Source organism: Ovis canadensis, chromosome 14, assembly GCF_042477335.2.
Source record: "Ovis canadensis isolate MfBH-ARS-UI-01 breed Bighorn chromosome 14, ARS-UI_OviCan_v2, whole genome shotgun sequence".
Lineage (NCBI taxonomy): Eukaryota > Metazoa > Chordata > Mammalia > Artiodactyla > Bovidae > Ovis > Ovis canadensis.
The window spans coordinates 75,604,462-75,745,360 of NC_091258.1; the positions used below are offsets into that span (position 1 = coordinate 75,604,462).

At 44.9% G+C, this 140,899-nt stretch overlaps 5 protein-coding genes and 2 pseudogenes across 47 annotated transcripts; all 7 read left to right on the top strand.

The window, feature by feature from the left end:
• Positions 1–3,797: 3,797 nt before the first annotated feature.
• Positions 3,798–29,339, top strand: LOC138419258 (cationic amino acid transporter 3-like). 15 transcript variants are annotated; one of them, XR_011248909.1, is made up of 14 exons: positions 3,868–4,000; positions 4,346–4,475; positions 9,637–9,744; positions 14,400–14,798; positions 15,789–15,947; positions 18,096–18,273; positions 18,478–18,590; positions 18,748–18,970; positions 19,141–19,280; positions 19,383–19,485; positions 27,815–28,014; positions 28,184–28,379; positions 28,650–28,758; positions 28,921–29,339. XR_011248909.1 is itself a non-coding variant. In XM_069551881.1 (14 exons), exons 2-14 carry the CDS (start codon positions 4,385–4,387, stop codon positions 29,016–29,018), a joined length of 2,088 nt encoding a protein of 695 aa, XP_069407982.1. In that variant the 5' UTR covers positions 3,868–4,000; positions 4,346–4,384; the 3' UTR covers positions 29,019–29,339. The 15 variants fall into 15 exon arrangements, 8 of the variants coding, with proteins under 8 accessions (XP_069407987.1, XP_069407986.1, XP_069407989.1 ...); XR_011248910.1 differs by having other exon boundaries at positions 14,403–14,798; XM_069551881.1 differs by having other exon boundaries at positions 28,213–28,379.
• Positions 29,340–32,647: 3,308 nt separating this feature from the next.
• On the top strand, positions 32,648–35,507 carry LOC138419636 (cationic amino acid transporter 3-like; annotated as a pseudogene).
• A 5,163-nt stretch (positions 35,508–40,670) lies between these two features.
• Positions 40,671–49,324, top strand: LOC138419260 (cationic amino acid transporter 3-like). 4 transcript variants are annotated; one of them, XR_011248916.1, is made up of 12 exons: positions 40,671–41,323; positions 43,091–43,490; positions 44,067–44,225; positions 46,176–46,353; positions 46,559–46,671; positions 46,835–47,057; positions 47,226–47,431; positions 47,533–47,635; positions 47,834–48,030; positions 48,199–48,391; positions 48,663–48,771; positions 48,939–49,324. XR_011248916.1 is itself a non-coding variant. In XM_069551889.1 (12 exons), exons 2-12 carry the CDS (start codon positions 43,112–43,114, stop codon positions 49,022–49,024), a joined length of 1,920 nt encoding a protein of 639 aa, XP_069407990.1. In that variant the 5' UTR covers positions 40,671–41,323; positions 43,091–43,111; the 3' UTR covers positions 49,025–49,324. The 4 variants fall into 4 exon arrangements, 2 of the variants coding, with proteins under 2 accessions (XP_069407990.1, XP_069407991.1); XM_069551889.1 differs by having other exon boundaries at positions 48,225–48,391; XM_069551890.1 differs by having other exon boundaries at positions 40,987–41,323; positions 43,094–43,490; positions 48,225–48,391.
• Positions 49,325–60,992: 11,668 nt separating this feature from the next.
• On the top strand, positions 60,993–87,689 carry LOC138419264 (cationic amino acid transporter 3-like). 21 transcript variants are annotated; one of them, XM_069551907.1, is made up of 14 exons: positions 61,025–61,149; positions 69,712–69,817; positions 71,099–71,188; positions 72,190–72,588; positions 73,597–73,755; positions 74,713–74,890; positions 75,095–75,207; positions 75,365–75,587; positions 75,756–75,895; positions 75,998–76,100; positions 86,165–86,364; positions 86,563–86,729; positions 87,000–87,108; positions 87,271–87,689. In XM_069551907.1, the coding sequence occupies exons 3-14, from the start codon at positions 71,164–71,166 to the stop codon at positions 87,366–87,368; spliced, it is 1,914 nt and encodes a 637-aa protein (XP_069408008.1). In that variant the 5' UTR covers positions 61,025–61,149; positions 69,712–69,817; positions 71,099–71,163; the 3' UTR covers positions 87,369–87,689. The 21 variants fall into 21 exon arrangements, 16 of the variants coding, with proteins under 16 accessions (XP_069408005.1, XP_069408013.1, XP_069408014.1 ...); XM_069551914.1 differs by having other exon boundaries at positions 61,036–61,149; positions 71,052–71,200; positions 72,193–72,588; XM_069551905.1 differs by having other exon boundaries at positions 61,036–61,149; positions 71,052–71,188.
• Positions 87,690–91,773: 4,084 nt separating this feature from the next.
• On the top strand, positions 91,774–103,628 carry LOC138419273 (cationic amino acid transporter 3-like). Of its 2 annotated transcripts, none has more exons than XM_069551942.1 (11): positions 91,774–91,914; positions 96,322–96,723; positions 99,545–99,713; positions 100,040–100,152; positions 100,321–100,543; positions 100,717–100,856; positions 100,959–101,061; positions 101,231–101,430; positions 101,629–101,795; positions 102,278–102,386; positions 102,820–103,628. In XM_069551942.1, exons 2-11 carry the CDS (start codon positions 96,351–96,353, stop codon positions 102,897–102,899), a joined length of 1,677 nt encoding a protein of 558 aa, XP_069408043.1. In that variant the 5' UTR covers positions 91,774–91,914; positions 96,322–96,350; the 3' UTR covers positions 102,900–103,628. The 2 variants fall into 2 exon arrangements, with proteins under 2 accessions (XP_069408043.1, XP_069408044.1); XM_069551943.1 differs by having other exon boundaries at positions 91,782–91,914; positions 96,350–96,723.
• Positions 103,629–106,150: 2,522 nt separating this feature from the next.
• LOC138419263 (cationic amino acid transporter 3-like) lies at positions 106,151–118,885 on the top strand. 5 transcript variants are annotated; one of them, XM_069551898.2, is made up of 13 exons: positions 106,151–108,454; positions 109,217–109,288; positions 111,878–112,277; positions 112,865–113,023; positions 115,811–115,982; positions 116,215–116,327; positions 116,481–116,694; positions 116,864–117,003; positions 117,105–117,207; positions 117,389–117,588; positions 117,787–117,953; positions 118,201–118,309; positions 118,476–118,885. In XM_069551898.2, exons 1-13 carry the CDS (start codon positions 108,410–108,412, stop codon positions 118,562–118,564), a joined length of 1,983 nt encoding a protein of 660 aa, XP_069407999.1. In that variant the 5' UTR covers positions 106,151–108,409; the 3' UTR covers positions 118,565–118,885. The 5 variants fall into 5 exon arrangements, 4 of the variants coding, with proteins under 4 accessions (XP_069407999.1, XP_069408000.1, XP_069408002.1 ...); XM_069551899.1 differs by having other exon boundaries at positions 107,144–108,454; positions 111,881–112,277; XR_011248918.1 differs by having other exon boundaries at positions 107,353–108,454; positions 117,758–117,953.
• A 5,844-nt stretch (positions 118,886–124,729) lies between these two features.
• On the top strand, positions 124,730–131,781 carry LOC138419289 (cationic amino acid transporter 3-like; annotated as a pseudogene).
• Positions 131,782–140,899: the final 9,118 nt, after the last annotated feature.

Sequence of the window (140,899 nt, forward strand, 5' to 3'; positions counted from 1 at the left end):
TGTTGCTGATAGTAGTAGTCTCTTATGATCCTTTGTATTTCTGTGTTGTCTGCTGTGATTTCTCCATTTTCATTTCTAATTGTGTTGATTTGATTCTTCTCCCTTTGTTTCTTGATGAGTCTGGTTAATGGTTTGTCTATTTTATTTATCTTCTCAAAGAACCAGCTTTTAGGTTTGTTGATTTTTGCTATCGTCTCTTTTCTTTCTTTTTCATTTCTTTCTGCCTTAATTTTTATGATTTCTTTCCTTCTACTAACCTTGGGGTTCTTCGTTCCTTCCTTTTCTGGTTACTTTAGGTGTGCTGCTGCTAAGTTTCTTCAGTCGTGTCTGACTCTGTGCGACCCCATAGACGGCCTCCTACCAGGCTCCTCTGTCCCTGGGATTCTCCAGGCAAGAACACTGGAGTGGGTTGCCATTTCCTTCTCCAATGCATGAAAGTGAAAAGTGAAAGTGAAGTCGCTCAGTCCTGTCCAACTCTTAGCGACCTCATGGACTGCAGCCTACCAGGCTCCTCCATCCATGAGATTTTCCAGGCAAGAGTACTGGAGTAGGGTGCCATTGCCTTAGAGATAGGTTATTTATTTCGGTTTTCTCTTGTTTCTTGAAGTAAGCTTGTATTGTTATGAACGTTCTCCTTAGCACTGAATCCCATAGGTTTTGTGTTGTGTTTTCATTATCATTGGTTTCTATGCATATTTTGGTCTCTTTTTTGATTTCTTTTGTGATTTGTTGGTTCTTCAGAAGCGTGTTATTTAGCCTCCATATGTTTGTATTTTTAAGTGTCCCCCGCCCCCCCCCCCCCGTAGTCCTACTGCATTGTGATCAGAAAAAATGCTTGGAATGATGTCATTTTTTTTTTTTTAATTTACCAAGGCTAGATTTATGGCTCAGGATGTGATCTATCCTTGAGAAGGTTCCGTGTGCACTTGAGAAAAGGGTGAAATTCATTGTTTAGCGGTGAAATGTCCTATAGATATAAATTAGGTCTAATTGGTCCATTGTATCATTTAAAGTTTGTGTTTTCTTGCTAATTTTCTGTTCAATTGATCTATCCATAGGTGTGAGTGGGGTATGAAAGTCTCCCACTATTATTGTGTTACTGTTAACTTTCCCTTTCATACTTGTTAGCATTTGCCTTACATATTGTGGTGCTCCTATGTTGGGTGCATGTACATTTTTAATTGTTATATCTTTTTCTTGGATTGACCCTTTGATCATTATGTAGTGTCCTTCTTTGTCTCTTTTCACAGCCTTTGTTTTAAAGTCTATTTTATCTGATATGAGTATTGCTACTCCTGCTTTTTTTCTGGTCTCCTTTTGTGTGAAATATCTTTTTCCAGCCATTCACTTTCAGTCTGTATGCATCCCTTGTTTTGAGGTGGGTCTCTTTAGACAGCATATATAGGGGTCTTGTTTTTTTATCCATTCAGCCAGTGTTTGTCTTTTGGTTGTGACATTCAACCCAGTTACATTTAAGGTAATTGTTGATAAGTATGATCCTGTTGCCATTTACTTTGTTGTTTTAGGTTTGAGTTTATACACCCTTTTTGTGTTTCCTGTCTAGAGAAGATCCTTTAGCATTTGTAGAAGAGCTGGTTTGGTGGTGCTGAATTTCTCAGCTTTTGCTTGTCTATAAAGCTTTTGATTTCTCCTGCATATTTGAATGAGATTCTTGCTGGGTATAGTCATCTGGGTTGCATGTTTTTCTCTTTCATCAGTTTAAGTATGTCTTGCCATTCCCTTCTGGCCTGAAGAGTTTCTATTGAAAGATCAGCTGTTATCCTTATGGGAATCCCCTTGTGTGTTATTTGTTGTTTTTCTCTTTCTGCTTTTAATATTTTGAAACAGTTTTCTTTACCTCAAGGTTAAAGTAGATGTCCTTTGAGGGTCTGACAGGCTGTCTTTGTTTACATAAAGTTCAGCTGAACCACAGATAAGCCAAACTTACTTCCCCATATCTCAGTATGTGAACATTTTCTCCATCACAGAATATAAAATATCTTAGAAAGAAATTCTACCACTGAGGATAAACCCAGAAGAGTTGAAGTCACACTTGGGAAGAGACATGTGTACACTTGTGTTCATAGCACCATTATTCACAGTAACTAGGACATGAAAGCAACCCAAGTGCCTATTGACCAGAGCATGGTTAAGCCAATGTGGTAGGTACAAATAACACAGTATATTCAGCATTTAAAGAGAATAGAGTAGAATACATGCTACAACATGGATACACCTAGTGGACATTATACAGAGTAAAACAAGGCTGACAAGAGAGGACAAACATTGGATGGTTCCACTGAAATGAAGTGGTCAGGGTGGTCAGATTCACGGGGAGAAAGTAGAATGGTGTTGCCAGGAAATGGGAAAGGAGAAAGGGGGAATTGTTGTTGAGTGTGTACAGAGTTTCTGTTTTGCCAGAGGAAAAAAAAGTCCTGAGGTTTGGTCGCACAAAATGTGAAAGTACTTAACATGGAAATGGGACAGGTTGTTGACCCCCAAGTCCTCTCCTCTCCTTCTGTGTGTGGTAAAAGCTTAGCCAAAGAATAAATTTAATCCAAGAAGTGAGAGCATGCAGAAACAAAGGAAAACAGTCAAAGGAGAACAAATAATAATAATATGGTGACCTAGCATAGTCAAGGACCTTTCGTTCCTTCTCAAGAGCTACAGACAATATTCTGAGAGCATGCAGATACAGACATTTCCACCAGCTGGAAGAAGTTGACTAAGTGATGAACAGAGTGTAGCCATGACAACAACTGCCCCAATTCTGAGAACTGGCCTCAAGGAAATGGGGACAAGCTGACCTTGTTACTAAAGATTAACTGTACCTAAAACAATCCAGACAACGCTGGTCAGCTCGCTGATGACCAATTTCAGGATGACTGTCAGAGTGAACTGTGCTGTTTCTGAATGTATCGCCCTCTTTGAGTCTATAAAAGCTCTTGTGCTGTGCTCAGTCATGTCTGACTCTTTTGGAACCGATGGACTGTAGCCCACCAGGCTCCTCTGTCCATGGGATTCTCCAGGCAAGAATACTGGAGGGCATTGCCATGCCCTCCTCCAGGGTTCCTCCTCTCTCAACCTAGGGTTTGAACCCAGGGCTTCTGCACTCCAGGCAGATTCTCCACTGTTGGAGCCACCAGGGAAACCCAAGGATACTGGAGTGGGTAGCCTATTCCTTCTCCAGGTGATCTACCTGACCCAGAAGTTGAAGTGGTATCTCCTGCACTGCAGGTGGAATCTTTACCAGTTAAGCTACCAAGGAAACCCACTGAAGCTGTTACTGTCTGCTTGTTGGGGTGGGCAGGGGAGTTGACCTTTGGCAGTAGTATAACTCCCCTCCCACCCATTGCTGGCATCCAAAATAAAGGAGACTTTCCTTCCACCAACCTGTATTCCACCCTCCAGTATTCTTAATGGCTTTTGAGGAGCCAGCAGCAGGACTCTGCTTTTGGTTTTGACATGACTGAACTGATTACTTAAAGAGGGTTAAAATGGTCAATTTCCCGTTATTTGTATATTGGTGGTGGTTTATTCACTAAGTCATGTCTGACTCTTGTGATCCCATGCACTTTAGCTTGCCAGGCTCCTCTGTGTATGGGATTCTCCAGGTGAGAATACTGGAGTAGGTAGCCTATTCCTTCTCCAGAGGATCTTCCCAACCCAAGAATCGAACCTGGTCTCCTGCATGCAGGCAGATTCTTTACCGACTGGGCTATGAGGGAGATGTCATTTGTACGTTACCACAGTTAAAAAAACGTTTTTTAAAATCCCCTGACAGTAACCACAGAAGTGTTAAGGACTGACAGGAACTTTGCATAAGCTTCCGGTCCTCCCAGCCTCCTCCCCACCCCAACTACCCAGGGGTTAAGGGTTGACTTCTCTGCTCAGGGACTTCCCTCTTTGGTTTTTGGAAAAAGATCAGCTCCTGCCGTGCACGACTTACCCTCAGCCTCCCTGACTGACCCAGTGCTCCAGGCTCTGCTCCAAGGATCCAGTAAGTCTCAGGTCAACCTCTCCTGTAGGAGACTGGGTGCTGAGTTCACATCCTCCCAAAGAGACCTCTGCAATCCCAGAGTGCAGGGGTCAGCCAGGCTCCAGCCTGAGGGTGGAGAGATCCGTTTTCCAGATGAAAGCAGAAAGAGCTGGGAGCTGTTGTGTTTGTGTGAGAAGAGGAGGGGCTGGGAGAGATTGGATCTATGTCCAAAGGCTCTTCGACCGGTTTTAGACTGGTGCTCACTCAACACTCAGATGACCCTCACGTAGAGTTTGTGATTTGGGTACCACTGCCTTCAGTCTCCTGTCTCTTTCTGCCCTCCATGTCTGCTGATGCCTCATCTAGGAGCTGAGCATTCTGCTGAGGACGACTCGCTGGTGCTTCATGTTAAGTTACCTTGGAGTTTTGTACACTCAGCAACTCTGTGAAGCTGGCTCTCCTGTTCATCACTGGCATCATTTTTTTTTTAATTGTGGTAAAGTACACATAAATTTGCCATCTTCACTATTTTTGAATGAACTGTTCAGCAATATTGGGTAAATTTACACAGCTGTGACACCAATTTGCAGAACTCTTTTCGTCTGGTAAAACTGAAACCGGATTTTCATTTACCAATGACTCCCTATTTTTCCTCTCACCCAGGCCGTAGTAAACCACCATTCTATTTCTGTCTCTGTAAATTTGACTGTATCAGGTACTTCATAGAAGCGAACCATGCAGTATTTGTCTTTTGGAGACTGGCTTTTTATCATTTAGCATATTGTCCTCAAATCTCTTGTCCACAAGGGTATTGTCCCTGTTGTAGCATGGGCCAGAATTCCCTGTCTTTTTATTCCTGAATGATATTCCTCTGTAGGCACACATCACTTTCTGTTCATCCATTTTTCGTGGATGGCCATTTGGGCTGCTTTCATCTTTCAGCTGTTGTGAACCAAGCTGCTACAAACCTGGCTGTGCAAACATCTCCTGCAACTTCACTTTCAGTTCTTTTGGGTGTACACTCAGAAGTGGGATTGCCCAACCATGATGGTAATTTCAGTTGTGGTTTTTTGGAGGAACCATCATACTTTATCCATAGGAACTGCACTATTTTATGTTCCTAATGGCAGGGCTTAAAGGTTCATCAGCAGCATTTGAACAAGAAGGAGACACAGGTCCGGAGAAGTATATGACTTGTTCAAGGACAGAGAGGTGTTCGTGGGGCCAAGATGCTAATCATAGCTTCCTGACTCTTTGAATGCTTGCCCTCAACCATAATGAAAAACTCAGACCTTAGAGTAAAATGGACAGAACCCCCCTGACCTTAACTCGTGTTCACTGGATCAGCCTAGCCTTGCAGAGCAGTGTAATGCAGAGACGTTTTATGTCCCAAAGAATTAAAAACACAGTCTCTTGTTTCTGATTCTGAATGAAGATTAGTCCTCTCTGCCTCCAGGCATTTGGGAGGTCATCTGTTTCTCCCCACCAAATTTAATAATACTTTATTTTTTCAATTTTTACGCTTTTTTAGTTGGAGAATAATCACTTCACAATGTTGTGCTGGTTTCTGCCTTACAGAAGGAGGCTCAGTCATAACTATATGTGTATGTCCCCATCCCTCTAGGTCACCACAGAGCTCCAGACTGAGCTCCCCGTGTTCTACAGTGGCTTCCACGAGCTGTCTGTTTCACACACAATCGTGTATAAATGTCAGTGCTCCTTTCTCAGTTCGCCCTACCCTCTCCTCCCTCAACTGTGTCCACAAGTCTGTTCTTACATCTGCATCTCCATTCCTTCCCTACAAATAGGTTGATCTGTCCTATTTTTTTAGATGCCATACATATGCATGATATACAACATATGTTTTTCTCTTTCTGAGTTTCTTCACTCTGTATAACAGACTCTAGGTTCATTTACCTCACTACAAGTGACTGAGATTCTTTCCTTTTTATGGCTGAGTGACGTTTCGTTATATGTATGTACCACATCTTCTTTATGCATTCATCTGGCTGTAGACATCCAGGTTGCTTCCATGTCCTGCCTGTTGCAAACAGCGCTGCAAAGAACATTCATGTACATGTATCTTTGTGATTTGGTTTGATTTGACTTTGGTTTTCTCAGGGTTTATGCCCAGCAGCGGGACTGCTTGGTCATATGGTAATTTTATTCCTAGACTGTTAAGGAATGTCCATCCTGGTCTCCATAGTGGCTGTGTCAGTTTACTTTCCCACCAACAGTGCAGAAGAGCTGCCTTCTCTCCGCATCCCTTCCAGCATTTATTGTTTGTAGATTTTCCAATGCTGACCATTCTGACTTCTGTGAGGTGATAGCTCACTGACATGTGGACCCAGTAGGGGGAGGAGAGGGTTGAACAAACTGGGAGATTAGGATTGACATGTATACACTACATGTGCAAAACAGATAGCTAATAGGAACCTGCAAAGAGCACAGGCACCTCAGCTTGCAGCTCTGTGATGCCCTAGAGGGTTGGGATGGGGGACGGGGTGGGAGGGAGGCCCAGCAGGGAGGGGACACATGTATACATATAGCTATTCACTGGGCTTCCTTCCCTTGTGGCTCAGTAAAGGATCCACCTGCCAATGCAGGAGACGCCGGTTTGATCCCTGGGTTGGGAAGATTCCTTGGAAAAGGAAATAACAACCCACTTCAGTATTCTTTCCTGGAGAATCCCATGGACAGAAGAGCCTGGCAGGCTACAGTTCATGGCGTGGCACAGAGTCAGACACAACTGAGCCACTGAACAACAACAAAGCTGATTCACTTCATTATATCACAGAAATTATCACAACATTGTAAAGCAATACACTTGTGGCTGACTCATGTCAATGTATGGCAAAAACCACTACAATATTATAAAGTAATCAGCCTCAATTAAAATAAACAAATTAAAAAAAATTTAAAAAGAGAACACTCAAATGAATAAAATCAGAAAGGAGGAGATATTATAAATGGTACTTTAAATATACACAGTCTTATAAGAAACTACTATGAAAAACTATATGCCAACAAACTGGATAACCTAGAAGAAACAGACCAAATTTTTAGAAGCATGCAACATATCAAGACAAAATCAGGGTAAAATAAACAATATGAATTACAAGTAAGGAGGTTAAATCAGTGATGTGAAACCTCTCAACATGGAAAAGATAGTTTCACTGGCAAGTTTTACAAAACATTTGATTTTTAATAAACTGTGAAAATGTTGGCCACACTCGGTTTTAGTTGCTGCGTGTGGGCTTTCTCTCTGGTTGTGGCGAGGGGGCTACTCTTTGCTTTGGTGTGCATGCTTCTTGCGGTGGCTTCTCTTATTGTGGAGCACAGGCTCAGTAGCAGTGGAGCACAGGCTTAGTTGCTCCATGGCACGTGGGATCTTCCCAGACCAGGAATCGAATCTATGTGCCCTGCATTGGCTGGTGGATTCTCATCCACTGTGCCACCAGGGAAGTCCAAAGAGTAAGAATATCAACAAACACAAAAAAACTACATTTATTTCTAGACTCCTTCCTTTTACAAGATAATGGAGAAAACTCTTGGTGTGTGTGTGTGTGTGTGTGTGTTCCCGAGATGTTCCCCTCATAATGAAAGAATCTTTGACAATACCGTGTTTGGGAATTTTTTCATCCTCTTCCCAGGTCACATGACTTTTTCTTGACTCCCCTGTGATTTAGTTTCCGTTCTGTCAGGGCTAGCCTGGCTTAGGGATTTGGATTGGTTTCCAAATGCAACCAAGACAGGAAAGCCACTGGCCCAAGGCACAGTGACGAATTCATGTCAAAAACAGGGTGCCTGGGGGAGGGGGCAGAAAGCAAGAGAGAGACAGAGTGAGATGAAGAAGTGTTTCCATCTGAGACAGAAAAGAGGCAGAAAGAGGAGGCACAGATGGGAGGACTAACATGCTGAAGCCCGGGGCAGGAGGTAGGGGCAGGGGAGGGGCAGGTTATCAACTGTGAATCACAGGCCACAGTGAACTCAACATCAATGTAAAATATTCACATATAATGTAAATACAAAGCACTCAAACTCAGCAATAGATATAGAATTGAGTAATAATTTCAGACACTTTAGGAAGTACACAAAAATGAAAAGGTGTTAGTATTTGAGAGATAGAGGTCAGAGGGCTGGGAAGTTAGGGAAGGGATAATGATCAGGACACTCACTTGGAGACACAGGGTAACTGTTGAATGAAAAAGGGAAAAGAACAGGAATGTGAGCATACCTCTGACAGTTACCGCAGTCACCGTGAGATGAATTAAAAACATGGGAAATTATGTTGGAAAGAGGAGAGGGTGGGGAGAAAGTAGCAGAGGTGGACCTGAGAGGCTCTCTCATGAATCATAACAGGAAGAGAGTGCCTGTCAGTTGGGGTTGTACACTGGGCTTCCCTGGTGCATCAGTGGTAAAGAATCTGCCTGCTAATGCAGGAGACGTGGGTTTGACCCCTGGGACAGGAAGATCCCCTAAAGGAGGAAATGGCAACCTTCTCCAGTATTCTTGCCTGGAAACCCCATGGACAGAGGAACCTGGCACGTTACAGCCCATGGGGCCACAAAAGAGTCAGACATGACTGCGTGACTAAACAACAAGAAAATTCTATACAAGGTGATATCAGACATGCCATTCTCATAGCTTAATTCTCTGTCCTTACATTAGTTTAAACTCTGTATGTTTTCTTTTATATTACAGTTGTTTAAAAAGTCAGATTTTTTAATACCAATGTGGAATTTTTTTCAGTATAATATATGTGGGTTGGATTCCAAATGTCCTGCTGTTGTTAAAGAGGGGAGTGCTCCTTACTACTAAATCCCTAATGCCTATTTTAGATGTCTTATTTTTTTAAATTTAGACTCTCACTTATCAGCTTCTTCAATTTGAACTATTTTATTTTCATTTTATTGAAGTATAGTTGATTTACAGTGTTGAGATCATTTCTTCTGTACAGCAGAGTGACTCAGATATACATATATATTGATATATTCTTTTCCATGACTGTTTATCACAAGATATTGATTGTAGTTCCCTGTGCTATACAGTAGGACCTTGTTGTTTATCTATATAGAATAGTTTGCATGTGCTAATCCCAAACTCCCAGTCCTTCCTTCTCCCTATCCTTTGGCTATCATATGTGTGGTCTCTACATCTGTGAGTCTCTTTCTGTTTCATAGATAAGTTCATTTGGGTTGTATTTTAGATTCCACATATAAGTGATATCATACGGTATTTTTCTTTTTCTTTCTGGCTTTCTTCACTAACTATGATAATCTCTAGGTCCATACTGCTGCAAGTATCGTTGTTTCATTTTTCATGGCTAAGTTATATTCCACTGTATGCATGTATGACTACAGATGTATGTATACACACACATATATATGTTGTTATTTAGTCACTCACTCAGTTGTGTCTGGCTCTTTTGTGACCCCATGGACTATATCCTGCGAGGCTCCTCTGTGCATGGGATTACCCAGGTGAGAATACTGGGGTGGGTTGCCATTCCCTCCCCAAGAGATCTTCCTGACCCAGAGATCGAACTGGGAACTCTTGCATTGCAGGCAGATTCTTTACGTCTGAGCCACCAGGGAAGCCCTCATCCTATTGTAGAAGCATTTAAACTTTATTGCTCTTGTCCTCTATCGTCCTAGGTTCTCTGTCTGGAGTATTTAAAGAAGACACACGAAGGGTAGATGAACATGAGAAAGAACTACAGCTACAACTAGCCTTCTGTTTACATTTCCTGAGGAACGAGGCAGGTGAGGTCTAGGCTAGGTATTTACACTAGACTTCTGTTTGCACTTGGAGATGGAAATGACAGTTTGGTTCAGTTCAGTTGCTCAGTCGTGTTTGACTCTGTGACCCCAGGAATCGCAGCATGCCAGGCCCCCCTGTCCATCACCAACTCCCAGAGTTTACCCAAACTCAAGTCCATCTAGTCGGTGATGCCATCCAGCTATCTCATCCTCTGTCATCCCCTTCTCCTCCTGCCCCCAATCCCTCCCAGCATCAGGGTCTTTTCCAGTAAGTCAACTCCTCATATGAGGTGGCCAAAGTATTGGAGTTTCAGCTTCAGCATCAGACCTTCCAATGAACATTCAGGACTTAACTCCTCTAGGATGGACTGGTTGGATCTCCTTGCAGTTCAAGGGACTCTCAAGAGTCTTCTCCAACATCACAGTTCAAAAGCATCAATTCTTCAGCATTCAGCTTTCTTCACATCCAATTCTCACATCCATACATGACGACTGGAAAACCCATACCCTTGACTAGATGGACCTTTGTTGGCAAAGTAATGTCTCTGCTTTTGAATATGCTATCTATGTTGGTCATAACTTTTCTTCCATGGAGTAAGTGTCTTTTAATTTCATGGCTGCAATCACCAACTGCAGTGATTTTGGAGCCCCCCAAAATAAAGTCTGACACTGTTTCCACTGTTTCCCCATCTATTTCCCATGAAATGATGGGACCAGATGCCATGATCTTCATTTTCTGAATGTTGAGCTTTAAGCCATTTTTTTTTTTTCACTCTCCTCTTTCACTTTCATCAAGAGGTTCTTTAGTTCCTCTTCACTTTCTGCCTGGAGAAGGCAATGGCAACCCACTCCAGTACTCTTGCCTGGAAAATCCCATGGATGGAGGAGCTTGGTGGGCTGCAGTCCATGGGGTTGCTAAGAGATGGACACGACTGAGCGACTTCACTTTCACTTTTCACTTTCATGCATTGGAGAAGGAAATGGCAACCCCCTCCAGTGTTCTTGCCTGGAGAATCTCAGGGACGGGGGAGCCTGGTGGGCTGCCGTCTATGAAGTCGCACAGTCAGACACGACTAAAGCGACTTAGCAGCAGCAGCAGCAGCAGCAGCAGCAGCAGCAGCAGCACTTTCTGCCATAAGGGTGGTGTCGTCTGCACATCTGAGGTTATTGATATTTCTCCCGGCAATCTTGATTCCAGTCTGTGCTTCCGCCAGCCCAGAGTTTCTCATGATGTACTCTCCTTAGAAGTTAAATAAGCAGGGTGACAATATACAGCCTTGATGTACTCCTTTTCCTATTTGGAACCAGTCTGTTGTCCCATGTCCAGTTCTAACTGTTGCTTCCTGACCTGCATATAGGTTTCTCGAGAGGCAATCAGGTGTTCTGGTATTCTCATGTCTTACAGAGTTTTCCACAGTTTATTGTGATCCACACAGTCAAAGGCTTTGGCATAGTCAATAAAGCAGAAATAGATGTTTTTCTGGAACTCTTTTGCTCTTTCCATGATCCCGTGGATGTTGGCTATTTGATCTCTGGTTCCTCTGCCTTTTCTAAAACCAGCTTGAACATCTGGAAGTTCACATCTCATGTATTACTGAAGGCTGGCTTGCAGAATTTTGAGCATTACTTTACTAGCATGTGAGATGAGTGCAATTGTGTGGTAGTTTGAGCATTCTTTTTCTTTGCCTTTCTTTGGGATTGGAATGAAAACTGACTTTTTCCAGTCCTGTGGCCATTGTTGAGTTTTCCAAATTTGCTGGCATATTGAGTGCAGCACTTTCAGAGCATCATCTTTCAGGATTTGAAACAGCTCCACTGGAATTCCATCACTTCCAGTAGCTTTGTTCGTAGTGATGCTTTCTAAGGCCCACTTGACTTCACATTTCAGGATGTCTAGCTCTAGGTGAGTCATCACACCATTGTGATTATCTTGGTCATGAAGATCTCTTTTGTACAGTGCTCCTGTGTATTCTTGTCATCTCTTCTTAATATCTTCTGCTTCTGTTAGGTCCATACAATTTCTGTCCTTTATTGTGCCCATCTTTGCATGAATTGTTCCCTTGGTATCTCTAATTTTCTTGAAGAGATCTCTAGTCTTTCCCATTCTGTTGTTTTCCTCTATTTCTTTGCATTGATCACTGAGGAAGGCTTTCTTATCTCTCCTTGCTATTCTTTGGAACTCTGCATTCAGATGCTTATATCTTTCCTTTTCTCCTTTGTTTTTCACCTCTCTTCTTTTCACAGCTATTTGTAAGGCCTCCTCAGACAGCAGGAACAGGGTAAATAGCTGGACTTTGCCTGCTGTGGACATGTTACTATAACAATCATGGCAGGGACAGAAACGGGCTAAACCCTATAAGTGTAAAAGATCAAGAAGTCACATATTTTCTATCTTTGGGGCACCACAGATGTGCAGAAAGTCTCCTTGTGGGGCAAAAAGGAGGGGGTACCGTCTCATAATAGGTGATGTCCAGGCCTCACAGGCCTGTGTGCTGGAATCCATCTAGAAAAAACTGCACACACCTGTCAGGGAGGGTCCTAGGGCAGGTCAGGTGGAAAAAGAAATCAGGTAACTGGCCAAGGTAAACAAAGACGCGAAGAACTGCCCTACATAGATGATTTAACAATCTCTTTATGGGGCTCCTCCTCCTTTGGGAGGACACTCACAGCCTTTCTCACGTGTGTGAACCCTGCCTGGCTTCTGTCTTAGCTAAACAAACTGTTCCTCTGTGCGCTCCTTCATGACTGAGCTGTGTTTCCAGTAATTCCAGTAATACACTTTTACCATATTTTTAGTTTTTGCCTCCTGGAGAAGTGCCTTTTTTTTTTTTTTAAACTGGGGACTAGAACCAGAAGAACCTTGTTCCTAGTTTCTAGCCCCCGATGGACTGGTGACTAGGGTTCCTGGTTTTTATCCAGGCTGTTGCTGCTGCTGCTAAAGTAGCTACAGTCATGTCTGATTCTATGCGACCCCATAGACGGCAGCCCAATTCTTGGGCAGAGAACTAAGTCAGCGCTCACAGTTGTCTCTCTCTCTCTCTCCAAGATCATTTGGGGGCTGAAACCCAGGATTTCAAAGTAAACTGCAGGTCTCCCCCAAACTGCTGGCTGGAGACTTCTGACTCTCTCTCTCCCAGGAGAACTTGCTCTCACTCTCTGCTTTGTTCTCTTTCCAAGACCTCCAGATCTTGATCTAGGTCTGCTCAAGGAAGGAGCCCCAGTTATCTTTTTCTTGCCCTTCTCCCCGTTTCTCTCATTCTGCCTAAACAACAACCCCCAGCCTGTCCACCACCCAAGCAGAGCTTCCTCATCAACTTTGAGAGAACCACGCCTAGAGTCAAGGCTCAGCACCTACCACCACCAGCAGCAAATCGCTCCCATTTTGTTGTAACTGTTGTTCAGTCATGAAGTCATGTCCAAGTCTTTGTGACCCAATGGACAGTAGCCCGCCAGGCTCCTCTGTCCATCGGATTCTCTAGGCAAGAATACTGGAGTGGGCTTCCATTCCCTTCTTCGGGGCATCTTCCCCACGCGGGAATCGAACCTGGGTTTCCTGTACTACAGGCAGATTCTTTACTCTCTGAGACCCCAGGGAAGCTCAGCCCGGGAGGATTCCCTTTGAAAGCATGATGGGCCAAGAAAGGGAAAACTCAGGTTTGCTTTAACAATGTCTGGCCTTTATTTAAGTTGGGGGTTGGAAAGTGGCCTAAAACTTGGGTCTCTAGATTATAATGCTATCTTACAATTAGATCTTTGTTGCCACAAAGTGGGAAAATGGACTGAGGTTAACTCTCCTGACATTCTAAATGACCCCCTTCTAACTTCTCCCAACTCTCAGGGGGAACCCAAGCTTCGCCAATCCTGTTGTTGTTTAGTCGCTCAGTCTTGTCTGACTCTTTGCAATCCCTTTTACTATGGCCTGCCAGGCTCCAGGTTTCCTTAATCCTTCAGATTCTGTAATTTTAAGGCACTTTATTTGTAAAAGGAAAAATTGCTAACCGTCATCTGACAACACATGGTTGCCACAAATATTCAATTTTTTTAAAGCCTGCATATTGAGGCACAATAAATGGATGTACGTTTGTGCTTGTACATCTACATTTGAGCAGTTAAAGGAGAGACAGAAAGCTTTTCCTGAGTCTGCGGGTCTTAACTGCCCTCAGCTCAAGACAATCCAGGGATCTCCCAGGGGTCTCAGTAGTAAAGAGTCCACCTGCCAATGCAGGAGACACAGGAGACTCAGGTTTGATCCCTGGGTTGGGAAGATCACCTGGAAGAGATCATGGCAACCCACTCCAGGATTCTTGCCTGGAGAATCCCACAGCAGGGGAGCCTGGCAGGCTGCAGTCCAGGGGGTCTCAAAGAGTCAGACAGGAGTGAGCATATACACACACCAAACAATCCATATTCCAAGTGGCACATTTTGGGGGAGACCTAATCCTCTCCACCTCATTTCTCTTTAAAAAGCCTTTCCAGTAACTTTGAAACATGTGAGAAGATTTCTTTGGGTTTGAAGAAACCAAAGCTCAGAGATGGAGACCTTGTCCCAAGTGTCCTTTTACCACCTGCCCCTCATCGCTCCACTGCTCCGTGGAATTGGACTCCCAGGGCCAAGGGCCGGTGGACCTTGCTGATGGCTTCATGTCTTGTTTCCTCAGCAGATCACAGCTCCTCAACTCCATCCAGGATGCGGTGTCAGGATCTCCACCAGTTTGGTCAGAAGCTGGTCCGCAGGCGGCTCCTGGAGCCCACCGAGGATTCTGAGAGTCCCACGGCTCCTCTGAAAACCCTGAATCTGGTGGCCTTCGGTGTGGCCAGCACCCTGGGGGCCGGCGTGTACATCCTGGTGGGAGAAGTGGCCATGTTCATCGCTGGGCCAGCGATCGTCATCTCCTTCTTGGTGGCCGCTGTGTCTTCTGTGTTGTCTGGGCTCTGCTATGCCGAGTTTGGGACACGGGTCTCGTGGACTGGTTCTGTGTATCTCTACAGCTACATCAGCATGGGAGAACTATGGGCTTTCATCACTGCCTGGAACCTCATCCTGTCCTATGTCGTTGGTGAGGGGATGGATGGGGGGTAGGTGTGGGGCTGAAGTTCAGGAGACCAGGAGTGGGAGTTTGGGTCTTCGGTCATGCATGAGAACTGCGTCATCCACTCCGTGAGGGGAGGAGGGAAATAACGTCTGGAAAAGTCCACAACTTCATTCTTCTCAGCTCTCCTCTGCTTTCCTTAAATGATGGACCAAGAACCCAGAGGAAAGGGCACTGTAGGGAGTGGGTGAGAGGGAGGCATGGCCCACAGGCTTATCCCCTCACCATACTGAAGTCTCTGCTTAGCGGTTGCCTTCATAGAGTTTCCATTAGCATTTGAACTAAAATTTTAATCCTCATCACCCAGACAACTTGCTCCCACTTCTCTCTTTTCTTGCATAACTTTGATCTCTCACTGACATTAAATAGTTCACCTATTTTAGAATTATCTGGGTCTATTTTCCCCACCCCATGAAAAGAAGCTCTCTGAGATTTGGCAATTTTTTTTGTATTTTTTCCCCAACATACGTGACTTTGTGTATTTGTTGTGGTTTTTCCATCACTAAATTGTGTCCAACTCTTTGCAACCCCATGGGCTACAGCACGCCAGGCTCCTCTGTCCTCCACTCTCTCCTGCAGTTTGCTCAAACTCATCTCATCCTCTGCCGCCCCCTTCTCCTTTCATCTTCAATCTTTCCCATGTTGGACACCTTCTGACCTGGGGGGCTCTTCTTCGGGCATCATAACTGTTTGCCTTTTCATGCTGTCCATGGGGTCCTCCTAACAAGAATACTGGAGTGGGTTGCCATTTCCTTCTCCGGGGCCCATGTTTTGTCAGAACTCTTCACTGTGACCTGTCCGTCTTGAGTGGTCTTGCATGGCATGGCTCATAGTTTTATTGAGCTATGCTCGCCCTTCACCACGACAATGCTGTGATCCACAAAGTGGTCTTGGTGTATGGGGGGGGGGGGTCCAATTTATATTTATCAATGAATGTTCCTTCTTATTCTGCTTCAGGCTCGGGCAGCGTGGCCAGGGCCTGGAGCATCGCCTTCGGCAGCTTGATTGGGAACCACATCTTTCAGGCCTTAGAGGGAACTTTCTCTCCATATATGCCCTACTATCTGGCCAAGTATCCAGACTTTGTCGCCCTGTCCCTGGTGCTGTTGCTCACAGGTGAGACAGGGATTCAAGTTAGGATGGGAAGACTGGGATGTGGGGTGGCGGGGGAACTAGGATGGGAAAGGAGTGAGGTGGCAGAACTGTGGGAACTAGAAATTAGGGTCTGGTTAATGAAAGACGGACTTCCCTGGTGGCTCAGAGGGTAAAGAGTCTGCCTGCAATGCAGGAGACCTGGGTTCGATCCCTGGGTCAGGAAGATCCCCTGGGAAAGAAATGGCAACCCCCTCCAGTACTCTTGCCTGGAAATTCCCATGAACAGAGACTGCTAGACTACAGTCCATGGGATCACAAAGAGTCAGACACGACTGAGCGACTTCACCCCTTAACGAAAGACAGGAAGTCAAGATGTAGACCGTTGTTTCCCACCCTCAGCATTACTGACCTTCCAGGCTGAAACAGCCTTTGGTTTTGGGGGCACTGCAGGATTTTCTTAATCACTGTTAGGTGTGTAGCATCTTTGGACTTCATTCACTAAACACCTGTGACTCATATTTCCCAAATTGTGACAATTGGGATGTCTCCAGACATTACCAAATGTCCCTTGGGGACCCAAATCACCCCTAGCTGAGAATCATTTAGTTAGAGTGACAAATTTCTTCCTCTGTACTGAGACTTTTTTCAAATGGGAGGAAATTAACATAGTATAAAATTAGCCATTTTATTGTTTTTCCTTAGCCTTATTGATATATAATTGACATACAACATTATGTAAACTGAAGGTGAACATCATGATGATTTGATAGTTGTGTATATTATGTGACTGGAGTAGGAAATGGCAACCCACTCCAGTAATCTTGCCTGGAAAATTCCATGGACAGAGGAGCCTGGCAGGCTACAGTCCATGGAGTCTCAAAGGGTCAGAGCAACTAAGCCCATATTATATAATGGCCACAGTAAGAAACTAACCATGTTAAAGTGTGCAATTCAGTGGTACTTACGGCATTCAAATCTGTATGCAGGTCAGGAAGCAACAGTTAGAACTGGACATGGAACAACAGACTGGTTCCAAATAGGAAAAGGAGTACGTCAAGGCTGTATATTGTCACCCTGCTTATTTAACTTATATGCAGAGTACATCATGAGAAACGCTGGACTGGAAGAAACACAAGCTGGAATCAAGATTGCTGGGAGAAATATCAATAACCTCAGATATGCAGATGACACCACCCTTATGGCAGAAAGTGAAGAGGCGCTGAAAAGCCTCTTGATGAAAGTGAAAGAGGAGAGTGAAAAAGTTGGCTTAAAGCTCAACATTCAGAAAATGAAGATCATGGCATTTGGTCCCATTACTTCATGGGAAATAGATGGGGAAAGAGTAGAAACAGTGTCTGAGTTTATTTTTGGGGGCTCCAAAATCACTGCAGATGGTGATTGCAGCCATGCAATTAAAAGATGCTTACTCCTTGGAAGAAAAGTTAGAACCAACCTAGATAGCATATTCAAAAGCAGAGACATTACTTTGCCAACTAAGGTCTGTCTAGTCAAGGCTATGGTTTTTCCTGTGGTCATGTATGGATGTGAGAGTTGGACTGTGAAGAAGGCTGAGCGCCGAAGAATTGATGCTTTTGAACTGTGGTGTTGGAGAAGACTCTTGAGAGTCCCTCGGACTGCAAGGAGATCCAACCTGTCCATTCTGAAGGAGATCAACCCTGGGATTTCTTTGGAAGGGATGATGCTAAAGCTGAAACTCCAGTACTTTGGCCACCTGATGCGAAGAGTTGACTCATTGGAAAAGACTCTGATGCTGGGAGGGATTGGGGGCAGGAGGAGAAGGGGACGACCCAGGATGAGATGGCTGTATGGCTTCACGGACTTGATGGACGTGAATCTGAGTGAACTCCGGGAGTTGGTGATGGACAGTGAGGCCTGGCGTGCTACGATTCATGGGGTCGCAAAGAGTCAGACACGACTGAGTGACTGAACTGAACTGAACTACGGCATTCAAGACATATAACCATCACTTTCATCTAGCTTCAGATATTTTCATCACAGCCAAAGAAAACCCACTACCCACTGAGCAAAGACAGACTATCCATCTTAATCTCACAGCCCCCTAACCTCTGGAAACTACTAGTCTGCTTTCTGTGTCTATGGATTTGATTTGGCTATCTTGGAATGTCTCATATTCCATCTTTCCCACAGGAGTACTGGTTCTGGGAGCTCGTGAGTCAGTCCTGGTTGGAAAAATATCCACAGGCATCAACCTTTTGGTTCTCAGCTTCATCATCCTCTCTGGCTTCATTAAGGGAGACCTGCACAACTGGAAGCTCACAGAACAGGACTACACATTGAACACGTCTGAATCTGGTGACATCTATAGGTCAGGAGGGTGCTCCTGTTCCTTGTCATGCTTGTTTAGGCTGGTGCAGAGCTGGGAATCTGGCAGGGCCTAAAGAGACCTGGGCTGGTGGATCTGGATAACGAGGTCCTGGAGCCCAGGGCTTGTGGTATTAAGGGTGAAGTCCAGCAGAGATGACTGAACGGACCTCCCTCATGGTCTTTCTTGCTTCTTCTCTCACTGTAGCTTGGGCCCTCTGGGTTCTGGAGGGTTTGTGCCCTTCTACTACGACGGAATTCTCCATGGAGCAGCTCTATGTTTCTACTCATTTGTGGGTTTTGATGACATTGTCACTAAAGGTAACAGCGTTTAGTGTGTCCCATCAGGGGATTGGGCTGCCCTTGGGTATAGGCGTTGATAGAAGATTTTTAAAAGCTTTTCAAAGTTCAAGAGGAAAGTAGTTTTTGTGTTGTGCTTTAGTGTTTTCCTAATCCGAGATGTTTACCAACCCTGCAGGGGAAAAAGCCCCAAATCCTCATCGCTCCATCCCCATCAGCATCATGAGCACGGTCTTCATCTGCTTTTTGGCGTATTTTGGTGTCTCGGCGACTCTCACCCTCATGGTGCCCTACTACCAGATTCAGCCTGACAGCCCTTTTCCGCAGGCTTTCGTCCATGTTGGGTGGGGCCCTGCCAGATATGTCGTGGCTGTTGGCATCCTCTGTTTCCTTTTATACAGGTCAGTGTCAAGGCCTTCTCTCCATGAACTGTCAGATGCTCAGGTGTTTCAGCCCTTGGGATTGAGAGACGAGAGGGAAAGACCCCTTGCCCGAGGTAGACTAGGGAGCCAGAGCCCTGGTCTCTCCTGCTTCTCAACATCCCCACCCGTGTTCCCACCATCCCTTCCAGACTGCAGAGCTCCTTGTTCCCCGTGCCTCAGGTGATCCAGGAAATGGCAGAGGATGGGCTCCTTTTCCGAGGACTTTCTCGGACCCATGCCCGCACAAAGACCCCCATCATGGCCACCGTGTCCTCTGGAATTCTTGCAGGTGAGCCTCAGAACCCACTCCTTCTTTTATCCCTTTCCTTATCTGGATATGTCCAGCGGTTTCTCACTGCTGTCCTCCACCTCATTCGTGCCCTCATTCTAGGGATCATGGCATTGCTCTTTGAGTTTAGTAATCTGGTGGACCTCATGTCGATTGGACACCTGCTGGTTTACTCCTTGGTGGCGTTCTTTGTCCTTGTCCTCAGGTGAGACTCCACTGCACCATAACTCGGGCTCTTTCATTCCTAAAGAGTCAATGGCCGTTCATCCTCTTCAGGTTTTTTTTTTTTTTTTTTTTTTAAATTGGAGGCTAATTACTTTACAATGCTGGAGTGGTTTTTGCCATACATTGACATGCATCAGCCATAGGTTTACATGTGTTCCCCATCCTGATCCCCCTCCCACCTCCCTCTGCATCCCATCCCTCTGGGTCATCCAAGTGCACCAGCCCTGAGCACAGTGTCTCATGCATCAAACCTGGACTGGTGATCTTTTTCACATATTATAATATACATGTTTCAATGCTATTCTCTCGGATCATCCCACCCTCGCCTTCTCCCACAGAGTCCAAAAGACTGTTCTATATATCTGTGTCTCTTTTGCTGTCTCGCGTATAGGGTTATCGTTACCATGTTTCTAAATTCCATATGTATGCGCTAGTATACTGCATTGGTGTTTTTTTTTTCTGGCTTACTTCACTCTGTATAATAGGCTCCAGCTTCACCCACCTCATTAGAACTGATTCAAATGTATTCTTCTTAATGGCTGAGTAATATTCCATTGTGTATATGTACCGCAGCTTTCTTATCCATTTGTCTGCTGATGGACATCTAGGTTGCTTTCATGTCTTGGCTATTATAAACAGTGCTGATGAACATTGGGGTACACGTGTCTCTTTCAATTCTGGTTTCCTTGGTGTGTATGTCCAGCAGTGGGATTGCTTGATCATATGGCGGTTCTATTTCCAGTGTTTTAAGGAATCTCCACACCGTTCTCCATAGTGGCTGCACTAATTTGCATTCCCACAAACAATGTAAGAGGATTCCCTTTTATCCACACCTTCTCCAGCATTTATTGTTTGTAGATTTTTGGATAGCAGCCATTCAGATTGGTGTGAGATGGTACCTCATTGTGGTTTTGATTTGAATTTCTCTGATAATGAGTGATCTTGAGCATCTTTTCTTGTGTTAGCCACCTCTATGTCTTTGGGGAAACGGTTGCTTAATTCTTTGGCCCACTTTTTGATTGGGTCGTTTATTTTTCTGGAATTGAGCTGCAGGAGCTGCTTGTACATTTTTGAGATTAATTCTTTGTCAGTTGGTTTGTTTGCTATTCTTTTCTCCCATTCTGAAGGCTGTCTTTTCACATTGCTTATGGTTTCTTGTGTTGTGCAAAAGCTTTTCAGTTTAATTAGGTCCCATTTGTTTATCTTTGCTTTTATTTCCATTACTCTGGGAGGTGGGTCATAGAGGATCCTGCTGTGTTTATGTCGGAGAGTGTTTTGCCTATGTTTTCCTCTAGGAGTTTTATAGTTTCTGGTCTTACATTTAGATCTTTAATCCATTTTGAGTTTATTTTTGTGTATGGTCTTAGAAAGTGTTCTAGTTTCATTCTTTTACAAGTGGTTGACCAGTTTTCCCAGCACCAATTGTTAAAAAGATTGTCTTTTCTCCATTGTATATTCTTGCCTCCTTTGTCAAAGATAAGGTGTCCATAGGTGCATGGATTTATCTCTCGGCTTTCTATTTTGTTCCATTGATCTATATTTCTGTCTTTGTGCCAGTACCATACTGTCTTGATGACTGTAGCTTCGAAGTAGAGCCTGAAGTCAGGCAGGTTGATTCCTCCAGTTTCATTCTTCTTTCTGAGAATTGCTTTGGCTTTTCAAGGTTTTTTGTATTTCCATAAAAATTATGAAATTTTTTTTCTAGTTCTGGTAAAAATACTGTTGGTAGCTTGATAGGGATTGCATTGAATGTGCAGACTGCTTTGGGTAGTATACTCATGTTCACTATATTGATTCTTGCAATCCATGAACATGGTATATTTCTCCATCTATTTGTGTCCTCTTTGATTTCTTTCATCACTGTTTTATACTTTTCTATGTATAGGTCTTTTTTTTTTTTAGGGTAGATGTATTCCTAAATATTTTATTCTTTTCATTGCAATGGTGAATGGAATTGTTTCCTTAATTTCTTTTTTTCTCATTGTTAGTGTATAGGAATGCAAGGGATTTCTCTGTGTTGATTTTTTATCCTGTAACTTTACTATACTCATTGATTAGCTCTAGTAATTTTCTGGTAGAGTCTTTAGGGTTTTCTATGTAGAGGATCAAGTCATCTGCAAACAATGAGAGTTTTACTTCTTGTTTTTAATCTGGATTCCTTTTATTTCGTTTTCTGCTCTGATTGCCATGGCCAAAACGTCCAAAACTCTGTTGAATAGTAGTGGTGAGAATGGGCACCCTTGCCTTGTTTCTGACTTTAGGGGACATGCTTTCAATTTTTCCCCATTGAGGATAATGCTTGCTGTGGGTTTGTGACATATAGCTTTTATTTTGTTGAGGTATGTTCCTTCTATGCCTATTTTCTGGAGAGTTTTTAATCATAAATGGATGTTGAACTTTGTCAAAGGCTTTCTCTGCATCTATGGAGAAAATCATATGTTTTTATCTTTCAATTTGTTAATGTGGTGTATTACATTGATTGATTTGTGGATATTAAAGAATCCATGCATCCCTGGGAGAACGCCCACTTGGTCATGGCGTATGATGTTTTTAATGTGTTGTTGGATCCTGTTTGCTAGCATTTTGTTAAGGATTTTTCATCTATGTTCATCAGTGATATTGGCCTGTAGTTTTCCCTTTTTTGTGTGGCATCTTTGTCAGGTTTTGATATGAGGGTGTTGGTGGCCTCATAAAATGACTTTGGCAGTTGACCTTCCTGTGCACTTTTCTGGAAGAGTTTGAGTAGGATAGGTGTTAGCTCTTTAAATTTTTAGTTGAATTCAGCTGTGAAGCTATCTGGTCCTGGGCTTTTGTTTGCTGGAAGATTTCTGATTACAGTTTTGATTTCTGTGCTTGTGATGGGTCTGTTAAGATTTTCTGTTTCTTCCTGGTTCAGTTTTGGAAAGTTATGCTTTTCTAAGAATTTGCCCATTTCCTCCAAGCTGTCCATTTTATTGGCATATAGTTGCTGACAGTAGTCTTTTATGATCCTTTGTATTTCTGTGTTGTCTGCTGTGATTTCTCCATTTTCATTTCTAATTGTGTTGATTTGATTCTTCTCCCTTTGTTTTTTGATGAGTCTGGCTAATGTTTTATCAATGTTATTTATCTTCTCAAAGAAGCAGCTTTTAGCTTTGTTGATTTTTGCTCTCGTCTCTTTTGTTTCTTTTTCATTTCTTTCTGCCCTAATTTGTATGATTTCTTTCCTTCTACTAACCCTGGAGTTCTTCATTTCTTCCTTTTCTAGTTGCTTTAGGTGGAGAGTTAGGTTATTTATTTGACTTTTTTCTTGTTTCTTGAGGTGAGCCTGTATTGCTATGAATCCTCCCCTTAGCACTGCTTTTACTGTGTCCCATAGGTTTGGGGTTGTTGTGTTTTCATTTTCATTCATTTCTATGCATATTTTGATTTCTTTTTTATTTTTTCTATGATTTGTTGGTTATTCAGAAGTGTATTGTTTAGCCTCTATATGTTGGAATTAAAAACAATTTTTCCTGTATTTGACATCTAATCTTACTGCATTGTGGTCAGAAAAGATGCTTACAATGATTTCAATTTTTTTGAATTTACCAAGGCTAGGTTTATGGCCCAGGATGTGATCTATCCTCAAGAAAGTTCCATGTGCACTTGAGAAAAGGCTGAAATTCCTTGTTTGGGGGTGAAATGTCCTATAGATATCAATTAGGCCTAACTAGTCCATTGTGTCATTTAAAGTTTGTGTTTCCTTGTTAATTTTCTGTTTAGTTGATCTATCAATAGGTGTGAGTGGGGTATTAAGGTCTCCCACTATTATTGTGTTGCTGTTAATTTCCCCTTTCATACTTGTTAGCATTTGTCTTACATATTGTGGTGCTCCTGTGTTGGATCCATATATATTTATAATTGTTACATCTTCTTCTTGGATTGACCCTTTCGTCATCATTTAGTGTCCTTCTTTGTCTCTTTTCACAGCCCTTGTTTTGAAGTCTTTTTTATCTGATATGAATATCACTACTCCTGCTTTTGTTTGTCTGTTTGTTTGTTTTGTTTTCCATTTACATGAAATATCTTTTTCCAGCCCTTCACTTTCAGTGTGTATGTGTCCCTTGTTTTTAGGTGGGTCGACAGGGAGGTCTGGTGTGCTGCGATTCATGGGGTCGCAAAGAGTCAGACACGACTGAGCAACTGAACTGAACTGACATTGTGGATAGCATATATAGGTGTCTTCTTTTTGTATCCATTCAGCTGGTCTTTGTCTTTTGGTTTGGACATTCAACCCATTTACATTTAAGGTAATTATTGATAAGTATGATCCCGTTGCCATTTACTTTGTCATTTTGGGTTTGAGTCTATAAACCGTTTCTGTGTTTTCTGCCTAGAGAAGATCCTTTAGCATTTGTTGAAGAGCTGGTTTGGTGGTGCTGAATTTCTCAGCTTTTGCTTGTCTGTAAAGCTTTTGATTTCTCCTTCACATTTGAATGAGATCCTTGCTCGGTACAGTCATCTGGGTTGTAGGTTTTGCTCTTTCATCAGTTTAAGTATGTCCTGCCATTCCCTTCTGGCCTGAAGAGTTTCTATTGAAAGATCAGCTGTTATTCTTATGAGAATCCCTTTGTGTGTTATTTGTTGTTTTTCCCTTGCTGCTTTTAATATTTATTTTTTGTGTTTGATCTTTGTTAATTTGATTGATATGTGTCTTGGGGTGTTTTGCTTTGGGTTTATCCTGTTTGAGACTCTCTGGGTTTTTTGGACTTGGGTGACTATTTCCCCATTTTAGGGAGGTTTTCAACTATTATCTCTTTAAGTATTTTCTCATGGCCTTTCTTCTTGTCTTCTTCTTCTGGGACTACCATGATTCGAATGTTGGGGAGTTTCACATTATCCCAGAGGTTCCTGAGGTTGTCCTCATTTGTTTTAATTCTTTTTTTCCCTCTGTTTCTTTTATTTCTACCATTCTATCTTCTACCTCACTTATCCTATCTTCTGCCTCCATTAAACTACTGTTGGTTCCCTCCAGAGTGTTTTTGATCTCATTTATTGCATTATTCATTATTGAGTGACTCTTTTTCATTTCTTCTAGGTCCTTGTTACACATTTCTTGCATCTTCTCAATCCTTGTCTCCAGGCTATTTATCTGTAACTCCATTTTGTTTTCAAGATTTCGGTTCATTTTTACTATCACTTTTCTGAATTCTTTTTTAGGGAGACTCCCTATCCCCTCCTCTTTTGTTTGGTTTGGTGGGCATTTATCATGTTCCTTTACCTGCTGAGTATTTCTCTGCCTTTTCATCTTATTTAGATTGCTGTGTTTGGGGTGGCCTTTCTGTATTCTGGCAGTTTGTGGTTCCTCTTTATTGTGGAGGTTCCTTCTTGTTTGTGGGGTTGGATGAGCAGCTTGTCAAGGTTTCCTGGTTAGGGAAGCTTGTGTCAGTGTTCTGGTGGGTGGAGCTGGATTTCTTCTCTCTGGAGTGTAATGAAGTGTCCAGTAGTGAGTTTTGAGATGTCTATGAGTTTGGTGTGCCTTTGGGTAGCCTGTATACTAAAGCTCAGGGATATGTTCCCGCGTTGCTGGAGAATATACGTGGTATGTCTTGTTCTGGAACTTATTGGCTCTTGGGTGGTGCTTGGTTTCAGTGTAGGTATGGAGGCTTTTGGATGATCTCTTATCAATGAATGTTCCCTGGAGTCAGGAGTTCTCTGGTGTTCTCAAGTTTTGGGCTTAAGTCTCCCGCCTCTGGTTTTCAGCCTTCTTCTTACAGTAGCCTCAAGACTTCTCCATCCATACAGCACTGATGCTAAAACTTCTAGGTTAATGGTGAAAACATTCTCCACAGTGAGGGACACCCAGAGAGGTTCACAGAGTTACATGGAGAAGAGAAGAGGGAGGAGGGAGATAGCGTTGACCAGGAGGAGAAGAGGGGGAATCAAAAGGGGAGAGAGCAAGCTAGCCAGTAAACAATTCCCTATGTGCTCTTCACAGTCTGGAATCCTAAGAGAGGTTCATGGAGTTACATAGAGTAGAGGAGAGAGAGGAAGGAGATAGAGGTGGCAAGAAGGAGAAGAGGGGGAATCAAAAAGGGGAGATATAGATCTAGGCTGTATTCTGTTCCCTAAGTGTTCTCAAGAGCCTGGAACACACATAGAGATTTACAGAGTTGGTTAAGAGAAGAGAAAGGGGAGAGAGGAGACAGAGGTGACCTGGGGGAGAAAAAAGAGAGTCAAAAGGGGGAGAGAGTAATCAAGCCAGTAATCACACTCCTAAGTAAAAATGGGTACTGAAGATTGGATTCTTAAATGTACAAAATTGATAACAAATACCGTAAAGCAAAGATTAAAAAAATCTAGAGTCGAGGTTAGACTCTCAAAAGTACATTATCATTTAAAAAAATCACAAAATGTATAAGAAATATATATGAAGTTTGCTTTAAAATAGGGTCTTTTTTTGCAATGTAATAGTAGTTTATGAAAATGAAAATTAAAGGAGTAATAGAGGAATTTTTAAAAAGGAAAAAAAATTTTAATTTAAAAAATGATAGTAAAAATATCTCTAGGAGTTTCTCTGGAGCTGTTGCGGGCAGTGTGGGGTCAGTTCAGTTTCAGATAGTTCCTTGTTCCAGCTTATATTTCTCAAGATCTTTATGCCCCTTCCAATGTAGTCTGTGTTAACTACAGGGATTTTAATCTGTTGTACCTGTCACTTCCAAAGCGGTTCCCTGTGTTTATTTGGCTGCTTCTGTTTGCAGGTCTCTTCAGTGTCTAATTTCCGACCTGACACAAGGGGGCAAAGGTGGTCTCTTGTTTAGGCTCACTTGTTCAGTGGTGCTGCGGGGAGAGAGGAACACTGCAAACAAATATCACAGGTGTGTGTGGGGCATGCTCACAGTGTCTCAGCCACACAGGGTTTGCCCCTGCTCACCGTGTGTGTTTTCCCACTCTACACTGCTCGGGCTTCAGGTTGCTCTGCAGGGAGTGGGCCCTGGGTTGTATGCACTTCCCAGGTCTAAACTGCTCAGGTTCAGGTTCTTGGGTACTCCACAAAAGCTCGACTTGGTTGGGCCTGTGTTTTGTGCCCTTCCTTGATCCGAGCAGCTCAGGAGACCAGGTGCTTGGCGAGCGCACTCTCCTAAGGTGTGGTGCGACTTATCACTTCCCCGGTCCCAGCCGCTTGGTTTCTGGGGCATGCCCCTCTCCGGTGTGCGGTGTGTCTTTTCTGGGGAGCTGATCTCTGGCTGCGACCCTCCCTGCAGATGTTAACCTCCGAGAATCTCAGGAAGTCTTGGTTAGAAGCCTGTTCGCAGTTTGGTAGGGGATGCCCTCTCTGGGGCCGAGATTGCCCCTTTCCGGCTCTGACTGCCCCTCCACTTGCCTCCAGCTGGAGATGGCCGGTCCACAGCCAGCTAGCTCTCCTCTGGTATTTGCTCAGTCCTTTGTTCTGTGAGCAATCCGGCAGTGCCTTAGGTTTGGGCTTTCGCAGAATAGTTCTCTCTCTCTCTCTTTATTTCCCTCTCTCTCTCTAGCTATCCCACCATTTAGGTTTCTATCTCATGTTAGCTCCCTCAGAATGCCCTCAAAGCATTCAGGCCCAGTCCTTACCCTAAGCAATGCAGCCTGCTCCTCCACATTCATCCCCTGCTTGCTGGTGGCAGAGGAAAGCGTCTGGGATACTTCTCACCTGGGAGTAGCTGTTCGGGATGTAAGTTGGGTTTTATTTATTTTTCGTCCTGGTTTTGTTGCCCTCTGAGATTCCAAAACTCCCCACAGACCCACCGGTGAGAGGGTTTCCTGGTGTTTGGAATCTTCTCTTTTAAGAATCCCTTCCCAGGATGGATCTCTGTGCCTGGATAAGGAAATGGCAATCCACTCCAGTATTCTTGCCTGGAGAATCCCATGGATGGAGGAGCTTAGTGGGCTACAGTCCACAGTTTGCAAAGAGTCGGATAGGACTGAGTGACTTCACTTTCCCTTTCCCTTTCCCGGGATGGATCTCTGTCCCTATTTTGTCTCTCTTTTTATCTTTTATATTTTGTCCTACCTCCTTTTGAAGACAATGGGCTGCTTTTCTGGGTGGCTGATGTCCTCTGCCAACGTTCAGAATTTGTTTTGTGGAGTTTGCTCAGTGTTCAAATGTTCTTTCGATGGATTTGTGGTGGAGAAAGTGGTCTCCCCATCCTATTCCTCTGCCATCTTTGCCTCACCCCCCCACCCCCCATCTGCCACCTCCTTCAGCCTTCTAAAGTCCTGCTCTGCTTAAGGCAGGAAAGTGGTGAATTAGGATATCTGTTTTTGAATGAGTAGGGACTGCTGTTAATATTCCTATATCTCTAATTCAGGTACCAGCCAGACTGGAATTTAAGCAAGAACAAGAAAACAGAAGACAAAATTCAGATGAAGCCTCTAGTCAAGGAAAATCCTCTGGACTCTGAACCTGAAGCAGGAAGCTCAAAGACTCTCAAGATTCTGTGGTTGCCTATCAGCAGCATCCCCACCCAGGAATCTGCCCAGATTGTCTATGGATGTGCCTTCCTGCTTGGTGAGCACTGGGACGTCTCTTTGGTCATATTTTGAAACTGACAGGATGGAGTGAGAGTGTGTGTTTTGTCAGTGGAGGAGTCTTACAGATATGATGGCCCTTGCTGATACTGCTGGTTTCTGGGAGGGATGTGACCAGAGGTCCTGACGTCTTTGTCTTCTGGGTCCAGCCTGTTCTCCTCCTCCTTGACCCTTGCAGTTCTCCTGCTGATTGTCCTGAGCCTGATCCTGGCCCAGTGGCCCAGTCAGGTGTTCTCTGGAGACCCCGTGCTCACAACAGTGGCTGTGCTGCTGCTGCTGCTCACCACTGGGGTCACAGCCATCATCTGGAGGCAGCCCCAGGACCCCTCTCCTCTTCCATTCAGGGTAAGTGAGCTGATGTGTCCATAGTGTCCACCTTGGGTGAATGAGGTCTGTGTCCTTTGATGGCAAAATGTCCTTTCCTGAACAGGGAATGAGGGGAGTTACTGAAACCAGTGGACTCTTCCCTGATCCACCCTCAGGGCTTTGCATACATAATCTCAGTAGGCACTGAATGCGCAGCCCGAGGAGGACGGGAGCCTCCCACCCACGTGGGGTAGGGTCCCCTTTAAGATACCTGGGCTGTGTTCAGGGACGAGCTGCCTCTGTCCACAGGTCCCTGCTCTGCCTGTCCTCCCGCTGATCAGCATCTTTGTGAACATTTACCTGATGATGCAGACGACCTCTGGGACCTGGGCCCTGTTTGGCATCTGGAATGCCATTGGTAAGTTGCTTTCTGGGATAAAGAGGTTACTTGAATGACTGAACTCAATATCTTTCTACTATTTCTCCCCACACTGTATCAGACGCCATAGAAGGTCTACTGGGCATTTGTAAGTGAGGAGAGCACCTACATTTCCTTCTCATCGTCTCATCTCCCTTCTAGGTTTTCTCATATACTTTGGATATGGGATCCGACACAGCCTGGCAGGGAACAATCATCAACAGCCACCAGCCACCAGCCTCCACTTCCAAGACTCTTGACAAAAATATCCCTGGTGCTGAGTCATCTTAACCACAGGAAGTAGATGTTGCAAGGAATCCCTCCATGCCCTGGCAGATCTGCTGGTGCAAGGGACACTGTGAGCCTTGGTGGAGTGTGAAGGTTGAGGCATCTAAAGCCCTGTATTTGTTGCTTGTGGAGAAAGTGACTGGACTGTTGTGCAATTTTCGGTAAACTTTTCAAAGCATACTATACATACTTATAAGTGCATGCTTCATAAGTGTGCAGCAAGATGAATTTTCACAAAGTACCACAATGTAAGCAGCAATGAGAGGAAGAAATAAATTATTATGGGCACATTAGAAGCACCTTCTTGTACTTATTTCTAACAAGAACACAGAGACTGCCCGATTGGAAGGAAACTCAGGTGAGGACGAATTATGTGAAGAGTTATACTCCAGGGACTTCCCTGGCAGTCCAGTGGCTAAGACTCCATGCTCCCAGTGCAGCGGGCATGGGTTCGACCCATGGTTGGGGAACAAAACCCTGCATGCCTAATGGTGTAGCCAAAAAAAATTGGTTTAAAACTGACTGACTTTACCCCGTAGCTTCCCCTTATTAAAATGCAGGTGGACCACACAGGCAAGAGAATCTCTGGTTGCAGGTGGGTCACTTGAGCAAGACAGTGTCCTGGAGAAAATAGGAAGTCAGCAGGCTTGCAGCAATGGAAAAATGACTGTGACTTCCTGCCTTAACAATTAACTGAGATTGTTTCCCTTTAAGATGGTCATGGCTGAGCAGAACTGTCATGGATACAAGTCCACCTTTCCTCAGATCACTGGCTTAAGCATCTTTCTGCTCAATGAAAGCTTGCCCCATGGTTTATTGTCTGTTGAGCAGCAAGTGGCTGAACCTGCATTTGGTTAGAAATCTAACTCCGGGTGCAGAATAGCCAATGAGTCCATATGGGTCATCATGTCTCTGAGTTAATATGCTCAGGGTGAATCTTCTATCTTCAAGAGCAAAGAGTGAAAATGGTTACTTATAGTTAGGATGGCCTAATGCTGGAGCTTGGGCTATTGCATATTTTAACGGATTTATACCTGTATGACTTTTGTCATTTGTTCAATGGGTCTGGTTGGGTAGACTTTATTAAGGCACAGAGAGATTGGACAATGTGGAAAAAACTAGGTACCAAATTCCTGTAAAATTGTGTTGTTGATGTTCAATTGCCAAGTCATGCAGACTCTTTGTGACCTCATGGACTGCAGCATGTCAGACTTCCCTGTCCTTCACTATCTCCTGGAGTTTGTTCAAACTCATGTCCACTTAGTTGGAAACCCCCTGAGAGATTTCTTTATTCTGAGAATTGAAAAAGTCAGGGTTCTCTCAGTTCTTTCAGAATCAATCAGTAAGCCTGTCTTAGTGATGTGTGTGTTTACAAAGTCAAGTCTCACCCTTTGTGACCCCATGGACTGTAGCCTGCCAGGCTCCCTTGTCCATGGGATTCTCCAGGCAAGAATATTGGAGTGGGTTGCCATTTTCTCTTCCAGGGAATCTTCTCGATGCAGGGGTAAAACTGGTATCTTCTGCTTGGCAGGCAGATTCTTTACCAGTGAGCCACCTGGGAAGCCCTTGAGAAGGGATTTACTCATCCTTATCCTCAAAATAGATGTTCTTTACCCCAGGGGTTAAAGTAGTGAGCTGTGAGGGTTGGACAATGCAGTCTTGCTTCACACAAAGTTCTGGCTGAACCATGGATAAGCCAAATTGACCTCCCCTCAATATGTGAACATTTTCTCCATCCATCACCAACAGATAAAAATCTTAGAACCCCATGATGCAGCAATTCTACTTTTGATGATATACCCAGAAGAACTGAAAACACACTCTGGAAGAGATATTTGTACACCCATGTTCACAGCAGCGTTATTTGCAATAACTAAAGCATGAGAGCAATCCATGTGCCCAGTGACTGAGAAATAGATGAACTGATGTGTCAAGCACAAATAATAGAGTATTCTTCATCATTAAAAAGGAAGGGGATCCTAACACATGCTACAACATGAAGGAACCTCATGAACTCATTCTTCTAAGTGAAATAAACCTGATAGGAAAAGACAAATATTCTGTGATTCCACTTAAATGGAGTATCTGGAGTGGTCAGATTCATCAAGACAGAGAGGAGGAGGGTAATTTCCCAGAATTGGTGGAGGAGAAATAGCTCAGCTGGAATTCCATCACCTCTACCAGCTTTGTTCTTAGTGATGCCTCCTAAGGCCCACTTCACTTCACTTCCAGGATGTCTGGCTCTAGGTGAGTGATCACACCATCATGGTTATCTGGGTCATTATGATCTTTTTTGTACAGTTCTTCTGTGTATTCTTGTCACCTCTTCATAATATCTTCTGCTTCTGTTAGGTCCATACTGTTTCTGTCCTTTATTGTGCCCACCCATTTTTGCATGAAATGTTCCTTTGGTATCTCTAGTTTTCTTGGAGAGATCTCTAGTCTTTCCCATTCTATTGTTTTCCTCTATTTCTTTGCATTGATCACTTAGGAAGGCTTTCTAATCTCTCCTTGCTATTCTTTGGAACTCTGCATTCAGATGGATATTATCTTTCCTTTTCTCCTTTTCTAAGTTATTTCTAAGGCCTCCTCAGACAACCATTCTGCCTTTTTGCATTTCCTTTTCTGGGGATAGTCTTAATCATGGCTGTGAAAGTGCTGCACTTAGTATGCCAGCAAATTTGGAAAACTCAGCAGTGACCACAGGACTGGAAAAGATCAGTTTTCATTCCAATATCAAAGAAAGGCATTTCCAAGGAATGTTCAAGCTACTGCATAATTGCACTCACCTCACACGCTAGCAAAGTAACGCTTTAAATTCTCCAAGCTAGGCTACAACAGTACGTGAAACAAGAACTTCCAGATGTTGAAGCTGGGAATCTGGGGGTTGAAGAGATCTCAGGCTTCTCTGGTGGCTAAAACAGTAAAGAATCCACCCGCAATGCAGGAGCTGGTGCTGCTGCTAAGTTGCTTGAGTCGTGTCTGACTCTCTGCAGCCCCCTAGACAGCAGCCCACCAGGGTCCCCCATCCCTGCGGTTCTCCAGGCAAGAACACTGGAATGGGTTGCCATTTCCTTCTCCAATGCATGAAAGTGAAAAGTGAAAGTGAAGTAGCTCAGTCGTGTCCGACTCTTAGTGATCCCATGGACTACAGCCCACTAGGCTCCTCCATCCATGGGATTTTACAGGCACGAGTACTGGAGTGGGATGCCATTGCCTTCTCCAGCAATGCAGGAAACCAAGGTTCAATTCCCGGGTCTTCCTGATCCCCTGGAGAAGGGAATGGCACCCCAATCTAGTATTCTTGCCTGGAATATCCCATGCAAAGAGAAGCCTGTCAGGCTACAGTCCATGAGTTTGAAGTTGGACACAACTGAGAAACTAACCTAAAGAGACCTGGCCTAAGGTATCCAGGAGGAAGGGCTCTTGGGGCCCAGGACTTGTCATATTAAGCGAGGAGTCCAGTATACCTGGCTGAACACACCTTACCCACGTTCTTTCTTGCTTCTTCTCTCATGATAGCTTCGGCCCTCTGGGTTCTGGAGGGTTTGTGCCTTTTGGCCTTGATGGGATTCTCCAAGGAGCAGCTTTATGTTTCTACATGTTTATTGGTTTTGATTCCATTGTCACTACAGGTAATATGGTCACTGTGTGTCCCATCCAGGGTGTGGGCTCGGATTGGGCTGACATGAGCATAGGGGTTTCTTTTGGAAGTCAACAGGAAAGGGGATTTTGTGCTTTCACTCTGGTGTGTTTCCTGACCCAGTATTTCCTCTAATCCTGCAGGGGAAAAAGCCCAAAATCCTCAGCGGTCCATCCCCATCAGCATCGTGGTCTCAGTCGTGATCTGCTTTGTGGTGTATTTTGGTGTCTCAGCAGCTCTCACCCTCATGGTGCCCTACTACCAAATTCACCCAGACAGCCCCTTTCTACAGGCTTTTCTCCATGTTGGGTGGGGCCCTGCCAGATACGTCATGGCTGTTGGCATCCTCTGTGCTCTTTCATCCAGGTCAGTGTCTTGGTTTTCTCCTCGTTGACTGTCAGATGCTTGTGTATCCCAGCCCTTGGGATTGAGAGACAAGAGAGAAAGACACCTTACCCCATGTAGATGAGGGAGCAGATGCCTTGGTCTCTCCTGCTTCTGCACGTTCTCACCCCTCTCTGTTTTCTTTTCCAGACTCCCGAACACCGATTTGGCATGTTTTGGTTGATCTACACAATGGCAGAGGACGGGCTCCTTTTCTGATTTCTTGCCCAGATCAACTCCCATACACGTATCCACATCAGGGTCATCACGATTTCTGGAAACCTTGCAGGTAGATAAACAAAAGCACTCCCTTTGGATTATCTTCCTTGGCTTGCATATTTCCAGCTGTTTCTCACTCCATCCCCCCGCCTTGTTTATGTCCTCCCTCTAGGGGGACTCTTCCATTTGGAGCTACTCTTCCATTTCAGTGATTTGATGGATCTCATGTCACTTCGGTCCCTGCTTGCTAACTTGGTGGTCGATTTTTCTGTCCTTGTGCTCAGGTGAGACTCCACTCCACCCTGAATGGGGGTCTTTGACTTGTGGGGATTGATGGGGGCTAATCCTCTCTGCCTCATGCTGCCTTCTAAATGTCCTGCTCTGCTTTTGTGGGAAAAAAGAGATGGATTCGGCTGTGTGATGTTGGGTGAGTAGGGACTGCTGTTCATGTTGCCATCATACCTCTAATTCAGGTATCACTCAGACCAGAATTTAAGCAAGAACCAAAAAACAGAGGAAGAAACTGAGATGGAGCTTGTAGTCAAAGAAAGGTCTTTGGACTCTGTACTTGAAGCCAGCACCTTAAGTATTCTAAAGAGTCTGTGGTTCCCTCCCAGCACCATCCCCATCCAGAAATCTGACCAGATTGTCTATGGATGTGCCTTCCTGCTTGGTGAGCAGTGGACTTCTCTTTGGTGATATTCTGAAATTTCCAGGATGGGTAGGAGTGTATATTTGTCAGTTGAGGTGTCTGGGAGATATGATGGCCCTTCCTGATGTGGGCAGCCTGGGGAGGGGTGTGACCCAAGGTCCTGACATCTTTGGCTCCTGGGTCCAGCCTGTTCTCCTCCACCTTGACCCTTGCAGTTCTCCTGCTGATTATCCTCAGCCTGATCCTGGCCCAGAGGCCCAGCCAGGTGTTCTCTGGAGACCCCGTGCTCACAACAGTGGCTGTGCTGCTGCTGCTGCTCATCACTGGGGTCACGGTCATCATCTGGAGGCAGCCCCAGGACCCACTGCTCTTCACTTCAAGGTAGGTACCTCGTGTGCCCAAAGTGTCCTACTTGAGTGAAGGAGGTCTGCGTGCTTTAGGTCTAAGCTTCCTTTGCTGGACCAGGGAGGAAGGGGAGTTGCTGAAACCTATGAACCCTTCCCTGATCCACACTCAGTGCTTTACATACATGATCTAAGTAGGCACTGAACACACAGCCTGAATTGCACTGAACTTGTCCATCCCACATGGGATAGGGACTCCCTTTCTGATGTCTAGGGTGTGTTCAGGGATGACCTGACTCTGCCCTCAGGTCCCTGCTCTGCCTTTCCTCCCACTGGTGAGCATCTTTGTGAACATTTACCTGATGGAACACATGACCACTAGGACCTGGATCCTATTTGGCATCTGGATGGGGATTGGTAAGTGACTTTCTGGAGTAAAGAGGCCTCTTGGGTGACTGAACCCAGTCCTCTTCCTACCACCTCTCCCCTAAACTGTGTCAGTTGCCATGATAGGAGGCCTATTGGGTATTCATAAGTGAGGAGAGCACCTGCTTTTACTTCTCACTGTCTCATTTCCCTACTAGGATTTACCATATACTTGATATATGGGATCCGATACAACATGGAGGAGAACACTGAGCAACACACCAGCCTCCACCTCCCAAATGCTGGACAAAAACATCGCTGGTGCTGAGTCATCTTAACCACAGGAGAGAGATGCCGCGTGGAATCCCTCCATGCCCTGGAGGATCTGCCGGTTCGAAGGGCACTGTGAGCCTCTATGGACTGTGAAGGTGGAATGCATTTACAGCCGTGTATTTATTGCTAGTGGACAAAATGACTTTAATGCTGCAAATGCTGAAGGAAACACTTAAAAGCATAATACACATCCAGAAAAGAGGATTTTCATGAAAAATGTAGAAAAATGTAACCAGAAACCAGAGGAAGAACTAAGATGTTAACTTGAACATAAGCAGTTCCTTCTTGTGCCTGTTTCCAGTGAAAACACATAGATTGTCACATAGGAATGAAACACAGTTAACCATATATTGTGACAAGAGCTGTACTTCAGGGGATTTCCCTGGCAGTCCAGTGATCAAGACTTGCCTTTTAATGCAGGGGGTGCAGGTTCAATCCCTGGCCATGGGACTAGGATCCCATATGCCTCATGGCCAAAAAACCAAAACATAAAGCAGAAGCAATAAAGACTTTACAAATATTTTTAAAATCTTTTTTTTAAAAAAAGAAAAAGAGTTGCACTTTAGGGAATTCCCTGGAGGTCCAGGATTTAGGACATAGCACTTTCACGGCCATGGATGGCCAGGGTTCATTCCCTGGTTGGGGAACTAAGATCCTGTAAACTGTGCAGTGTGGCCAAAAAATAAGAAAAAAACATAAATGCAAATCTTAAAAAAGAGGTGCATTTTAAACATGAGAAAGCAGACGGGTTGGAAGCAGAAGGAAAGGAAGAGATACACTGTGCAAACAGTAACACAAGAAAGATGCATAGCCATATTAATATCAGATGAAAGAGAATTTAAGAAAAAGAGAATAATAACAGATAAAATGGATTATTTTACTGCGGAAGAGAAATGGTCATTTTCATCTTTCCCTCCAGCTTTACTGAGACATATATCACACTGTGTAATAAGCACTTTACTTTTCTGTCACAGACTCTTAGAATTACATAGTAGAGGTGATGAGGAAAGTTCTTTAATTGGAAAAATAAAAACTCTCCATTGCCAGAAGTGAGGAAAGAGGGTGGGAAGTAATGGTTGGTTGATGAATGGTTATGGCTGGGTGGAACTAAAAGATAGGAAGTGAAACTAGAGAAGTAAAAACCAAAAGGTGTTACTGAAGAAAATAATGCTTGAAACTGAGATTATGGACATGGAAGACATTGGTAATCATGAAGTAGAGGACTGTTTGTGGGAATGAGCAACTGCGGTAGAGAGAAGGGGGGATGGAGGTCAAGAAACTGAGCAGCAAAGTTGCTAAATGAATTTAAAAATAGAAGATGAACAGGAAAATTCTGCATGTTCACCGTCTTGCAAGGTCTACTGAAATACAGGCTGGGAAACAATGGAGAGTGAAACTGTTGGGTGAAACTCCGATGGAAGAGGCTGACATCACCTGATTGCTGTTCTTCCCTTACCGCTGGGGGACAACCAGATATCCCACGTTACCCACTGTGCTGTAACAGGCAACACAGAACACCGCCTGGAGCACAGTCCTGATGAAAAGCTGAATCAGAAAGTCATCAAGCCTCTAGATCAACTACAGCTCATCATGAATATAAGGGATAGATTCACATTTCCACGGAAAACACAATCAGCCAAAACCAGAATGTTGACAATTCCCCAGGGCAGAAGAATGGTCCAGTATTTATACCAGTTAAATGGTATGACCCACAGCCACAAACAGGAACGCATTTGACTCAGTTCTAATGAGGTGGATGGATGTAGAACCTTTAATACAGAGTGAAGTAAGTTGAAAAAAGAACAAATATTCTACATTAACGCATATGTATGGAATCTAGAAAGGTGGTGGTACTGATGAACCTATCTGTAGGGCAGCAGTAGAGACGCAGACATAGAGAAGCAACTGTGTCCACAGTGGGGGATGGAGAGGGTGGGACAAATTGAGAGAGGAGCATTGAAACATTTCCATTACCAGGTGTAAAATAGATCACTAATGGGAAGTTGCTCTATAACCCAAGGAGCTCAGACCCAGTGCTCTGTGACAACCTAGAGGGGTGGATGGGGTGGGAGGTAGGAGAGGAGGCCCAAGAGGGAGGGGACATAGGTGTACCTATGGCTGATTCATGGCAATGTATGGCGGAAACCAATAAACCATTGTAAAGCAATTATCCTCCAATTAAAAATTAAAAAAAAAAAAAAGGTGTGTGAAATGGATTCCAGATAAACTGTCTCCAATGCCCCCTATTGTTAAAGTGGGGAGTGGAGCTTTTTCCTTCTAAGGCTCTGATGCCTATTTTAGTTCCTGGCACATAGTCGTCTCTATGGCAACGTTAAATGCCTGAACGCTGTCCACTATTTCCTTTACTTGGCCACACATTTTATGCAGTAGCAACATCATATTGTGGAAACAGTTAAACTTTGCTGCTCTGGGAACAGAAAAATGTTCCCCCTTTATCCTCTTAGGTTTTTTGACCGAGGTCTGCAAAAAAGACACAGAAAAAAACAAATTACCAGGAGGAAGGATTATATACAGGAGACAACAAAAGTATGACTTGCTAAATGATTAAAGCTACAGGCTTCGGTACCTAACTCAGTAGAGGGGTGTAGGGAGAAAAGGCTTTTATGGGAAGAATAAATGGATTTCTTTGGGAAAGACAAATAAATTAAGAAATTAGAGATGAGATGCTTTGTAATAATATTTGTCTCTGCAGGTGTGAGTAGTCTTTCCAGCTTCTTCAGGCTAGAAAACTCCCAGAGAGCAAAATTAAAAAAAAAAAAAGTAAATGTCTCTGTTTTTAATTGGAGGATAATTGCCTTACAACTTTGTGTTGGTTTCTGCCATATATCTTCATGAATCAGCCCTGGATAGACCTGTGTCCCCTCCCTCTTGAACCTCCCACCCTATCCCACCCCTCTAGATGTCACAGAGCATCAGGTCTGAGCTCCCTGCGTCATATGGCAACTTTCCACTGGCCATCTGCTTTACACATGGTCGCGTGTATGTCTCCATGCTACTCTCTCAATGCCTCCCACCCTCTCCTTCCCCCACTGTGTCCACAATTATTGTCCTAGTTTTACTCACCATTGGGCCCTTGGGAGCCGTTGGATGCACCCTCTCCTCAGAGAGGGACTTTCTGGCAGCCATACGTACCAGAACTTTCTGCTTTGAGTCTGATGAGGGAAGCTCCGAGAAGGCTTCTTTCTGCCTCCCTTGCATCTCCAAGGTCTTCTTTTAAAGTAATCCTCCTGACTACTGAGCCTGTGCTCTAGAGCCCCTGTGCCACAGCTGATTCCTGTGACCCTAGGATCCGCGCTCCCCAGCAAGAGAAGCCTGAGCACCGTGACTAGAGAGCAGCCTCCCTATCACTGCAAATGGAGAAATCCCCCTCAGCACGAAGACCCTGCCCAGCCAACAAGAAACACAGAAGTGGCTCAGACGGTCAAGACTCCGCCTGCAATGCAGGAGACCCTGGTTCAAACACAGGGTTTGGGAAGATCCCCTGGAGAAGGAAATGGCAATCCACTCCAGTATTCTTGCCTGGAGAATCCCATGGACAGAGGACCCTGGCGGGCCATAGTCCATGGACTCACAAAGAGTCAGACACAACTGAATGACTAACACTAGATTATTTTTTTAAACCAGCTTTGGGGGTTCACGTGCATCCTCACTCAACCAACTAAAACTTTCTGAAATAGGTTAAGCCTCTTTCATCTTGTGTGGCTGTTTTTTTTTTTTTTAACTTACAATATTGTAAATCAACTATACTTCAATGTTAAAAAAAGAAGCAAATGTGAGAGTCCATCAAGTGCTGCATTTTGGTCTCCTTTTGCTGCTTTGTGCCCAGTGTTTTAGCACGTGGGTCACTTGACTGGGGTCAGAATCTAGTCAACACTTCACTAGCATCCTTCAAAGCTGCAACGTTCCCCTCTCACTCTCGGGTTTTCCTTCCAGGAGGAGCAGGGCTCCTGATCTCTTGCATCGTTTTCCTTCTCCATCTCTGTGCTCAGCTCTCCCAGCAAACAGAGCTCCCTGAAGAAGCGGACCAAGTCACACCCCCTTTACCCTCTTCCATCCTTTGTGCAAGGCTGGGTGCACGTGAGATGCTGGTTCCATGTCTGTTACTTGAATTAACATCAGAGTCCTTAAGTTCCCCTTCTCCTGGTTGGGGTCCAGCTGGGCTTGTGTGTCCCCCCGCACTGGAGTGTCTCAGGTCATGTGCAGACAGTGAGGAGTCCAGCAAGAGGACTGGGAGGGAGCAGGGTTGTAATTCGGGTCCCAAGTCTTATAGCTCACACGTCTCATGGTCCTTTATGATCAAATGAGTTCAAGTGTCCATGGAAAGACTCAATTAACAATCTAACAGGAATAAAAGAGTTTCACTTGAGCCAAGCTGAGCACTATAGCCTAGGAGGCAGCCTCTTAAGTAACTCTGAAAAACTGATCTGGTTTTCTTTTCTTTTTTGGCCCCCCTGCATGGCATGTGGGAGGAGGGGAGTGTGCAGGGTCCTTAGTCCAAACCAGGGATTGAACCCATGCCCACTGCAGTGAACACACAGAGCACTGCCAGGGAATTCTCAGAACTGTCCCACTGAAGCATGGTTTCCGGCACAGTCTTATGCCCCATCCAACAGAGAACATGCATCACACACGACAGGGTGTATTCCTTCAAGTTTCAAAAAGAAACAGGCTTAGTATGTAGACAGTGAGACAGCAGGGCCCTGGTGTCCGGGAAGGGAACCTTATCTTGGCGGGAGTGTTAACATGGACGCCATGAGAATGGAGATGCTCATTCTTATCTTCACACCAGATGCTCTTGACCTCAATGGTTAAAGCAGATGAGCTGTGGGGGTTAGACAGGCTGGTTTAGTTCACACACAGTTCAAGATGAACCACGCATAAGCTAAATGAGTTTCCTGTACCTCAACGTGTGAACATTTTTTCCATCACAAACAGATAAAAATCTTAGAACTTTATGCTCTAGCAATTCTACCTCTGAGGATATACCAAAAAGAGCTGAGAGTGCACCCATGGTCATAGCAGCATTTTTCACAATAATTAAAACGTGAAGACAACCCAAGTGCCCACTGACCAAAGAATGGATAAGCCAATGTGATAGGTACCAATAATAGAGTATTACTCAGCACTAGAAAGGAAAGGAATTCTAACACATGATGGATGCAGCTTGCAGATATCATACGCGGTAAAATAAGCGTGACTACACTTGAGAACTATTGTGTGATTCCATTTAAGTGAAGTCTCTAGAGTCATCAGATTCACAGAGACAGAAAATAGAATGGTGATTGCCAGGAACTGGAAAAGGAAAAAGAAGGAATTGTTGTTTAATAGGAACAGAGAGTCAGCATTGCCAGATGACAAATGTTCTGGAATTTGGTTGCACAAAATATGAATATACCTAACATGACTGAGGGGCTTTCCAAGTGGCACTAGTGGTGAAGAACCCGGGTGCCCATGCAAGACATGTAGGAGACCTGGATTCAATCCCTGGGTTGGGAAGATCCCCTGGAGGAGGAAATGGCAACCCACTCCAGTATTCTTGCCTGGAGACTCCCATGGGCAGAGCAGTGTGGCGGGTTGCAAAGAGTCAGACACGACTCAACTGACTTAGCACACACACACACACACACACACACACAAAACATGATTGAACTGGACACGTAACATGAATTAAACGGTAAATTTTGTTGTGTGTACTTTACTACAACAAAGAAAACAGCTCAGGGCCTTCCCTGGTGGTGGAGAATCTGCTCGTCAATGCAGCGGACTCAAGTTTGACCCCTGATCCAGGAAGATTCAACATAGTGTGGAGCAACTAAACCTGTGCCCTGCAATTCCTGAGCCCGTTCTTAGAGCCAGGACTACTGAGGCCACAAGGCACAGCTAGTGCAGCCCGCCCGCCCCAGAGCCTGTGCTCCACAACAAGAGACGTCGCAGCTGTGAAAAGGTCCTGAACCACCACAGAGTAGCCCCCACTCGCTGCCACTAGAGAAAGCCTGCATGCAGCCACAAAGACCAAGCACACCAATCAATAACCTAATTAATAAAAAATCATCTTAACTGCTTAAAAAAAAAAAAGAAAACCCTCTCAGAACCTCCCCTGAGGGTAACCACAGAGGAGTCAGGGCTGATAGCAACACGGTAGATGGTCCCCGCCCTCCCAGCCCCATCTCCACCCATCGACCCAGGGGTGAGGACTGTCTGCTGTGCTCAGGACTTCCAGCTTCGGTTCTTGGAGTTGTCTCAGCTCCAGCCCCACATGATTACCCTCAGCCTCCGTGACTGACCCAGTGCTCCAGGCTCTGCTCCAAGGATCCAGTAAGTCTTGGGTCACCCTCTTCTGTGGGAGACTGGGCACTGAGTTCACATCCTCCTAAAGAGACTTCTGCAACCCCAGAGTGTGCGGGGTCAGCCCGGCTCCAACTTGAGGGTGGAGAGACCCATTTTACAGATGAAAACAGGAGCTGGGAGCTCTTGTGTTTTGTGTGAGAATCAGTGGTGGGGTGGGGGGCAGCGGGAAGGGAGGTTGGATCAGTGCCTGGAGGTTCTTGCATGTGTGCTAAGTCACTTCAGCCTGTCTGACTCTTTGCGACCCTATGGACTGTAGCCCGCCAGGCTCCTCTGTCCATGGGATTCTCCAGGTAAGAATACTGGAGTAGGTTGCCATTTCCTCCTTCAGGGGATCTTCCCAACCCAGGGATCAAACCAGTGTCTCCTACATCTCCTACATTGGCAGGCCGGCTATTTATCACTCTTTTTTTGGGGGGTGTGTGGTAATTGTGCTCAAACAATAGTGAAGATTGTTCTTATACAGGGCCTATAATATGTGGACCATCCACTTCAGTCTCTTGTATACCGTCCGCCTTTTGAGTCTATAAGCTCCTCATCTGCTGATACGAGGGAACTGTGAAGGACTTGCGTGTCAGCAGATGCTGGTGTCTGTAGGGGATGATGGTAGGTTGTTGTTCAGTCACTCAGTCATGTCCGTCTCTTCGCGACCCTATGGACTGTGGTACACCAGGCTTCCCTGTCCTTCACCATCTCCCGAGTTTGCTCAAGTTAAGGCTATGTTGATTTATATTAAATCACTGTAGGGTTTGTTACACCCAGCAACACTTTGAAGCTGGTCTCTATTATTTATCATTGGCAACAACAACAGCAAAAAGGTAGTAAAATATACATAACGTAATATTTACCATCATAACCGTCTTTCAAAAATTCAGCCCCAACACCCATATGGTTCACAGGATCTTAGTTTCCCCACCAGGGATCAAATGCAGGTCCATGGCAGTGAAAGTTCTCACTCCAAGCCACTGGACTGCCAGAGAATTCCCATCTACATCATTTTTAAGTGCACAGTTCAGTAATGTTAAGTATATTTACATTGCTGTCCAGCCAATCTGAAGAGCTCTTTTGTATCTTGTAAATGGAAACTGTGCCCCATTTAACAATACCTCCCCATTTCCCCCTTAACCCCAGCCCCTGGCAAACCACCATTCTACTTTCTGTCTCTGTGGCTCTGACTCCTCTCGATACTTCATGGAAGTGGAATCATACAGTATTTGTATATTGGCGAGTGGCTTAAGGGTGGCTCAGATGGTAAAGAATCTGCCTGCAATGCAGGAGATCTGGGTTCAGTCCCTGGGTTAGGACGATCCCCTGGAGGAGGGCATGGCAACCCACTCCAGTATCCTTGCCTGGAGAACCCCATGGACAGAGGAGTCCATTGGGGTTGCAAAGACGTGACTGAGCAACTGACACACACAGACAAGGGAGTGACAGGAAGCTTCTCCAAGCCTTCTGGGTCTTAATTACCTTTAGCTCATAAAGAATCCCTGAGCCAAAGTGGCACATTTGGGAAGACATATTCTCTCACCCCTCACTTCTCTTCAAGCAAATCTTCGAGTAATCTTGAAACATTAAAAATCTTCTTTATGTTTGAAGAAACCAAGTTCACACAGAGAGAACTTGCCCAGTGCGTCCTTCTACCACCTGCTCCCCATCCCTCCATTCCTCTCTGGAATTGAGCTTCCAGGGTCAAGGGCAGATGGACCTGCTTGATGACTTCATGTCTTGCTTTCTCAGCAGATCGTAGCCTTCTCAACTATGTCTCTGATGCTGGGTCAGTATCTTCGCCAGTTTGGTCAGAAGCTGGTCCGCAGGAAGCCACAGTTCAGGGAGGAACCTGAGAGTTCTGAGACCCATCCTCCGAACACCCTGGACCTGGTGGTGATAGGTTTGGACAACATGTTGGGAGCTGGCATATACATCCTGATTGGGGGAGTGGCCAAATACGTAGCTGGACCAGCAATCATCCTTTTCTTACTGGTGGCCGGCCTGACTACTGTGTTGTCTGGGCTCTGCTATGTCGAGTTGGCAGCTGGAGTAGAAAGACCTGGCACTGTGTATTTCATCAGCTATGTCACAATGGGACGACTGTACGCCTTCATCAGTGGCTGGAACCTCTTACTGTATTTAATTATTGGTGAGACGATGGGGAGCGGGGAGAAGTGGGCCTTAAGATGCAGAAAGTAGGAGAGATGAGTGGCAGCTGCACTCATTCATCAGAACCCTGTTATCCACCCTCGGGGCAGGGTTGGGAGAGGGGGAACGGTGGCAGGAAAACTGCACAACCTCATTGCACGCAGGTCTATCCTGCTTTCCTTAAATGATGGACCGAGAAACCAGAGGAAAGGGAACTGGAGGGAGCGGGTGAGAGGGAGGCAAGTCCCTAGGCTCATCCCCTGACCACAGTGAAGTCTTTGCTCAGCTGTTGCCTTCCTGGGTTTTCTCTTACACCTCAATTTCACAATTCAACTCTGATCTAGTCCCTCCTACTCCCATTTACCTGTGTTTCTTTGTTTTCCATCACTTCTATCTCCTAGCATATTAAATAGTTGGCCTTTTTGTGAATCACCTGGGTCTCCCCTGTCCGCCCCATGAGAAACTCTTTGAGATCGGGTGTTTGTTTGCTCACCTCCTGCTCTAAATATCTCACACGGTGCATAATAGGGTTTCAGTTTCTGTCTGCTTGTAAACATTCCTCCTTCTGTTGCTGCAGCCACTGCCTGTATAGCCCAGGCCTGGAGCTCCACCTTTGACAGCCTGATTGGGAACCACATCTCTGAGGCATTAGGGGGAACTTTCTCTCTGCAAATGCCCTCCTTCCTGGCCTCGTTTCCAGACTTTCTTGCCCTGGGCCTGGTGCTGCTGCTCACAGGTGAGAGGAGACCAGAGACAAAAGGGAAGAGCAGGTGGAGGGGGAGCTGTCATGGGGAAGGCTCGAAGGCAGAAGGGTGGGGAATTAGGACTGGGAAAATGGTTTGGAATAAGAAAGAGAGGAAGGCAAGACAGAGAGCATTTTTTCCTACCCTTGGACTATTGGTCATTTAGGTTGGATCATTCTTAGGTGGGGGGGTGGGTGCTGTCCTGTGCATTTTCTGTTTTTTAAAAAAATTGTTGTTGGGGGAATTCCCTGGTTGTCCAATTGGTTAGGACACTATGCTTTCACTGATGAAGTTTTGGGCTCAATCCTTGGTCAGAGAACTAAGATCCCACATGACAAGTGGGGTACCCCCCCAAAAAATCATTCTTGGATGTTGAGTAGCACCTACAATTTTATGTACTAGGTACCAGTGACACCCAACCCCCAAAGTGTGACAATGGGATGTCAACAGGCAGGGCCAATGTCCCTTGGAGCACAAAATCACCCCAGCTGGGAATCATTTACCTAGAACAACAAGTTTCTTCCTCTATACTGAGATCAAAGCTGTGTGTGTGTGTGTGTATGTGTGTGTGTGTATGTGTGCATGTGTGTGTGTTTAACTGAGAGGAAATTCATGTAAATTTAACCATTTTATTGTTTCTCCCAGCTTTAAGTAAGTGTTAGTCGCTCAGTCGTGCCCACCTCTTTCCCATGGACTGCAGCCCACCAGGCTCCCCTGTCCACGAGATTTTCCAGGCAAGGATACTGGAGTGGGTTGCCATTTCCTTCGCCAGGGGATCTTCCCAACCCAGAGATCAAACCCGGGTCTCCTGCACTGCAGGCAGATTCTTTACTGACTGAGATACAAGGGAAGATATAATTCACTTCATGGCAAATAGATGGGGAAAAAATGGAAACAGTGAGAGGCTTTATTTTCTTGGGCTACCAAATCACTGCAGATGGGACTGCAGCTATGAAATTAAAAGGCACTTGCTCCTTGGAAGGAAAGCTATGACAAACCTAGAAAGTATATTAAAAAGCAGAGGCATCACTGCTGACAAAGGTCTGTCTAGTCAAAGCTCTGGTTTTTCCAATAGTCTTGTACAGATGTGAGAGTTGGATCATAAAGAAGGCCAAGTACCAAAGAACTGAGGCTTTTGATTGTAGTGCTGGAGAAGATTCTTGAGGATCTCTTGGGCTGCAAGGAGATCCAATCAGTCCATCATAAAGGAAATCATTTCTGAATATTCATTGAAAGAACTAATGCTGAAACAGAAGCTCCAATACTTTGGCCACCTGATGAGAAGAACTGACTCATTGGAAAAGACCCTGATGTTGAGAAAGACTGAGGGTAGGAGGGGAAGGGGACGACAGAGGATGAGATGGCTGGATGGCATCACCGACTCAATGGACATGAGTTTGAGCAAACTGTGGGAGATAGTTTGAGCAAACTGTGGGACTGGTGTGCTGCAGTCCATGGGGTCGCAAAGAATCAGACATGACTGAGCAACTGAACCGCAACAACAGCTGACATACAGCATTGTAAAAGTTTAAGATGATCTAATAGACATGGATATTGTGAGATGATGGTCACAGTAAGAAAATATCCATCTGCAGGTGTCCAACTCAGTGGCACTTAGTACATTCCTAGTGATGTGAAACTACCAGCCCATCCAGTACCAAACATTTTCATCACAGCAAAAGGAAACCCTGTACCCACTGAGCAGTCACTGCCATCTGTGCACAACCACCAACCACCAGCCCTGGGCAGCCACTAGTCTGCTTTCTGTCTCTCTGCAATTAGTTACTTATTTCTCTAGCCTCACTGCAATGCATGGGGAACTTCCCAGACCAGGGATTGAACCTATGCTCCCTGTAGTGGAAGCTCAGAGTCTTAACCAATGGGCCACCAGGGGAGTCCTGGATTTAGTTATTTTGTTGTCTCATTTTCCATTTTTCCCACAGGACTCCTGGCTCGGAGAGTTTATGAGTCAACCCTGATTTACAAAGTGTTCACAGGCTTGAACATTTTGGTTCTCAGCTTCATCATCGTCTTTGGCTTCATTAAGGGAGACCTGCACAACTGGAAGCTCATGGAACAGGACTACCAATTGGCTGCAGCTGGATCTGGTGATGCCTACAGGTTAGGAGGGTACCCTTGGTTGTAGTAATGCGTGTGTGTGTGGTGTGCAGAGTTGGGAACATGGTGGGAACTAATGAGACCTGGGGTGATGGTCCAAGAATGGGGGTCCCTGGAGCCCAGGACCTGTGGTACTAAGGGAGGAGCCCAGTAGAGATGGCCGAACACACCTCATCCACGTTCTTCCTCTTTGCTCCTCTCACCATAGCTTGGGCCTTCGGAGTTCTGGAAGGTTTGGGCCTTTTGCTTTTGATGCAATTCTCCGGGGAGCAGCTACATGTTTCTACACATTTGTTGGTTTTGCTCACATTGTCAGTGCAGGTAACATGGTCATCGTGTGTCCCATCAGGGTTTGGGAACAGAATGGGCTGCCCTTGGGCACAGGGGTGAGTAGAAGGTCAGGCTGCTTTTGAAGGTTGAAGAGTAAAGTGAGTTTGGTGATTTCACCCCAGTGTGTTTACTGACCCAATACCTTCTCCTGCAGGGAGCAAAGCCAGCCGTCCTCAGTGGTCCATGCCCTTGGCTGTCGTCATCTCCTTCTTCATCTGCTTTTTGGTGTGCTTTGGTGTCTCGGCGGCCCTCACCCTCATGGTGCCCTACTACCTGATTCAGCTCGAGAGCCCCTTGCCGCAGGCTTTCATCTGTGTCGGGTGGGACTCTGCCAAATATGTCGTGGCTGTTGGCACCCTCTGCATTCTTTTATACAGGTCAGTCTCATGGTTTTCTCTTCATCTACTGTCAGACGCTTGGGTATCCCCAGCCCTCGGGACTGAGAGATGAGACAGAAAGACATCTTCCCCAAGTAGACCAGGGAGCAAAAGCCCCGGTCTCTCCTGTTTCTGCCCCTTCTCACACATTCCCATTTTCTCTTCCAGCCTTCTGAGCATCATGTTTATCATGGCTCAGTTGACCTATGCAATGGCAGAGGATGGGCTCCTTTTCCGGGGACTTGCCTGGATCCCTGCCCCCACCGATGCCCGCACCATCATGATCCGCACCACCAATGCCCGCATCATTGTCCGCACCGTTGCCCCCACAGGAACCCCCATCATGGCTGTTTTGGTTCCTGGAACTCTTGCAGGTGAATAAACAAAACTCACCCTTTTAAAATCATACTTCTTAACTTGCATATTTCCAGTGGTTTCTCACTCTTATCCCACTGTCCTTGCTCCCTCATCCCAGCGGTCATGGCGTTACTCTTCGACTTCACTGACCTGGTGTACCTCATGTCATTTCATTCCCTGCTCGCTTACTTCCTGGTGACATTTTCTGTCCTTGTCCTCAGGTGAGACCCCATGACACCTGGACTGGGCCAAAGGTCTTTGACTTGTAAGGGTTGATGGGGAGGGAATCATCTTCCACCTTCATGCTGCCTCTTCAATGTCCTGCTACCATTGATTGGGGAAAGAGAGGCATTAGACAGACTGATGTTGGATCAGCGGTAGGGTCTGTTACTACTATTGCTTTAACATTTCTAATTCAGGTGTCAACGAGCCCAGAATGGAAGCCAGGAGAAAACAGAGGAGGAAACTGAGACAAACCCTGAAGTTGAAGGAGGTCCTTTGGAATCTGAACCTGAAGCAGGAATCTCAGGCATTCTAAAGAGTCTGTGGTTCCCTCCCAGCACCATCCCCACCTGGAAATCTGGCCGGATTGTCTATGGATGTGCCTCCCTGCTTGGTGAGCAGTGGGATTTCTCCTTGGTCATATTCTGAAATTGACAGGATGGTACTGGAGTGTGTATTTTGTCAGTTGAGGAGCCTTGGAGATATGATGGCCCCTCCTGATGTGGGCAGCCTGGGGAGGGATGTGACCTGAGGTCCTGACATCTTTGTCTTCTGGGTCCAGCCTGTTCTCCACCTTGACCCTTGCAGTGCTTCTGCTGATAATCCTGAGCCTGATCCTGTACTGGTGGTCTAGCCAGGTGTTCTCTGGAGACCCTGTGCTCACAACAGTGGCTGTGCTGCTGCTGCTGCTTATCACTGGGGTCACAGTCATCATCTGGAGGCAGCCCCAGAACCCCAGTAATCTTCCATTCAGGGTAGGTGACCTCATGTGCCCAAAGTATCCACCTCAAGTGAAGGAGGTCTGCGTGCTTTAGGTCTAAACATCCTTTGCTGGGCAGGCAACGGGGGGATTTGCGGAAACCAATGAACTCTTCCCTGATCCACACTCAGTGCTTTACAAACTCAGTCTCACTAAGCACTGAGCACACAGTCTGAGTAGAACTGGAGTCTTCCTGCCCACATGGGGTAGAGTCCCCCTTTCAGACATCTGGGGTGTGTTCAGGAATGAACTGACTTTGCTCACAGGTCCCTGCTATGCCTGCTGTCTTCCTGGTGAGCACCTCTGTGAATATTTACTTAATGATACAGATGACCACTCGGACCTGGGCCCAATTTGGCATCTGGATGGCGATTGGTGAGTGGTTTTCTGGGTTACAGAGGCTTCTTGAGTGACAGAGCCGAATATTCTTCCTACTACCTCTCTCCTAAACTGTATCAGACACCATGATAGGAGCCCTATTGGGTATTTGTAAATGAGGAGAGCACCTACTTTCCCTTTTCATTGTCTCATTCCCCTCCTAGGATTTGCCATATACTTTGGATATGGGATCCGACACAGCCAGGAGAACAATGATCAACAGCCAACAGCCTCCACTTCTCAGACTTAAGAGAAACATCCCTAGTGATGAATTGTCTTAACTACAGGACATGGATGCTGTGTGGAATCCCTCCATGCCCTGGAAGATCTGCTGGTTTGAGGGGCACTGTGAGCCTCTATGGACTGTGAAGGCGGAATGCATTTACGCCTGTGTATTTATTGCTAGTGAACAAAGTGACTTCAATGCTGTAAATGCTGACAGAAACATTTAAAAGCATAACACACATCCAGAAAAGTGAATTTTCATGAAAAATGTACAAAAATGTAACCAGAAACCAAAGGAAGAAATAAAATATTAACTTGAATATAAGCAATGCCTCCTTGTGCCTGTTTCCAGTGAAAACACATAAGCTGTCACATGGGAAGGAAACACAGGTAACCATATATTGTGACAAGAAAGTGAAAGTTGCTCAGTTGTTTCCGACTCTTTGTGACCCTATGGACTATACAGTCCATGGAACTCTCCAGGCCAGAATACTGGAGTGGTCAGCCTTTCCCTTCTCCAGGGGATCTTCCCAACCCAGGGACTGAACCCAGGTCTCCCACATTGCAGGTGGATTCTTTACCAGTTGAGCTACCAGGGAAGCCCAAGACACTAGAGTGGGTAGCCTGTCCCTTCTCCAGTGAATCTTCCTGAGCCAGGTATCAAACTGGGGTCTCCTGCATTGCAGGCGGATTCTTTACCAACTGAGCTACCAGGGAAGCCCATATTATGACAAGAGTTGCACTTTAGGGGGCTTTCCTGGCCGTCCAGTGGTTAAGACCTGGCCTTCCTATGCAGGGGGTGCCTGTTTGATCCCTGGTTGTGGGACTAAGATGCCATATGACTCATGGCCAAAAAAACAGAACATAAAATAGAAGCATTAAAAACTGTAACAATGGTCCACATTAAAAAAATATATATTAAAAACAAAAGAAAAAATGTTACACTTAGGGTATCCCTGGAGATCCAGGAGTTAGGACTCTGCACTTTCACTGCCATGACCAGGGTTCAGTTCCCAGTCAGGGAACTAAGATTCTAAAAACTGTGCAATGTCGCCAAAAAACAAGAAAAAGAGATTAAAAATGAATTTAAAAGAAAGAATTTCACTTTTTAAAAAAAAATCGAAAATCTAATCAGCTTTATTGAACAACTCATGACTTTAAACATCTTCTCATATTCCTTTTTTTTTTTTCTGACAGAGCTTATAAAGTGTCCATATTCTTTTTTCTTTAACTATTTGATAGAATTTGAGCAGAGAAGCCATCTGAGCCTGAGCTTTGCTTTGTGGGAGGATTTGTAATTACAAATTCATGTTCCTGTTATCTGGCAACTCAAATCTTTCTTTAGAAAAAAGAGCTGCAATTTAAACATGAGAAAAGAGATAGGTTGGGAGTAGAAGGAAAGGAACAGATACATCATGCAAAGAGTAACATAGAAAGCCAGCAGAGCAGTATTAATATCAGACAAAGTCGATTTTAAGAAAAAGAGCATAATAACAGATAAAGTGGGTTATTTTACAGTGAGAAAGACAATCGGTCATTTTCATCTTTTCTTCCAGCTTCACTGAGATATAGAATCACACTGTGTAATAAGCACTTTACTCTTCTGTCACAGCCCCTAAGAGTTACACAGTAGAGTTGGTAAGGAAAAGTTCTTAATTGAAAACAACAACAACAACAAACCTCCTGCATTGCCAGAAGTGAGTGACGAGGATGGGAAGTAGTGGTTGATTGATAAATGGTTACAGTTGAGTGGAACTAAAAGATGGGACGTGAAACGGGGAAGTCAAAATAAAAAGGTGTTGTTGCAAATAGAATGCTTGAAATTGAGATGATAAACATTGAAGATGTTGGTAATAATGAAGTGGAGGACTGTTTGTGGGAACAAGCAACTGAAGTGCAGTGAAGAAGAGCTGGAGGTCAAGATTGAGTAGCAAATTTATTCAGTTCAGTTCAGTCGCTCAGTCGTGTCCGACTCTTTGCGACCCCATGGACCGCAGCATGCTAGGCCTCCCTGTCCATCACCAACTCCCAGAGTTTACTCAAACTCATGTCCATCGAGTTGGTGATGCCATCCAACCATCTCATCCTTTGTCATCCCCTTCCCCTCTTGCCTTCAATCTTTCCCAGCATCAGGGTCTTTTCAAATGAGTCAGCTCTTCGCATCAGGTGGCCAAAGTATTGTCATTAAAACAAACCAAAGTTATTAAATGAATTTTAAAATACATGGAGGAGGATGAACAGAATTAGGCAAAGTCACTGTCTTGCAAGCTCTAATGAAGTCCGATTTAGGACACAATTAATGTGACTGATTCTGTCAGATGAAACTCTGATGGAGGAGGCTGACATCACCTGATTGCTATTCTTCCCTTACCACTGGGGGACAACCAGATATCCCATGCTACCCAGTGTGCTGTAACAGGCAACACAGAACACCGCCTGGAATACAGTCCTGATGAAAAGCTGAATCAGAAAGTCGTTAAGCCTCTAGATCAACTACAGCTCATCATGAACATAAGGGACAGATTCACATTTCGAGTGAAAACACAATCAACCAAAACGAGAATGTTGACAATTCTCCAGGGCAGAAAAATGGTCCACTTTTTATATTGATTAAATGATATGACCCACAGCTATAAAAAGGAATGCACTTGACTCAGTTCTAATGAGGTGGATGGACATAATGCTTTTAATACAGAGTGAAGTAAGTCAGAAAGAGAATAGATATTATATATTAACATGTATGTATGGAATCTAGAAAGATGGTGCTACTGATGAGCCTATCTGTAGGGCAGCAGTAGAGACGCAGACATAGAGAACAGACTTGTGGGCACAGTGGGGGAAGGAGAGGGTGGGACGAATAGGGAGAAGAGCATTGAAACATTCCCATTACCAGGTGTAAAACAGATAGCTAATGGGAAGTTGCTCTATAACCCAGGGAGCTCAGACCCAGTGCTCTGTGACAACCTAGAGGGGTGGATGGGGTGGGAGGTGGGAGGTGGGAGAGGAGGCCCAAGAGGGAGGGGACATACATGTACCTATGGCTGATTCATAGCGGTGTATGGCGGAAACCAACATAATATTGTAAAGCAATTATCTTCCAATTAAAAATAAATAAATTTAAATATAGATAAATAAATAAACGATATGACCCGAAGTGAAGAGCCAATATGGGCATATCTCAGAGATGTTGAGTCATTGGGGTCGTAAAGAGTCAAACACGACTGAGCAACTGAACTGTAGTATTTTAAAACTGGTAAGCAGAATTGCAATTTCTCTTTGGAGGCATTATGCCCCCTAGAGGCTAATTGCTGTGACAGTTGGACAGCGTCTAAACTCTCCACACTTTCAGTTCAGTTCAGTTCAGTCTCTCAGTCGTGTCCAACTGTTTATGACCCCATGAATCGCAGCACGCCAGGCCTCCGTGTCCATCACCAACTCCCAGAGTTCACTCAGACTCACGTCCATCAAGTCAGTGATGCCATCCAGCCATCTCATCCTCTGTCGTCCCCTTCTCCTCCTGCCCCCAATCCCTTCCAGCATCAGAGTCTTTTCCAATGAGTCAACACTTCACATGAGGTGGCCAGACTACTGGAGTTTCAGCTTTAGCATCATTCCTTCCAAAGAAATCCCACGGTTGATCTCCTTCAGAATGGACTGGTTGGATCTCCTTGCAGTCCAAGGGACTCTCAAGAGTCTTCTCCGACACCACAGTTCAAAAGCATCAATTCTTCAGTGCTCAGCCTTCTTCACAGTCCAACTCTCACATCCATACGTGACCACTGGAAAACCTTAAACCACTTAATTCCACCCTGTGTAGTTGAATTTTGGAAAAAAATTTTTTTACAGTATTATGAGTCAACTCTACTTCAATTAAAAAAAAAAAAAGAAGATGTAAGAGTCAACTACTACATTTAAGTTCCCTTTTGATGGTCTGTTCTGGGTCCAGAGTCTTATCTGAGGGGTTACTTGACAGATTTCAGAATCTAGTCAACCCTTCACGAATACCCCACCCAACTCCCTTCACCACTCTACTTCCCGCTCCGTGGTGGTCCTTTCTGAAGACTAGCACTCCTTACCTCTTACATCCTGTTTCCCTCCTTGCTTATGTGCTCAGCAAACAGAACTCCTTGAAGAAGAAGACAAGGAGGACACCTTCCCATTTACCCTCTTCTACCCCTTTGTGCAAGGCTGGACGCAATTGCGATGCTTATTCAATGCTGTGCTGCTTGAATTAATATCAGATATTAAATTCCCCGTCTCCTGGTTGGGGTCCAGCTGGGCTTGGGGTGCACCCACACTGGAGTGTCTCAGGTCATGTGTGGACTGTGGGGAGTTGAGAAGTGTAAGATGACTGGGAGGGAGCAGGGTCTGAGTGGGGCCCCCAGTTTCACAGCCCATACTTTGCAGGGTCCTTGGTGATCAAATACTTAAGCAGGCAAAGAAATAATCAATAAACAATCTATAATGGGAATAGGGAAGCATTTTGTTTGAGCCAAATTGAGGATTATACTCTAGAGAGAGATGCTCAGATAACTCTGAGGAACTGCTCTCCTGGAGCACCTTTTTCAATACAGTCTTATACCTTGTCTGACCAATGAGCAAACATCACGCATGACAGGATGCACTCCTTCAAGGTTTCAAGAGACAAACTAGTACACAGACAGTGAGACGACAGGACCCTGGTGTCTAGGAAGGGAACTTTATCTTCCAGGGCATGGACCTGTGAGAAGACAGTTGCTCATCCTTATCTTCAAGACAGATTTTCTTTTTTTTTAAATTAGTTTAATTATTTTAAATGGAGGCTATTTACTTTACAATATTGTAGTGGTTTTTGCCAAACATTGACATGAATCAGTCACGATCGCAAATCTATTCCCCATTCAGAACCCCCCTCCCACCTCCCTCCCCATCCCATCCCCAGGGTCATCCCAGTGCACCAGCCCTGAGCACCCTGTCTCATTCATCAAACCTGGACCAGCGATAGGCTTCATATGTGATAATATACACATTTCAATGCTATCCTCTCAAATCATCCCACCCTCACCTTCTCCCACAGAATCCAAACGACTGTTCTTTACATCTGTGTCTCTTTTGCTGTTTCTCATTTAGGGTCATCGTTACCATCTTCCTAAATTCCATATATATGCGTTAGTATACTGTATTGGTATTTTTCTTTCTGGCTTACTTCACTCTGTGTAATAGGCTCCAGTTTCATCCACCTCATTAGAACTGATTCAAATGCATTCTTTTAATGGCTGAGTAATATTCCATTGTGTATATGTACTACAGCTTTCTTATCCATTCGTCTGCTGATGGACACCTAGGTTGCTTCTATGCCCTGGCTATTATAAACAGTGCTGTGATGAACATCGGGGTACACATGTCTCTTTCAATTCTGCGTTCCTCTGTGTGTATGCCCAGCAGTGGGATTGCTGGGTCATATTGCAGTTTTATTTTCAGTGTTTTAAGGAATCTCCACACTGTTCTCCATAGTGGCTGTACTAGTTTGCATTCCCACAAACAGTGTAAGAGGCTTCCCTTTTCTCTGCACCCTCTCTAGCATTTACTGTTTGTAGACTTTTGGATAGCAGACATTCTGACCAGCATGAGATGGTACCTCATTGTGGTTTTGATTTGAATTTCTCTGATAATAAGTGGTCTTGAGCATCTTTTCTTGTGTTATCCATCAGTATGTCTTCTTTGGAGAAATTTCTGTTTAGTTTTTTGGCCCATGTTTTGATTGGGTCATTTATTTTTCTGGAATTGAGCTGCAGGAGCTGCTTGTACATTTTTGAGATGAATTCTTTGTCAGTTGCTTTGTTTGCTACTCTTTTCTCCCATTCTGAAGGCTGTTTTTTCACCTTGCTTATGGTTTCCTTCACTGTGCAAAAGCTTTTCAGTTTAATTAGGTCCCATGTGTTTATCTTTGCTTTTATTTCCATTACTCCGGGAGGTGAGTCATAGAGGATCCTCCTGTGATTTATGTCAAAGAGTGTTTTGCCTATGTTTTCCTCTATGAGTTTTATAGTTTCAGTCTTACATTTAGATCTTAAATCCATTTTGAGTTTATTTTTGTGTATGGTCTTAGAAAGTGTTCTAGTTTCATTCTTTACCAAGTAGTCGACCAGTTTTCCCAGCACCAGTTGTTAAAGAGATCGTCTTTTCTCCATTGTATATTCTTGCCTTCTTTATTAAAGATAAGGTGTCCATAGATGCATGGATTTATTTCTGGGCCTTCCATTTTGTTCCATTGATCTATATTTCTGTCTTTGTGCCAGTACCATACTGTCTTGATGATTGTAGCTTTGTAGTATAGTCTGAAGTCAGGCAGGTTGATTCCTCCAGTTCCATTCTTCTTTCTCAAGATTGCTTTGGCTATTTGAGGTTTTTTGTATTTCTATACAAATTGTGAAATCATTTGTTCTTGGTCTCTGAAAAATACCATTGGTAGCTTGATAAATATTGCATTGAATGTGTACATTGCTTTGGGTAGTATACTCATTTTCATTATACTGATTCTTCCAATCCATGAACATGGTATATTTCTCCATCTATTTGTGTCATCCTTGATTTTTTTCATCAGTGCTTTATAGTTTGCTATATATAGGTCTTTTGTTTCTTTAGGTAGACTTATTCCAAGTATTTTATTGTTTTCGTTGCAATGGTGGATGGAATTATTTCCTTAATTTCTCTTTCTGTTTTCTCACTGTTAGTGTATAGAAATGCAAGGGATTTCTGTGTGTTAATTTTATATCCTGCAACTTTACTATAGTCATTGATTAGCTCTAGTAATTTTCTGGTGGAGTCTTTAGGGTTTTCTATGTAGAGGATCATGTCATCTGCAAACAGTGAGAGTTTTACTTCTTCTTTTCCAATTTGGATTCCTTTTATTTCTTTTTCTTCTCTGGTTGTTGTGGCTAAAACTTCCAAAACTATGTTGAATAGTAGTGGTGAGAGTGGGCACTTGTCTTGTTTCTGACTTTAGGAGAAATGCTTTCTATTTTTTCCCCATTGAGGAAAATGTTTGCTGTGGCTTTATAATATATAGCTTTTATTATGTTGAGGTATGTTCCTTCTACTCCTGCTTTCTGGAGGATTTTTATCAGAAATGGATGTTGAAATTTATCAAGGGCTTTCTCTACATCTATTGAGATAATCATATGGTTTTTATCTTCTAATTTATTAACATGGTGTATCACATTGATTGATTTGTGGATATTAAAGAATCCTTGCATCCTTGGGATAAAGCCCACTTGGTCATGATGTATGATCTTTTCAATATGTTGTTGGATTCTGTTTGCTGAATTTTGTTAAGGATTTTTGCATCTATGTTCATCAGTGATATCGGCCTGTAGTTTTCTTTTTTTGTGGCATCTTTGTCTGGTTTTGATATTAGGGTGATGGTGGCCTCATAGAATGACTTTGGAAGTTTACCTTCCTGTAATTTTCTGGAAGAGTTTGAGTAGGATAGGGGTTAGCTCTTCTTTAAATTTTTGGTCGAATTCAGCTGTGAAGCCATCTGGTCCTGGGCTTTCGTGTGCTGGAAGATATCTGATTACAGTTTCCTGTGCTTGTGATGGGTCTGCTAAGATTTTCTATTTCTTCCTGGTTCAGTTTTGGAGGGTTATACTTTTCTAAGTATTTGCCCATTTCTTCCAAGCTGTCCATTTTATTGGCATATAGTTGCTGATAGTAGTCTCTTATGATCCTTTGTATTTCTGTGTTGTCTGCTGTGATTTCTCCATTTTCATTTCTAATTGTGTTGATTTGATTCTTCTCCCTTTGTTTCTTGATGAGTCTGGTTAATGGTTTGTCTATTTTATTTATCTTCTCAAAGAACCAGCTTTTAGCTTTGTTGATTTTGGCTATGATCTCCTTTGTTTCTTTTTCATTCTTTCTGCCCTACTTTTTCTGATTTCTTTCCTTCTACTAACCCTGGTGTTCTTCATTCCTTCCTTTTCTAGTTACTTGAGGTGTAGAGCTAGGTTATTTATTTGGGTCTTCTCTTGTTTCTTGAGGTAAGCTTGTATTGTTAGGAACGTTCTCCTTAGCACTGAGTCCCACAGATTTTGGGTTGTTGTGTTTTCATTATCATTCGTTTCTATGCATATTTTGGTCTCTTTTTTGATTTCTTCTGTGATTTGTTGGTTCTTCAGAAGTGTATTGTTTAGCCTCCATATGTTTGTATTATTAACAATTTTTTTTTTCCTGTAGTCCTACTGCATTGTGATCAGAAAAAATGCTTGGAATGATTTCAATTTTTTTGAATTTACCAAGGCTAGATATATGGCCCAGGATGTGATATATCCTTGGGAAGCTACTGTGTGCGTTTGAGAAAAGAGTGAAATTCTTTGTTGGGGTAAAATGTCCTATAGACAGCAATTAGGTCTAACTAGTCCATTGTGTCATTTAAAGCTTGTGGTTCCAATTGATCTATCCATAGGTGTGAGTGGGGTACTGAAGTCTCCCACTATTATTGTGTTACTGTTAATTTCCCCTTTCATACTTGTTAGCATTTGCCTTACATATTGTGGTGCTCCTATGTTGGGTGCATGTACATTTTTAATTGTTATACCTTCTTCTTGGATTGACCCTTTGATCATTATGTAGTGTCCTTCTTTGACTCTTTCATGGCCTTTATTTCAGTCTATTTTATCTCATATGAGTATCACTACTCCTGCTTTCTTTTGGTCTCCATTTGTGTGAAATATCTTTTACCAGCCCTTTATTTTCAGTCTTTTGGTGTCCCCTGTTTTGAGGTGGGTCTCTTGTATACAGCATATATAGGGATCTTGTTTTTGTATCCATTCAGCCAGTGTTTGTCTTTTGGCTGGGTCATTCAACCCATTTATATTTAAGGTAATTATTGATAAGTATGAATCTGTTGCCATTTACTTTGTTGTTTTGGGTTCGAGTTTATAAACCGTTTCTGTGTTTCCTGTCTAGAGAAGATCCTTTAGCATTTGTTGGAGAGCTGGTTTGGTGGTGCTGAATTTCTCAGCTTTTGCTTGTCTGTAAAGCTTTTGATTCCTCCTTCATATTTGAATGAGATCCTTGCTGGGTACAGTCATCTGGTTATAGGTTTTTCTCTTTCATCAGTTTAAGTATGTCCTGTCATTCCCTTCTGGCCTGAAGAGTTTCTATTGAAAGATCAGCTGTTATCCTTATGGGAATCCCCTTGTGCATTATTTGTTGTTTTTCCCTTTCTGCTTTTAATATTTCAAAACAGTTTTCTTTACCTCAAGGTTAAAGAAGATGTCCTTTGAGGGTCTGACAGGCTGTCTTTGTTTACACAAAGTTCAGGCTGAATCACAGATAAGCCAAACTGACTTCCCCATACCTCAGTATGTGAACATTTTCTCCATCACAGAATATAAAATATCTTAGAAACATATGATCCTGCAATTCTGCCCCTGAGGATAAACCCAGAAGAGTTGAAGTCACACTTGGGAAGAGACATGTGTACACTCGTGTTCATAGCACCATTATTCACAGTAACTAAGACATGAAAGCAACCCGAGTGCCTATTGACCAAAGCATGGTTAAGCCAATGTGGTAGGTACCAATAACACGGTATATTCAGCATTTAAAAAGAATAGAATAGAATACATGCTACAACATGGTTACACCTAGTGGACATTATACAAAGTAAAATAAGGCTGACAAGAGAGGACAAACATTGGATGGTTCCACTGAAATGAAGTGGTCAGGGTGGTCAGATTCACGGGGAGAAAGTAGAACGGTGTGGCCAGGAAATGGGGAAGGAGAAAGGGGGAATTGTTGTTGAATGTGTACAGAGTTTCTGTTTTGCCAGAGAAAAAAAGTCCTGGGGTCGCACGAAATGTGAATGTACTTAACATGGAAATGGGGCAGGACGTTGAGCCCATGTCCTCTGCCTGCCTTCTGTCTGTGGTAAGGGCTTATCTAAAAACTAAATTAAATCCAAGAAGTGAAAGCATGCAGAAACAAAGGAAAACAGTCAAAGGAGAACTCATAATAATAATATAGTGATTAAGCATAGTCAAAGACCTTTAGTTCCTTCTCAAGGGCTACAGACAATATTCTGAGAGCATGTAGATATGGACATTTCCACCAGCTGGAAGAAGTTTACTAACTGATGACCAGAGTGTATTCATGACAATAGCTGCCCCAGTTCTGAGAACTGGCCTCAAGGAAATGGGAACAAGCTGACCTTGTTACTGAAGATTCAGTTCGGTTCAGTTCACTTGAGTCACTGAGTCATGTCCAACTCTTTGCGGCCCCATGAATCAAAGCATGCCATGCCTCCCTGTCCGTCACCAACTCCCGGAGTTCGCTCAAACTCTCGTGCATCGAATTGGTGATGCCATCCAGCCATCTCATCCTCTGTCATCCCCTTCTCCTCCTGCCCCCAATCCCTGCCAGCTTCAGAGTCTTTTCCAATGAGTCAGCTTTTTGCATGAGGTGGCCAAAATACTGAAGTTTCAGCTTTAGCATCATTCCTTCCAAAGAAATAGCAGGGCTGATCTCCTTTAGAATGGACTGGTTGGATCTCCTTGCAGTCCAAAGGACTCTCAGGAGTCTTCTCCAACACCGCAGTTCAAAAGCATCAATTCTTTGGCGTTCAGCTTTCTTCACAGTCCAACTCTCACATCCATACATGACCACTGGAACAACCATAGCCTTGACTGGATGGACCTTAGTTGGCAAAGCAATGTCTCTGCTTTTCAATATGCTGTCTAGGTTGGTCATAACTTTTCTTCCAAGGAGTAAGTGTCTTTTAATTTCTTGGCTTCAATCACCATCTGCAGTGATTTTGGAGCCCCCCCCAAAATAAAGTCTGATACTGTTTCCACCGTTTCCTCATCTATTTCCCATGAAGTGATGGGACCAGAGGCCATGATCTTCATTTTCTGAATGTTGAGCTTTAAGCTGACTTTTTCACTCTCCTCTTTCACTTTCATCAAGAGGCTTTTTAGTTCCTCTTCACAGATTAACTGTACCTAAAACAATCAAGACAACACTGGTCAGCTCACTGATGACCAATTTCAAGATGACTGTCAGAGTGAACTGTGCTGTTTCTGAATGTATCGCCCTCTCTGAGTCTATAAAAGCTCTTGTGCTATGCTCAATCAAGTCTGAGTCTTTTCAAATCTATGGACTGTAGCCCACCAGGCTGCTCTGTCCATGGGATTCTCCAGGCAAGAATACTGGAGGGCATTGCCATGCCCTCCTCCAGGAAATCTCCCAACCTAGGGTTTGAACCCAGGGCTTCTGCACTCCAGGCAGAGTCTTTACTGTTGGAGCCACCAGGGAAACCCAAGGATACTGGAGTGGGTAGCCTATTCCTTCTCCAGGTGATCTACCTGACCCAGAAGTTGAAGTGGTATCTCCTGCACTGCGGGTGGAATCTTTACTAGTTGAACTACTAAGGAAACCCATTGAAGCTGTTACTGTCTGCTTGTTGGGGTGGGCAGGGGAGTTGACCTTTGGCAGTAGTATAACCCTCCTCCCACCCATTGCTGGCATCCAAAATAAAGGAGACTTTCCTTCCACCAACCTGTATTCCACCCTCCAGTATTCTTAATGGCTTTTGAGGAGCCAGCAGCCAGACTCTGCTTTTGGTTATGACACGACTGAACTGATTACTTACTTAAAGAGGGTTAAAATGGTCAATTTCCTGTTATTTATACATTGGTGGTGGTTTTATTCACTAAGTCATGTCCAACTTTTGTGATCCCATGCACTTTAGCTTGCCAGGCTCCTCTGTGTATGGGATTCTCCAAGTGAGAATATTGAAGTAGGTAGCCTATTCCTTCTCCAGAGGATCTTCCCAACCCAAGAATCGAACCTGGTCTCCTGCATGCAGGCAGATTCTTTACCGACTGGGCTATGAGGGAGATGTCATTTGTACATTATCCCAGTTTAAAAACATCTTTGAAAATCCCGTGACGGTAACCACAGACATGTTAAGGGCTGACAGGAACTTTGCATAAGCTTCCGGTCCTCCCAGCCTCCTCCCCACCCCAACTACCCAGGGGTTAAGGGTTGTCTTCTGTGCTCAGAGACTTCCCTCTTTGGTTTTTGGACAAAGATCAGCTCCTGCCGTGCACGACGTACCCTCAGCCTCCCTGACTGACCCAGTGCTCCAGGCTCTGCTCCAGGGATCCAGTAAGTCTCGGGTCACCCTGTTCTGTGGGAGACTGGGTGCTGAGTTCACATCCTCCCAAAGAGACCTCTGCAATCCCAGAGTGCAGGGGTCAGCCTGGCTCCAGCCTGAGGGTGGAGAGACCCATTTTCCAAATGAAAGTAGGAAGAGCTGGGAGCTGTTGTGTTTGTGTGAGAAGAGGAGGGGCTGGGAGAGATGGGATCTATGTCCAAAGGCTCTTCGACCGCTTTTAGACTGGTGCTCACTCAACACTCAGATGACCCTCACATAGAGTTTGTGATTTGGGTACCACTGCCTTCAGTCTCCTGTCTCTTTCTGCCCTCCATGTCTGCTGATGCCTCATCTAGGAGCTGAGCATTCTGCTGAGGACGACTCGCTGGTGCTTCATGTTAAGTTACCTTGGAGTTTTGTACACTCAGCAACTCTGTGAGGCTGGCTCTCCTGTTCATCACTGGCATCATTTTTTTTTAAATTGTGGTAAAATACACATAAATTTGCCATCTTCACTATTTTTGAATGAACTGTTCAGCAATATTGGGTAAATTTACACAGCTGTGACACCAATTTGCAGAACTCTTTTCGTCTGGTAAAACTGAAACTGCGTTCTCATTTACCAATGACTCCCTATTTTTCCTCTCACCCAGGCCATAGTAAACCACCGATCTATTTCTGTCTCTGTAAATTTGACTGTATCAGGTACTTCAGAGAAGTGAACCACGCAGTATTTGTCTTTTGGAGACTGGCTTTTTATCATTTAGCATATTGTCCTCAAGTCTCTTGTCCACAAGGGTATTGTCCCTGTTGTAGCATGGGTCAGAATTTCCTGTCTTTTTATTCCTGAATGATATTCCTCTGTAGGCACACATCACTTTCTGTTCATCCATTTTTCGTGGATGGCCATTTGGGCTGCTTTCATCTTTCAGCTATTGTGAACCAAGCTGCTACAAACATGGGTGTGCAAATGTCTCCTGTGACCTCAGTTTCAGTTCTTTTTGGTGTACACTAAGAAATGGGATTGACCAACCTTGATGGTAATTTCAGTTTTGGTTTTTTGGAGGAGCCACCATGCTTTATCCATAGCAACTGCACCATTTTATGTTCCTAATGAGAGGGCTCAAAGGTTCATCAGAAGCATTTGACCAAGAGGGAAACACAGGTCCAGAGAAATATATGACTTGTTCAAGGGCAGAGAGGTGTTTGTGGGGCCCAGATGCTAATCATAGCTTCCTGACTCTTTGAATGCTTGTCCTCAACCATAATTGAGGCCACCCCTATGGTAATGTTTGTGGCTATCCTTGCTGTGTTGGCTTGTCAGCCGAGGCCCTCCAGCGCAGAAGTTCATTGTGCCTATTTGCCTAATCCGCCTTTCCTGCCTGTTGATTGGATGAATGAACCCATTCGTGTTTTTGTTAATGATACTCTTCTTTTGGGCAGGGCTCCCATCTATCCTAATAATGTTAAAACAGTGGTGAACACTCCCTTCAATTTTTCAGGTGTGTCCATTTATCCACCTATTTGCTTTGCCATACCTTCCTCTCTTCAAGAAGTAGCTCCAGTTTTGAATGGATGCGTTAGCACTTCCTTGAAAGGCATGCTTACTGATTCTCTGAGAAGTGATGGCAAGATAGAGTTTTGGTCTTTACAGCTGCTGATGCCAGAGGCGCAAGAAAGACTATTTGAAGCCTTAAAAAAGGCAGCCCCTCATTTAAAGGACTATCCGAGCTGTGCACTCCCCATCTCGGACTCTGATGAACAAGGACTACAGGCCTGGGAAAGCATAAGCAGAATTTCTGGCTTTCCTCGTTGGAAAGAATGCATGTACGCCACAAAGTTATCTATTCCCATTGCTGCCACCAGACATTTTCTGACCGACTAGGGGTGCCCCTATCTTTTGAATCAACAATGGGGCTTAATTTATGCAGAACCTTTTAGGTCCACATGGAATAATTCATTTCTCCCTATGCCTTTAGTAATTACTAGGTGGTATGCTAATGGATGGGCTCCTCCTTTAGTGAGCTTCAATGGAACGGGTCTCATGCAGCCTGAGTTTTGGAAAGCATTGGCTGATGTGGCACCTGTGATTTTACATAGACCTTTAAATGAACAAAGATAAATAGTACGGGCCTGCGTACATTCTCCCTATGCCTTTTTGTTGGCCAGAAATCAGAGTGATTTGCAAGTTTCTGAAGGAGAAACTGTTTACAATGTTATATGTATGAATTGTTTAATATCAAATTGTGTTGATGGGAATGATTATAATAATTATAAGGCTGTGATGGTTGTAAAACAACCGCTATATTTGATGGCTCCTGTAAAATTAGCGTGACAATGGTTTGATGATTATGCATTGAAAGTTTTATATGAACTTAATGGCTTAATTTCTCGACCTAAGAGATTCATTGCAGCTCTGGTTGTGGGAATAACTGCCTTGATGGCTATAATTGCATCAGTTACGGTTTCTGCTGTTGCCCTGCCAAAAGAAGTGCATGCTGCCTTGTTTGTTGATCAGCTGTCCAAAAATGTCTCCATAGCTCTTACTATGCAGGAAATTATAGATAAGAAAATAGAAAATAAGGTCAATGCTTTAGAAGAAGCAGTTCTGCTTATGGGGCAAGAAATTACAAATTTAAAAGTTAACTTGTGTTTAAGGTGCCATGCTGAATTTAAATGGATGTGTGTTACCCCTCTACAAGTGAATGAGTCCATGCACTCTTTGGAACACATTAGAAGTCATATTTTAGGCGTCTGGAATCATTCAGATTTTAGTATTGATATTTCTAAGTTGCATCAGGATATTCAGAATATGAAGCTGGCGGAATCTGACTTTTCCTCTCAATGGCTTTCTAATGCCCTCTTTGAAAATCTGGAGGGATATCTTTCCCACGGATCCTTTGTACAGTAATGATTAATGTGGCCATGTGCTTATGCCTGTTAGTTCTGATTTGTGTGATGACCCCGTGCCTTTTCAGAATACTCAGCCAAAAATTCTCTGCTCTATCTACTGAGTTTCATACCTATGCTCTAAAAAATAAAAAAGGGGGAAATGTAGCACGGTCCCCAGCCCCCTCTCCTCATTCTGCAGTCACGGATCCCGGGATGAAGGAGTTAGGCCTTGTAATTCTGACTTGTCTTTTCCTCTCCTCAGCTGAGTTGACTGAAAAGGAATATTAAGGTGCTTATTGTTCTTGAGAGGAGCATGAGAAGGCATAAAGCCTTCGGCAGCATTGCTCTGAAAATAATTCATAAAGTAAATCATTGACATTTGTTCAAGGACTTTTACAAAAAAGTGTTCCAGGATGAGCACATAGGCCGCAGCTTGAGGCCATGGGAGGGATTGATATCTGAAGCTTATTTGTGAGGAGAATGTTTGTGGTGAAGGAGTTTACTGAGTTTAGGGTTTAGAAATAATTTTAAAAGTTAGAAGTTAAAGATTTAGGGAATGTTGTAAAGTTAGCATATTTTACTATAGCTTATAGAAGTTAGGAATATTTAGAGACACTGTAGCTAGAAGCCTTTTTAAGAGATAGTGAGCTCAGGATGTTAGGGGCAAACAGGACTTAGGAAGATAAGTAGTAAAGTGAGGAGTGTAGCATAAGTTACAGTGTAATCACAAGCTAGCTATAGGACACATTAGAGGAGGCAGATAACAGATGATAAGGTTGATTCTGAGAGAATCACTGAAGCAGGAACTCTGTTTGAAGAGCAACAATCATTTATGGAGATAATAAATCTGGGAGAGGGGGATCTGAAAATGTCAAGCCTCTGGCCTAATGCTTTTGGAAAAGTATAAAAGAGAATCTTAAACTTGGAATAAACAGGCAGTCCATAGAAAACTGAGAGGCTGCCTCAGTCACTGACACCATCTATCTCTTCAGGTTGAATCCCTGGCTGCTGGAGTTGGACTCTGGCACATAATGCTCAACTTGAACTTTAGAGTAACATGGACAGAAGCCGCCTGACCTTAACTGATGTTCACTGAGTCAGCCTAGCCCTGCAGAGCAAGTGTGATGGGGAGACATTCTATCTCCCAAAGGATTGAAAACACAGTCTCATTTCTGATTGAGAATGATTAGTCCTCCCTCCCTCCAGGCACTTGGGAGGCCATCTGTTTTTCCTTTTTTTTTTTTTTTTAATTTCCCAAAACTTAATACTCTATTTTTTAAATTTTTACAATTTTTTTTTAGTTGGAAGATAATCACTTCACAATGTTGTGCTGGTTTCTGCCTTACAGAAGGAGGCTCAGTCATAACTATATGTGTATGTCCCCATCCCTCTAGGTCACCACAGAGCTCCAGACTGAGCTCCCCGTGTTCTACAGTGGCTTCCACGAGCTGTCTGTTTCACACACAATCGTGTATAAATGTCAGTGCTCCTCTCTCAGTTCGTCCTACCCTCTCCTCCCTCAACTGTGTCCACAAGTCTGTTCTTACATCTGCATCTCCATTCCTTCCCTACAAATAGGTTGATCTGTCCTATTTTTTTAGATGCCATACATATGCATGATATACAATATCTGTTTTTCTCTTTCTGAGTTTCTTCACTCTGTATAACAGACTGTAGGTTCATTTACCTCACTACAAGTGACTGAAATTCTTTCCATTTTATGGCTGAGTGATGTTTCGTTATATATATGTACCACATCTTCTTTATCCATTCACCTGGCTGTAGACATCCAGGTTGCTTCCATGTCCTGCCTCTTGTAAACAGCACTGCAAAGAACATTCACGTACATGTATCTTTGTGATTTGGTTTGATTTGACTTTGGTTTTCTCAGGGTTTATGCCCAGTAGTGGATTGCCAGGTTGGATGGTAGTTTTATTCCTAGACTGTTAAGGAATGTCCATCCTGGTCTCCATAGTGGCTGTGTCAGTTTACTTTCCCACCAACGGTGCAGAAGAGCTCCCTTCTCTCTGCATCCCTTCCAGCATTTATTGTTTGTAGATTTTCCAATGCTGACCATTCTGACTTCTGTGAGGTGATAGCTCACTGACATGTGGACCCAGTAGGGGGAGGAGAGGGTTGAACAAACTGGGGGATTAGGATTGACATGTATACACTACATGTGCAAAACAGATAGCTAATAGGAACCTGCAAAGAGCACAGTCACCTCAGCTTGCAGCTCTGTGATGCCCTAGAGGGTTGGGATGGGGGATGGGGTGGGAGGGAGGCCCAGCAGGGAGGGGACACTTGTATACATATAGCTATTCACTGGGCTTCCTTCCCTTGCGGCTCAGTAAAGGATCCACCTGCCAATGCAGGAGATGCTGGTTTGATCCCTGGGTTGGGAAGATTCCTTGGAAAAGGAAATAACAACCCACTCCAGTATTCTTGCCTGGAGAATCCCATGGACAGAAGAGCCTGGCAGGCTACAGTTCCTGGCGTGGCACAGAGTCAGACACGACTGAGTGACTAACCAGCAACAAAGCTGATTCACTTCATTATATCGCAGAAACTAACACAACATTATAAAGCAATACACCTGTGGCTGAATCATGTCAATGTATGGCAAAAACCACTACAATATTGTAAAGTAATTAGACTCCAATTAAAATAAATAATTTTTTTAATGTAAAAAGAGAACACTCAAATGAATAAAATCAGAAAGGAGGAGATATTATAAATGGTACTTTAAATATACACAGTCTTATAAGAAACTACTATGAAAAAACTATATGCCAACAAATTGGATAACCTAGAAGAAACAGACCAAAATTTAGAAGCATCCAACATATCAAGACAAAATCAGGGTAAAATAAACAATATGAATAACAAATAAGGAGGTTAAATCAGTGATGAGAAACCTCTCAACACAGAAAAGATAGTTTCACTGGCAAATTTTACAAAACATTTGATTTTTTAAAAGCTATTAAAATGTTGGCCGCGCTAGGTTTTAGTTGCTGCCCGTGGGCTTCCTCTCTGGTTGTGGTGAGGGGGCTGCTCTTTGCTTTGGTGTGCATGCTTCTTGCAGTGGCTTCTCTTATTGTGGAGCACAGGCTCAGTAGTTGTGGAGCACAGGCTTAGTTGCTCCATGGCACCTGGGATCTTCCCAGACCAGGAATCGTGCCCTGCATTGGCTGGTGGATTCTCATCCACTGTGCCACCAGGGAAGTCCAAAGAGTAAGAATATCAACAAACACGAAAAAACTACATTTATTTCTAGACTCCTTCCTTTTACAAGATAGTGGAGAAAACTCGTGGGGTGTGTGTGTGTGTGTGTGTGTGTGTGTGTGTGTGTGCGTTCCCAAGAGGGCCCCCTCATAATGGAAGAATCTTTGACAATACCGTGATTGGGAATTTTTTCATCCTCTTCCCAGGTTACATGACTTTTTCTCGACTCCCCTGTGATTTAGTTTCCATTCTATCAGGGCTAGCCTGACTTAGGGATTTGGATTGGTTTCCAAATGCAACCAAGACAGGAAACCCACTGGTCTAAGGCACAGTGATGAATTCATGTCAAAAACAGGATGCATGGGGGAGGGGGCAGAAGGCAAGAGAGAGACAGAGTGAGATGAAGAAGTGTTTCCATCTGAGACAGAAAAGAGGCAGAAAGAGGAGGCACAGATGGGAGGACTAACATGCTGAATCCCGGAGTGGGGGGAGGGGAGGGGGGCAGGTTATCAACTGTGAATCACAGGCCACAGTGAACTCAACATCAATGTAAAATATTCACATATAATGTAAATACAAAGCACTCAAACTCAGCAATAGATATAGAATTGAGTAATAATTTCAGACACTTTAGGAAGTACACAAAAATGAAAAGGAGTTAGTATGGGGTCGCGAAGAGTCAGACACGACTGAGCGACTTCCCTTTCATTTTTCACTTTCGTGCATTGGAGAAGGAAATGGCAACCCACTCCAGTGCTCTTGCCTGGAGAATCCCAGGGACAGAGGAGCCTGGTAGGAGGTCATCTATGGGGTCGCACAGAGTCAAACACGACTGAAGCGACTTAGCAGTAGCAGCAGCATTTGAGAGATAGAGGTCAGAGGGCTGGGAAGTTAGGGAAGGGATAATGATCAGGACACTCACTTGGAGACACAGGGTAACTGTTGAATGAAAAAGGAAAAAGAACAGGAATGTGAGCATACCTCTGATAGTTACCAGTCACCCTGAGATGAATTAAAAACATGGGAAATTATGTTGGAAAGCGGAGAGGGTGGGGAGAAAGCAGCAGAGGTGGACCTGAGTGGCTCTCTCATGAATCATAACAGGAAGAGAGTGCCTGTCAGTTCGGGTTGTCTACTGGGCTTCCCTGGTGCTTCAGTGGTAAAGAATCTGCCTGCCAAAGCAGGAGACGTGGGTTTGACCTCTGGGACAAGAAGATCCCCTAAAGGAGGAATTGGCAACCCTCTCCAGTATTCTTGCCTGGGAAACCCCATGGACAGAGGAACCTGTCATGTTACAGTCCATGGGGCCACAAAAGAGTCAGACATGACTGCGTGACTAAAGAACAAGAAAATGCTATACAAGGTGATATCAGACATGCCTTTCTCATGGCTTAAGTCTCTGTCCTACATTAGTTTAAACTCTGTATGTTTTCTCCTTTTATATTACACTTGTTTAAAAAGTCAAATTTTTTTAAAACCAATGTGGAATCTTTTTCAATATAATATATGTGGGTTGGATTCCAAATGTCCTGCTGTTGTGAAAGAAGGAAGTGCTCCTTACTACTAAATCCCTAATGCCTATTTTAGATGTCTTATTTTTTTAAATTTAGACTCTCACTTATTGGCTGCTTCAATTTGAACTATTTTCTTTTCATTTTATTGAAGTATAGTTGATTTACAGTTGAGATAATTTCTTCTGTACTGCAAAGTGACTCATATATGTATATATTGATATATTCTTTTCAGTGACATTTATCACAAGATATTGATTATAGTTCCCTGTGCTATACAGTAGGACCTTGTTGTTTATCTATATAGAATAGTTTGCATGTACTAATTCCAAACTCCCAGTCCTTCCTTCTCCCTATCCTTTGGCTATCATACGTGTGGTCTCTATATCTGTGAGTCTCTTTCTGTTTCATAGATAAGTTCATTTGGATTGTATTTTAGATTCCACATATAAGTGGTATCATATGGTGTTTTTCTTTCTCTTTCTGACTTTCTTCACTAACTATGATAAGCTCTAGGTCCATACTGCTGCAAGTATCATTGTTACATTTTTCATGGCTGAGTCTCATTCCATTGTATGCATGTATGAATATATATGTTTGTGTGTGTGTGTGTATATATATATATATATATGTATGTGTGTGTGTGTGTGTGTGTATATATTTGTTGTTGTTAGTCACTCAGTTGTGTCTGGCTCTTTTGTGACCCCATGGACTATATCCTGCAAGGCTCCTCTGTCCATGGGATTGATTACCCAGGTGAGAATACTGGAGTGGGTTGCCATTCCTTTCTCCAGGAGATCTTCCTGACCCAGAGATTGAACCGGGAACTCCTGCGTTGTAGGCAGATTCTTTACATCTGAGCCACCAGGGAACCCTCATCATATTGTAGAAGCATTTAAACTTTATTGCTCTTGGGGCAGATAATCTTGTCCTCTATCCTCCTAGGTTCTCTGTCTAGAGCCTGCAAAGAAGACACATGAAGGGTAGATGAACAGGAGAAAAACTACATCTACAACTACCTTCTGTTTACGTTTCCTGAGGAACGAGGCAGGTGAGGTCTAGGCTAGATATTTACACTAGACTTCTGTTTGCACTTGGAGATGGAAATGCCAGGAACAGGGTAAATAACTGGACTTTGCCTGCTGTGGACATGTTACTATAACAATCATGGCAGGGACAGAAAGGGGCTAAACCTTGTGTGTGTAAAAGGTCAAGAGGTCACATATTTTCTATCTCTGGGACACCACACATGTGCAGAAAAACCCCTTGAGGGGGCAAAAAGGAGGGGGTGCCATCTCATAGTAGGTGATGTCCAGGCCCTCACAGGCCTGTGTGCTGGAACCCATCTAGAAAAATAGCTGCACACACCTGTCAGGGAGGGTCCTAAGGCAGGGCAGGTGTGGAAAAAGAAACCAGGTAATTGGCCAAGGTAAACAAAGACTGGAAGAACTGCCCTGCATAGACGATTTAACAGTCTCTTTATGCGGCTCCTCCTCCTTTTGGACGACGCCCACAGCCTTTCTCTTGGGTGTGAGTTCTGCCTGGCTTCTGTCTTAACTAACGAAACTGTTCCTCTGTGTGCTCCCACACAACTGTGCTGTGTCTCTACTAATACACTTTTACCATATTTTTGTTTTTGCCTCCTGGAGAAATGCTTCTTTTTTTTAAACTGGGTACTAGAGCCAGGAAAACCTTGCTCTAGTTTCTAGCCCCTGATGTACTGGCGACTAGAGGTCCTTGTTTTCATACAGCGTACTCGAGCCCAATTCTTGGGCAAAGAACTAAGCCAGCACTCACGGCTCTCTCTCTCTAGGATCATTTGGGACTGAAACCCAGGATTTCACGGTAAACTGCAGGTCTCCCCAAACTGCTGGCTGGAGACTTCTGACTCTCTCTCTCTCACAGGAGAACTTGCTCTCACTCTCTGCTTTTTTCTCTTTCCAAGACTTGCAGAGGTTTATCTAGGTCTGCTCAATAAAGGAGCCCCAGTTATCTTTTTCTTGCCCTTCTCCCCATTTCTCTCATTCTGCCTAAACAACAACACCCAGCCTTTCCCTCACCCAAGCAGAGCTTCCTCATCAACTTTGGGAGAACCACACCTGGAATCAAGGCACAGCACCTACCACCACAGCCATCAAATTGCTCCCACTTTGTTGTAGCTGTTGTTTAGTTGCTAAATCATGTATGACTCTGTGCGACCCTGTGGACTGCAGCCTGCCAGGCTCCTCTGTCCATGGGATTCTCCAGGCAAGGATACTAGAGTGGGTTTCCATTCTCTTCTCCAGGGCATCTTCCCCACCCAGGGATTGAATCTGTGTCTCCTGCACTGCAGGCGGATTGTTTACTGTCTGAGCCCCCAGGGAAGCTCAACCCGGGAGGATTCCCTTCAAAAGCCAGATGGGCCAAGAAAAGGAAAACTCAGGTTTGCTTTAAGGTTTGGTCCTTATTTAAGTTGAGGGTTGGAAAGTGGCCTAAAACTTGGGTCTCTAGATTATAATGCTATCTTACAATTAGATCTTAGTTGCCACAAAATAGGTAAATGGACTGAGGTTAACTCTCCTGACATTCTAAATGACCCCCTTCTAACTTCTCCCAACTCTCAGAGGGAACCCGAGCTTCGCCAATCCTGTTGTTGTTAGTCGCTCAGTCTTGTCTGACTCTTTGCAATCCCTTTGACTGTAGCCTTCGAGGCTCCAGGTTTCCTTACTCCTTCAGATTCAGTAGTCTTAGGACACTGTATCTGTAAAAAGAAACATTGCTAACCATCATCTGACAACATACAGTTGCCACAAACCTTCAATTTTTTAAAAAAGTCTATATATTGTGGCACAATAAGTGGATGTATGTTTGTGCTTGTACATCTACATTTGAACAGTTAAGGGAGAGACAGAAAGCATTTCCTGAGTCTGCAGGTCTTAACTGCCTTCAGCTCAAGACAATCCAGGGATCTCCCAGGGGTCTCAGTGGTAAAGAGTCCACCTGCCAATGCGGGAGACACAGGAGACTCAGGTTTGATCCCTGGGTTGGGAAGATCACCTGGAAGAGATCATAGCAACCCACTGCAGCATTCTTGCCTCGAGAATCCCACAACAGGGGAGCCTGGCAGGCTGCAGTCCAGGGGGTCTCAAAGAGTCAGACAGGAGTGAGCATATACACACACCTAACAATCCATATTCCAAGTGGCACATTTTGGGGGAGACCTAATCCTCTCCACCTCACTTCTCTTTAAAAAGCCTTTCCAGTAACTTTGAAACATGTGAGAAGATTTCTTTGGGTTTGAAGAAACCAAAGCTCATAGATGGAGACCTTGTCCCAAGTGTCCTTTACCACCTGCCCCTCATCACTCCACTGCTCTGTGGAATTGGACTCCCAGGGAAAAGGGTGGGTGGACCTTGCTGATGGCTTCATGTCTTGTTTCCTCAGCAGATCACAGCTCCTCAACTCCATCCAGGATGCGGTGTCAGGATCTCCACCAGTTTGGTCAGAAGCTGGTCCGCAGGCGGCTCCTGGAGCCCACCGAGGATTCTGAGAGTCCCACGGCTCCTCTGAAAACCCTGAATCTGGTGGCCTTCGGTGTGGCCAGCACCCTGGGGGCCGGCGTGTACATCCTGGTGGGAGAAGTGGCCATGTTCATCGCTGGGCCAGCGATCGTCATCTCCTTCTTGGTGGCCGCTGTGTCTTCTGTGTTGTCTGGGCTCTGCTATGCCGAGTTTGGGACACGGGTCTCGTGGACTGGTTCTGTGTATCTCTACAGCTACATCAGCATGGGAGAACTATGGGCTTTCATCACTGCCTGGAACCTCATCCTGTCCTATGTCGTTGGTGAGGGGATGGATGGGGGGTAGGTGTGGGGCTGAAGTTCAGGAGACCAGGAGTGGGAGTTTGGGTCTTCGGTCATGCATGAGAACTGCGTCATCCACTCCGTGAGGGGAGGAGGGAAATAATGTTAGGAAAAGTCCGCAGCTTCATTCTTCTCAGCTCTCCTCTGCTTTCCTTAAATGATGGACCAAGAACCCAGAGGAAAGGGCACTGTAGGGAGTGGGTGAGAGGGAGGCATGGCCCACAGGCTTATCCCCTCACCATACTGAAGTCTCTGCTTGGCGGTTGCCTTCATAGAGTTTCCATTAGCATTTGAACTAAAATTTTAATCCTCATCACCCAGACAACTTGCTCCCACTTCTCTCTTTTCTTGCATAACTTTGATCTCTCACTGACATTAAATAGTTCACCTATTTTAGAATTATCTGGGTCTATTTTCCCCACCCCATGAAAAGAAGCTCTCTGAGATTTGGTATTTTGTATTTTTTCCCCAACATACTTGACTTTGTGTATTTGTTGTTTTTCCATCACTAAATTGTGTCCAACTCTTTGCAACCCCATGGGCTACAGCACGCCAGGCTCCTCTGTCCTCCAATATCTCCTGGAGTTTGCTCAAACTCATGTTCACTGAGTCAGTGATGTTGTCCAACCATCTCATCCTCTGCCGCCCCTTCTCCTTTTATCTTCAATCTTTCCCATGTTGGACATCTTCTGACCTGGAGGGCTCCTCTTCGGGCATCGTAACTGTTTGCCTTTTCATGCTGTCCATGGGGTCCTCCTGGCAAGAATACTGGAGTGGGTTGCCATTTCCTTCTCCAGGGCCCATGTTTTGTCAGAACTCTTCACTGTGACCTGTCCATCTTGAGTGGTCTTGCATGGCATGGCTAATAGTCTTATTGAGCTATGCTCGCCCTTCACCATGACAATGCTGTGATCCACGATGGGGTCTTGGTGTATAGGGGGGGTCCAATTTATATTTGTCAATGAATGTTCCTTCTTATTCTGCTGTAGTCACAGGCAGCGTGGCCAGGGCCTGGAGCATCGCCTTTGACAGCCTGATTGGGAACCGCATCTTTCAGGCCTTAGAGGGAACTTTCTCTCCATATATGCCCTACTATCTGGCCAAGTATCCAGACTTTGTCGCCCTGTCCCTGGTGCTGTTGCTCACAGGTGAGGCAGGGATCCAAGTTAGGATGGGAAGACTGGGATGTGGGGTGGCGGGGGAACTAGGATGGGAAAGGCATGAGGAGGCAGAACTGTGGGAACTAGAAATTAGGGTCTGGTTAACCAAAGACAGGAAGTCAAGATGTAGACCATTGTTTCCCACCCTTGGCATTACTGACCTTCCAGGCAGAAACAGCCTTTGGTGTTGGGGGCTGATGTGTGCACTGCAGGATTTTCTTAAGCAATCAGTCAGGTGTGTAGCATCTTTGGAATTCATTCACTAAACACGTGTGACTCATATTTCCCAAAATGTGACAATCAGATGTCTCCAGACATTGCCAAATGTCCCTTGGGGACCCAAATCACCCCCAGCTGAGAAATATTTACTTAGAGTGACAAGTTTCTTCCTCTGTCCTGAGACTTTTTTCAAATGGGAGGAAATTAACATAGCATAAAATTAGCCATTTTATTATTTTTCCTTAGCTTTGTTGATATATAATTGACATACAACACTATGTAAGCTGAAGGTGAACATCATGACGATTTGATGGATGTGTATATTATGTGACTGGAGTAGGAAATGGCAACCCACTCCAGTAATCTTGCCTGGAAAACTCCATGGACAGAGGAGCCTGACAGGCTACACTTCGTGTGTCTCAAGGGGTTGGACACGACCGAGTGACTGAGCCCATATTATATGATAATGGCTACAGTAAGAAACTAACCATGTTAAAATATGCAATTCAGTGGTACTTACAGCATTCAATACGTATAACAATCACCTTCATCTAGCTTCAAACATTTTCATGACAGCAAAAGGAAACCCGGTACCCACCGAGCAAAGACAGACTATCCATCTTAATCTCACAGCCCCCTAACCTCTGGCAACTACTAGTCTGCTTTCTGTGTCTATGGATTTGATTTGGCTATCTTGGAATGTCTCATATTCCATCTTTCCCACAGGAGTACTGGTTCTGGGAGCTCGTGAGTCAGTCCTGGTTGGAAAAATATTCACAGGCATCAACCTTTCGGTTCTCAGCTTCATCATCCTCTCTGGCTTCATTAAGGGAGACCTGCACAACTGGAAGCTCACAGAACAGGACTACACGTTGAACACGTCTGAATCTGGTGACATCTATAGGTCAGGAGGGTGCTCCTGGTCCTTGTCATGCTTGTTGGGGCTGGTGCAGAGCTGGGAATCTGGCAGGGACTAAAGAGACCTGGGCTGGTGGATCTGGATAATGAGGTCCTGGAGCCCAGGGCTTGTGGTATTAAGGGTGAAGTCCAGCAGCGATGACTGAACGGACCTCCCTCATGGTCTTTCTTGCTTCTTCTCTCACTGTAGCTTGGGCCCTCTGGGTTCTGGAGGGTTTGTGCCCTTCGACTATGACGGAATTCTCCATGGAGCAGCTCTGTGTTTCTACTCATTTGTGGGTTTTGATGACATTGTCACTAAAGGTAACTGGTCATTTTCTGTCCCATCAGGGGATTGGGCTGCCCTTGGGCATAGGGGCTGATAGAAGATTTTTTAAAGCTTTTGAAAGTTTAGAGGAAAGTGGATTTTGTGCTGTGCCATCAGTGTTTTCCTAACCTGAGATGTTCACCCACCCTGCAGGGGAAGAAGCCCCAAATCCTCATCGCTCCATCCCCATCAGCATCATGAGCACGGTCTTCATCTGCTTTTTGGCGTATTTTGGTGTCTCGGCGACTCTCACCCTCATGGTGCCCTACTACCAGATTCAGCCTGACAGCCCCTTTCCGCAGGCTTTCGTCCATGTTGGGTGGGGCCCTGCCAGATATGTCGTGGCTGTTGGCATCCTCTGTTTTCTTTTATACAGGTCAGTGTCAAGGCCTTCTCTCCATAAACTGTCAGATGCTCAGGTGTTTCAGCCCTTGGGATTCAGAGACAAGAGGGGAAGACCCCTTACCAGGTAGACTAGGGAGCCAGAGCCCTGGTCTCTCCTGCTTCTCAACATACCCACCCATGTCCCCACCATCCCTTCCAGACTGCAGAGCTCCTTGTTCCCCGTGCCTCAGGTGATCCAGGAAATGGCAGAGGACGGGCTCCTTTTCCGAGGACTTGCCCGAACCCATCCCCGCACGAAGACCCCCATCATGGCCACCGTGTCCTCTGGAATTCTCGCAGGTGAGCAGGAGAATTCACTTCTCCTCTGATCCCTTTCCTTATCTGGGTACATCCAGTGGTTTCTTCATGCCGACCCCCACCTCGTTTGTGCCCTCATTCTAGGGATCATGGCGTTGCTCTTTGAGTTCAGTAGTCTGGTGGACCTCATGTCGATTGGACACCTGCTGGTTTACTCCTTGGTGGCGTTCTTTGTCCTTGTCCTCAGGTGAGACTCCACTGCACCCTTACTGGGGCTCTTACATTCCTAAAGACTCAATTGCCGTCCATCCTCTTCAGGGTTTTTTTTTTTTTTAATTGGAGGCTAATTACTTTACAATATTGGAGTGGTCTTTGCCATACATTGACATGAATCAGCCATGGGTTTATACGTATTCCCTATCCTGAACCCCCCCTCCCACCTCCCTCTCCATCCTATCCCTCTGGGTCATCCCAGTGCACCAGCCCTGAGCACCTTGTTTCATGCATCAAACCTAGACTGGTGATCTGTTTCACATATGATAATATACGTTTTAATGCTATTCTCTCAGATCATCCCACCCTCACCTTCTCCCACAGAGTCCAAAAGACTGTGCTATACATCTGTGTCTCTTTTGCTGTCTCACATAGAGGGTAATTGTTACCATCTTTCTAAATTCCATATATATGTATTAATATACTGTATTGGTGTTTTTCTTTCTGCCTTAGTTCACTCTGAATAATAGGCTCCAGCTTCACCTACCTTATTAGAACTGATTCAAATGTATTTTTTTTAATGGGTGAGTAGTACAGGAGACAGGGATCAAGACCATACCCATGGAAAAGAAATGCAAAAAAGCAAAATGGCTGTCTGGGGAGGCCTGACAAATAGCTGTGACAAGAAGAGAGGCGATAAGCAGAGGAGAAAAGGAAAGATATAAGTATCTGAATGCAGAGTTCCAGAGAATAGCAAGAAGAGATAAGAAAGCCTGCTTCAGTCAACAGTGCAAAGAAATAGAGGAAAAGAACAGAATGGGAAAGACTAGAGATCTCTTTGAGAAAATTAGAGATACCAAGGGAACATTTCATGCAAAGATGGGCTCGATAAAGTACAGAAATGGTATGGACCTAACAGAAGCAGAAGATATTAAGAAGAGGTGGCAAGAATACACAGAAGAAATGTACAAAAAAGATCTTCATGACCCAGATAATCATGATGGTATGATCACTCACCTAGAGCCAGGCATCTTGGAATGTGGGCTTGGAATGAAGTCATCTTGGAATGAAGTCAAGTGGGCTTTGGAAAGCATCACTACGAACAAAGCTAGTGGAGGTGATGGAATTCCAGTTGAGCTGTTTCAAATCCTGAAAGATGATGCTGTGAAAGTGCTGCATTCAATATGCCAGCAAGTTTGGAAAACTCAGCAGTGGCCACAGGACTGGCAAAGGTCAGTGTTCATTCCAATTCCAAAGAAAGGCAATGCCAAAGAATGCTCAACCTACAGCACAATTGCACTCATCTCACATGCTAGTAATGCTCAAAATTCTTCAAGCCAGGTTTCAGTAATACATGAACCATGAACGTCCTGATGTTCAAGCTGGTTTTAGAAAAGGCAGAGGAACCAAAGATCAAATTGCCAACATCCGCTGGATCATGGAAAAAGTAAGAGAGTTCCAGAAAAAAATCTATTTCTGCTTTATTGACTATGCCAAAGCTTTTGACTGTGTGGATCACAATCAACTGTGGAAAATTCTGAAAGAGATGGGAATACCAGACCTCCTGACCTGCCTCTTGATAAATCTGTATGCAGGTCAGGAAGCAACAGTTAGAACTGGACATGGAACAACAGACTGGTTCCAAAGAGGAAAAGGAGTACATCAAGGCTGTATATTGTCACCCTGCTTATTTCACTTCTATGCAGAGTACCTCATGAGAAACGCTGGACTGGAAGAAACACTAGCTGGAATCAAGATTGCCGGGAAAAATATCAATAACCTCAGATATGCAGATGACTCCACCCTTATGGCAGAAAGTGAAGAGAAACTAAAAAGCCTCTTGATGAAAGTGAAAGAGGAGAGTGAAAAAGTTGGCTAAAAGCTCAACATTCAGAAAACGAAGATCATGGCATCTGGTCCCATCACTTCATGGGAAATAGATGGGGAAAGAGTGGAAACAGTATCAGACTTTATTTTTTGGGGCTCCAAAATCACTGCAGATGTGATTGCAGCCATGAAATTAAAAGACGCTTACTCTTTGGAAGAAAAGTTATGACCAACCTAGATAGTATATTCAAAACCAGAGACATTATTTTGCTGACTAAGGTCCGTCTAGTCAAGGCTATGGTTTTTCCAGGAGTCATGTATGGATGTGAGAGCTGGACTGTGAAGATGGCTGAGAGCTGAAGAATTGATGCTTTTGAACTGTGGTGTTGGAGAAGATTCTTGAGAGTCCCTTGGACTGCAAGGAGATCCAACCAGTCCATTCTAAAGGAGATCAGCCCTGGGATTTCTTTGGAAGGAATGATGCTGAAGCTGAAACTCCAGTACTTTGGCCACCTCATGCAAAGAGTTGACTCATTGGAAAAGACTGTGATGCTGGGAGGGATTGAGGGCAGGAGGAGAAGTGGACAACAGAGGATGAGATGGCTGGATGGCATCACTGATTCAATGGACGTGAGTCTGAGTGAACTCTGGGAGTTGGTGATGGACAGGGAGTTATGGCATGCTGTGATTCATGGGGTAGCAAAGAGTTGGACACGACTTAGTGACTGAACTGAAGTGAACTGAATATTCCATTCTGTATATGTACCACTGCTTTCTTATCCATTCGTCTGCTGTGGACATCTGTGTTGCTTCCATGTCGTGGCTATTATAAACAGTGTTGCAATGAACATTGGGGTATATGTGTCTTTCCTTGGTGTGTACGCCCAGCAGTGGGATTGCTGGGTCACATGGCAGTTTTATTTCCAGTATTTTATGGAATCTCCACACTGTTCTCCATAGTAGCTGTACTAGTTTGCATTCCCACCAACAGTGTAAGAGGGTTCCCTTTTCTCCACACCCTCTCCAGCATTTATTGCTTGTAGACTTTTGGATAGTAGCCATTCTGACCAGCGTGAGTTGGTACTTCATTGTGGTTCTGATTTGCATTTCCCTGATAATCAGTGATGTTGACCATCTTTTCATGTGTTTGTTAGCCATCTGTGTGTCTTCTTTGGAGAAATGTCTGTTTAGTTTTTTGATCCATTTTTTGATTGGGCCATTTACTTTTCTGGAATCGAGCTGCAGGAGCTGCTTGTACATTTTTGAGATTAATTCTTTGTCAGTTGCTTCATTTGCTATTCTTTTCTCCCATTCAGAAGGCTGTCTTTTCACATTGCTTATAGTTTCCTTCATTGTGCAAAGCTTTTCAGTTTAATTAGGTTTCATTTGTTTATTTTTGCTTTTGTTTCCATTACTCTGGGAGGTGGCTCATAGAGGATCCTGCTGTGATTTATGTCGGAGAGTGTTTTGCCTATGTTCTCCTCTAGGAGTTTTATAGTTTCTGGTCTTACATTTAGATCTTTAATCCATTTTGAGTTTATTTTTGTGTATGGTGTTAGAAAGTGTTCTAGTTTCTTTCTTTTACTAGTGGTTGAACAGTTTTCCCTGCGCCAGTTGTTAAAGAGATTGTCTTTTCTCCATTGTATAGTCTTGCCTCCTTTGTCAAAGATAAGGTGTCCATAGGTGCGTGGATTTATCTCTGGGCTTTCCATTTTGTTCCATTGACCTATATTTCTGTCTTTGTGCCAGTACCATACAGTCGTGATGACTGTAGCTTTGTAGTATAGTCTGAAGACAGGCAGGTCAATTCCTCCAGTGCCATTCTTCTTTCTGAGGATTGCTTTGGCTATTTGAGGTTTTTGTATTTCCATACAAATTGTGAAATTATTTGTTCTAGTTCCGTGAAAAATACTGTTGGTAGCTTTTAGGGATTGCATTGAATCTATAGATTGCTTTGGGTAGTATACTCATTCTCACTATATTGATTCTTCCAATCCATGAACATGGTATATTTCTCCATCTATTTGTGTCCTCTTTGATTTCTTTCATCAGTGGTTTTTTTTTTTTTTTAATGTTCTATATATAGGTCTTTTGTTTCTTTAGGTAGATATATTCCTAAGTATTTTATTCTTTTCATTGCAATGGTGAACGGAAGTGTTTCCTTAATTTCTCTTTCTGTTTTCTCATTGTTAGAGTATAGGAATGCGAGGGATTTTTGTGTGTTAATTTTATACCGTGCACCTTTAGCATATTCATTGATTAGCTCTAGTAATTTTCTGGTAGAGTCTTTAGCGTTTTCTATGTAGAGGATCATGTCATCTGCAAACAGTGAGAGTTTTACTTCTTTTCCAATCTGGATTCCTTTTATTTCTTTTTCTGCTCTGACTGCCGTGGGCAAAACTTCGAAAACTCTGTTGAATAGTGGTGGTGAGAATGGGCACTCTTGCCTTGTTCCTGACTTTAGGAGAAATGCTTTCAATTTTTCCCCATTGAGGATAATATTTGCTGTGGGTTTGTCATATATAGCTTTTATTATGTTGAGGTATGCACATTCTCTTCCTGTTTTCTGGAGAGTTTTTTTTTAATATCATAAATGGATGTTGAATTTTGTCAAAGGCTTTCTCTGCATCTATTGAGAGAATCATATGGTTTTTATCTTTTAATTTGTTAATATGGTGTATTACATTGATTGATTTGTGGATATTAAAGAATCCTTGCATTCTTGAGATAAAGCCCACTGGATCATGATGTATGATTTTTTAAAATATGTTGTTGGATTCTGTTTGCTAGCATTTTGTTAAGGATTTTTGCATCTATGTTCATCAGTGATATTGGCCTGTAGTTTTCTTTTTTTGTGGCATCTTTGTCTCATTTTGGTATTAGGGTGATGGTGGCCTCATAGAATGAGTTTGGAAATTTACCTTCCTCTTCACTTTTCTGGAAGATTTTGAGTAGGATAGGTATTAGCTCTTCTTTAAATTTTTGATAGAATTCAGCTGTGAAGCCATCTGGGCTTTTGTTTGCTGGAAGATTTCTTATTACAGTTTCGATTTCAGTGCTGGGTCTGTTAAGGTTTTCTATTTCTTCCTGGTTCAGTTTTGGAGGGTTATACTTTTCTAAGAATTTTCCCATTTCTTCCAAGCTGTCCATTTTATTGGCATATAGTTGCTGATAGTAGTCTCTTATGATCCTTTGTATTTCTGTATTGTCTGCGGTGATTTCTCCATTTTCATTTCTAATTGTGTTGATTTGATTCTTCTCCCTTTGTTTCTTGATGAGTCTGGCTAATGTTTGTCAATGTTATTTATCTTCTCAAAGAACCAGCTTTTAGCTTTGTTGATTTTGGCTATGATCTCCTTTGTTTCTTTTGCATTTATTTCTGCCTTAATTTTTAAGATTTCTTTCCTTCTACTAACCCTGGAGTTCTTCATTTCTTCCTTTTCTAGTTGCTTTAGGTGAAGAGCTAGGTTATTTATTTGACTTTTTCCTTGTTTCTTGAGGTGAGCCTGTATTGTTATGAACCTTCCCCTTAGCACTGCTTTGTAAGTGTCCCACAGGTTTTGGGTTGTTATGATTTCATTTTCATTCATTTCTATGCATATTTTGATTCCTTTTTTATTTTTTCTATGATTTGTTGGTTATTCAGAAGTGTATTGTTTAGCCTCTATATGTTGGAATTTAAAAAAAATTTTTTTTTCCTGTATTTGACATCTAATCTTACTGCATTGTGGTCAGAAAAGATACTTAGAATGATTTCAAGTTTTTTGAATTTACCAATGCTAGATTTATGACTAAGGATGTATTCTATCCTCAAGAAGGTTCTATGTGCCCTTGAGAAAAGGGTGAAATTCCTTGTTTTGGGGTGAAATGTCCTATAGATATCAATTAGGCCTAACTAGTCCATTGTGTCATTTAAAGTTTGTGTTTCCTTGTTAATTTTCTGTTTAGTTGATCTATGCATAGGTGTGAGTGGGGTATTAAAGTCTCCCACTATTATTGTGTTACTCTTAATTTCCCCTTTCATACTTGTTAGAATTTGCCTTACTTATTGTGGTGCTATGTTGGATGCATATATACTTATAATTGTTATGTCTTCTTGAATTGACCCTTTGATCATTATGTAGTGTCCTTCTTTGTCTCTTTTCACAGCCTTTGTTTTAAAGTCTTTTTTATCTGATATGAATATCTCTACTCCTGCTTTTTTTTTTTTTAAATTTCCATTTGTGTGAAATATCTTTTCCCAGTACTTCACTTTGAGTCTGTATATGTCCCTTGTTTTGAGGTTGGTCTATTGTAGACAGCATATATAGGGGTCTTCTTTCTGTATCCATTCAGCCAGTCTTTGTCTTTTGGCTGGGGCATTCAACCCATTTACATTTAAGGTAATTATTGATAAGTATGATCCCGTTGCCATTTACTTGTTGTTTTGGGTTCAAGTTTATAAACCATTTCTGTGTTTCGTGTCTAGAGAATATCCTTTAGCATTTGTTGGAGAGCTGGTTTGGTGGTGCTGAATTTCTCAGCTTTTGCTTGTCTGTAAAGCTTTTGATTTCTCCTTCCTATTTGAATGAGATCCTTACTGGGTACAGTCATATTGGTTGTAGGTTTTTCTCTTTCATCAGTTTAAGTATGTCCTTCAGGCCATTTCCTTCTGGCCTGAAGAGTTTCTTTTGAAAGATCAGCTGTTATTCTTATGAGAATCCCCTTGTGTGTTATTTGTTGTTTTTCCCTTGCTGCTTTTAACATTTATTTTTTGTGTTTGATCTTTGTTAATTTGATTAATATGTGTCTTGGGGTGTTTCACCTTGGGTTTATCCTGTGTGAGACTCTCTGGGATTTCTGGACTTGGGTGACTATTTCTTTATCCATTTTAGGGAATTTTTCAACTATTATCTCTTTAAGTATTTTCTCATGGCCTTTCTTTTTGTCTTCTTCTGGGACTCCTATAAGTCAAATGTTGGGGGGTTTCACATTATCCCACAGGTCCCTGAGGTTGTCCTCATTTCTTTTAATTCTTTTTTCCCCTGTGCTTCATTTATTTCTACCATTCTATCTTCTACCTCACTTACCCTATCTTCTGCCCCCGTTAAACTACTGTTGGTTCCCTCCAGAGTGTTTTTGATCTCATTTATTGCATTATTCACTATTGAGTGACTCTTTTTTATTTCTTCTAGGTCCTTGTTACACATTTCTTGCATCTTCTCAATCCTTGTCTCCAGGCTATTTATCTGTAACTCCATTTTGTTTTCAAGATTTTGGTTCATTTTTACTATCACTTTTCTGAATTCTTTTTCAGGGAGACTCCCTATTCCCTCCTCTTTGGTTTCGTTTGGTGGGCTTTTATCATGTTCCTTTACCTGCTGAGTATTTCTCTGCCTTTTCATCTTATTTAGGTTGCTGTGTTTGGGGTGGCCTTTCTGTATTCTGGCAGTTTATGGTTCCTCTTTATTGTGGAGGTTCCTCCCTGTGGGTGGGTTTGGACGAGCAGCTTGTCAAGGTTTCCTGGTTAGGGAAGCTTGTGTCAGTGTTCTGGTGGGTGGAGCTGGATTTCTTCTCTCTGGAGTGTAATGAAGTCTCCAGTAGTGAGTTTTGAGATGTCTGTGGGTTTGGTGTGCCTTTGGGTAGCCTGTATACTGAAGCTCAGGGCTATGTTCCTGCATTGCTGGAGAATATGCGTGGTTGTCTTGCTCTGGAACTTATTGGCTCTTGGGTGGTGCTTGCTTTCAGTGTAGGGATGGAGGCTTTTGGATGATCTCTTATCAATGAATGTTCCCTGGAGTCAGGAGTTCTCTGGTGTTCTCAAGTTTTGGGCTTAAGTCTCCCGCCTCTGGTTTTCAGTCTTCTTCTTACAGTAGCCTCAAGACTTCTCCATCCATACAGCACTGATGATAAAACTTCTAGGTTAGTGGTGAAAACATTCTCCACAGTGAGGGACACCCAGAGAGGTTCACAGAGTTACACAGAGAAGAGAAGAGGGAGGAAGGAGATAGAGGTGACAAGAAGGTGAAGAGGGGGAATCAAAAGGGGCGAGAGCAAGCTAGCCAGTAATCAATTCCCTATGTGCTCTCTACAGTCTGGAACCCTCAGAGAGGTTTATGGAGTTACACAGAGAAGAGGAGAGGAAGGAAGGAAATAGAGGTGAGCAGGAGGAGAAAGGGGGAGAATCAAAAGGAGAGAGAGAGATCTAGGCTGTATTCTGTTTCCTAAGGGTTCTCAACATCCTGGAACACACACAGAGATTTACAGAATTGGGTTGAGAAGAGAATGGGGAGAGAGGAGATAGAGGTGACCTGGGGGAGAAAAAGGAGAGTCAAAAGGGGGAGAGATTAATCAAGCCAGTAATCATATTCCTAAGTAAAAATGGGTACTGAAGATTGGATTCTTAAACGTACAAAATTGATAACAAATACTATAAAGCAAAGATCAAAAATCTAGAGTCGAGGTTAGACTCTCAAAAATACAATATCATTAAAAAATCACAAAATATATAAGAAATATATATGATGTTTGCTTTGAAAATAGGGTCTTATTTTGCAATGTAATAGTAGTTTATGAAAGTGAAAATTAAAGGAGTAATGGAGGAATTTTTAAAAAGGAAAAAAATTTTAATAAATGATAATAGTAAAAATATATCTAGGAGTTTCTCTGGAGCTGTTGTGGGCAGTGTAGGGTCAGTTCAGTTTCAGGTAGTTCCCTGTTCCAGCTTATATTTCTCAAGATCTCTAGGCCTCTTCCAATGTAGTCTGTGTTAACTACAGGGATTTTAATCTGTTGTACCTGTCACTTCCAAAGTGGTTCCCTGTTTGTTTGGCTTCTTCTGTTTGCAAGTCTCTTCAGTGTCTGATTTCCGACCTGACACAAGGGGGCGAAGGTGGTCTCTTGTTTAGGCTCACTTGTTCAGTGGTGCTGTGGGGAGGGAGGAACACTGCAAACAAATATCACAGGCGTGTGTGGGGTGTGCTTACAGTGTCTCAGCCACACTAGGTTTGCCCCTGCTCACCGCGTGTGTGCTTTCCCAGTCTACACTGCTCGGGCTTCAGGTTGCTCTGCAGGGAGCGGGCCCTGGGTTCCATGCACTTCTCAGGTCTAAGCTGCTCAGGTTCAGGTTCTCGGGTACTCCACAAAAGCACAGACTTGGTTGGGCCTTCGTTTGTGCCCTTCCGTGATCTGAGCAGCTCAGGGGACCAGGTGCTTGGCGAGCGCACTCTCCTAAGGTGCGGTGCGGCTTATCACCTCCCCAGGCCCAGCCGCTTGGTTTCTGGGGCACACCTATCTCCGGTGGGCGGTGTGTCTTTTCTGGGTAGCTGCTCTCTGGCTGCGACCCTCCCAGTGGATGTTACCCTCCGAGAATCTCAGGAAGTTTTGGTTAGAAACCGGAAGCCTGTTCCCAGTTTGGTAGGGGATGCCCTCTCTGGGGCCGAGATTGCCCCTTTCCGGCTCTGGTTGCCCCCCACCTGCCTCCAGCTGGGGATGGCCTGTCCGCAGCCAGCTAGCTCTCCTCTGGTTTTCGCTCAGTCCTTTGTTCTGTGAGCAGGCCAGCAGTGCCTTAGGTTTGGGCTTCTCACGGGATAGTTCTCTCTCTCTCTCTTTTTCCCCTCGCTCTTTCTGGCTATTCCATAGTTTAGGTTTCCGTCTCATGTTAGCTCCCTCAGATTGCCCTCAAGGCATTAAGGCATGGTCCTTACGCTAAGCAAGGCAGCCCGCTCATCCCCATTCAGTCCCTGCTTGCTGCTAGTGGAGGAAAGCGTCTGGGGTACTTCTCCTCTGGGAGTTGCCATTAGGGACGTAACATGTGGATTTTATTTATTTTTCCTCCTGGTTTTGTTGCCCTCTGAGATTCCAAAACTCCCCCAGACCCGCCAGTGAGAGGGTTTCCTGGTGTTTGGAAACTTCTCTTTTTAGAATCCCTTCCCGAGAAGGATCTCTGTCCCTATTTTGTCTCTCTTTTTATCTTTTATATTTTGTCCTACCTCCTTTTGAAGACAATGGGCTGCTTTTCTGGGTGGCTGATGTCTTCTGCCAACGTTCAGAATTTGTTTTGTGGTGTTTGCTCAGCGTTCAAATGTTCTTTTGAAGAATTTGTGGTGGAGAAAGTGGTCTCCCAGTCCTATTCTTCTGCTGTCTTGGCCTCACCTCCCTACCCACCACCCGCCACCTCCTTTAGCCTTCTTAAGTCCTGCTCTGCTTAAGGCAGGAAAGTGGTGCATTCGGATATCTGTTTTTGAATGAGTAGGGACTGCTGTTAATATTCCTATAATATCTCTAATTCAGATACCAGCCAGACTGGAATTTAAGCAAGAATGAGAAAACAGAAGACAAAATTCAGATGAAGCCTCTAGTCAAGGAAAATCCTCTGGACTCTGAACCTGAAGCAGGAAGCTCAAAGACTCTCAAGAGTCTGTGGTTGCCTGTCAGCAGCAGCCCTACCCAGAAATCCGCCCAGATTGTCTACGGATGTGCCTTCCTGCTTGGTGAGCACTGGGACGTCTCTTTGGTCATATTTTGAAACTGACAGGATGGAGTGAGAGTGTGTGTTTTGTCAGTGGAGGAGTCTTACAGATGTGATGGCCCTTCCTGATACTGCTGGTTTCTGGGAGGGATGTGACCAGAGGTCCTGACGTCTTTGTCTTCTGGGTCCAGCCTGTTCTCCTCCTCCTTGACCCTTGCAGTCCTCCTGCTGATTATCCTGAGCCTGATCCTGGCCCAGTGGCCCAGCCAGCTGTTCTCTGGAGACCCCGTGCTCACAACAGTGGCTGTGCTGCTGCTGCTGCTCATCACTGGGGTCACAGCCATCATCTGGAGGCAGCCCCAGGACCCCTCTCCTCTTCCATTCAGGGTAAGTGAGCTGATGTGTCCAAAGTGTCCTCCTTGGGTGAATGAGGTCTGTGTCCTTTGACGGTAAAATGTCCTTTCCTGGACAGGGAATGAGGGGAGTTACTGAAACCAATGGACTCTTCCCTGATCCACCCTCAGGGCTTTGCATACACGATCTCAGTAGGCACTGAATTCACAGCCCAAGGAGGACAGGAGCCTCCCACCCACGTGGGGTAGGGTCCCCTTTCAGACATCTGGGCTGTGTTCAGGGATGAGCTGCCTCTGCCCACAGGTCCCTGCTCTGCCTGTCCTCCCGCTGGTCAGCATCTTTGTGAATGTTTACCTGATGATGCAGACGACCTCTGGGACCTGGGCCCTGTTTGGCATCTGGAATGCCATTGGTAAGTTACTTTCTGGGATAAAGAGATCTCTCGAATGACTGAACCCAACATCTTCCTACTATTTCTCCCCACACTGTATCAGACGCCATAGAAGGTCTACTGGGCATTTGGAAGTGAGGAGAGCACCTACATTTCCTTCTCATCGTCTCATCTCCCTTCTAGGGTTTCTCATATACTTTGGATATGGGATCCGACACAGCCTGGCAGGGAACAATCATCAACAGCCACCAGCCACCAGCCTCCACCTCCCAGACTCTTGACAAAAATATCCCTGGTGCTGAGTCATCTTAACCACAGGACGTAGATGTTGCGTGGAATCCCTCCATGCCCTGGCAGATCTGCTGGTGCAAGGGACACTGTGAGCCTCGGTGGAGTGTGAAGGTGGAGGCATCTAAAGCCCTGTATTTCTTGCTTGTGGAGAAAGTGACTGGACTTTTGTGCAATTTTCAGTAAACTTTTAAAAGCATACTATACATACTTATAAGTGCATGCTTCATAAGTGTGCAGCAAGATGAATTTTCACAAAGTACCACAATGTAAGCAGCAATGAGAGGAAGAAATAAATTATTATGGGCACATTAGAAGCACCTTCTTGTACTTATTTCTAACAAGAACACAGAGGCTGCCCCATTGGAAGGAAACTCAGGTGAGGACGAATTATGTGAAGAGTTATACTCCAGGGACTTCCCTGGCAGTCCAGTGGCTAAGACTCCATGCTCCCAGTGCAGGGGGCATGGGTTCGACCCCTGGTTGGGGAACAAAACCCTACATGCCCAATGGTGTAGCCAAAAAAAATTGGTTTAAGAATGACTGACTTTCCTCCCATAGCTTCCCCTTATTAAAATGCAGGTGGACTACATGGGCAAGAGCATCTCTGATTGCAGGTGGGTCGCTTGAGCAAGACAGTGTCCTGGAGAAAATAGGAAGTCAGCAGGCTTGCAGCAACGGAAAAATGACCATAACTTCCTGCCTTAACAATTAACTGAGATTGTTTCCCTTTAAAGATGGTCATGGCTGAGCAGAACTGTCATGGATACAGGTCCACCTTTCCTCAGATCACTGGATTCTCTGAATAAAGCATCTTTCTGCTCAATGAAATCTTGCCCTATGATTTATTGTCAGTTGAGCAGCAAGTGGCTGAATCTGCATTTGGTTAGAAATCTAACTCCAGGTGCAGAATAGCCAATGGGTCCATATGGGTCACCATGTCTCTGAGTTAATATGCTCAGGGTGAATCTTCTATCTTAAGGAGCAAAGAGTGAAAATGGTTACTTATAGTTAGGATGGCCTAATGCTGGAGCTTGGGCTATTGCATATTTTAAAGCATTTATAACTTTACGGCTTTTGTCATTTGTTCAATGGGTCTGGTTGGGTAGACTTTATTAAGGCACAGAGAGATTGGACAATGTGGAAAAAACTAGGTACCAAATTCCTGTAAAATTGTGTTGTTGATGTTCAATTGCCAAGTCATGTCAGACTCTTTGCGACCTCATGGACTGCAGCATGTCAGGCTTCCCTGTCCTTCACCATCTCCTGGAGTTTTTTCAAACTCATGTTCACTTAGTCAGAAACCCCCTGAGAGATTTCTTTATTCTGAGAATTGAAAAAGTCAGGATTCTCTCAATTCTTTCAGAATCAATCAGTAAGCCTGTCTTAGTGATGTGTGTGTTTACAAAGTCAAGTCTCACCCTTTGTGACCCCATGGACTGTAGCCTGCCAGGCTCCCCTGTCCATGGGATTCTCCAGGCAAGAGTACTGGAGTGGGTTGCCTTTTTCTCTTCCAGGGAATCTTCTCGATGCAGGGATCAAACTGGTGTCTTCTGCTTGGCAGGCAGATTCTTTACCACTGAGCCACCTGGGAAGCTGTTGAGAAGGGATTTACTCATCCTTATCCTCAAAACAGATGTTCTTTACCCCAAAGGTTAAATTAGATGAGCTATGAGGGTTGAACAATGCAGCCTTGGTTCACACAAAGTTCAGGCTGAACCATGGATAAGCCAAATTGACCTCCCCTCAATATGTGAACATTTTCTCCATCATCAGCAGATAAAAATCTTAGAACTCCATGATCCAGTAATTCTACCTCTGAAGATATACCTGGAAGAGTTGAAAGCACACTCTGGAAGAGATATTTGTACACCCATGTTCACAGCACCATTGTTCACAATAACTAAAGCATGAGAGCAATCCAAGTGCCCACTGACTGAGAAATAGATGAGCCGATGTGGCAAGCACAAATAACAGAGTAGTATTCATCATTTAAAAGGAAGGGGATCCTAACACATGCTACAACATGAAGGAACCTCATGAACTCATTCTTCTAAGTGAAATAAACCTGACAGGAAAGGACAAATATTCTGTGATTCCACTTAAATGGAGTATCTGGAGTGGTCACATTTAGCAAGACAGAGAGGAGAAGGGTAACTTCCAGGAACTGGTGGAGGAGAAATAACTCAGCTGGAATTCCATCACCTCCACTACCTTTGTTCATACTGATGCTTCCCGAGGCCTGCTTCACTTCACATTCCAGGATGTCTGACTCTAGGTGAGTCATCTCACCATCATGGTTATCTGGGTCATGAAGATATTTTTTCTATAATTCTTCTCTGTATTCTTGTCACCTCTTCTTAGTATCTTCTGCTTCTGTTAGGTCCATACCATATATGACCTTTATTGTGCCCATCTTTGCATGAAATGTTTCCTTGGTATCTCTAATTTTAGGTCTCTAATCTTTCCCATTCTATCATTTTCCTCTATTTCTTTGCATTGAAAACTTAGGTAGGCTTTCTTATTTCTCCTTGCTATTCTTTGGAACTCTGCATTCAGATGGATATATCTTTCATCTTCTCCTTTACCTGTCTCTTTGTTTCTCAGCTATTTGTAACGCCTCCTCAGACAACCATTTTGCCTTCTTGCATTTCTTTTTCTTGAGGATAGTTTTGATCACAGCTGTGAAAGTGCTGCACTTAATATGCCAGCAAATTTGGAAAACTCAGCAGTGGCCACAGGACTGGAAAAGGTCAGTTTTCATTCCAATCCCAAAGAAAGGCAATGCCAAAGAATGTTCAAACTACCGCAGCATTGCACTGATCTCACATACTAGCAAAGCAATGCTCAAAATTCTCCAAGCTAGGCTTCAACAGTACATGAAACAAGAACTTCCAGATGTTCAAGTTTGATTTAAAAAAGGCAGAGGAACCAGAGATCAAATTGCCAACATCCATTGGATCATAAAAAAAAAGCAAGAGAGTTCCAAAAAACATCTACTACTGTTTCATTGACTACCTAAAGTCTTTGACTGTGTGGATCACCACAAACTGTGGAAAATTCTTGAAGAAATGTGAATACCAGGCCACCTGACCTCCTTCTTGAGAAATGTGTATGCAGGTCAAGAAGCAACAGTTAGAATCATACATGGAAAAACAGACTAGTTCCAAATTAGGAAAGAAGTACATCAAGGCTGTATATTGTCACCCTGCTTATTTAATTTATATGCACAGTACATTATGTGAAATGCAGAGCTGGATGAAACACAAGCTGGCATCAAGATTGCTGGGAGAAATATCAATAACCTCAGATATGCAGATGACACTACCTTTATGGCAGAAAGTGAAGAGGAACCAAAGAGCCTCTTGATGAAGGTGAAAGAGGAGAGTGAAAAACCTGGCTTCAAATGCAACATTCAAAAAACGAAGATCCTGGCATCCAGCCCCATCACTTCATGGCAAATGGATGGGGAAACAATGGAAACAGTGAAAGATTTTATTTTCTTCATCTCCACAATCACTGCAGATGGTGATCGCAGCCATGACATTAAAAGACACTTGCTCCTTGGATGAAAAGGTATGACCAACCTAGACAGCATATGATAAAGCAGAGGCATTACTTTACTGACAAAGGTCCATCTAGTCAAAGCTATGGTTTTTCCGGTAGTCATGTGTGTGTTTGAGAGTTGGCCCATAAAGAAAGCTGAATGCCAAAGAATTGATGCTTTTAAACTGTGGTGTTGGAGAAGACCCTTGAGAGTCCCTTGGACTGCAAGGAGATCTAACCAGTCCATCCTAAAGGAAATCAGTCCTGAATTGTGAATCACTGCAAGAACTGATGCTGAAGCTGAAACTCCAATATTTTGGCCACCTGATGCAAAGAAGTGGCTCATTGGAAAAGACTGTGATGCTGGGAAAGATTGAAGGTTGGAAGAGAACAGAACGATAGAGGAGAAGATGGTTGGTTGGCATCCCCAATTCAATGAACATGAGTTTGAGCAAGCTCCAGGAGTTGGTGATGGACAGGGAAGCCTGGTGTGCTGCGGTCCACGGGGTCACAAAGAGTTGGACACGACTGAGCAAACTGAACTGAACTGGTGGAGGAGAAAGGGGGAGTTGCTGATGAATGGGTACAGAGCTGAAGTTCTGCAAGGTGAAAAAACTCCTGGGGTTTGGTTGCGCAAAGTGTGTGTGTACTTACTACTACTGATATGGAGACTTAACGGTGGTTAAAATGGTCAATTTTAAGTTGTGCGTGTTTGACCACAATAAAAAAAATTAAAAAAAATAAAATAAAAAAGCCCTCTCAGAGTCTCCCTCGAGGGTTACCACATAAGTGTCAAGGACTGATAACAACACTGCAGATCCTCCCCACCCGCCCAACCCCATCTCCACCCCCAACAACCCAGGGGTGGGAACTGTTTTCTGTGCTCAGGACTCCCCACTTCGGTTCTTGGAGATGTCTCAGCTCCAGCCCCGCATGGCTTACCCTCAGCCTCCCTGACTGACCCAGTGCTCCAGGCTCTGCTCCAAGGATCCAGTAAGTCTCAGGTCACCCTCTTCTGTGGGAGACTGGGCACTGAGTTCACATCCTCCCAAAGAGACCTCTGCAATCCCAGAGTGTGGGGGGTGAGCCCAGCTCCAGCCTGAGGGTGGAGAGACCCATTTTCCAGATGAAAGCAGGAGCTGGGACCTACAGATGTGGGTGAAAAGAGAAGCTGGGGAAGGGGAGTGACTGGATCAACGTCCTTGCGTATAAGACTATTTTGACCCATGCGCAAACAGTAATTATGCTCGCACAGTGAATGTGACGCGTGCACCACTGACTTCACTCCTCACTCTACTGTCTGCTCTTTGTGTCTGCAGATGCAGGGGTGACTAGGAGGAACTCGAGCACCCGCGGCTGTGGGTATTCCTGAGGGGCGACAGTTTGATAATTTATATTATATCATGTTGAGGTTTGCTACTAACAGCAACTCTGTGAAGCTGGCTGTATTATTTACCATGGGCAGCAGTTTAGGAAAGTGGTGGTAAAGCACATGTTAACATAAAATTTCCCATCTTAACTGTTTTAAGTGTACAGTTAAGCAACATTGAATATATTTAAATTGTTGTGCATCCAATCTCCAGCACTCTTCTCATCTTGTAAACTCGAAACTGTGTCCCCATTTAGCAATTAACTCTCTGTTTTTCCCTTCACCCCAGCCCTGGAGAAACAACTATTTCTTTTGTTTCTACTTCTATAAATTTGGCTTCTTAGGAACTTCACACAGGAAGAAATAGACACATTTGTCATTCTGTGACTGTGAAATCGCTTATCATAATGTCCCAATGGTTCCTCCACATTGTAGCATGGCCCGGAATTTCCTGCCTTTTTCTATATTTATAGACCACATTGTGTATGTCTGTTCTTTCCTGCATGTACCGCTGGGCTGCTTCCAACATTCAGCTATTGTGAATAATGCTGCTATGAGCATGGGTGTACAAATATTTCTTTGAGATCCTGATTTCAGTTCTCTTGGGTGTACACCCACAGGGAAACTGCTGGATCACATAGTAAATGCGTTTTTAGTTCTTGGAGGAACCACCATAGCAGCTGCACCATTTTACATTCCTACTAACTGTGCACCACGGTTCATCAGCCAGTTTAAACAAGAAGAAAACAGAGGCCCAGAGAAGTAAGTGAATTGTTCAAAGGCACAGGTGGTATCAAGAAAACCGTACTTTTCTGGCTCTTTGAATGTTTATTCTTAACCAAAATGCTAAACTTGGACTTTGGAGTATCACAGGCAGAAATCCCATGGCAGTAACTTGTGGTCACTGGGTCATCCTGGCCCTGCAGAGCAGTGTAGTGAGGGGACATTTCATGCCCCAAAGGAGCAGGAAACAGAGTCCTGTCATTTCTGATTCAGAATGAAGGTTAGCCCCTCCCTCCAGTTGGGAGGCCACTCTGGTTTGATGTTTTGACTGAGCTGGGCCACAATCTGTCCCTCCTACAAATTCCATCTCCTTCAGCTGTAAAGCAGAATTCCTATTCCATGTCACTCTGTGAGTAATAAACAGGAAGATAACAAGTTTCAGGATCCTTGGTGAAGAAATGTGTGGAGTCTGAACTCTCTGATCATCAGGCTCCTAAAAGAGTCACTTCAAGCATATCAAACAAGGGAGGGGATAATGATGTTAGTAGAGTTCCCTGTTTTATGGAGTGAAAGTGAAAGTGAAAGTTTTAGTCACTCAGTTCAGTTCAGTTCAGTTGCTCAGTCATGTCCGACTCTTTGCGACCCCATGAATTTCAGCAGGCCAGGCCTCCGTGTCCATCATCAACTCCTGGAGTTGACTCAAACTCGTGTCCATAGAGTCGGTGATGCCATCCAGCCATCTCATCCTCTGTCGTCCTCTTCTCCTGACCCCAATCCCTCCCAGCATCAGAGTCTTTTCCAATGAGTCAACTCTTCCAATGAGGTGGCCAAAGTACTGGAGTTTCTGCTTTAGCATCATTCCTTCCAATGAACACCCAGGACAGGTCTCCTTTAGGATGGACTGGTTGGATCTCCTTGCATTCCAAGAGACTCTCAAGAGTCTTCTCCAACACCACAGTTCAAAAGCATCGATTCTTCGGTGCTCAGCTTTCTTCACAGTCCAACTCTCACATCCATACATGACCACAGGAAAAACCATAGATGGACCAAAGACGGACCTTTGTTGGCAAAGTAATGTCTCTGCTTTTGAATATGCTATCTAGGTTGGTCAGAACTTTCCTTTCAAGGAGTAAGCATCTTTTAATTTCATGGCTGCAGTCACCATCTGCAGTGATTTTGGAGCCCACCGAAAATAAAGTCTGACACTGTTTCCACATCTATTTCCTACTAAGTGATGAGACCAGATGCCATGATCCTAGTTTTCTGAATGTTGACCTTTAAGCCAACTTTTTCACTCTCCTCTTTCGCTTTCATCAAGAGGTTTTTAGTTCCTCTTCACTTTCTGACATAAGGATGGTGTCATCTGCATATCTGAGGTTATTGATATTTCTCGGCAATCTTGAGTCCAGCTTGTGCTTCTTCCAGCCCAGCATTTCTCATGATGTACTCTGCATAGAAGTTAAATAAGCAGGATGACAATATACAAACTTGACGTACTCCTTTTCCTATTTGAAACCAGTCTGTTGTCCCATGTCCAGTTCTAACTGTTGTTTCCTGACCTGCATATAGGTTTCTCAAGAGGCAAGTCAGGTGATCTGGTGTTCCCATGTGTTTCAGAATTTTCCACAGTTGATTGTGATCCACACAGTCAAAGGCTTTGGCATAGTCAATAAAGCAGAAATAGATGTTTTTCTGGAACTCTGTTGCTTTTTCCATGATCCAGCGGATGTTGGCCATTTGATCTCTGGTTCCTCTGCCTTTTCTAAAACCAGCTTGAGCATCTGGAAGTTCACGGTTCATGTATTGCTGAAGCCTGGCTTGCAGAATTTTGAGCATTACTTTACTAGCATGTGAGATGAGTGCAATTGTGCAGTAGTTTGTGCATTCTTTGGCATTGTCTTTCTTTGGGATTGGAATGAAAACTGACCTTTTCCAGTCCTGTGGCCACTGCTGAGTTTTCCAAAATTTGCTGGCATATTGAGTGCAGCACTTTCACAGCATCATCTTTCAGGATTTGAAAGAGGTCAACTGGAATTCCATCACCTCCACTAGCTTTGTTCGTAGTGATGCTTTCTAAGGCCCACTTGACTTCATATTTCAGGATGTCTAGCTCTAGGTGAGTGATCACACAATCGTGATTATCTGGGTCATGAAGATCTTTTTTGTACAGTTCTGTGTATTCTTACCTCCTCTTCTTAATATCTTCTGCTTCTGTTAGGTCCATACCATTTCTGTCCTTTATTGAGCCCATCTTTGCCTGAAATGCTGCCTTGGTGTCTCTAATTTCCTTGAAGAGATCTCTAGTCTTTTCCATTCTGTCGCTCAGTATTGTCCAACTCTTTACGACCCCATGGACTGACTGTAGCCTGCCAGGCTCCTCTGCCTGTGGAATTCTCCAGGCAACTCTACTGGAGTGGGTTTTCATTCCCTTCTCCAGGGGATCTTCCTGACCCAGGGATTAAGTAAAGGAAGACAAAGAGTGGTATGTAGCTTGTGCAAAATCAGATAAACTATTAGGTAGCAGAGTGAAATTTGAACCAACAGATGGATTTCTATCCAAAAGTCAGTATTCTTATCCACTCAACTCATACTGACTAAGCAGCTACTCTGTGCCTGGCACTTTGCTGGAAGCCTTTGCTTCTGTAGGAGCAGAAAACATTTCTTTATAGGGTGCTTTGACTGGTCTAATAATTAAATTGGCATAAGTTAGATTGACAAGCTTAATTTGCTATGTATTGGAGCCCCATGAAAACTCAGAGGCTCAAAGACAGGCATTTGAGGCTTATATGCCCTCTGCCCCGAGCTAAGGAGAAGGGGTTAAGGATCTGGGGCTTCAAAAGGGAGGAAGACAACCCACAGGATGATGGGAAGAGCTATTATTTGGGAAGCAAACATTTGCCACTCCAGACAGGTAAGTCTTTCTGAGATAAAAAGCTATCCCTGGTAAATGACTCTCTTCCTGGCAAAGGTCTAATCTACATTATTTTGAGCAGTTAAAGGAGAGACAAGGAACTTCTCCTGAGTCTTCTGGGTCTTAATTAATTTTAGCTCAAAGCAACCTGCATGCCAAAGTGGGACATTTGGGGGAGACATAGTCTGCTCCCCTTCACTTCTCTTAAAGCAAACTTTCTAGTAACTTGGAATCATATTAAGAGCCTTCTCTATGTTAAAGAAACCAAAGCTCACAGATGGAGAACTTGGCCAATGTGTCCTTTGACCATGTGGTCCCCACCACGCTGTTCATCTGTGAAACTCCCAGGACCAAGAGTGGATAACATTCTTGATGGCTTTGTGTCTTGTTTTCTCAGCAGATCTTACTTCCTCAACTCTGTCTAGGATGCGATGTCAGGATGTTCACCAATTTGGTCAGAAGCTGGTTCGAAGGCAACAGTTGAAGCCCACTGAGGCGCCTGAGAGTCCCAAGGCCCGTCACCTGAACACTCTTGACCTGGTGGTCTGGGGTGTGGCCAGCACGCTGGGGGCCGGCGTGTACATCCTGGTGGGAGAAGTGGCCATGTTCATCGCTGGACCAGCGATCGTCATCTCCTTCTTGGTGGCAGCCCTGTCTTCTGCGTTGTCTGGGCTCTGCTATGCCGAGTTTGGGACACGGGTCTCATGGACCGGTTCTGCGCATCTCTACAGCTACATCAGTGTGGGAGAACTGTGGGCTTTCGTCACTGGTTGGAACCTCATACTAGCTTATGTCATTGGTGAGATGATGGGTGGAAAAGGTGTGGGGCTTGAGATCAGAATTTAGGAGTGAGGAGTTGGGTCTTCGGTCGTTCACGAGCACTTTGTCATCCACTTTGTTGGAGGAGAAGGAGGAGGGTAATAGTGTCAGGAACACTCCACAACTTCGTTGTACTCAGCTTTCTCCTGCTTCTTTACATGATGGACCAAGAAGCCAGAGGAAAGGGAACTGTTGGGAGTGGGTGAGATGGAGGTGTGTCCCACAGGCTCCTCCCCTCACCGTACTGAAGTCTCTGCTCAGTTGTTGCATTCATGGGATTTCCCTTTACCACTTGATTTAAGATTTCAACCCTTGTCTCCCATTTTCCTGTTCCCACTTCACTGTTTTCTTACATAACATTGATCACCTGCTAATGTGTTAAATAGTTGACCTATTTGGTGATCATTTGACTCTACTCTCCCCACCTCATGAAGAAGAACTCTTTGAGAGTAGGTATTGATGCAAAATCTTGGCTCTCTGTGCACCAACACCAAACAGAAAAGAGACAGAGTCATAAAGGAGAAGGAGAGAGTGGCTTTATTTCTCAGCCAGGCAAAGTGGGAAGACAGTAGGTTTGTGCCTTAATAACAGTGCCCCCACTGCCATGGGAATAGGGAGAGAATATATAGTCAGGGCTCCTGGTCAGAGCTATCCTGAGAAGCTCACGGTATGTGCAGAGTCTCAGGTGATCAGGTCTCCTAATTTTTTTTAAAGTGTTTTCTTCCTTCTTTCTTTTCTTGAATATTTATTTATTTGACTGTGTCAGGTCTTAGCTACAGCACACAGGATCTTTCATTGTGGGGCATGGACTCTCTAGTTGTGATGCTCACATTTAGTTGCTCTGTGCCACATGGGATCTTGAATGTGAATCCCTTCATTGCAAGGCAGATTCTTAACCACTGGACCATCAGGAAAGCAACCAACAAACCACCTAATATTGATGAGCTTCTGTGTTCCCTTTAATCTTGCCTCAGGTGGTTTCTTGGCCCCCCTGCCTTGATTGACAACTCTTTGAATCTGTCCTTTGGAACTCAGGGAAGGTCATGGAGGCTGAAGTTTTGCCTACAAGAAATGGGGAACAAAAAGGCCTCTGTGCCCAGAGTCCCACAGAGCTCTGCTCAGCATCAGTATTTTGTAATTTTCCCCCAAAATATATCCTATGGCACACAGAGGGGTTCAGTTTATGTTTGTTAACAAATGTTCCTTCTGCTGCTGCTGCTGCAGCCGTTGCAAGTGTGGCCAGGGCCTGGAGCCACACCTTCGACAGCCTGATTGGGAACCATATCTCTCAGGCGTTAGAGGGAACTTTCTCTCCGAATATGCCCTACTTCCTGGCCACCTACCCAGATGTGACAATCAGAACGTCTCCAGGGAGTTTCTTGGTGGCTTCACCTCAGATCAGTCGCTCAATCATGTCCAACTCTTTGCAACCCCATGGAATGCAGCACGCCAGGCTTCCCTGTCCATCACCAACTCCCAGAGCTCGCTCAAACTCATGTCCATCGAGTCAGTCATGCCATCCAGCCGTCTCATCCTCTGTCATTCCCTTCTCCTCTGGCTTTCAAGCTTTCCCAGCATCAGGGTCTTTTCCAATGAGTCAGTTCTTTGCATCATGTGACCAAAATATTGGAGTTTCAGCTTCAGCATCAGTCCTTCCGATGAATATTCAGGACTGATTTCCTTTAGGATGGACTGGTTGGATCTCCTTGCAGTCCAAGGGACTCTCTAGAGTCTTCTCCAACACCGTGGGTCAAAAGCATCAAATCTTCAGTGCTCAGCTTTCTTTATAGTCCAACTCTCACATCCATACATGACTACTGGAAAAACCATGGCTTGGACTAGATGGGCCTTTGTTGGCAAAGTAATGTCTCTGCTTTTGAATATGCCATCTAGGTTGGTCATAATTTTCCTTCCAAGGAGTAAGTGTCTTTTAATTTTATGGCTGCGATCACCATCTGCAGTGATTTTGGAGCCCCCCAAAATAAAGTCTGACACTGTTTCCACTGTCTCCCCATCTATTTCCCATGAAGTGATGGGACCAGATGCCATGATCTTAGTTTTTTGATTGTTGAGTTTTAAGCCAACTTTTTCACTCTCGTCTCTCATGTTCATCAAGAGGCTCTTCAGTTCCTCTTCATCTTCTATCATAAGGGTGGTGTCATCTGTGTATCTGGTGGTTTAGTGGTTAGGATTCTGGGTTTTCACTGCCATGGCCCAGGTTCATCCATGGCAAGGGAATGGAGATCCTACAAACCATGGCATGGCCAAAAAATGAACCCACAACAAAACAAAGAGAATGTCTCCAGACGTTGCCAACAGTCCCTTGGGGAACAAAACCACTTCCAGCTGAGAAGCATTTACTTAGACTGACAAGTTTCTTCCTCTATACTAAGACCAAACTTTTTTTTTAATTGAGAGAAAATTTACATAGCATAAAATTAACCATTTAATTATTCTCCCCAATTTCGTTGAGTTAATTAACATCCAACATTGTATAAGTTTAAAGTGTACCACATGATGATTTGATAGACATGTCTACTGTGAGATGATGGCCACAGTAAGAAACAAGCTACCTTAAAGTGTACTTAGAGGGACTTAGTACCTTCACAGTGTCCTGTAACCATCACCTGCATCTAGTTCCAAACATTTGCATCACAAGCAAAGGAAACCCTGCACCCAATGAGCAGTCACTGTCCGTCTATCCACCACCATCAGCCCTCCTGACACTGTAGCCACTGGTCTGCTTTCTGTCTCCATGGATTTGGTTATTTTGGATGTCTCATATTCCTTCTTTCCCACAGGACTACTGACTCTGGGAGCTCCTGAGTCAACTCTACTTTACAAAGTGTTAGGCATCAACGTTTCGGTTCTCAGCTTCATCATCATCTCTGGCTTCATCAAGGGAGACCTGCACAACTGGAAGCTCACAGAACAGGACTACACATTGAACACTTCTGAATCCACCTCTAGGTTAGGAGGGTTCTCTTGTCCATAGCGACACTTGTGTGAAGGTGGGTGCATGTCTGGAAATCTGGTGGGGACTAAAGAGTGGCAACCCACCCCACCATTCTTACCTGGATAATCCCATGAACAGAGGAGCCTGGTAGGCTACGGCCCATGGGGTCGAAAAAGTTGGTCATGACTAAATGAGTAAACCACCACCAAAGAGACCTGGGCTGATGGATCTAAGTGATGGGGGTCCTGGAGCCCAGCACTTGTGGTATGAAGGGAAGAGTCCAGTAGAGATGGCTGAACTCACCTCACTCATGTTCTTCCTCATTCCTCTCTCACCATAGGTTGGGCCCTCTGGGTTCCAGAGGGTTTGCACCTTTGGTCTTTGATGGGATTCTCCAGGGAGCAGCTCTGTGTTTCTACATGTTTATTGGTTTTGATGCCATTGTCACTAAAGGTAATATAGTCACTGTGCTTCTCATCAGGGGTTTGGGGAAAGATTAGGCTACCCTTGGGCATAGGGGTCGGAAGAAGGATAAGCTGCTTTTGATGGTGCAAGAGGAAAGGGGTATTGCGTTTTCACTCCCTGTGTTTTCCTAACCTAGTACATCTATGCATCCTGCAGGGGAAGAAGCCCTAAATCCTCAGCGCTCCATCCCCGTGAGCACCATGATCACGATCTTCATCTGCTTTGTGGTGTGCTTTGGTGTCTCAGCAGCACTCACCCTCATGGTGCCCTACTGCCAGATCCATCCTGAGAGCCCCTTGCCAGAGGCTTTCCTCCTTGTTGGGTGGGGCCCTGCCAGATATGTCGTGGCTGTTGGCGCCCTCTGTGCTCTTACGTCCAGGTCAGTAAATGGCTTTCTCCCCGTTGACGGTCAGATGCTCGGGTATCCCAGCCCTTGGGATTGAGAGACAAGAGGGAAGGACACCTTGACCCAAGTAGACTAGGAAACAGAAGTGCCAGTCCTCCCGTCCCGTCTCTCCATGTCCTCATACACGTTTTTATTTTCTTTTCCAGTCTCCTCGGTGATATGTTCCCCATGCCTCCGGGGATGTGCATGATGGCAGAGGACGGACTCCTTTCTCGGGGTCTTGCAGAGATCCACGCCCACACAGGCACGCCTGTCAGGGCCATCATGTCTTCCGGAAACCTTGCAGGTGGATAAACAAAACCCACCCCTTGTTTGATCATTTCCTTACCTTGGATATTTCTGGCTGTTTCTCACTCCCTTCCCCACCTTGTCTGTGCCCTCATCCTAGCAATCATGGCGTTACTCTTCAAGTTCAGCGATCTGGTGGACCTCCTATCAATTGGGACCCTGCTTGCTGACTCCCTGGTGGCTCTCTCTGTGCTTGCCCTCAGGTGAGACTCCGCTACAACTTGGCTCAGAGTCGTGGACTCAAGTGGAGCTAAAACTCCTCTAGCTTCATGTCCTGCTCTGCTGAGATCCGGAGAGAGTTGGATTAAACTCTCTGGTGATGGATGAGTATATGGTCTCTTGTTAATATGGCCTTAATATCCTCTCACTCAGGTACCAGCCAGATCAGAAGTTCAGCAAGAAGGAGAAAACAGAGGAGGAAATTGAGATGAAGCCTAAACTTGAAGAAAAGCCCCCAGAGCCTGTATCTGAAGCAGGAAACTCAAACATTCTGAAGAGTCTGTGGTTCCCTACTGGCACCATCCCCACCTGGAAATCTGGCCAGATTGTCTATGGATGTGCTTTCCTGCTTGGTGAGCAATGGGACTTCTCTTTGGTGGTATTCTGAAATTGACAGGATGGGTTGGAAATACGTGTCTTTTTCAGTTACGAAGTAGTAGAGATATGATGCCCCTTCCTGATGTGGGCAGCCTGGGGAGCGATGTGGCCCGAGGTCCTGACCTTTTTGTCTTCTGGGTCCAGCCTGTTCTCCTTCATCTTGACCTTTGCAGTTCTCCTGCTGGCCATCCTGAGCCTGGTCCTGGCCCAGTGGCCCAGCCAGTTGTTCTCTGGAGACCCCGTGCTCACAACAGTGGCTGTGCTGCTGCTGCTGCTCATCACTGGGGTCACGGTCATCATCTGGAGGCAGCCCCAGAACCCCTCTCCTCTTCCGTTCAGGGTAGGTGAGGGACTTCCCTGGTGGTCCAGTGGTTGGTTAAGAATCTACCTTGCAATACAGGGGATGTAGGTTAGATTCCTGGTGGGGGAAAAAATACCCCATATGCTGCAGGGAAGATAAGCCCATGCCCCCACAACTAGAGAAGCCCTTGGGCCACAACTCAGTTCTGATGCAGCCAAATTAATTAGTTGATTAATTTTTTTAAAAAGTAGGTGACCTTATGTGCCCAAACTATCCACCTTGAGTGAATGAAGTTCACCTGCTTTGAGGTCTAAACATCCTTTACTGAATGGGGGAAGATGGGAATTGCTCAAACCAATGGACCCTTCCCTGATCCACACTCAATGCTTCACATAACCAGTTTCAGTAGGCACTGAACACACAGCTTCAACAGGACTGGAGTCTTCCTGCCCACATGTGGGTTGCAGGCCCCTTTTCCAACGTCTGGGCTGTGCTCAGGGATGAAGTGACTCTGCCCACAGGTCCCTGCTCTGCCTGTCCTCCCACTGGTGAGCATCCTTCTGAACATTTATCTGATGGTGCAGATGACTTCTGGGGCCTGGATCCAATTCAGTGTCTGGAATGCCATTGGTAAGTGGTTTTCTGGGATTAAGAGACCTCTCAGTTGACTGATCCCCATCTTCTTCCTAACACCACTCCCCTAAACTGTGTCAAACACCCTCATAGGAGACCTAGTGAGCAAGAGTGGGGTTCCCTGGTGTCTCAGTGGTAAAGAATCCACCTGTCAATGCAGGAAATATGAGACACAGGTTCAACCCCTGGGTAAGGAGGATCCCTGGAGGAGGAAATAGCAACCCACTCCAGTACACTTGACTGGAGAATACCATGGGCAGAGGAGCCTGGAGGGCTATGGTCTGTGGGGTCACAAAAGAGTCAGTCACGACTGAGGGACAGAGCATGCACACGAGCGTGTACACAAGCATGTATCAGTAAAGAGAGCATCGACTTTCCCTTCTCACTGTCTCATTTCCCTAATGGGATTTGCCATATATTTTGGCTATAGGATCCGACATAGCCTGGAGGAGAACTAGAAGCAACAGCCTCCACCTCCCAAACTCTTCACTCAAGCATCCCTGCTGCTGAATCATCTTAACCACAGGACATAGATGCCATGTGGAATCTCTTCATATGCTAGAGGAATCTTCTGGATAAAGGGGCACTTTAAGCCTCTATGGACTATGAAGGTGCAATGCATTTCAGTTCAGTTCAGTTCAGTTGCTCAGTCATGTCTGACTCTTTCCGACTCATGAACTGCAGCACACCAGGCCTCCCTGTCCATCACCAACTCCTGGAGTTCACCCAAACTCATGTCCATTGAGTTGGTGATGCCATACAATCATCTCATCCTCTGTTGTCCTCTTCTCCTCCTGCCCTCAATCTTTTCCAGCATCAGGGTCTTTTCAAGTAAGACAGCTCTTCAAATCAGGTGGCCAAGGTATTGGAGTTTCAGCTTCAACATTACTCCTTCCAATGAACACCCAGGACTGATCCCCTTTAGGATGGATTGGTTGGATCTCTTTGCAGTCCAAGGGACTCTTGAGAGTATTCTCCAACACCACAGTTCAAAAGCATTAATTCTTCTGCGCTCAGCTTTCTTTATAGTCCAACTCTCTCATCCATACATGACTACTGGAAAAACCATACCCTTGACTAGATGGACCTTTGTTGACAAAATAATGTCTCTGCTTTTGAATATGCTGTCTAGGTTGGTCATAATTTCATTCCAAGGAGTAAGTGTCTTTTAATTTCATGGCTGCAATCACAATCTGCAGTGATTTTGGAGCCCCCCAAAATAAAGTCAGTCACCATTTCCATTGTTTCTCCATCTATTTCCCATGAAGTGATGGGACCAGATGCCATGATCTTAGTTTTCTGAATGCTGACTTTTAAACCAACATTTTCACTCTCCTCGTTCACTTTCATCAAGAGCCTTTTTAGTTCCTCTTCACTTTCTGCCAGAAGGGTGGTGTCATCTGCATATCTGAGGTGATTGATATTTCTCCCAGCAATCTTGATTCCAGCTTGTGCTTCTTCCAGCCCAGCGTTTCTCATGATGTCCTCTGCATAGAAGTTAAACAAGCAGGGTGACCATATACAGCCTTGACGGACTCCTTTTCCTATTTGGAACCAGTCTGTTGTTCCATGTCCAGTTCTAACTGTTGCTTCCTGACCTGCATACAGGCTTTTCAAGCGGCAGGTCAGGTGGCCTGCTATTCCCATCTCTGTCAGAATTTTCCATAGTTTATTGTGATCCACACCATCAAGGCTTTGGCATAGTCAATAAAGCAGAAATAGGTGTTTTTCTGGAACTCTCTTGCTTTTTCCATGATCCAGCAGATGTTGGCAATTTGATCTCTGGTTCCTCTGCCTTTTCTGAAACTAGCTTGAACATCTGGAATTTCACAGTTCATGTTTTACTGAAGCCTGGCTTGCAGAATTTTGAGCATTACTTTACCATCGTGTGAGGTGAGTGCACCTGTGTGGTAGTTTGAACATTCTTCGACATTGCCTTTCTTTGGGACTGGAATGAAAACTGACCTTTTCCAGTCCTGTGGCCACTGCTGAGTTTTCCAAATTTGCTGGCATATTGAGTGCAGCATTTTCACAGCACCATCTTTCAGGATTTGAAGTAGCTCAACTGGAATTCCATCACCTCCACTAGCTTTGTTCATAGTGATGCTTCCTAAGGCCAACTTGACTTCATATTCCAGGACATCTGGCTCTAGGTGAGTGATCACACCATGGTGATTATCTGGGTCGTGAAGATCTTTTTTGTAAAATTTGTATGTGTATTCTTGCCACCTCTTCTTAATATCTTCTGCTTCTGGAAGATACCATTTCTGTCCTTTATCGAGCCCATCTTTGCTTGAAATGCTCCCTTCCTAATTTCCTTGAAGAGATCGCTAGTCTTTCCCATTCTATTGTTTTCCTCTATTTCTTTGCATTGATCACTGAGGAAAGCTTTCTTAACTCTCCTTGCTATTCTTTGGAACTCTGCATTCAATTGAGTATATCTTTCCTTTTCTCCTTTGCTCCTCGCTTGTCTTCTTTCATAGCTATTTGTAAGGCCACTTCAGACAGCCATTTTGCTTTTTTCATTTCTTTTTCTTGGGAATGGTCTTGATCCCTGTCTCCTGTACAGTGTCACAAACCTCCGTCCATAGTTCATCAGGCACTCTGCCTATCAGATCTAGTCCCTTAAATCTTTTTCTCACTTCCACTGTCTAATCATAAGGGATTTGATTTAGGTCATACCTGAATGGTTTAGTGGTTTTCCCCACTTTCTTCAACTTCAGTCTGAATTTGGCAATAAGGAGTTCATGATCTGGGCCACAGTCAGCTCCGGGTCTTGTTTTTGCTGACTGTATAGAGCTTCTCCATCTTTGGCTGCAAAGAATATAATCAGTCTGATTTCGGTATTGGCCATCTGGTGATGTCCATGTGTAGAGTCTTCTCTTGTGTTGTTGGAAGAGGGTGTTTGCTATGACCAGTGCATTCTCTTGGCAAAACTCTATTAACCTTTGCCCTGCCTCATTCTGTACTCCAAGGCCAAATTTGCCTGTTACTCCAGGTGTTTCTTGACTTCCTACTTCTGCATTCCAGTCCCCTATAATGAAAAGAACATCTTTTGGGGTTGTTAGTTCTAAAAGGTCTTGTAGGTCTTCATAGAACCATTCAACTTCAGCTTCTTCAGCATTACTGGTCAGGGCATAGACTTGGATTACCATGATATTGAATGGTTTGCCTTGGAAACAAACAGAGATCTTTTTATCGTTCTTGAGATTGCATCCAAGTACTGCATTTCGGACTCTTTTGGTGACCATGATGGTTACTCCATTTCTTCTAAGGGATTTCTGCCTGCAGTAGGAGATGTAATGGTCATCTGAGTTCAATTCACCCATTCCAGTCCATTTTAGTTCGCTGATTCCTAGAATGTCGACGTTTACTCTTTCCATCTCCTGTTTGACCACTTCCAATTTGCCTTGATTCACGGACCTGACATTCCAGGTTCCTATGCAATGTTGCTCTTCACAGCATCGGACCTTGCTTCTATCACCAGTCACATCCACAACTGGGTATTGTTTCTGCTTTGACTTCATCCCTTCATTCTTTCTTGAGTTAGTTCTCCACTGATCTTCAGTAGCATATTGGGCACCTCCTGACCTGGGGAGTTCCTCTTTCAGTATCCTATCATTTTGCCTTTTCATACTGTTCACGGGGGTCTCAAGGCAAGAATACGGAAGTGGTTTGCCATTCCCTTCACCAGTGGACCACATTCTGTTAGATCTCGCCACCATGACCCATCCATCTTGGGTGGCCCCCCATGGCATGGCCTAGTTTCACTGAGTTAGACAAGGCTGTGGTCCATGTGATCAGATTGGCTAATTTTCAGTGATTGTGGTTTCAGTCTGTCTGCCCTCTGATGCCCTCTCTCAGCACCTACCATCTTACTTGGGTTTTTCTTACCTTCCGTTTAGTTGCTCAGTCATGTCCAACTCTTTGCAACCCCATAACTGCAGCACACCAGGCCTCCCTGTCCATCGCCAACACCTGGAGTTTACCCAAACTCATGTCCATTGAGTCAGTGATGCCATGCAACCATCTCATCCTCTCTTGTCCCCTTCTCCTCTTGCCCTCAATCTTTCCCAGCATCATGGTCTTTTCAAATGGGTCAGCTCTTCACATGGAGAATCCCCTTTCTAAGCCAGAGAGGCTGAGAAAGGAAAACTAAGCTTTGCTGTAATGTTGCCTGGCCTTTATTTAAGTTGGTGCATGAAAAAATTTGGTTTCTCATTTATAATACTATCCTAAAATTAGATCTATATTGCCAGAGTATGGGAACATGGATGGAGGTTAACCCCCCTACATTCTAAACGATCCCCTTTGATCTTCCTCCAAATTGCAGGGGGGAAATCAAGCTTTCCCCACTCCTGCAAGTTCTCTTACTCGTTCAGATTGTTCTGATCAGCCAAAAGAAATCAATGGAATACACACACACAGACATATACACCCATAAACAAAACCCAAACAGTCAAAAACTCAATAAAGTACAAGAGATGGACCCAGCAAGCAAAGGGAACCAAAATGATAGCCACCAGTTAAAAACAAAATTAAATAAAGCACAAACTGGAAAATAAAACCAAATCAAGGTGCCAACTAGGGAGTAAAGCAACAGAAACAAAACAAATATGGTGAGAAAAAGAAAGAAGAAGAAGAAAGAAGAAGCAAATATAAGTCGAGGTAAATAAAGATTTATGCATATTAAGGAATAACTACAACAGGAAAATAGCAGTAAGAAAAGCCAAAGAATACATGTAGAAAAATAATAATGATAAAATTTAAAACTTGAAGAATTTAAAAGGAAAACCCCAAAGAACCAGAGAAGGCCAACATAGAGGCAGAAGTATAAACAGCAAATACAAAATGTGATAAAAAAATTCTCCCAGGGGGCTAAAAAGTTCTCAAAAGCTTAAGTAGATTTAACAGTACTAATAAAATCAACTACTACAGCAACAGAGTGGGGGAAAAAAATCCAGAAGCAACTAGAGAACAAGTCAAAGTATAAGAATAATAAGTGTTTTCCTTGGATCTCAGCTGTCGGCTTGCCTTCCCTCTCTGGGAGTCTCCATGCACCTCGACTCCCCTGGATACCCTCCAACACTGTGCTGGTCTCTGGCCCTGCTGCGTGGACAGCTCAGATTCTAATCTGGTCCTACTCCTGGGTGTTCTTGCCTCCAAGGTCCACAGCTGCCAGAGCTGGCATGGTTTCCTCTGCGGGAGCGCTCGGTGTCCTTTCTTATATTCCAGAGACACAGAGTCTGCCTCCTTGATGGAGTGGATTCAATTTGCAACTTGTGCAGCAGGGGGAAGGTTCTGAGTCCTCCTCCTTAGCCACACTGCCCCTGGGTTTCAGCTGTGGCTTTGTCTCCGCCTCTGCCTGTGAGTCGTCCACAGGGCTTTGCTCCTGAGGCTGCCCTGGAGGGCGTGGGTCTGCCCCAGGGAGGAGGGGGTGAGGGGGGTGCAGCTGCTGGGGCGGCAGGGCCCGGGGCACCAGATGCTCATGGGAACTGGAGCCTAGGGCCCCAGGAAAGGGGCTTTCTAGCCTCTGGCAGCTCTGCCCCAGCGGCATCCAGCGTGGGGGTGGCACAGCTGCTCGGATCGTGGGAACTCTGGGGGCGCCGAGTGTGCAGGGACCCCAGCTGTCCCAGCCGAGGCAGCTCTGGCCCTCCAGCCTGTCGTCCTGGCCTCTGGCAGCTGTGGTCAGAGCGCCTCTGGGGCCGGTCCTTCTCCACTGCTCCCGGCTCCCTTCCCCGTGAAGGCAGTAACAGGCCAGCCTCTCTCTGGAGCCTTCCCCCCTCGAGGGCTGACACGTGGGGACCGAGGGGCCCCAGCGATGGCTCCACCGCCTGCGAGTGACTCAGCGGGATCGCCCTGCCTCCCTGGCTGCCCGGGTTTCCTGCTCAGGCGTTTCCCACTGCCAACTCCGCCCTCACGGCCCCTCGGCGTCTCCCCGCAGTCAACAGCTGACCTCGCCGTGGGATCGCTCCAGGATCCCAGTGCTCCAGCTCCCAGCCCTGCGCCTCCCAGGGGACATGCGTCCCTGCATCCCTCTCCGGGGAACTTATGGCTGCGGCAAGGTTTGTCTCCGTGATTCTCATTCCATTCAGACGCTCACAGACCAGCTGCTTCACTCTCAGCCTGGAGTGCTTCTCTGTCCCCTGAACAGTTTCCTCAGCCCCCAAGGGCACCCACGCTGGGACCGGGCCCCTGCTTCAGTCCCCCACCCTCCCAGGGCAGGTCCAGGCCCACTGACTCTCTTTTGCCCCACGTCCTCCACCCTGCCGAGTTCTGTGTGGTTCTATATAGTCTTCTCCGGTGGCCAGGTGCTCCTGCCTGCTCTCTTCTGCCGTTCTGCAAGATCGCCTGTGTCTGAAGGTGTCTTCCTGAGGTATCTCTGGAGACAGAGGAACTCCACACCCACCTGCTCCTCTACCGTCTCATTCCCCCTCATCTAATCCAACTAAGTCGCCATCTCCCCAGAGGGACTATCCCTGTGGGACAGCATTTTCTCAGCCGGTCTGCCATTCTTATCTGGGCCAAATTGAGCACTATTTGGTCTAAATTTTAGCTATAAAACTTTGACTAATGAAAAGAAAGATGACATTTTATTATGACCTGGTGTGGCCACAAAATTCTCTGGATTCCAGAGAAAACTGGCTAAGATAAAACTTTTTGAAATTGGGTATGAAAAAAATACCCAAACAACAAAAACAACCTCCCAAACAACAAAATAAACCCAAACAAAAACCCAAACAACAAAAATGAACACACAAAAACTGGTTCTTTTTGCATGTGCAGTTAGAGAAAGCTAGCTTTTAAAATACTTTTTTTCCCCCCAGAATTCTGACACTGAGAGAAGACGTTCTGCTAGAAGAACATGGCTTTCCTGTGCCTTAAGACAGCGCTCTGAGGTACAAGTCTCTTATCTAATCTAATTATCTCTAGTTCCTGAGCCTGAGGGTGGAAATGGAAAGGAAATCTTTTCAACTTTTACTTATTAAAACTGTTGATTATAATCCAGTGAGCTTTATAATACCTGATTCATGACTAGGATTAGCAAATGAAACTGTATTATTTCAATGCATGTATAGGCCTCATCACATTTATCCATTTCTGTGAGGTTGGACAGCTGGGCTGCTTCCAGCTTTCAGCTGTTGTGAATAATGCTGCTATGAAAATAGGTGTGCAAATATCTGTTTGAGATCCTATCTTCAGTTCTTTTGGGTGTACACCCAGCAGCGGAATTGCTGGATCAGGTGGTAATTCCAGTTTTAGTTTTTTTAGAGAACCTTACATTCCTCCTCACGGTGCACAGGGGTTCGTCAGCAGCATTTGAGCAAGAAGAAAACACAGGTCCAGAGAAGTGTATGACTTGTTCAAAGGCACAGCAGTGTTCGAGGAGCCAAGATTCAAATCAGAGTTTCCTGGGTTTTTGAATCCTTGCTCTGAACCAACACTCTAAACTTGGACTTCAGAGTATCAGGGGTGGAAGCCCCCTGATGGTGACTTGTGGGTCATCCTAGCCGTGCAGAGCAGTGTAGTGAGGGGACATTTCATGCCCCAAAGCAGCAGGAAATAGAGTCCTGTCATTCCTGATTCAGAATAAAAGTTGATCTCTCTTCCTCCAGGCAGGTAGTTGGGAGGCCACTCTGCTGTGATGCTTTGACTGAGCTGGGCTTGAGTCTGTCCCTCCCTACAAATTCCATCTGCTTCTGCCCCAAAGCAGAGTCCCTGTTCCATGTCACTCTGAAGGCAACAGAACAGGAAGCTACCAGCTTTTAGGATCTTCATCATGGAAACAGGCGGAGTCTGGGATTTCTGATCCCCAAGCCCATTAGTCACTTCATCCCTATCTAAGACAGAAGGAAGTAACGATCATGACAGGTTTCGCACTACAGCAGGACAAAGATGGGCTCTAGTGTGCGCAATGTCAACAAGCTAATACATAGCAGAGCTGGATTTGAAATGGCAGACCTGATTGATTTTGCTTAAAAAGAAGAAATCAGCATTCTTATCCACTCAGTTCATACCAGTTAAGCAGATACTGTGAGCCAGGCAGTGTGCCAGGTTTTGCTTCTGTAGGGGCAGAGATTTCCTTTTCTAAGCTCTTTGGCTGGTCAGACAGGCACTTCCCTGGTGGTCCAGTGGCTAAGACTCTGTGCCCACACTGCAGGGGGCCTGGGCTCCATCCGTGGTTGGAGAACTAGACCCCGTATGCCACAATTGAGTTCACCTGCCTCAATGAAAGATCTGTGTGCTGCAACTAAGACCCAGTACAGCCAAAACAAACAAACAAACAAAAAGACAGATTAGGAGATTCAATTTGCTTGTAGGGAAGCCCCATAAAAGTTCTGAGACTCAAAGACTTTCAAACAACTGAGGCTCATATCCTCCCCTGACCTAAAGAGAAGGGAGTAGGAATCTTCGGCTTGAAATGGGAGGAAGAGAACCCAAGGGAAGATGGGAAAAGCAAATGCTTGGAAGACTCTTGAGAGTCCCTTGGATAGCAAGGAGATCCAACCAGTCCATCCTAAGGGAAATCCACACTGAATATTCATTGCAAGGACAGATGCTGAAGCTGAAACTTCAATACTTTGGCCACCTGATGTGAAGAGATGACTCATTTGCAAGGACCCTGATGCTTGGAAATATTGAAGCTGGGAGGAGAAGGGGACGACAGAGGATGAGATGGTTGGATGGCATCACTGACTCGATGGACACGAGTTTGAGGAAGCTCCGGGAGTTGATGATGGACAAGGAAGTCTGGTGTGTTGCAGTCCACGGGGTCACAAAGAGTCAGACATGACTGACCTACTAAAGACAACAACAAAAATCAAGTGCTTGGTAAACAAATGTTTGCCACTCCAGAAGATAATCCTTTCAGAAATAAAAGGTTTTCTTTGGTGATAGCTGTCTTCCTGTGTAGGTCCCTTAATCTCTGTTATTTGGTGCAGTTACGCAATAGGCAAGGAGCTTCTCCTGAGCCTGCTGGGTCTTCCCTGCCTTCAGCTCCAAACAGTCAACCCGTCAAAGGGGCACACTGGAGAAAATGTATTCTGGTCCCACTAGAAAAGATCCTGATGCTGGCAAAGATTGAAGGCAGAAGGAGAAGGGCATGACAGAGGATGAGATGGTTGGATGGCATCACTGACTCGATGGACACGAGTTTGAGGAAGCTCCAAGAGTTGGTAATGGACAGGGAGGCCTGGGGTGCTGCAGTCCATGGGGTCCCAACGACTGAGTGACTGAACTGATTCTGCTCCCCATCACTTGTCTTTAAACATTCTTTCTAGTAATTTTGAAACACATTAAGAGGCTTCTTTGTGTTTGAAGAAACCAAAGCTCAGAGATGGGAGAACTTTCCCAGTGGGTCCTTTTACCACCTGCCCCTCATCACTCCAATACTTCATGGATTTTAACTCCTAGGGTCAAGGACGGATAAACGTCCTGATGACTGGACTGACGTCCAGTCTTGATGACTCTGTGTCTTGTTTTCTCAGCAGATCATAGCATCCTCAACTATGTCTAGGATGGTGCGTCAGTATGTTCGCCAGTTTGGTCAGAAGCTGGTCCGCAGGCGAGGGGCAGACACCATGAAGGAGTCTGACAGTCTCAAGATTCAGCTGAGTGCCACAGAGCTGGTGTTCTTGGGTGTGGGCAGGAACCTGGGAGCCGGCCTGTACATCGTGCTTGGTGCAGTGGCCAAGTACGTAGCTGGACCAGCGATTGTTGTCTCCTTCTTGGTGGCCGGCCTGTCTTCTCTGCTGTCGAGGCTCTGCTATGTGGAGTTTGATGCACGGGTACCACGCTCCTCTTCTGCGTATGTCTGCAGCTATGTCACGATGGGACAGCTCTGGGCCTTCGTCGTTGGCTGGAACATCATACTGTTATTTTTAATTGGTGAGGTGATGGGACCAGGCGACAGGTGTGGGGGAAAGGTGTGGGGGCTAAGGTCAGGAAACTGGGAGATGGGATTGTGGTCTCATTCATGGGCACTTTGTTACCTGACTTGAGGTGGGAAATGGGTAACTGTGGCTGGAAAACCCCACAACTTCATTCTAGTCAGCTCTCTCCTGCTTTCCTTAAATAATTGGACTGAGAATGAGAAGGAAAGGAAACTGGGCACGGGTGGGAGGGAGGCGTGTCCCACAGGCTCATCACCTCATTATATTGAAGTCTTTGCTCAGCTGTTGCCTTTGAGTGATTTTTTTGGAGGGGGTTGCCACTTGATTTAAAATTTCATCCCTCATCTTTTAGCCCTCCTGGTCCTTCTTCCCGGTTTTCTTTCCTTGTGAAACACTGATCTCCTCCTAACATATTAAATAGAGGACCTTTTTCGTGAGTCATCTCAGTCTGCTCTCGATACCCCATGGAAAAAAAATCTTTGAGCTTATATATTTTGTATATTTTTTCCTCCAAAATACGTCCGTTGGCACTTACTAGGTGTTCAATTTTGTCTGTGAATGTTCGTTTTTCTGCTGCTGCAGCCATTGCGTGTACAGCCCGCGCCTGGAGGTACGCCTTTGACAGCCTCATTGGGGACTGCATCTCTCAGAAATTGGAGGAAACTGTCCCTCTGCATGCACCCTATTTCCTGGCCACGTATGCAGACTTTTTCGCACTGGGCCTGGTGCTGCTGCTTGCGGGTGAGTCAGCGGTTAGATATAAGATGTGATGAGGGGACTCCTGTGGTGGTCCAGTGGTTAAGAATCCACCTTGCAATGTGCAGACAAGGGTTCGATCCCTGGTCAGGGAGCTACGATCTCATGTGCTGCAGAACAATTAAGCCCAAGTCCTTAGCCTGCACACTACAACTAGAGAATCTCTGTGTGTGTGTGTCTAGTTGCTCAGTCACGTCTGACCCTTTGTGACCCTTTGGACCATAGCAAAATAGACTCCTTTGTCACTGGGCTTCTCCAGGCAAGAATACCAGAGTGAGTTACCCATTACCTTTTCCAGGGGATCTTCCTGACCTGGGAAGTGAACCCATGTCTCCTGTGTTTCCTGCATTGCAGGCAGATTCTTTATCCACTGATTCCCAAACTTTGCTGTTTGGGTCGCAACAAAAGATCCCACAGCTAAGACCCAACTCAGCCAAATTCAGTTCAGTTCAGTCACTCGGGCCTGATGGACTCTTTCTGACCCCATGGATTGCAGCATGCCAGGCCTCCCCGTCTGGCACCAACTCCTGGAGTTTACTCAAACTCATGTCCATTGAGTCGGTGATGACATCCAACCATCTCATCCTTTGTCGTCCCCTTCTTCTCTCGCCTTCAATCTTTCCCAGGATCAGGGTCTTTTCAAGTGAGTCATCTCTTCACATCAGGTGGCCAAAGTATTGGAATTTCAGCTTCAACATCAGTCCTTCCAACGAATATTCAGGACTGATTTCCTTTAAGATGGACTGGTTGGATCTCCTTGCAGTCCAAGGGACTCTCAAGAGTCTTCTCAAACACCACAGTTCCAAAGCATCAATTCTTTGGCACTCAGCTTTCTTCACAGTCCAACTCTCACATCCATACATGACCACTGGAAAAACCATTGCTTTGACTCAATAGACCTTTGTTGGCAAAGTAATGCCTCTGTTTTTTTAATAGGCTGCCTAGGTTGGTCATAGCTTTTCTTCCAAGGAGCTTTTAATTTCATGGCTGCAGTCACCATCTGAAGTGATTTTGGAGCCCCCAAAATTAAAGTCTCTAACTGTTTCCATTGTTTCCCTTCTATTTCCCATGAAGTGATGGGGCCAGATGCCATGATCTTGGTTTTCTGAATATTGAGTTTGAAGCCAGCTTTTTCACTCTCCTCTTTCACTTTCATCAAGAGGCTCTTTAGTTCTCTTTGCTTTCTGCCATCACTGTGGTGTCATCTGCATATCTGAGGTGATTGATATTTCTCCCAGCAATCTTGATTCCAGCTTGTGTTTCATCCAGCGTAGTGTTTCTCCTGCTGTACTCTGCATATAAGTTAAATAAGCAGGGTGGCAATATACACCCTTGACATACTCCTTTCCCAATTTGGAACCGGTCAGTTGTTCCATGTCCAGTTCTAACTGTTACTTCCTGACCTACATACAGATTTCTCAACAGGCAAGTCAGGTGGTCTGGTATTCCCATCTCTTGAAGAGTTTTCCATAGTTTGTTGTGATCTACACAGTCAAAGGCTTTGGCATAGTTAATAAAGCAGAAGTAGATGTTTTTCTGGAACTCTCTTGCTTTTTCCATGATCCAACAACGTTGGCCATATGATCTCTGGTTCCTCTGACTTTTCTAGATCCAAGTTGGACCACCTCACAGTTCAAGGGACTCTCAAGAGTCTTCTCCAACACAACAGTTCAAAAGCATCAGTTATTCAGTGCTCAGCTTTCTTTATAGTTCAACTCTCACATCCATACATGACTAGATACCAGTGAAACACACTCTGGAATTTTGACAATTCAGTGTCTCTAAACCATGCCAAATATTTGGGGAATAAAATTTACTCCCAGGTGAGAATCATTTTCTTAGACTGACATATTTTCTTCTTGGTACTAAGACAAAAGATTTTTATTTTTTATTTCAGAGGAAATCTACACAGCATAAATTTGTCATTATGCTATTTCTCCCAGCTTTACTGAGATAAAACTGACATACAGCATGATAAGTTTGAGGTGTACATGTGCTTTTTTTTTTTTTTTTTTTGGCTGTGCTAGGTCTTCATCGCTGCTCACAGGTTTTCTCTAGTTGCAGAGAGCTTGGGTTACTCTTTGCTGTGATACACAGGCTTCTCGTTCTCGTGGCTTCTCTTGTTGCAGAGCACGGGCTCTAGAGCTCGGGCTCAGTAGTTACAGCACATCGGCTTAGTTGGTCTGCAGTACGTGAAATGTCCCTGGACAAGGGACAGAACCCATGTCCCCTGCATTGGCCGGCAGACTTCCAACCACTGGACCACCAGGAAAGTCTCACGGTGACTGTCTGATAGACTTGCCTATGTGAGATGATCACCACAATAAGAAATGAACTATTAAGTCCTTCCTGGTGGTCCAGTGGCCGAGACTCCTTACTCTTTGTGCAGGGGACCAAGGTTCCACCCCTGGTCAGGGAACTCAGATCCTACTTAATGAAACTAAAGGTTCACATGCCACCACTAAAGATTCTGTTATGCCACAGCGAAGACTCAGCCCAGCCAAATACAAATAAAATGAAAAATTTTTTTAATTATAAGAAAAGAAATTAACTATCTTACGGGTATAATTCAGGGGTGCTAGTACATTCACAATGTTGTCCAGCCATCACCTCCATTGAGCTTCAAACATGTTCATCTCCCCCAAAAGACACCCTGTATCCCTGAGCATCACGGTCCATCCACCCCACCCCCACAGCCCCCAGCCCCCAGGCTGCTCCCTGGCTCTATGGACTTAGTTACTGCGCGTGTCTCATATTCCATCTCTCCTGCAGTACTACTCGCTCTGGGATTTCCTGAGTCAGCCTGGGTTTACAGAGTGTTCACGGGCATCAACCTTTTGGTTCTCAGCTTCATCATCGTCTCTGGCTTCATTAATGGAGACCTGCACAACTGGAAGCTCACAGAACAGGACTACACACTGTCAACAGCTGTATTCTCGTATAGGTTATGAGCGGACCCTTGGTCATATTAATGTGTGTGTGTGTGTGTGTGTGTGTGTGTGTGTGTGTAGGGAGGTCAGAGGTGAGAATCTGGTGGGGACTAAAGAGACTGAGGCTGGTGGAGCCGGATGGTGGGTTTCCTGGAGGCCAGAGTTTGTGGTATTGAGGGAAGAGTCCAGAAGTGATGGCTGAACCCCCCTCACCCACGATCTTTCTTGCTCCTTCTCTCACCACAGCTTGGGCCCTCCAGGTGCTGGAGGGTTTGTGCCTTTTGACTTTGAGGGGGTTGTCCAAGGAGCAGCTACGTGTTTCTATGCATTTGTTGGCTTTGCTGCCATTGCCGCTAGAGGTAACATGATCACTGAGTGTCCCATTGGGGGTTTGGACAGAGTTTGGGCTGCCCTTGGGCACAGAGGTTGGGAGAAGGTTAGCCTCCTTTAGGCAATTCTGTGCTTTCACCCCATGGCGTTTTCCTGACCTGCTGCTTCCACCGCTGTTGCAGAGAGAGGAGACCTAAAGCCTCAGCGGTCCATCTCCCTGATCTCACTCCTCATGTGCTTTTTGGCGTATTTTGCTGTCTCCGGGGCACTCACCCTCATGGTGCCCTACTACCAGATTCATCACCACAGCCCCTTGCCCGAGGCTTTTCTCCATGTTGGCTGGGGCCCTGCCAGATGTGTGGTGGCTGTTGGCATCCTCTGTGCTCTTACGTCCAGGTCAGTGTCCGGGTTTCTCCCCGTCTACTGTCAGAAGCTCATGCACCCCAGCCCGTGGGATTGAGACACAAGAGGGAAAGGCATCTTGCTCCATGTAGACTAGGGAGCGCATGCCCTGGTCTCCCCTGCTTCTCCACGTCCTCACACGTGTCTCCACTTTCTCTCCCAGCCTCCTGGGTGACATGTTCCCCATGTCCCGGTTAATCCGTGCAATGGCAGAGGACGGGCTCCTTTTCCGGGGACTTGCCCGGGTCTGTGGTCACAGAAAAATCCCCGTCGTGGCCATCATGTCTTCTGGAAGCCTTGCAGGTGAATAAGCAAAGCTCGCTCCTTCCTTGATCCATTTCCCTTATGTGCAGTCCCAGTGGTTTCTTAATCCCACCCCTGCCGTTTTTGCTCCCCCATTCTAGGGATCATGGCATTACTCTTTGAGTTCAGCCACATTGCAAACCTCATGGCAGTTGCGTCCCTGCTTGCTTACTCCATGGTGTCCTTCTCGGTCCTTGCTCTCAGGTGAGACCCCGCTACACCTTGACTGAGGGGCTTGGGGTCATGGGGATGATGGGGAGGTCATCCTGGTCTGTGTCTTCATAATGCCTTCTGATTGTTCAAGAGAAGAAAGAAGTGGAATAGACAATCTGGTGTTCTGTGAATAGTGGCTGCTGTTAATATTGCCTTTAAACCTCTAATTCAGGTACCAGCCAGATCAGAATTTAAGTAAGAGTGAGAAAACGGAAGAAGAAACTGAGACGGAGCTTGTACCTGTAGGAAGTCCTTTGGACTCTGTACCTGAAGCAGGAACCTCAAACATTCTAAAGAGCCTGTGGTTCCCTACTAGCACCACCCCCACCCGGAAATCTGGCCAGATTGTCTATAGATGTGCCTTCCTGCTTGGTAAGCAGTGGGGTTTCCCTTTACTCCTGTTCTGAAATGGACAGGATGGAGTGAGAGTGTGTATTTTGTCAGTTAAGGGGTCTGGGAGATATGATGGCCCTTCCTGATGTTGGTGGTTTCAGGGAGGGGTGTGACCCGAGGTCCTGACTTCTTTGTCTTCTGGGTCCAGCCTGTTCTCCTCCTCCTTGACCCTTGCAGTTCTCCTGCTGAGCATCCTGAGCCTGCTCTTGGCCCAGTGGCCCAGACATGTGTTCTCTGGAGACACTGTGCTCACAACAGTGGCTGTGCTGCTGCTGCTCCTCATCACTGGGGTGACGGCCATCATCTGGAGGCAGCCCCAGAGCCCCAGTCCTCTTACGTTCAGGGTATGTGACCTATATGTACAGAGTGTCTATGTTGAATGAAGGAGGTGCGTGCTTTGAGACCTAAACATCCCTTGCTGGACCAGGGAAGAAGAGGAGTTGCTGAAACCAGTGGACTCTTCCCTGATCCACACTCAGTGCTTACAAACCAGGCTCAATAGGCACTGAACACAAAGCCTGACCCACGAAGGTCAGGGTCTCCCTTTCAGACGTTGGGCTGTGTTCAGGGATGAACTGACTCTGCCCACAGGTCCCTGCTCTGCCTGTCCTCCCACTGGTGAGCATCTTCGTGAACCTTTACTTGATGATGCAGATGACCTCTGGGGCCTGGATCCTCTTTGGCATCTGGAATGCCGTTGGTGAGTGACTTTCTGGGCTGAAGAGGCTTCTTGAGTGACTGAGCCCAATCTTCTTTCTACCACCTGCCCCCTAAACTGTGTCAGACACCAGAATAGAAGGCTTACTGGGTATTCATAAGTGAAGAGAGCCCCTGTTTTTCTTCTTACTGTCTCATTTCCCTACCAGGATTTGCCATATACTTTGGATATGGGGTCCGACACAGCTTGGAGGAGAACAATGAGCCACCAGCCTCCACCTCCCAGACTCCAGACTAAAACACCCCTAGTGATGAAGCATCTTAGCCAAAGGAAATAGATGCTGTGTGGACACTTCCATACACTGGAGGTATCTGCTGGTTCAAGGCGCACTTTGAGCCTCTATGGACTGTGCAAGTGGAAAGCATTTAGTGCTCTGTGTTTATTGCCAGTGGACAAAATGACTGCTATTGTATAATTTTTAAGTAAACTTTTTTAAGCTTACTTTGCATCAGAAGATTGCATGCTTCATAAGTGTGTAGTAAGATGAATCTTCACAAAGAAAGTATTATGATGTTACTGACAACTAGAGGAAGAAATAAAATATTAGCCTACACAGAAGACGCACCTTCTTGTACTTATTTCCAATAAGAACGAGATTGTCCCATGGGAAGGAAACTCAGGTAACTATGTATTATGTCAGGAGTTCCACTTTAGGGGCTTCTCTGATGGTCCAGTGGCTAAGACTCTTTGCATGAAATGTGCCCATCTTTGCATAAAATGTTCCCTTGGTATCTCTAATTTTCTGGAGGAGATCTTTCTTCAAAATAGTCTTTCCCATTTTATTGTTTTCCTCTATTTCTTTGCATTGATTGCTGAGGAAGGCTTTCTTATCTCTCCTTGCTATTCCTTGGAACTCTGCATTCAAATGGGTATATCTTTCCTTTTCTCCTTTGCTTTTCGCTTCTCTTTTCACAGCTATTTGTAAGGCCTCCTCAGACAGTCATTTTGCCTTTCTGCATTTCTTTTTCTTGTGGATGGTCTTCATTCCTGTCTCCTGTACGATGTCGTGAACCTCGTCCATAGTTCATTAGGCGTAGTTCATTTAGTCCCTTAAATCTATTTTTCACTTCCACTGTATAATCATAAGGGGTTTGATTTAGGTCATACCTGAATGGTTTAGTGGGTTTTCCCACTTTCTTCAATTTAAGTCTGAATTTGGCAATAAGAAGTTCATGATCTGAGCCACAGTCAGCTCCCGGTCTTGTTTTTGCTTACAGTATAGAGCTTCTCCTTCTTTGGCTGCAAAAAATACATCAAGCTGATTTCAGGGTGAGAAAAAACAATCTGTAAAAAATATATATATACTGTACATACTTTGATTGTAAAATAATTTTTTTCTAAGATATGGTGAACATTAACTGACAACATAGTGGCCACAAATCCACAATTTGTGAAAAAGGCAGCATTGGCAAAAAGTGAAGTATGTGTGTACATGTGTAATCAACACGCATAAAATACATACCCGTATAAGATATATGGATTAAGGGTACGCTTTACTTGTTTCACTACAAAAAATAGTTAAGACCTACTTAGTTAAAGGAGACAACTGGAGCCTGACTGCACATCTCCCCAAAGGGCCAGGTCCTGACTGGGTGTCAGGCACATTTTCCTGAGAAGGAATGGCATCTAGGGGACTTCCCTGGTGGTCCAGTGGATAAGAATCCACCTTCCAATCCAGAAGACACAGGTTCAATCCCTGGTTCAGGAAGATTCCACATGCCTCGGAGCAGCTCAGACTCTGTCCAAAACTACTAAGCCTGCGCTCGAGAGCCTGAAGCCACGGCAGCCAGCAGCCCCTGCACCCCAACCGGAGAGTAGCCCCCACTCCCCGCAAATAGAAAGAACTCACATGCAGCAGAAAAGACCCAGCACAGACAACATCATAAATAAATAAAGGAAATGATAGAAATGAGGTCTCCTTTGTCTATTAATGATCAGGTTGTCACCCGTCCAACTGTGGCTATCTGGGTTGGTCACACCTGCATAAACAGGAAGTGATGCTGAAAACTCAGCCTCTCTGAACACCAGTGTGGAGTCCAACCTCAGAGGCAGAGTTCTGGGTGGAGGAGGAAAGAACAGTTTCATTGCTTTGCCAGGCCCAGGGGACAGAGCGGGCTCCTGCCATTGAAACTGAGTCCCGACCCAGGCGAGTTCGGTGAGGAGTTTTATGGCAACTGTTCAGGGAGCAGTTGCTGACAGAGCAGGGTGTTTGCAGGGTCTCAGGCGGTAGGTCTCCTCGTCTTGACAAAGATGAAAACTTAAGGGGTCTCTGGCCCTTTTAATTTTGCCTCAGGAGGCTTCTCAGCAGCTCCTTCCATGATTCCGTTCAGTTCAGTTCAGTTCTCAGTCATGTCCGACTCTTTGCAACCCAGTGGACTGCAGCACGCCAGGTCTCCCTGTCCATCAGCAACTCCCGGAGTTGACCCAAACTCATGTCCATTGAGTCAGTGATGCCATCAAACCATCTCATCCTCTGTCATCCCCTTCTCTTCCCACCTTCAATCTTTCCCAGCATCAGGGTCTTTTCAAATGAGTCAGCTCTTCACATCAGGTGGGCAGAGTATTGGAGTTTCAGATTCTGTGAGCAGCAACTGCTTGAAGCTGCCCTTTGGAACTCAGAGCAGGTCAGGGAAGCTGAGTCTGGATACAAAAAACAAGGGACAGAAATGAACCTACTTACAAATCAGACAGAGACGCATAGACTTAGGAAATGAATTTATGGTTGCCAGGGGAAGACTTAGGAAATGAATTTATGGTTGCCAGGGGAAGCGATAGCTAGGGACTTTGGGAGGTCAGGTACACACTGCTATATATAAAATGGAAAAGCAGCCAGGACCTACTGTAGACACAAGGAATCTGCTCAGTGTTGGGTGCAACCTGGACGGGACGGGACCTGGGGGAGAATGGACACAAGTCCATGTGAGACTCAGTCCCTTCGCTGTTGACCTGAACCTACGGCACCATCATTCCTTGGCTACACCCCACTACAAAATGTTTTTGGTATTTAAAATACTTTTGAAAAAGGAACAGGGGACAGAAAAAAGCCTTCATTCCCAGGAGCCCCATATGGTCCTGAGGTAGGAGCTAGTGGGCTCCAGGCTGGGCATTTACAATTAGACTTCTGTTTACATTTCCTGAGGAAGGAGGCAGGGGGCTCTGGGCTAGAGAGTTACAAGCAGCCTCCTGTTGGCTCTTCAGGATGGAAACGACAAGAACAGAGTGAGTAGCTGGACGTTGTCTCCTGTGGACACTTTCAGGCAACAACTGTGGCAGGCCTAAACCCTCTTTGATTTAGAGGTCAAGAGTGACAGATTTCCCAGCCTTGTGGCCAGGGAGACATGGCACATGTTGAGGGTGAGAGAGGAGGAGGGCATCCCCCCATAACAGGAGGTGCCAGGACCCACCCCATCCCATGGCCTCCCGGCTGGAATACAACCTGAAAAAAAGTTGCACAGGCAAGTGGGTGAGGGTCCTAGGGCAGGTCAGTTGTGTTAAAATAAGTGGATAATTGGCTAAAGATAAGCAAACTCAGAACTGCCCTTGTGGATGATTTTACTGACTTTGTTGGGTTATGGGGCTCCTCCTCCTGGGAGGAAGTCTACACTCTTTCTCTCCAGCTGTGTATCTCTGCCTCGCTTCTGTCTTAACTGAGCAAACTTCCTCTGAGTGCTCTCTCACTGTTGTGCTGTGTCTCTAATAATACACTTTGTACCTGTTTTAGATTTAAAAACATTTTTTTCCTCCTTGAGAAATGCATTTTTCAATGGAGGCAAGAGTCAGGGGAACCTTGTCTCTAGCCTCTGGCCCCTGGTGGACGAGCGGCTAGGAGTCCTGGTTTTCATCCAGGCCACCCGGGTTCAATGTCCATCGAGTTGGTGATGCCATCCAGCCATCTCATCCTCTGTCGTCCTCTTCTCCTGACCCCAATCCCTCCCAGGATCAGAGTCTTTTCCAATGAGTCAACTCTTGCAATGAGGTGGCCAAAGTACTGGAGTTTCCGCTTTAGCATCATTCCTTCCAATGGACACCCAGGACAGGTCTCCTTTAGGATGGACTGGTTGGATCTCCTTGCAGTCCAAGAGACTCTCAAGAGTCTTCTCCAACACCACAGTTCAAAAGCATCAATTCTTCGGTGCTCAGCTTTCTTCACAGTCCAACTCTCACATCCAGACATGACCACAGGAAAAACCATAGATGGACCAAAGACGGACCTTTGTTGGCAAAGGAATGTCTCTACTTCTGAATATGCTATCTAGGTTGGTCAGAACTTTCCTTCCAAGGAGTAAGCATCTTTTAATTTCATGGCTGCAGTCACCATCTGCAGTGATTTTGGAGCCCACCGAAAATAAAGTCTGACACTGTTTCCACATCTATTTTCTATTAAGTGAGGACACCAGATGCCATGATCTTAGTTTTCTGAATGTTGACCTTTAAGCCAACTTTTTCACTCTCCTCTTTCACTTTCATCAAGAGGCTTCTAGTTCCTCTTCACTTTCTGCCAGAAGGGTGGTGTCATGTGCATATCTGAGGTGATTGATATTTCTCCCGGCAATCTTGATTCCAGCTTGTGTTTCTTCCACCCCAGCATTTCCCATGATGTACTCTGCATAGAAGTTAAATAAGCAGGGTGACAATATACAGCCTTGACGGACTCCTTTTCCTATTTGGAACCAGTCTGCTGTTCCATGTCCAGTTCTAACTGTTGCCTCCGGACCTGCATATAGGTTTCTCAAGAGGCAGGTCAGGTGGTCTGGTATTCCCATCTCTTTCAGAATTTTCCACAGTTTCTTGTGATCTACACAGTCAAAGGCTTTGGCATAGTCAATAAAGCAGAAATAGATGTTTTTCTGGAACTCTCTTGCTTTTTCCATGATCCAGCGGATGTTGGCCATTTGATCTCTGGTTCCTCTGCCTTTTCTAAAACCAGCTTAAACATCAGGAAGTTCACGGTTCATGTATTGCTGAAGCCTGGCTTGCAGAATTTTGAGCATTACTTTACTAGCGTGTGAGATGAGTGCAATTGTGCGGTAGTTTAAATATTCTTCGACATTGCCTTTCTTTGGGATTGGAATGAAAACTGACCTTTTCCAGTCCTGTGGCCACTGCTGAGTTTTCCAAAATTTGCTGGCATATTGAGTGCAGCACTTTCACAGCATCATCGTTTAGGATTTGAAAGAGCTCAACTGGAATTCCATCACCTCCACTAGCTTTGTTCGTAGTGATGCTTTCTAAGGCCCACTTGACTTCATATTTCAGGATGTCTAGCTCTAGGTGAGTGATGGCACAATCTTGATTATCTGGGTCATGAAGATCTTTTTTGTACAGTTCTGTGTATTCTTACCTCCTCTTCTTAATATCTTCTGCTTCTGTTAGGTCCATACCATTTCTGTCCTTTATTGAGCCCATCTTTGCCTGAAATGCTGCCTTGGTGTCTCTGATTTCCTTGAAGAGATCTCTAGTCTTTTCCATTCTGTCGCTCAGTATTGTCCAACTCTTTACGACCCCATGGACTGACTGTAGCCTGCCAGGCTCCTCTGCCTGTGGAATTCTCCAGGCAACTCTACTGGAGTGGGTTTTCATTCCCTTCTCCAGGGGATCTTCCTGACCCAGGGATTAAGTAAAGGAAGACAAAGAGTGGTATGTAGCTTGTGCAAAATCAGATAAACTATTAGGTAGCAGAGTGAAATTTGAACCAGCAGATGGATTTCTATCCAAAAGTCAGTATTCTTATCCACTCAACTCATACCAACTAAGCAGCTACTCTGTGCCTGGCACTTTGCTGGAAGCCTTTGCTTCTGTAGGAGCAGAAAACATTTCTTTATAGGGTGCTTTGACAGGTCTAATAATTAAATTGGCATAAGTTAGATTGACAAGCTTAATTTGTTATGTATTGGAGCCCCATGAAAACTCAGAGGCTCAAAGACAGGCATTTGAGGCTTATATGCCCTCTGCCCCGAGCTAAGGAGAAGGGGTTAAGGATCTGGGGCTTCAAAAGGGAGGAAGACAACCCGCAGGATGATGGGAAGAGCTATCATTTGGGAAGCAAACATTTGCCGCTCCAGATAGGTAAGTCTTTCTGAGATAAAAAGCTATCCCTGGTAAATGACTCTCTTTCTGGCATAGGTCTCCTAATCTACATTATTTTGAGCAGTTAAAGGAGAGACAAGGAACTTCTCCTGAGTCTTCTGGGTCTTAATTAATTTTAGCTCAAAGCAACCTGCATGCCAAAGTGGGACATTTGGGGGAGACATAGTCTGCTCCCCTTCACTTCTCTTTAAGCAAACTTTCTACTAACTTGGAATCATATTAAGAGCCTTCTTTATGTTAAAGAAACCAAAGCTCACAGACGGAGAACTTGGCCAATGTGTCCTTTGACCATGTGGTCCCCACCACGCTGTTCATCTGTGAAACTCCCAGGACCAAGAGTGGATAACATTCTTGATGGCTTTGTGTCTTGTTTTCTCAGCAGATCTTACTTCCTCAACTCTGTCTAGGATGCGATGTCAGGATGTTCACCAATTTGGTCAGAAGCTGGTTCGAAGGCAACAGTTGAAGCCCACTGAGGGGCCTGAGAGTCCCAAGGCCCGTCACCTGAACACCCTTGACCTGGTGGTCTTGGGTGTGGTCAGCACGCTGGGGGCCGGCGTGTACATCCTGGTGGGAGAAGTGGCCATGTTCATCGCTGGACCAGTGATCGTCATCTCCTTCTTGGTGGCCGCCCTGTCTTCTGCGTTGTCTGGGCTCTGCTATGCCGTGTTTGGGACACGGGTCTCATGGACCGGTTCTGCGCATCTCTACAGCTACATCAGTGTGGGAGAACTGTGGGCTTTCGTCACTGGTTGGAACCTCATACTAGCTTATGTCATTGGTGAGATGATGGGTGGAAAAGGTGTGGGGCTTGAGATCAGAATTTAGGAGTGAGGAGTTGGGTCTTCAGTCGTTCATGAGCAGTTGGTCATCCACTTTGTTGGAGGAGAAGGAGGAGGGTAATAGTGTCAGGAAAACTCCACAACTTCATTGTACTCAGCTTTCTCCTGCTTCTTTACATGATGGACCAAGAAGCCAGAGGAAAGGGAACTGTTGGGAGTGGGTGAGATGGAGGTGTGTCCCACAGGCTCCTCCCCTCACCGTACTGAAGTCTCTGCTCAGTTGTTGCATTCATGGGATTTCCCTTTACCACTTGATTTAAGATTTCAACCCTTGTCTCCCATCTTCCCTGTTCCCACTTCACTGTTTTCTTACATAACATTGATCACCTGCTAATGTGTTAAATAGTTGACCTATTTGGTGATCATTTGACTCTACTCTCCCCACCTCATGAAGAAGAACTCTTTGCGAGTAGGTATTGATGCAAAATCTTGGCTCTCTGTGCACCAACACCAAACAGAAATAGAGACAGAGTCATAAGGAGAAGGAGAGAGTGGCTTTATTTCTTTGCCAGGCAAAGTGGGAACACAGTAGGTTCGTGCCTTAATAACAGTGCCCCCACTGCCATGGGAATAGGGAGAGAATATATAGTCAGGGCTCCTGGTCAGAGCTATCCTGAGAAGCTCACGGTATGTGCAGAGTCTCAGGTGATCAGGTCTCCTAATTTTTTTTAAGTTTTTTCTTCCTTCTTTCTTTTCTTGAATATTTATTTATTTGACTGTGTCAAGTCTTAGCTACAGCACACAGGATCTTTCATTGTGGGGCATGGACTCTCTAGTTGTGATGCTCACATTTAGTTGCTCTGTGCCACGTGGGATCTTGAATGTGAATCCCTTCATTGCAAGGCAGATTCTTAACCACTGGACCATCAGGAAAGCAACCAACAAACCACCTAATATTGATGAGCTTCTGTGTTCCCTTTAATCTTGCCTCAGGTGGTTTCTTGGCCCCCCTGCCTTGATTGACAACTCTTTGAATCTGTCCTTTGGAACTCAGGGAAGGTCATGGAGGCTGAAGTTTTGCCTACAAGAAGTGGGGAACAAAAAGGCCTCTGTGCCCAGAGTCCCACAGAGCTCTGCTCAGCATCAGTATTTTGTAATTTTCCCCCAAAATATATTCTATGGCACACAAGGGGTTCAATTTATGATTGTTAACAAATGTTCCTTCTGCTGCTGCTGCAGCCAGTGCAAGCCTGGCCAGGGCCTGGAGCCACACCACGACAGCCTGATTGGGAACCACATTTCTCAGGCGTTAGAGGGAACTTTCTCTCCGTATATGCCCTACTTCCTGGCCACGTACCCAGATTTTGTTGCCATGGCCGTGTTGCTGCTTCTCACTGGTAAGCTGGGGATTTTCATGATGGGACAGGAAGGGTGGGGTGTGGAGGGGAAAAAGGGTGGGGAAGGCTTGGGGTAGCAGCATATGGGAGATTAGAACTAGGAAGAATGGTCTTTGGTATGAGAGACAGGAAGGCAAGACATAGACCGTTATTTCCCACCCTTGGCATTACTGATCTTCTAGGCTGGAGGAGCCTTTGGTGTGGGGGCTAACCTGTGCACTGTAGGGTTATCTTAATTTAATCATTGTTGGATGTGTAGCATCTATGAACTATGTTCATTAGATATGGGTGACACCAACCCCCCAAGTTGTGACAATCAGAATGTCTCCAGGGAGTTTCTTGGTGGCTTCACCTCAGATCAGTCGCTCAGTCATGTCCAACTCTTTGCAACCCCATGGAATGCAGCACGCCAGGCTTCCCTGTCCATCACCACCTCCCAGAGCTTGCTCAAACTCATGTCCATCGAGTCAGTCATGCCATCCAGCCATCTCATCCTCTGTCATCCCCTTCTCCTCCGGCTTTCAAGCTTTCCCGGCATCAGGGTCTTTTCCAATGAGTCAGTTCTTTGCATCATGTGACCAAAATATTGGAGTTTCAGCTTCAGCATCAGTCCTTCCAATGAATATTCAGGACTGATTTCCTTTAAGATGGACTGGTTGGATCTCCTTGCAGTCCAAGGGACTCTTAAGAGTCTTCTCAAACACCACAGTTCCAAAGCATCAATTCTTTGGCACTCAGCTTTCTTTATAGTCCAACTCTCACATCCATACATGACTACTGGAAAAACCATAGCTTGGACTAGATGGGCCTTTGTTGGTAAAGTAATGTCTCTGCTTTTGAATATGCCATCTAGGTTGGTCATAATTTTCCTTCCAAGGAGTAAGTGTCTTTTAATTTCATGGCTGCGATCACCATCTGCAGTGATTTTGGAGCCCCCCAAAATAAAGTCTGACACTGTTTCCACTGTTTCCCCATCTATTTCCCATGAAGTGATGCAACCAGATGCCATGATCTTAGTTTTTTGAATGTTGAGTTTTAAGCCAGCTTTTTCACTCTCCTCTCTCACGTTCATCAAGAGGCTCTTCAGTTCCTCTTCATCTTCTATCATAAGGGTGGTGTCATCTGTGTATCTGGTGGTTTAGTGGTTAGGATTCTGGGTTTTCACTGCCATGGCCCAGGTTCATCCATGGCAAGGGAATGGAGATCCTACAAACCATGGCATGGCCAAAAAACGGACCCAAAACAAAACAAAGAGAATGTCACCAGACGTTGCCAACAGTCCCTTGGGGAACAAAACCACTCCCAGCTGAGAAGCACTTACTTCGACTGACAAGTTTCTCCCTCTGTACTGAGACCAAACTTTTTTTTTAATTGAGAGAAAATTTACATAGCATAAAATTAACCATTTAATCATTCTCCCCAATTTTGTTGAGTTAATTGACATCCAACATTGTATAAGTTTAAAGTGTACCACATGATGATTTGATAGACATGTCTACTGTGAGATGACGGCCACAGTAAGAAACAAGCTACCTTAAATTGTACTTAGAGGGACTTAGTACCTTCACAGTGTCCTGTAACCATCACCTGCATCTAGTTCCAAACATTTGCATCACAAGCAAAGGAAACCCTGCACCCACTGAGCAGTCACTGTCCATCTATCCACCACCAACAGCCCTCCTGACACTGTAGCCACTGGTCTGCTTTCTGTCTCTATGGATTTGGTCATTTTGGATGTCTCATATTCCATCTCTCCCACAGGACAACTGGTTCTGGGAGCTCCTGAGTCAACCCTGCTTTACAACAGAGTTTCGGTTCTCAGTTTCATTATCATCTCTGGCTTCATTAAGGGAGACCTGCACATCTGGAAGCTCACAGAACAGGACTACACATTGAACACGTCTGCATCCAGTGGCACCTCTAGGTTAGGAGGGCTGTCTTGTCCATAGTGACACTTGTGTGATGGAGGGTGCAAGTCTAGAAATCTGGTGGGGACTAAAGAGTGGCAACCCACTCCAGGATTCTTGCCTGGAGAATTGCATGGACAGAGGAACCTGGCAGGCTACAGTCGATGGGGTTGAAAGAGTCAGACATGACTTAGTGACTAAACCACTACCAAAGAGACCTGGGCTGATGGATCTAAGTGATGGGGGTCCTGGAGCCCAGCACTTGTGGTAGGAAGGGAAGAGTCCAGTAGAGATGGCTGAGCTCTCCTCACCCATGTTTTTCCTCATTCCTTCTCTCACCATAGGTTGGGCCCTCTGGGTTCTGGAGGGTTTGCACCTTTGGGCTTTGATGGGGTTCTCCAGGGAGCAGCTCTGTGTTTCTACACATTTATTGGTTTTGATGCCATTGTCACTAAAGGTAATATAGTCACTGTGCTTCTCATCAGGGGTTTGGGGACAGATTAGGCTGCCCTTGGGCATAGGGGTCGGAAGAAGGATAAGCTGCTTTTGATGGTGCAAGAGGAAAGGGGGTATTGTGTTTTCGCTCCCTGTGTTTTCCTAACCTAGTACATCTATGCATCCTGCAGGGGAAGAAGCCCTAAATCCTCAGCGGTCCAGCCCCGTGAACACCATGATCACGATCTTCATCTGCTTTGTGGTGTGCTTTGGTGTCTCAGCAGCACTCACCCTCATGGTGCCCTACTGCCAGATCCATCCTGAGAGCACCTTGCCAGAGGCTTTCCTCCTCGTTGGGTGGGGCCCTGCCAGATATGTCGAGGCTGTTGGCGCCTTCTGTGCTCTTACGTCCAGGTCAGTATCATGGCTTTCTCCCCACTGACTGTCAGATGCTCTGGTATCCCAGCCCTTGGGATTGAGAGACAAGAGGGGAGGACACCTTGACCCAAGTAGACTAGGGAACAGAAGCCCCGGTCCTCCCTTCCCGTCTCTCCATGTCCTCATATACGTTTCCATTTTCTTTTCCAGTCTCCTCGGTGATATGTTCCCCATGCCTCGGGTAATGTATGTGATGGCAGAGGACGGAATCCTTTTTCGGGGACTTTCCAGATCCACGGCTGCACCCGAATACCCATCATGGCCATCATGTCTTCTGGCATCTTTGCAGGTGACTAAACAAACCCTTGTTTGATCATTTCCTTACCTTGGATATTTCTGACTGTTTCTCACTCCCTTCCCCACCTTGTCTGTGCCCTCATCCTAGCGGTCATGGCGTTACTCTTCAAGTTCAGCGATCTGGTGGACCTCCTATCAATTGGGACCCTGCTTGCTGACTCCCTCGTGGTTCTTTCTGTCCTTGCCCTCAGGTGAGACTCCACTGCACCTTGGCTGGGGGTCATGGACTCAAGAGGAGCTAAGATTCTTCTAGCTTCGTGTCCTGCATCTGCTGAAGTTGGGAAAGAGTTGGATTAACTGCCTGATATTGGATAAGTATAGGGGCTGCTGTCAATCCTGCCTTAATATCCTTTCACTCGGGTACCAGCCAGATCAGAATTGCAGCAAGAAGGAGAAAACAGAGGAGGAAATTGAGGTGAAGTCTGACCTTAATGAAAATCCTCCAGTGCCTGTATCTGAAGCAGGAAATTCAAACATTCTAAAGAGTCTGTGGTTCCCTACCAGCACCATCCCCACCCAGAAATCTGGCCAGATTGTCAATGGATACGCCTTCCTGTTTGGTGACCAGTGGGACTTCTTTTTGGTGGTATTCTGAAATTGACAGGATGGGTTGGAAATATGTGTCTATTTCAGGCAAGAAGTAATAGAGTTATGATGGCCCCTCCTGATGTGGGCAGCCTGAGGAGGGGTGTGACCCGAGGTCCTGACTTCTTTGTCTTCTGGGTCCAGCCTGTTCTCCTCCATCTTGACCCTTGCAGTTCTCCTGCTGATAATCCTGAGCCTGAGCCTGGCCCAGTGGCCCAGCCAGGTGTTCTCTGGAGACCCCGTGCTCCCAACAGTGGCTGTGCTGCTGCTGCTGCTCATCACTGGGGTCACAGCCATCAACTGGAGGCAGCCCCAAGACCTCACTGCTCTTCCATTCAGGGTAGGCGAGGGACTTCCCTGGTGGTCCAGTGGTTAAGAATCTACCTTGCAATGCAGGGCATGTAGGTTAGATTCCAAGTCAGGGAACAAATACCCAACCAGGACATGCCACAGGGCAACTAAGCCCACGTCCCACAACTAGAGCAACCCTTGGGCCACAACTCAGTTCCGACACAGCCAAATTAATTAATTTGTTAAAAGTAGGTGACCTTCTGTGCCCAAACTATCCATCTTGAGTGAATGAAGTCTACCTGCTTTGAGGTCTAAACATCCTCTGCTGGACATGAGAAGATGGGAAATTGCTGAGGCCAATGGACCCTTCCCTGACCCACACTCAGTGCTTCACACACCCAGTTTCAGTAGGCACTGAACACACAGCTTCAAAAGCACTGGAGTCTTCCTGCCCACATGTGGGTAGGGTCTCCTTTTCAGACGTCTGGGCTGTGTCCAGGGATGACCTGACTCTGCCCACAGGCCCCTGCTCTGCCTGTCCTCCCACTGGTCAGCATTCGTGAACATTTCCCTGATGGTGCAGATGACCTCTGGAGCCTGGATCCAATTCAGTGTCTGGAATGCCATTGGTAAGTGGTTTTCTGGGATTAAAAGACCTCTCAATGGACTGATCCCCATCTTCTTCCTACCACCACTCTCCTAAACTATGTCAGACACCCTCATAGGAGACCTAGTGAGCAAGTGTGGGGTTCCCTGGTGTCTCAGTGGTAAAGAATCCACCTGCCAATGCAGGAAATGTAAGAGACATGGGTTCATTCCTGGGTCAGGAGGATCCCTGGAGGAGGAAATAGCAACCCACTCCAGTACACTTGACTGGAGAATACCATGGGCAGAGGAGCCTGGAGGGCTATGGTCTGTGGGGTCACAAAAGAGCCAGTCACGACTGAGGAACTGAGCATGCATACGAGCGTGTACACAAGTGCGTATCAGTAAGGAGAGCACCTACTTTCCCTTCTCACTGTCTAATTTCCCTACTAGGATTTGCCATATACTTTGGCTATAGGATCCGACACAGCCTGGAGGAGAACAATGAGCAACAGTCTCCAGCCTGCACCTTCCAGACTCCTCACCCAAGCATCCCTGCTGCTGAATCATCTTAACCACAGGACATAGATGCCATGTGGAGCCCCTCCATACGCTAGAGGAATCTTCTGGTTCAAGGGGCACTCTGAGCCTCTATGGACTATGAAGGTGCAATGCATTTAGGGACCTATATTTATTGCCAGTGGACAAATGACGTACATGCTGAATAATTTTTAAGTATTCTTTTCAGAACACGATACACATACCAAAAGGGCATGCTTTGTAAGTGTGCAGCAAGGTGATATTTCACAAAGAATGTGTAACAATGTAAGCAGCTACTGGAGAAAGAAATAAAATATGAACCTACTCATGCAAAGCTCCTACTTGTGCTTCTTTTTAGCAAAATTGCAGAGATGGCTGTCTGGGGAGGAAAGGCAGGTGACTGTATACTGTGTCCAGTGCTGCCCTTGAAATGTAGGACAGAGGTAAGTAGGAAGGAAAAGCAAGGGAACAGATGCACTGGGCTGACAGTAACACAAGAAAGCTAAGGCGGCTGTATTACCATCAGAACGTAGACTCTAAGAAAAGGAGAAGAATACCAGACAGAGTGGGTCATGTCATCATGGTAAAATGATCACTTTTATCTTTTCCCCAGCTTTCTGGAGACATAGTGTCATCTTTTGTAAATGACTGTTTCTCTTTACTTTTCTGTCACAGACTCTTGGAATTACACAGTAGAGTTGATGATGAAAAGTTCTTAATTGGAAAAAAAATACCTGCATTGTCAGAGGTGAGGGAAAGAAGTAGTAAGTAGTGATTTATTGACAAATGATTACAACTGGGTGGAACTAAAAGACAGGAAATGAAACGGGATAGTCACGTGAAAGAGTTACTGCAGAACAGAGTGCCTGACACTGAGATTATGCACATTCAAGATACTGATAATTGTGAACCAGAGGGTTGTTTGCGGGAATGAGCATCTGCAGTAGAGTGAAGGAGGGATACAGGTCAAGAAACTGAGTAGCAAGGTATTAGATGAATGAAAATACAGTGGAGGTGGACGAACAGAATTAGGAATATCACAACCTTGCCAGTTCTCATGACAGTACAGGCTTAGGAAGAAATGAACGGAGATTGAAACTGTCAGGTGAAGCTTTGTCGGAAGGGGTTGACATCACCTGTTTGCTGTTCTTCGCTTACTGCTGGGGGCCAACCAGATATCCTGTGCTACCAATGTGTAACAGGCAACACTGAACACCGCCCATAAAAGAGCCTTGATGAGAAACTGAATCAGCCCTTCCGGGTTCTTCTAGCCGGTCTAAGGATTAAATTGACATGAGATAGCTTAATGGGACAAAAACCAAGTGTAGCTCAATAATGCAATGAAGGTGAAAGAGGAGAGTGAAAAAGCTGGCTTACCACTCAACATTCATAAAACGAAGATCATAGCATCTGGTCCCATCACTTCATGGCAAATAGATGGGGAAACAATGGAAACAGTGGCAGATTTTATTTTCTTGGGCTCCAAAATCACTGCAGACAGTGACTGCAGCCATGAAATTAAGACACTTGCTCCTTGGAAGAAAAGCTATGACAAGGCTTCACACTGAATTAAAAAACAGAGCCATCACTTTGCTGACAAAGGTCCATATAGTCAAAGCTATGCTTTTTCCAGTAGTCATGTTGGATGTGAGAGCTGGACTATAAAGAAAGCTCAGCACTGAAGAATTGATGCTTTTGAACTGTGGTGTTGGAGGAGATGCTTGAGAGTCCTGTGGACTGCAAGGAGATCCAGCCAGTCCATCCTAAAGGAAATCAGTCCTGAATATTCATTGGAAGGACTGATGTTGAAGCTGAAACTCCAATACTTTGGCCACCTGATGGGAAGAGCTGACTCATTGGAAACGACCTTGATGCTGGGAAAGATCAAGGGAAAGAGGAAAAGGGGACGACAGAGGATGAGATGGTGGGATGTCATCACCAAACTCAACGGACATGAGTTTGAGCAAACTCTGGGAGCTGGTGATGGACAGGGAAGCCTGCTGTGCTGCAGTCCATGGACTGAGCGACTGAACAACAATACAGGGGAGAGACCAGAGAAAGCTGAGCAACTTGCCAGAATAACCCGATCCTTCCCCTTCCGTCCCGTCTTCAGTGAAAGACTCTAGAGAGCGCTGGGGGCAGTGGTCCGGGACTTGAAAGAGAAGGAAGGCAATTCACATGAAGATGGAAAAACAAATCGTAGGTAGACTAATGTTAGCCAGACCAGGTAGAGAACATGAGACAGAGAGGGGTCTCAGATCTACAAGCCTCAGTAGGTTTCCTGATAACTCTGAAACATTTCCTTGCATGCAGAGATGTTTGCCTTAGTAATTTTAGTCATTTTAATTACACATATTTATCAGAATTCTTAACCCTTAGAAACATTAGTTTCTAGTGAGAAACAAGAAGTAAACAATTATGAACTATTTGTTATACCAGTATTTTTTTAAAAAAATTGAAGTATCTCCAATTAAAATGAAATAATTTTTTAGATAAAAAATGCTATCAACTTAAAAAAATCCAAGTATCATTGGTTTACCATATAACATTAGTTTTCCAAATATAGAGCACAGTGATTTGGTATTTTTACAGATGGTACTCCAGTAGAAGTTACACAAGACAGTGGCTATAATTCCTTGTGCTCCAAACACATCCTTACTGATTATGTATTCAGTTCAGTCACTCAGTCGTGTCCGACTCTTTGCGACCCCACTGACTCCAGCATGCTAGGCCTCCCTGTCCACCACCAACACTCAGAGCTTACTCAAACTCATGTCCACCGAGTTGGTGATGCCATCCAACCATCTCCCCTGTCATCCCCTTCTCCTCCTGCCTTGTGTCTCTTAATGCCATACCCTCAATTTGCCCCTTCCCCCTTCCCTCTCTTCACAGATGGCCACTTGTCGGTTTTCTGAGTTGGTGAGGCCCTTTCTGTTTTGCTATATACATTCATTTATATTATTTTTTCAGATTCTACACATAATATTATACAGCATCTGTAAAAATACCAAAATCACTAGGTAGGATACCTAAAAGTAATATCAACCAAGTCTGTTTGAATAAATAATGAGTTAGACATCCACTCAGGAGGAAAAGCACCTCTGTGGGTATGGGGGACACAGCTCCATCTGCCCAAGGAGCCCTGGAGGAGTCGTGTCTGTTGTGCGTCCGGGTCACAGGCCGACAGACCTCGCTATGGGCTGCAGGACCTGCAGAGCCAGGAAACCTACCCGGACTCCTCTGATGGTGATGCTGCCAGTGGTGGCGGCAGTCGTGGTGATGGCGGTGGTGGAAACCCAGAGATACTGACCTAGAGATTCCCTGCAAGGGAGGGGATTTGCAGGTCAATCTTCACTCGGAGAAGGCAATGGCACCCCGCTCCAGTACTCCTGCCTGGAAAATCCCATGGACGAATGAGCCTGGTTGGCTGCAGTCCATGGGGTCACTAAGAGTCGGACATGACTGAGCGACTTCACTTTCACTTTTCACTTTCATGCATTGGAGAAGGAAATGGCAACCCACCCCAGGATTCTTGCCTGGAGAATCCCAGGGACGGCAAGCCTGGTGGGCCAGGGTCCATGAGGTTGCAAAGAGTCGGACAGGACTGAAGAGACTATAGGCATGCAGCCCTCACTGAGGTAGCGAGGATTCTGGAGTTAAAACAAAACAAAACAAAGATGTCTGATCAAGGCTTTTGTAGCAGAAGCTTTCCCCTCCCCCTCACAAGGAAACAGCCCATGCGGTTGATGTCCCACCACAGAAAAAGCTGGCCTAGTTCTGCAGACATCCCTGGGGACACCTGTTTCTCTACAGCAGCACCGGAGACCTGAGCTGGGGGAACCCCCATGACGAGGGAGAGGAAGGGTTTTGAGGAAGGGTTTTGGTAAAGAGGCTGATAAACACTGTGAAGGGCAAGAAAGTGACCGCTCCCCACAGGCAGTTCACTGACAAGCCTCTGGGAGCAGCACAACCCGGAACCTCCCTCCTGGGTCCCCGGGCACCCTCGGTGCCCCGGGTGCAAGACCCACCGCGGCCCCCCCTGCCCCTACTCTCCGGGGTCTCCTAGTGTGACCCTCCCCCTGCAGCCCCCATGGGAGCTCTGGTAGGGAAGGAGCTGGCTCAGAAAACCAGCCCCTGCTAAGGGCCAGGGTCCCGCAGACTTGAGGTCTAGCGCCACCTTCTGGAAATCCAAAGACAGGAGGCAGCCTGGTGAGCTGTAACAGCAGTTCAGTTCGGTTCAGTCCAGTGGCTGAGTCGTGTCTGACTCTGCAACCCCATGGACTGCAGCCCGCCAGGCTTCCCTGTCCATCACCAACTCCCGGAGCGTCCTCAGACTCATGTCAATCGAGTCTGTGATGCCAGCCAACCCTCTGTCATCCCCTTCTCCTCCTGCCTTCAATCTTCCCAGCACCAGGGTCTTTTCCAATGAGTGAGCTCTTCGCATCAGGTGCTAAAGTATTAGACTTTCAGCTTCAGCATCAGTCCTTCCAATGAATATTCAGGACTGATTTCCTTTAGGATGGACTGGTTGGATCTCCTTGCAGTCCAAGGGACTCTCAAGAGTCTTCTCCAACACCACAGTTCAAAAGCATCAATTCTTTGGCGTTCAGCTTTCTTTATAGTCCAACTCTCACATCCATACATGACTATCGGAAAAACCTAGCTCTGACTAGAAGGACTTTTGTCAGCAAAGTAATGACTCTGCTTTTTAATATGCTGTCTAGGTTGGTCATAACTTTCCTCCCAAGGAGCAAGCGTCTTTTACTTTCACGGTTGCAATCACCATGCAATGAGTCGGTTCTTCTCATCCGGCAGCCAAAGTATTGCATCTTTAGCTTCACCATCAGTTTTTCCAATGAATATTCAGGACTGATTTCTTTTAGGATCGCAGACCAGACAGAAACGCTTCAGAATTCTTCCACAAGAGGGAGCAAGGAAAGTGGAGCAGGTGTAGGGAGAGAAAGACAGGAAACCCCAGGAATTAACACCACCGTCAAACAGAATACTCCAGCTCCAGGGAACCACCACAGACTGAAGGACGAGTCTGCTCCTTCAAATGGGAGATGAAAGACTGCAAAAAAAATACATAAAAAATCAAGCCAATGTGCCATCACAAATAAAGATACTATGTTTCCAATAAGCTACAACGTGGATGAGCCTTGTGGTCATTACTAAGAGAAGGCATCTCCATAGGAAATGACAAAGACCGAAGGTTTCCACTTAAGTGAGGTACCTAGAGGGGGTAGATTAATGGAGTAGAATGGTGATTGCCAGGAACTGCAGCGGAGGAAGAGGGGATTTTTGTTTAATGGGTGCAGTTCCAGTTTTGCAAGATGAAAAAAAGCTCAAGAGATTGGTTCTGCAAACTAGGAATGTCCTTAACACTTTCTTTGTCCTTAACAGTTTTGAACTGGACACTTAAAATGGTTAAAATGGTAAATTTTACGTTACGCATGTTTTACCGCACTAAAGACTATCTCAGAACTACCCGCTGATGGTTACCACAGAAGAGTCAGGGCTGATAGCTACACTGCAGGTGTTTTTCCCCGACTCCAATCTCACCCCAACAACCCAGGGGTGAGGACTGTCTGCTGTGCTCAGGACTCCCCGCTTCTGTTCTTGGCGATGTCTCAGCTCCAGCCCCGCACGGCTTACCCTCAGCCTCCCTGACTGACCCAGTGCTCCAGGCTCTGCTCCAACATCCAGTAAGTCTCCAGTCAGCCTCTTCTGTGGGAGACTGGGCACTGAGTTCACGTCCTCCCAAAGAGACCCCTGCAATCCCACAGTGCAGGGGGTCAGCCCAGCTCCAGCCTGAGGGTGGAGAGACCCGTTTTCTAGATGAAAGTGTCTGCGCTGTGTCTGTGTGTGTGTGTGTGCAAGGAAACGTGGGGGAGATTAGATCAGTGCTGTGAGACTCTAAGACAATTTTCAGCTCAGTTCAGTTCAGTCGCTCAGTTGTGTCCGACTCTTTGCGAACCCATGAATCGCAGCACGCCAGGCCTCCCTGTCCATCACCAACTCCCAGAGTTCACTCAGATTCACGTCCATCGAGTCAGTGATGCCATCAAGCCATCTCATCCTCGGTCGTCCCCTTCTCCTCCTGCCCCCAATCCCTCCCAGCATCAGAGTCTTTTCCAATGAGTCAACTCTTCGCATGAGGTGGCCAAAGTACTGGAGTTTCAGCTTTAGCATCATTCCTTCCAAAGAAATGCCAGGGCTGATCTCCTTCAGAATGGACTGGTTGGATCTCCTTGCAGTCCAAGGGACTCTCAAGAGTCTTCTCCAACACCACAGTTCAAAGGCATCAATTCTTCGGCATTCAGCCTTCTTCACAGTCCAACTCTCACATCTATACATGACTACTGGAAAAACCATAGCCTTGACTAGACGGACCTTAGTCGGCAAAATAATATCTCTGCTTTTCAATATGCTATCTAGGTTGGTCATAACTTTTCTTCCAAGACAATTTTATTCATGTTCAAATAATACTAGCGATTAATTACCCTTATGTAAGGCTTATGATGTGGACACTGATATCAGGCTCCTGTATTCTTCTGGCCCTTGGAATCTATGGATTCGTCCTCTTCTGCAGATATTGGGGTAACTGTAAGGGACCAAATTCTTGCTGACTTATATTCAGTCCCCTTTGGGTTTCCTACACCCAGTAACTGTGTGAAGCTTGTTCTATTACTTATCATGGGCAGCAATTTTTTAAAATGGTGGTAAAATACACATAACATAGCATTAACTAACTTACCCGTTTTAAGTGTACAGTCCAAAAATGGTAAGGATATTTACGTGGTTGTGCACCCAGTCCCTGGAACACTTTCACCTGTGTCCCCATTGAATGATGACTCCCCAGCTCCCCGTTACCTCAGCCCCTGGCGAACCACCTTCTGCATTTGTCTCCATGGCTTGACTCTGTCAGGACTTCATAGACGTGGAACCATGCGATATTTGCATTTTTGTGACCGGCTTAGGTCACTCAGCATAACGTCCTCCAAGTAGCTCCACAATGCAGCATGCACCAGAAGTTCCTGCCCTTTTAAGGTAGTAATATTCCACTGTGGGCATAGACCACCTTGTGTTTATTCATTCCTTCCTGGATGAATATTTGTGTTGCTTCTAACTTTCAACTTTCCAACTTGCCAGAAGAATCCTGTGGATAGAGGAGTCTGGCAGGCTGCAGTCAATGGGGTCGCAAACACTCGGATACGACTGAGTGACTTTAATTTTCGACTTTCAGCTCCTATGAATAATGCTGCTGTGACCCTCAGTGTATAAACCTCTCTTTGAGAATCTATTTTCATTTCTTTGAGGTGTACTTGCTGAAGTGGAATTGCTGGATTCTTGCAAATTATTTTTAACTTTGGAGCAACCACCATTGTTATCCTGGGCAGGTGCGCCATTTGACAGGCACAAGGGCTCATCAGCAGAGTTTAAACAAGAAGAAGACGCTGGTCCAGAGAACGAAATGACTTCCTCAAAGGCACAAGGTGTTGGCGGGACCAAGATTCTAATCAGAGCTTCCTGGCTCTTTGAATGCTTGCTCTGAACCAAAATGCTAAACTTGGACTTTGGAGTAACAGTAACTTTGTGCAAAATCAGACCAGCTGAGAAGTGCGGGAGCTTGGATGTGAACCAGCAGAGCAGGTTGATTTCAATGAAAAAATCACCATTCTTATCCACTCAGCTTTTACCGATTAAGCAGCTACTGTATGTGCCTGGGACTGTGCTGGCATCTTTTGCTTCTGAAGAAGCAGAAAACTTTGCTTTCTAGGTTCTTGCACTGATCTAGTAATTAATTTGACATGAGACAGATTAACAAATTTGATCTGTTACGTGTGAGAGTCCCAAGAAGTCTTTCTGCTTCATTTATTTTTTAATTGGAGGGTACAATGTTGTGCTGGTTTCTGCCATACGAAAGCTCAACTTAGCCATAATCATACATATATCCCTGCCCCTTGAGCCTCCCTCCCCTCCTGCAACCCCCCTTTAGGTCAGCACAGAGCACGGGGCTGAGCTCCCTGTGTTATACAGCAATTCCCCGTTAGCTCTGTGCTTTACACAGGGAGGTGTGTGTATCTCAGTGCGACTCTCAATTCACCCCACCCTCTCCTTCCCCAGAAGTCTATTCTCTGCGTCTGCCCCGTGGGGCTCCCCAGGCACAGAGGCTTTCTGTCCCCTGTTTCTTGTAGGCAAGACTCCGGCCGTGATGACCTTCCATGCGTTCCAAAGGGCAGACTCGCGCAGTTGCTGATCGAGGGAGGAGCAGCCCCAGAACCATCTGAGATTAAAGGGACCAGAGAAGGTCATCAAGACTGGGAGAGTTGAAAAAGAAACAAAAGGAATCCAAATAGGAAAAGAAGAAGTAAAATTTCACTGTTTGCAGATGACATAATCCTCTACATAGAAAACCCTAAAGACTCCACCAGAAAATTACTAGAGCTCATCAATGAATATAGTAAAGTTGCAGGATATAAAATCAACACACAGAAATCCCTTGCATTCCTATACACTAATAATGAGAAAGTAGAAAAAGAAATTAAGGAAACAATTCCATTCACCATTGCAACGAAAAGAATAAAATACTTAGGAATATATCTACCTAAAGAAACTAAAGACCTATACATAGAAAACTATAAAACATTGATGAAAGAAATCAAAGAGGACACTAATAGATGGAGAAATATACCATGTTCATGGATCGGAAGAATCAATATAGTGAAAATGAGTATACTACCCAAAGCAATTTACAAATTCAACGCAATCCCTATTAAGCTACCAGCCATATTTTTCACAGAACTAGAACAAATAATTTCAAGATTTGTATGGAAATACAAAAAAACCTAGAATAGCCAAAGCAATCTTGAGAAAGAAGAATGGAACTGGAGGAATCAACTTGCCTGACTTCAGGCTCTACCACAAAGCCACAGTCATCAAGACAGTATGGTACTGGCACAAAGACAGAAATATAGATCAATGGAACAAAATAGAACGCCCAGAGATAAATCCACACACATATGGACACCTTATCTTTGACAAAGGAGGCAAGAATATACAGTGGAGTAAAGACAATCTCTTTAACAAGTGGTGCTGGGAAAACTGGTCAAGCACTTGTAAAAGAATGAAACTAGATCACTTTCTAACACCATTCACAAAAATAAACTCAAAATGGATTAAAGATCTAAATGTAAGACCAGAAACTATAAAACTCCCAGAGGAGAA

Coding starts and splice junctions, on each gene's coding strand:
- LOC138419273 (XM_069551942.1), top strand. CDS start 96,351: ATGCGATGTCAGGATGTTCACCAATTTGGTCAGAAGCTGGTTCGAAGG. Junction 100,857..100,958: donor GTCTTCCGGAAACCTTGCAG/GTGGATAAACAA, acceptor CCCTCATCCTAG/CAATCATGGCGTTACTCTTC. Junction 101,062..101,230: donor CTCTCTGTGCTTGCCCTCAG/GTGAGACTCCGC, acceptor CCTCTCACTCAG/GTACCAGCCAGATCAGAAGT.
- LOC138419263 (XM_069551898.2), top strand. CDS start 108,410: ATGCGTCCCTGCATCCCTCTCCGGGGAACTTATGGCTGCGGCAAG. Junction 112,278..112,864: donor CATACTGTTATTTTTAATTG/GTGAGGTGATGG, acceptor CTGCTGCTGCAG/CCATTGCGTGTACAGCCCGC. Junction 117,954..118,200: donor CCAGTCCTCTTACGTTCAGG/GTATGTGACCTA, acceptor CTCTGCCCACAG/GTCCCTGCTCTGCCTGTCCT.
- LOC138419258 (XM_069551881.1), top strand. CDS start 4,385: ATGTTAAGTTACCTTGGAGTTTTGTACACTCAGCAACTCTGTGAAGCT. Junction 14,799..15,788: donor CATCCTGTCCTATGTCGTTG/GTGAGGGGATGG, acceptor ATTCTGCTTCAG/GCTCGGGCAGCGTGGCCAGG. Junction 18,274..18,477: donor GAATCTGGTGACATCTATAG/GTCAGGAGGGTG, acceptor CTCTCACTGTAG/CTTGGGCCCTCTGGGTTCTG.
- LOC138419260 (XM_069551889.1), top strand. CDS start 43,112: ATGTCTCTGATGCTGGGTCAGTATCTTCGCCAGTTTGGTCAGAAGCTG. Junction 46,354..46,558: donor GGATCTGGTGATGCCTACAG/GTTAGGAGGGTA, acceptor CTCTCACCATAG/CTTGGGCCTTCGGAGTTCTG. Junction 47,432..47,532: donor GGTTCCTGGAACTCTTGCAG/GTGAATAAACAA, acceptor CCCTCATCCCAG/CGGTCATGGCGTTACTCTTC.
- LOC138419264 (XM_069551903.1), top strand. CDS start 69,754: ATGAACAGGAGAAAAACTACATCTACAACTACCTTCTGTTTACGTTTC. Junction 69,818..72,189: donor TTTCCTGAGGAACGAGGCAG/GTGAGGTCTAGG, acceptor TTGTTTCCTCAG/CAGATCACAGCTCCTCAACT. Junction 73,756..74,712: donor CCTGGTGCTGTTGCTCACAG/GTGAGGCAGGGA, acceptor TCTTTCCCACAG/GAGTACTGGTTCTGGGAGCT.